At 56.8% G+C, this 136021-nt stretch overlaps 6 protein-coding genes and 2 long non-coding RNA genes across 16 annotated transcripts in view; 3 read left to right on the top strand and 5 right to left on the bottom strand.

The window, feature by feature from the left end:
• Positions 1-7635, bottom strand: part of LOC140707679 (uncharacterized) — an 11721-nt gene extending 4086 nt beyond the window's left edge. Inside the window, exon 1 of the long non-coding RNA XR_013545731.1 lies at positions 7532-7635. This is a non-coding gene — a long non-coding RNA (uncharacterized LOC140707679). The remainder of the gene's footprint in view (positions 1-7531) is intronic.
• LOC110079819 (uncharacterized) lies at positions 889-15479 on the top strand. 4 transcript variants are annotated; one of them, XM_073002238.2, is made up of 13 exons: positions 916-1181; positions 6215-6267; positions 6630-6742; positions 7550-7624; positions 8851-8988; positions 9662-9739; positions 9951-10102; positions 11567-11624; positions 11977-12097; positions 12476-13246; positions 13623-13717; positions 13811-13889; positions 14399-14657. In XM_073002238.2, the coding sequence occupies exons 1-13, from the start codon at positions 1090-1092 to the stop codon at positions 14527-14529; spliced, it is 1956 nt and encodes a 651-aa protein (XP_072858339.2). In that variant the 5' UTR covers positions 916-1089; the 3' UTR covers positions 14530-14657. The 4 variants fall into 4 exon arrangements, with proteins under 4 accessions (XP_078250535.1, XP_072858339.2, XP_078250537.1 ...); XM_078394409.1 differs by lacking the exon at positions 13811-13889 and having other exon boundaries at positions 889-1181; positions 14399-15479; XM_078394411.1 differs by lacking the exons at positions 916-1181; positions 13811-13889 and adding an exon at positions 2272-2953 and having other exon boundaries at positions 14399-15479.
• A 158-nt stretch (positions 15480-15637) lies between these two features.
• Positions 15638-50068, bottom strand: RTKN (rhotekin). Of its 5 annotated transcripts, none has more exons than XM_073002229.2 (12): positions 49847-50068; positions 27801-28000; positions 27190-27251; positions 25095-25148; positions 24781-24898; positions 23832-24059; positions 23629-23723; positions 23249-23355; positions 19644-19754; positions 18397-18562; positions 17525-17629; positions 15638-16723 (listed from the first exon to the last, which is right to left on the bottom strand). In XM_073002229.2, the coding sequence occupies exons 1-12, from the start codon at positions 49955-49957 to the stop codon at positions 16299-16301; spliced, it is 1782 nt and encodes a 593-aa protein (XP_072858330.2). In that variant the 5' UTR covers positions 49958-50068; the 3' UTR covers positions 15638-16298. The 5 variants fall into 5 exon arrangements, with proteins under 5 accessions (XP_072858330.2, XP_072858336.2, XP_072858331.2 ...); XM_073002235.2 differs by lacking the exon at positions 49847-50068 and adding an exon at positions 37878-38025; XM_073002230.2 differs by lacking the exon at positions 49847-50068 and adding an exon at positions 33071-33208.
• Positions 50069-60135: 10067 nt separating this feature from the next.
• On the bottom strand, positions 60136-65019 carry LOC140707680 (uncharacterized). The gene is made up of 2 exons (XR_012087865.2): positions 64917-65019; positions 60136-62957 (listed from the first exon to the last, which is right to left on the bottom strand). It is a non-coding gene; the product is annotated as an uncharacterized LOC140707680 (long non-coding RNA).
• Positions 65020-70417: 5398 nt separating this feature from the next.
• On the top strand, positions 70418-74307 carry INO80B (INO80 complex subunit B). Its single transcript, XM_073002240.2, has 5 exons — positions 70418-70602; positions 71033-71228; positions 71735-71853; positions 72245-72420; positions 72914-74307. The coding sequence occupies exons 1-5, from the start codon at positions 70536-70538 to the stop codon at positions 73376-73378; spliced, it is 1023 nt and encodes a 340-aa protein (XP_072858341.2). The 5' UTR covers positions 70418-70535; the 3' UTR covers positions 73379-74307.
• A 3958-nt stretch (positions 74308-78265) lies between these two features.
• On the top strand, positions 78266-84469 carry WBP1 (WW domain binding protein 1). 2 transcript variants are annotated; one of them, XM_073002244.2, is made up of 4 exons: positions 78266-78659; positions 79251-79353; positions 79506-79667; positions 80295-84469. In XM_073002244.2, the coding sequence occupies exons 1-4, from the start codon at positions 78582-78584 to the stop codon at positions 80933-80935; spliced, it is 984 nt and encodes a 327-aa protein (XP_072858345.2). In that variant the 5' UTR covers positions 78266-78581; the 3' UTR covers positions 80936-84469. The 2 variants fall into 2 exon arrangements, with proteins under 2 accessions (XP_072858345.2, XP_072858344.1); XM_073002243.2 differs by lacking the exon at positions 78266-78659 and adding an exon at positions 78668-79127.
• A 1314-nt stretch (positions 84470-85783) lies between these two features.
• On the bottom strand, positions 85784-90140 carry MOGS (mannosyl-oligosaccharide glucosidase). Its single transcript, XM_073002242.2, has 4 exons — positions 89237-90140; positions 88431-88651; positions 87871-88064; positions 85784-87737 (listed from the first exon to the last, which is right to left on the bottom strand). Exons 1-4 carry the CDS (start codon positions 89844-89846, stop codon positions 86015-86017), a joined length of 2748 nt encoding a protein of 915 aa, XP_072858343.2. The 5' UTR covers positions 89847-90140; the 3' UTR covers positions 85784-86014.
• A 3476-nt stretch (positions 90141-93616) lies between these two features.
• On the bottom strand, positions 93617-113737 carry CCDC142 (coiled-coil domain containing 142). Its single transcript, XM_078376646.1, is given in 20 exon segments — positions 93617-94386; positions 95640-95779; positions 96045-96155; positions 96388-96495; positions 97131-97245; positions 97453-97550; positions 97664-97885; positions 98507-98620; positions 99450-99547; positions 99674-99938; positions 104120-104309; positions 106171-106432; positions 107805-108019; positions 108111-108288; positions 108846-108960; positions 109709-109852; positions 110175-110332; positions 110438-110935; positions 111562-113022; positions 113352-113737. Coding segments are annotated over 20 exon segments (4719 nt in total). The 5' UTR covers positions 113470-113737; the 3' UTR covers positions 93617-94277.
• Between the last annotated feature and the right edge of the window lie 22284 nt (positions 113738-136021).

Genomic DNA, 136021 nt, shown 5'->3' with positions numbered 1-136021 from the left:
CCCCCTGTGAGGGAAGCCCTACCTCTCGCCTTCTCTTGATACCTCCCCTGTTCTGCCTAAGTGGGTGAGCCCCCGGTCCTGGTCCACTGGATCAACCCTGCGATGGCTACAAGGGCTACAAGGGCAAACGGGGTCAATGCCACGCCGGAAGGAACTGCGTCTGCATGGGGGAGAGGCGGCGGGGGGAGGACCAGTACTGCGCCCAGAGTTTGGCCTGATATGAGTCTTGCAGGTGCGCAGCAGGCTCTGGACTGCCCTGAGGTGTCCAGGGAAAGGGATGGAATTACAGGGGGTGGCACACACACCCCCACGAGCCCGGCCTCGTCCCCTCCGGCTCCTGCTGGGGCTCGGAAGCCGAGTTAGCGGAAAGAAGGGGAGCGAGAGAAGGCCGGCGGGCTCCGGGGTCTTGCCCAGGCCGCCGGCGGATCCTCGAGGGCTGCGGGCGAGCAGATGGGCGAGCAAGAGAAGGTCACCCACCAGGAAAGAGCGGGGGGGGGGCATAGCTAGGGCTGTCAGGCAGCGGTGGCTAGCCAACGGGCATCCGCCTCGGGGACGGACAAGGAGGGGACCCCCGGGCCAGGGGCGGGATCTGCTGGGCGCCGGCTGCCCAAGAGCTGCTGGCAGGGCTCGCGGCCCCTCGTCCTCTGAGCGCCTCCTCCGGCGGCTGGCTCCCCCTTGGCCCTCCACCGCGCTGGGGCCCGATTGATCGGGAGGCAGCCCTCCGGTTCCGGGGCCAAGCCGAGCAGAGGGGAGCCGGCTCCAGCACGGAGCTGGCGGAGGAGAGGCTTCCCTAGAGAGCCTGGGGCGAGAAGATCGGCGGCGATCTGCGGCGGGGCGAGGTTTGCACGACGCGCGGCGCTACACGCCGCCCGCCCCGTCGAGCTCCTCCCGGTCCCAGACGTGGCGGGCCAAGGCCACCTTCCGGGCGGTCCCGCCCCGCGGTAGGCTGGGGCTGGGAGGGGCTGGACCTGCCCGTCCGCCGGGGCGCCCTGCCTTGCCTTGCCTTGCCTTCCCGCCTGACTGCGCTGGGCTGGGCTGGGCTGGAGGCGCGGCGCCCGGGAGCCGCGCGGTGGCTGGTTGGGGCTCGCGATGGGCAGCCGAGCCGTGGACCTGGAGAAGCACAGCCTGGCGCTGCTGGCCGCCAAGGGCGACGTGGTGAGCGGGCGAGCCGCCGCCAGCTGGTGAGTGGAGCCGCGCGAGGGGGGGGCGCCGCCGGGGCCGCGAGGGGAGCCAGCCGGTCGCTCCCCGTCCCCCCGCCTCGTCCCGTCCGCCCGGCCTCGGAGGGTGCGACCTTCTCCGGCCAGGAAGGAACGCCCTCTCCGCGGCTAGAGCTCGGCCCCTCCACTTAGACACGGGGAGCTTTCCGGGACGTGCGAATGCGCCCTCCCAGAGCAAGGAGGGTCTCCTCCGACGCCTCCGTGGACGGGCGGATCTGGCCTGGCCTCCCGGTGGCCCGGGGACTCGGGCGCGTCGGTCAGCGGGTCCCTCTGCCCTGATTCAGAGGGTCCGGTCGCTGGTGCAGACGGGCAGCGCCGGGGAGCGTCCTCGCCCCTGCCCTCGGCCACTTCCCTTCAGCTGCGGGGTCCACGCCTTGCCCCCCCCCCGGCCCTGGCCCCCGAAGGACCGCTCTGTTCTGCTCCCGAGGAGAGGAGAGGCGGGGGGGGGGGCCGGCGGCGGAGAGGGAGCGGCTCCTTCCTCGCCCCGTCCCAGCCCCGGCACCCACGATGCGGTGGTTTTGCGGGGCAAAACTGCCTGCCAGGAAGCCCTGGTGCTTCGGCCCGGGAAGGCGAGAGGGGGTCCTTCTGACGAGCAGACAGCCCCGGTCCCTCGGGGGCTGAGGGCCGCCAGGCCAACTCCTGGGAGGGCCGCCGGTCCAGCTGCAGGGCCGGGCCGGGCCGGGCCGGGCCGGGCCGGGGAGGCGACTGGGTCCTCAGGAGGACGGCGGCGGCGGTTGCCTGAGCCTGTCAGGGGAGGGGCGGCAGAGCTTGGAAAAGTGACTACTTCGGACTACAGCGCCCGGAATCCCCAGCCAGCCACGCTGAGCAGAAAAGGGCGTCGCCGGCTTCTCCTGCACGCCCCGAAGCAGGGCCAGGGAAGTGGCCGGGACCCGGGGGGGGGGTTTCTGACCGCCCCCCGCTTCCTCCAGCGCCCCGGTTGCTCCCTGCTCCGGCCTCACCCTGCTGGGACTGCCATTGACTCTTCCCAACCTCCAAGCGAGGAGACGAGACTCCGGCCCGGCGGGCGGGGTGGGATGGGGGTGGGTCGGTGGGTTTGCAGCGGGGAGGGGAAGCCGGAGCCGCGCAGGTTATGAAAGAGGGGGTGGATTTCGGACTTTGCTCCCTCCCAACCTGCAGGAACCCAAAGGCGCTGCTGGCCAGGGAGGAGCAGCCCTGTGGCCTGCCCTGCAAAGCCCGCTGCGGGAGGGAGGGAGCGAGCAGAGGCCCAAGTCAACCCCCACCAACCCCTTTTTCCTTAGAGGAGACCTAGCAAGTTCTCCAGATTCCTCCCCCTGGCCCTGCTGCGCTGGGAGAGGTGCAAGGGAGCTCTGGGCGGGCAGGGGTGCGCGCCCCATCCGGCAGGGCCTGGGTGTGCGCGCACGCCTGCTTGTGCATGCCTGCCTTCGGCGGGGGGGGGGACCGCTCCGGCAGGCTGCTTCCCCCAGGTGTCAATCAAGGCAAGGGAGGGGAAGGAAAGAGGGCGCATCCTAGGAAGTGCTTCCCCCACCCCGCCCCCCGCCCCTGGGTGTCCGCAGCATTCCCGATGAAGGAGCCCTTGCCCCGCAGCCGCGAACAAGCCGTGCAACCCCCCCCCCCGAAAGGGCCGCTCGGGCCCCTCCTCCTTTCTGAGGCTGGAACCGTTCCCAGGAAGTGCTTCGCCCTGGAATCCAGAAGAGCTGGTCTCGGCCAGGAAAGCTCGCCTCCCCAGCGAGGGAGGGAGGGAGGGAGGCCCGTGGGTACGATCCCTTGGGGGGGGCGGGCGCGAGGAGGGGCAGGGCTCTAAAAGTGTGCCTGCCCGGAGGCGACGCCTGCTGCCTGGCAGATAGGGAGCTGCGCTGCCAAAGCCGCCGCCCCCTCCCCTCTCCTCTCCCCTCCTCCCCCCCACCCCACAACCTTCGTCTGCAAGGGCTGGGGGCTCCCGACCATCTAAGTCGGAGGGGGAAGGTTGTTACTGAGGGGCGCCTTTGGGGAACCCTTCTGGCCGCCCCTGTCCCCCCCCCCACCACCAGCCTGGTACTGCCCCCTCCAGGGGATCCTGCCTGGGGAAGGAGAGGACAGACAGACAGACAGACTCGCCCCTGGCCTTCATCGTCTCCAAGGCAGGAAAGAACCTGAAAGGCTCCTGTTCGGGGGGGGGGGGGCTTGGTGCTGGACCTGAGCGAGCTCAAAAGACACACCAGCTGAAGAACAGAGTGCACTTGACCATGCGCAGAGCGATGCTTTTTGGCCTTGGCTTGTGAGAGCTCATGGGGGGAGGGCGGGTCCTTGGCTCTACAAGAAGTGGCGGGTGGGGTGGGCCCCCCTCCCCGAATGCCCTCTTTCCCAAGGAGCTCCCTCCCCAATAGGGGGGCTGCATCAGCTGGCAAAGGGAGGTGTGAGGTAGCCCATAGGGCAGCAGGTGGGCTGGCCCCACTAGGGGTGTGTGTGTGTGTGTGTGTGTGCGCGCGCACACACGTGTGCCACCCATCAAGAAAGCCTGCCAGTCTAGCAGGGCTATGGTCGTCTTTTTCCCCTGGCCTTTCCCCTTCGGCAGCCCCGGCACTCGGCCCGGTTGGAGAGAGAGTCCCCCCAGGGCCCGACGGTGGCAGCCTTGTAAAGGGAAAGAAGCCATGTCGGGGGGGGGGAACCCTCAGCAGGTGCACATGGATGGCTTGGGAGGGGTGCAGCGGAGGTGCCCCCAGGGATGCCTGACCCTGCTGACCTTCCGTGCGGGCCTTCCTGGAGTAGAGGTGGTGGAAGGAGCAACACTGGTGGGGGTGGGGCGGTGTGCTGGGGGCCCAGCCTTGGCCAGGCTCACTGGTGCATGTGCAGGAGACAGGCAGGGAAGAGAAGGACAGGTGGGGTGGCCAGAAGGCAGGGCTATGGCTTCCCCTCCATAGGAGAGGGCCAGACCAGTAGCTTGGACATCCCTGGGCCATCTCTGATGAAGCCAAAGGGGGTGGGGGGGGGAAGGCAGGGGGAAGCACCGCCCAGACTGCATTTGTTTCAAGGCTGTCAGGATACAGCCCTGCAGTGAGGCAGGAGTGGGGGGAGGAAATGAAATAGGTCTCCAGGGAAAACTCAGAGAAGCTGGGAACCTCCCCTGGCCATAAAAAAAGAGTCTGTGGGGTTTTTGGGGGGTGAGGGGTCCCACAAGATGGCTTTGGGGAAAAGCCTCCCCCCCCCGCCCCACCCTGCCCTGCCTGCTTTGGGCTGGATCCTCCAGTCCCAATTGTTCTGGACCGGATGTACTTCCTCCCATTCAGGTTAAGAAGCTGTATGGGGCGGCGGGGGGGGGGAAGCCCTCTCTTGGTCTCCCCCCTTGTCCTAGGAAGGAAGGGGCTGGACTGAAGCCGAAGGCCAGAGCTGGGGGTGGGGGTGGGGCTGCCTCTTTTTCTAGCCATGATCTTCTGGAAGGACCTCTACATGCCTGCAGGCGAGCAGGGAGAGGCCGGGCCTCTCCTCTTGGGACAAGGGAACTCACCCTGCGGGGGGGGGGGGTAGACTGCCTCTGGACAGGGAGGGTCTGCTGATTGTGCAGCCCTACTTTATCCATTCAACTTGAGCGCCAGTTAGGAAAAGGAGGCCTTTGGAAAAGCTGCTCTCTGCTGGTTGCAACAAACTCCATGTGTTAATGATGAGAAAAAGAAACGTGGCCTTTGGTTTTTCTTACACCTGATGGGTAAGCCAAACATTTTATTGGCAGGTGATACTTTCACCCACTCGCCCCCGACCCTGTTCCGGCCCATGACGAGCCCCTCCTCGGGCAGCCTTTTTCCTAAACCAAGCACTGGCACCCCAACCCACTCCACCCCACCCTCCCCCCTAACCCCAGTCATGACTCTGACGCTGCAGGTGCCCCTTAACCAACCCCTCCCGCTGTTACTCTCGGCTGTCCCGACCCCCTTCTTTTTTGGCTCCTGCTGTTCTACCTGCACCTGGGCCATGGGGGGGTGGGGGGGTGGGAGGCCTGCTCTGCCCAAGCCTGGCTCTTTTGAGACCACTCGCTCAGCTCACCCGCCCCCACTGTTGGACACCCCCCTCCCTAACCCCCACCCCCCATCAGTCTTGGGGGATTGGCAAAGTAGAAGAGGGGCTGGAGGGGAGCGCAGAGACCAGAGTGGGACCGGAAGCCTTTGTGGCTGAGAACAAAGGAAAGGCCCATGACGGGGGGGGGGGGAGGAAGAGAGGGGGTGGGGAGCCCCGTTGGCAGCATCTGGTTCCCAGCCCAGCTGGGACTGTGCAAGGGGGAGGACCAGGATGGGGCTGAGCGGCTGGGGCTGGAAGAGAGAGAGAGAGAGTTGGGGGGGGGGAGAAGCCCAGTAGCCCTGCTGGTTCTGCTTTCATCCCCGTCTCCATCTGGAGATCCCACCCCGGCCAATGCACTTTGGAGGGACCGGGAGATTAGGGTCTCTCTCTCTCTCTCTCTCTCTCTCTCTCTCTCTCTCTGGTGTGCAGACCCTGACTGCCCCTCTCCTCGCTACTCCAAGGGTCCCTGCTACTCCTGCCAGTTATTTCCTGTCTCTGGATGCAGCGACGTAACCAACCTCCCTGCGGTGCCTGCACCTTGGCCCACCTCAGCTGCAGCAGGGGATGCAGCATGGCCTACAACCCCCCCCCTTCCAGGTGTCACCCAGACAATCGAGCACTGAGTTGGGGAACCCCCTTGGGCTCTACGGAGGTGGTGCCCAGTTCCCGTTCTGTGGATCTTGGAGAGTAGTGTGTGTGGGGGGGTGGGGGGTTCGTCGCCCTGGGACACCTGCTCTGGTAGCTGGGGGGGGCAGGGTGGCGGATGGGCAGGCTTGAGTGGGTCTATCAAGGGCTCGGGACCGTCCCCCTCCAAGCCCCAGGTTGGGAGGCCCTTCCTTGTCCCGTGAACACCCGAGGGCCCGTGGAGATGCCGTGGCAGGAGAGGTTTCTTGGGGAGCCTTCCTTACAGCACGGGTGTGTGTGTGTGGGTCTCTCAGGATCTCTGCCCCCAACCCAGAAGGGCGTCCACCTCCTCTTCTCTCCTCCAGGGCCCTCTTTGCCTATGAAAAATCCAATCAACTCAAGCTCCTGGACTCTGGAGGTAAGAGCCATCAGGGCCCCGATCCACCCCCGCAACCCCCTCAGCGGCTCCCCCAGGGTTTTCTGAGCGGGACAGACTGAGGCCCACCTGCCTCGGACCTCTCCCTGAGGGGAAGGGGGTGGACGGCGGAGGCAGCCTTTCTGGGTCCAGCCTCAGTCAAGCCGGCACACCTTGGCCAGCAGCACGGGTGGCAACGGATCCGGATCCAGGTTGCCAGCGCGGGCGGGCTGCGTGGCCCCTCGGGTGTTTCCCAGGGCTGGGCGGGGGTCTGCCCCTCCCGGGGCCGGTGCGCTTGGGCAGGCGTGAGAAGGGGTGGCAGTCAAGGGGCTGTTGCCCAGCTTCCACCCTCCCCGCTCTTTCAGCCGGGGGCCCCGATGAGCTTGCCAGGCGGTTCCAGAGCGGCAGCATCATGTATGGGCTGTGTCGTCTGCCGGATGCCGAGACTGGGCAGCCGCACGTCGTCCTCATCAACTGGGTGAGTGGGCGTGTGGGCACATGCCCTGTGGCTCGGTCGCTCTGGGGGCTGTTCCTCACCGGGTGGGCGAGGGAGCAGGGAAGCCGCCTCAAAGTCTTGGGAGTCAAAGGGGGCAGCCCTGCGGGTGGGCAAAGCCCAGAAAAGTGATGTGGGGTGGGGGTAGGAGCAGAGTATAGCGCCTGTCTCCCCTGGCCGTGCCACCCGTGGGAGGCCTCTGAGGACAAGGCATTCCTTGAGCACTGGCTCCCACTGGCCAAAGCCTGAGCCAGAGTCAGGAGGGAGGGAGGGAGGGAGGTTTTCCGTCCTCCCTCCCAGGTGGCAGGGGCCGGCTCCACAGGCACCCCTCCCAAAGCCTCCTGTTTGCAGCCTCTCTCTCTCTCTCACAAACACACACACACACACTTGGAGACGGTGCCCTTTGACACTCTCTCGTGGGAACCTCTCTCTCTCTCTCTCTCTCTCTCTTTCTCTCTCTCTCTCTGTCCTGCCTTCATCCTTGAGAAAAGGCTCCATGGCCAAAGAAGGCAACGTTTTTCGGAGCTGCAGCCCCATGAGTTTTGCGCAAGCATCTCAACTAGAAACAGAAAACAAAGCAAGAGGCCAAAGTCCCTCTCCTTCCTCCTGCTCCGATTTGGCCTCCAGCAGACAAAGTGGAGAGGGAATCGGGGGAGGGGGGGTCCGTCCCTCGCGCTTTTTCACGCAAAGACACCTTCTCTTGGGCTTTTCCAGCTCAGAACCACATCCTCAGGGGTGGGTTGGGTGGGGTGGGGGAGAGAGAAAAGCACTAACCGGATCCGTTGGCTCCAGGTTGGCGAGAAGGTCTCCGAGGAGCGGAGGCAAGTGTGCGCTGGGCACCTGCCAGCCATCCGGGGCTTTTTTAAGGTGAGACCCCCGTGCCCCCTTCGGGAGGCACACACCAGCCAGAAAGGCTCCCACCGTCTCTGTCCCCCTGCTGGCACCACCTTCCTTCCCTTCCCAGGATGGTGTGGAACCGGTTCTATGCCAGGAGGATCTGGACCCTCCTGTGGGGTGGGGGTGGGAGGCCGGGCCGGGGTGGGGGGGGAGAAGGCTGGTCTTGCTGGAGGGCTCAGTGAAGGTCGGGGTCGGGCTAGGAAACCTCGTGTCTTCCCCGTCTTCCCTCTGCCGCCTGGCGTCCTTTTCCAGTCCCGGGTGGAGGTTCCCCTTGGCACCCCAGAGGGAGGGCCTCTGCCAGGGCTCCCTGCCCCTCCTTTCTGGGTGCTTGGGACCCATCTTTCCCCTCCCCTCCCCTCCGGGGTCTGCCTCCCAGTCCTCTAACATGTGGGCTCAGCAGACCTCTGGCTCCCAAGAGATGATGAATTCCAGGCATCCCCAGCTGGGAAGCAGAGGCTGGATGAGCGGGGGTGGGGGTGGGCATGGGGGGTGGAGGGCGGAAGACGGCTTCCTGCCCTCCCCTATGGCTCTGGCCGTTACCCCCCCCCATGAGAGGCTGGGAGTGTGGGTGGGGCGCTGGGTGCTTGGGGAGGGCGGATGAAGAAAGGAGGGGCTGAGAAAGAAAGAGAGGGAGGGAGGGGCTCGGCGTTTTTATCCCTCTTGGCAGATCCTTCCCCGTCAGAAAAGTGGCCGGGGAGGGGAGGGGAGGGGAGGGTGTCTGACTGAGAGGATTGAGGAGGGAGGACAGCCAGCCTCCTCCTCCTCCCCCCCCCCGGACTCCCAGCACAGCTTTTGGGGTGCCACCCTGTGATCTGGAGTTCAGTGGGGGTGCTCATGAGGGTCCCCTCCAAGCATTCCTCACGTGGGTCAAGGGCCCCTTTCCCACGGGAGAAGTGGGAGAACTCTCAGCCCCTCCACCGAGTGGGAAGTAGGCCAGTCAGCCTCCAGGTGAAGAGGTGTTGGGAGTCCAACAAGCAGGGAACACCTGGACGGCAGGTGGGCCCTCCCTCCAGGTGCTCTGCCAATGGCAGACCCAGGCTCTGGGTGAGCAGCCACGGTGGGGGGTGGGGGTCCTGTGGGGACCAAGCTGGCAGGATGGGAGCAGAGTGGCTCTGGTGCCAGGGCAGGGTGTGTGCGTGCGAGTGAGTGAGTGAGTGAGCGCACTGTGGCATTTCATCTTCCCTCTCTCTCTGCAGGAGGCCCACCTGGTGGTGAAGGCTAGCCAGGCTGAGGAGGTGACCCAGGACGGGCTGAAAGGCATGCTGTCCACTCTTGCTCTGGCAGGAGGTGCTGCCCCAAAGAAGCCCCCCCTGGGTGACTCGCAGGAGCTGGTGGTAAGAAGGAAGGCCCTGACGGGCGAGCAAGCAGCCTGTCTGTGCCCGCTGAGGCTGGTCCCAGCCAAGCTGAAGCCCTCCTCCTTCACAAGCCCCAGGACCTGAGCAGAGACCAGGGGGCCCTCCAGATACTTCCAGACTCCATCTCGCATCAGCCTTGCCTGGGACAGTGGGAACGATGAGCTGGCAACATCTGGGGGGGCATCTGGTTCTCCAACTCTGCTTTGGAGCGACTGTCTCCTTGGTGGGACTCTGTGCAGGGGGTGGTTTTGAAATAATAGTACATGTAGGCATGAATGCGGGGGGGGGGAGAGACAAACACTCGGGGACAGTATGAAAGGTGGGGAGTTCAGCCCCCAGGGCTCCTGCTTCGTGGCTGATTCGGCTGCTCCTCTGGTGCCCCTTTTCCACCCCCAAAGCGAGGCGGAGTACCTGGCCAAAAGTGGACCCGTTGCAGGAAAGTGCCCCCCCATCCACTTTCCCTGCCCAGTATGACTGGCCTTTGGCCACAGGTGTGTGCGCGTGTGCGTGTGGGGCTTCCCCCTGAAAAGCTGAACTGGTAGCTGAAGGAGCATCTCTTCCCCCCCACCCCCACCCCTAAATTTTGGGAGGCACAGCCTCCAGCTGTACACCTGTCACTGCCTGGCTTTGACCAGAGGCCTCTTCTCCTTAGGGCACCAACTATAAAAAGACGAATCCTGTCCTGGAGATTCTCCACACGAAGAGGAGCTCCTTCTGGGCTCAGGCCGAGGTGAGCGTGTGCGGGCGTAGAAGAGAGAGGCGCCCTCCTGCAGCCTCAGGAACTGGCCAGGCCAGGGCTGGCTGGGGAAGTGCTGGAGGATGGGGGGGGGAGAAGGGGGGGTGGACAACAGAGCTTGCAAAGAAGGGACCCACCCCACCCCGTGGGGCTGGACGGAAGGTGTGCAGGCCCCCTTCCCTGATGTGCACCCTGATCTCCACAGAGGGAGGAGGAGGAGCGCCGCCAGGAGGAGCGCCGGAGGGCCCAGGAGGAGCGCCGGCACTGGGAACGGCAGCGCATGGAGGAGGAGCGGCGGGAAGCAGCGGAGAGGGAGAGGCGCATCCAGGAGAAAGAGCAGCTCCTCCAGGAGCAGAGGTGAGGGGGGGGGCTTCCCACCTCCTCTTTGGCAGGGGCCGCCCATGTGCTCCGTGGGGCCATGCTGGTGAAATGTGGCCAAAATGATGCTCCCCTTGACAGGCCCACCCCCAAAGAGTGCTCGCCAGCGGCTTCTCCTCTCCCCGAAGGGCAGCGGTCCGTGGGTCACCCCATTGCTTTGTCCTCGCCCTGGTATCGTTCAATATTCACATAAAAGACTTGGACTGGGTGGGTGGGTTATGGGGGGATCTTCATTACATTCACCGAGGACACTAAACTGAGAGGGGGGGTCGTGGCTAACAATTCAGAATACAGAATCAGGATTCGGGAAGACCTCAACGGACGAAAAAACTGGGACCAAAGACAACAAAATGAGCTTCAACAGGGAAGAAAATGTGAAGGTCTACATTGAGGCAGGGAAAACTAGATGCAAAAATATGGGATGGGAAAGAGCGCGCTGGAGAGGAGCTGTAGGAGTCCATAGTGTGGTCAAGCAGCAATAAAACAGAAAGCAAGACCAGCCCTGGGAAGAAGGCACGGTGTGGGGAACAGCAGCAGCCCCTGCCTGACCTCGCTTAGAGGTGCCCTGGGGAGAAACCCCCCCCAGGAAGTGCCCTCCCTGAGCCAGGCCTTGGGGCCACCTGCTCAGTCTCTGTGGCACAGATGGGCAGCCACCTCTCTCCAGAGCTTCGGGCAGGATCCTTTCCCTGGCCCGACTTGGGGGCACCACCCGCCACTTCCTGGATGGCAGAGGAAGGGTCTCAGGTTCAGAATCCTGGCCCCCTGAAGGTGCTCGATCTGGAGCCGCTTTGGATTTCATGACCTCTCTCACGACTTTGAGGCTGTCCCAGCCCCACGTGGGGCAGGTTGAGCCCTAGATGTGGTTTTCTCTGCTGCCGCCAAGGGGGACACTTGGTGTACAGGAGGGGAGGGCAAGGGAGCAACGGGTCCCTCTCTGCCAGGTTCAGGGACCCCATCCTGGAGAGGGCCAGAGCAGTGGGCAGGAAGACCCCAAGAGAATTCCAAATTTGTCCTGCTTGCTTGCCCTGCACAAAACAGGTCCCTTACCCCCCCGCGCTCCAGGCCTGCCCTTGCCAGCCTGTCTGGAGGAGGACCAGCGGGAGAACCGTGGATCTCCGGCTGCTGGAATGGCAGAGAACCAGAAGTGGGGATGTCCTGCGTTGGCCTCGGCCCCCCCGACCCCTCTGCTCCTGGGCAACCACCCTTAATGGTCTCCCCACTGCCCTGCCTGTGACTCAGAGGCCGCCCCTTGTTCTGGCTCACTGAAAAACTACCCACAACACTGGCGGCCCGCAGGCAACTGTTCCTGCCAGGCTATGCCAGGCGAAAGGCCCAAGGAACGAACTGCCCGCGTGCCTCCCCCCCCCGCTGCCCTGGGCAGCTTGGCCCTGCCGTGATTAACCCCTTTGCTCTTTCTATCCCCTTCGACCCCCCCCCCGCTAGGAAGCAGCAAGCACAGAGAGAGGCCGAGGAGCGCCGCCACGAAGAGGCAGCCCGGCGGGTGAGTCCGGCGTGGCACTGGGTGGGAGTCTGTGTGGAGTTCAGCCACTTTTGCTGGGAGGCAGGAATCCAACAGGTGATTCCTTCCTCAACAGGAAAGGTGAAGCACTTCCCCCCCCCCGGGCCTTTGTCTTCCAAGGGTGGCCAGTTTGTACCCCTTCCCCACAGAGGGGGGGGGGGTTCCTGGGTTGGTGGAGGGACCTGCAGCCCCAGCCACCCATTTCCATCCCATCTCCCCCCGGCCTTGATGGTGGAGGAGAGGCAGTGGCTTTGTTGGGAGGGAGCGCGCCCCATGCACTCACTCACACCCCCTCCCAAAGCCGGGCACTCTCTGGTCTTTTCCTTGCTTCCAGGGGGCAGCCACGCTGTCTTCCCAGCCCACCCCGAGCCCTCGGGACCTCTTCCGGCAGAGAGAGCGGTCAGGCTCCACTTCGGGCAGCCAGGGACCCCCCTCGTCCCCTGGGGGCCAGCCAGGTGAGTGGAGACCTTCGGAGGGCTTTGGCAGCTGGGCTTCTGGTGGCCCCCATGGGCCCTCTCCGTCGCTGCAGACTCAGGGAAGACTCAGGCATTTGCGGCTTTCTTTGGCACTTAGAGGGAGGGGGCTCTGAGGTCTATAGCCCAGTAAGATGAATGGTGAAGCGGCCAGGGGTGGGGCGCTTTCCATCTGCCCACTTAACACCTGGCGGGCGTTTTCTGGCTGCAATGTATTCTACTTCTTGTGAGTGAGGAAGAGGTAGCCACTCTGGCATCTGAATCCAGGGGTGGGGGGGGTGAGGGGCTTCCTTTATTCCTTCCCACGTCCAGATGTCCCACCGCGTTCTTCTTTTCTCCCTCTCGCCTCCCTGCAACCAGGACTGCCGCGTCGCCCCTTCCTCCGCCACCAGCGCAGCCTGACAGAATCGGCCTACATCTTCCGGCGCCCGGATCCTCCCCCCAGCCCGACCACAGGGGGGGTCCTTCCCTCTGCCTCCCCCCCTGTGGCTCCTCTTCCTAGCCCCCGTCGGCCTAAGCCCCCACCCCCAATAGGCCCCAAACCTGGGGCGGGGGCTCCCCCTCCCGTCCTGGGCTCTGGCCCCCTCCCCACGGAGGCTGAGAGGCCCCCACCTTCCACCCCGGTGGCCCCACAGGCCATACCAAGGGCCAGCCCCCTGCCTGCGGCCAGGCCTGTGGTCGAGGGTGGCCGCCAGGCGGCTGGTGGGGGTTGCCTGCCGTCCCCTCTCCCTCCAGCTGAGCTGGCCCCCTCCTGCTCACCCCTGCCCCCCTCCCCCAGCAGCCCCCCTGGCCCCCACAGAGCAAGCCCTCCCCCCCTCTGCACCCACCCTCCTGCAAGGTCTCCACCCCCCACCAGCCCCCTGCCCCCCTCTGCCTGCTGTGTTGGCTCCTCGGAAGCAGGGCCTGTGACCCCCCCAGAAAGCCCCCAACGTGAAGCCAGCCGGTCCCCTCTTCTCCCGGGAGGGGGCTCTCCTCTTGCTGCCCCCCCAGAGGAGCCGCAGCCCTCCCCTGCCAGCTCAGGCCCCTCGTCCGCCCGCTGCCTAGGCCAGGGGGGAGACGGGGAAGGGGGGCCTCCCCCAAGCTCTCCCGCTGCGCCTCCACCCCCACAGGAGGGAAGAGATGCTTCCACAGGTAACTTCCCCCCCCCCCTTTGGCTTATCCCCGTGCATTTCCCCTAGAGAGGAGGGGCCAGGGCAGGGCGGTGGTTGGGGTCTGGCCCCTCCCTCTGTGATCGGGGGGGGGTGCCCTCTGGTTTCCCCAGCACTCTTCCTTCTCAGATGCAATTACAAGGAGGGGGGGGTTTGTCGTGTTCCTGGGTAGACCCTCCCTGGGTGGAGGCCCACCACCTCGGGCCCTCGTGAAGGAGAAAGGAGGCCAGGTGAAATAAAAGAGAAGGGCCCGCAGGTGGCAGGCGAGGGAGTGAGGACTCTCCCCCCCACACACACACACACGCACACGCAGAGGAGTGCCCTGATCTCCCCCCCCCATTTTCTTCCTCTCTCTCAAGATGGCTCTCCAGCGCAAGCAGAGCCCGAATCCGTCCCCTATTCCCGACACAATGGGGTGGCAGTCGTGGAGGGAGAGAAGTGGGCGCCAGGACAGGTAAGGATCCGCAGCCCGGTCCGGGGAGGGGGGGTGTCGGGGTCTGGGGGGGGGACTCGATTCCTGAGCGGAGGGCTTCCTTTCCTCTTCCAGGGGGTGGAATCCTCCTCCTCCTCCTCTTCCTCGGCTGATGCCAGAGTGCCAGGAACAGGGTCCCTGGAGCCCCGAACAGGTAACTCCGCCGACTCCCTTGAGTCCCTGGGAGGGCCGGCGTTCCAGGCCTCCTCCCTCCGGTCCGGCCTCTCCTGACCCGGAAGCCATTCCTGCCTTTGGCCGAGAACCGTCCCCACCGTCCCCACCGTTGGCGCGCGTGGAACGGAACAGGCCCGGCCGTTCCCCGGCACAGACCGGACCCCAGCGGCTCCTGCTCCCAAAGGTTCTCTGGGGGGGGGGAGGAAGGGCAGTGGGGGGGGCTTTGGCCACCCTCTTTCGGCCCCAGTGAGGTGGCTCAGAGCACCCCTTCGAGGGGAGCCTTCCCTTCCCGGGGGCGGGCAGGTGGGCGGGGGGGGGGGAAGAGAAGAAATCACGCTCACCGGGACCGGAAGGACTCTGCGGAATTTAGTCGGTCGCTTCCTGGGCCTTTGTGTCCAACTGCTGTGGGGTCGGGGGCCGGAGGGGGGGGCTTACTTCAGTCCTGCTGCCGGACCCCCCCCCCCCTCACAGGGGCTCCTTTCTTCCCAGGTGACCTGGCCCTCTGTCCCAGCAAGATCGCCCAGGAGGGAGAAGAGAGGGACCGCGCGGGGGCTGCCTCCTTCCAGGCCCCTGAAACAGCAGCAGAGCCCTCCTTCCAAAATGTGCCCCTCCCACCATGAATGGAACTGTCCTTCCCCCCCCCCCCCCCGGCCAGTCCCTCCCCCCCTCAGGGCACCTTTCACTCCAGCCCATCCGAGGCTCCAACTGCAAGCTTTCCCCAATAAAGGAAATGTGGGGGCCGGTTTAATGAGGCTTCTGTTTGTGGATGGACTCTGGCCCCTCCCTGGGCCCAAAGGGGGTGGGGGTGGGCAGAGACAGAGGCAAGGGTCTCCCCCCTCCCCAAAAGAAAAACTGGAACTATGCAAGCGGCAAAGTAGCTGGACTTGCAGGCTGATGTCACAAGCCCCGTGTGGGAGGGAGGAGCAGAAGCCCCTGCTTGTGTCCTGGGGGGGGTAGTCCCTGCCCCCAAGTGGTGCTGAGCTCCCCCTCCCACTATTTCTGGGCACAGGGTTCAAGAGAGAAGCCACGGGGGGGGGGTCCTGCCTGCAATCAGTCCAGGTTCCATCTGACTCGGGGAGGGCTGTGCCCCTGGGTGCATTCAGAGCCTCCTCCTCCCCCCCCCCCGGTCATGGTGCATGTACACCGCCAGAGCCCCCCCCCCGGAGGAAGCACAGGCCTCCCTTTGAGGGGTCAGGCATCAGCTGGGGCCCCCTCCTCTCAGGAGAGGCCAGGGAGGAACTGGGGTGGGGGTAGTCCCAACCATGCCTGCCTGCGTCCACCCCCTGGCCCATTAGATCAGGAGGGCACGAGGGAGGTGACACACAACCCCCCCCCCAGGCTGAGCTTACCAGGGTGGACGAATGGGGCTCCTGGGGTGTGTGTGTGTGTGTGTGTGTGTGTGTGTGTGTGTGTGTGTGTGTGTGTGTGTGTGTGTGTGTGTGTGTGTGTGTGTGTGTGTGTGTGTGTGTGTGTGTGTGTGTGTGTGTGTGTGTGTGTGTGTGAGAGAGAGAGAGAGAGAGAGAGAGAGAGAGAGAGAGAGAGAGAGAGAGAGAGAGAGAGAGAGAGAGAGCCCACAACCATCTGGTGAAAGAGTGGGCTGAATCGGGGGGGCTGATAGGAAGTGGTAGTGCCCCCCCGTCCCAAATGCTAGGTCAACAGCCAACCCTGAGACCCCCCCACCGCCACCCCCTTAATCCTTTCCCCATCACGCCACCCAGGCATCAGAAAGAAGCTTTAGAAGATACTTTAATACTTGTAAAGGAGGGGCTGCAGCCCCCCCCAAGGCAGAGGGAGGGGGCACAAGGGCTTCCCTGCCCAAATCTCCCCCACCCCCCACAATTGGCACAGACATCTGAAGCTGGCAGGAGGTTTACAAAAAAAGCAGAAGGGGGGGGGACTGGCGGAGGGGCGCAGGACCCCAGGTGCCCACTTGGCTGGGGGAGGCGACCCTTCCCACAGGCGGAAGGGTCCGTCCTCTGCTGCCCTCTGGGGAGATCGCCCAGCCCCCCCCCCCGTCCATCCAGTGTCAGGGCCAAATTACTCCAGTTTGAAGGAAAGGTGCTTTTTTGTGCCCCAAAGGCGGCCCCGGCCCCTGCCCGTTCCCTAGGGCTCCTGAGCCCTCCCCGGGGGGGTGTGTGTGAATGGGGGGGCGCACACCTGGCCCAGAGGTGCGCAGAGGAGCCATACCTGGAGGGTGAGCGCAAGCCACCTCCCTGGTTGCAGCAAGCCACTCCTCAAGAGTAGGCCTGGCCCTTCAGGAAGGGGGTCGCTAGGGTGGGGGCCCCCGCATGGGCACGGCCATCTGCTCCGTCCCCTCCTGCCTGCCCCTCCCCGGGGAAAGTCACTGCCCAAGGCTCTCGACCCCCCCACCCCTGCCAGCCCCACCTTGTCAGACCTGGGACTGCAGCCATAGGTGAGGGTCAAATCTCGGCCGGGGGTGGGGTTGGGGGCCCCGCTCTGGCTCTGGGGTGGGGCTGCCGCTGCTGGAGGAGCTTGAGCGGGAAGGGCTGCCCCACGCCCTGGGTGAGGGGGGCCGGGGAGGGCGGCCCGAGCGCCCTTTCAGCGTGCTGAGCTTGGCGTCCAGGGAGAGGGTGCGAGGTCGGCCCCAGGGAGGGTGAGGCGGGCGCGGGCTGGCGCTGGAGCTGCCGCCGTTGCTGCTGCTGCCACTGCTGCCTCTGCTGCTGCTGCTGCCGCCACCACTGCCGCCGCCTGAGGCCCTGTCGAAGAGGGAGAGCCAGGCGGGGTCTCCCAGCCCAGAGACCCGGCGGGCCAGAATCTCCGTCACAGCCTCAATGTCGTCTGCAGGCTCAATAGCTGTGGGGGGGGGATTGTGGGGGGGAGGGAGGGAGAGAGGGGAGGGGGGCGCGTGAGAAGGGCCCCTGGGCTGTGCCAGCCATCAAGCCCCCCCCTTCTTGATGCCTCCATGGGAAGCCCCTAACCAGCCAGGGGGTCGCAATAGCCCCCCTCCACCTCGGCTCAAGCTCCCAAGCAACAAGACAGACCCCATTCCCCATCCGGCTCCCCTCATCCCAGCACGCCCCCCCCACCCCACCCTCTTGCCGAGCCTTCCTCCTCCTCCTCCTCCTCTTCCTGGGAGGTGGGGGGGCAGTACATCACCTGTCACTGTAATAGGAGGACAGCAGAGCCCGAATCTCGGCAGAGACGGCGTTGTCCTGCAACAGAAGCCCCTCGCAGTGGGAGGGAGGCCCCCCAGGGCCCGGGAGAGCTGGGGTTGCCGGCCGGCCGGGGGGGGGAGGGAGGGAGGGAGGAGAGAGAGAAAGAGGGAAGGAGGCATGCAGAGAGAAAGAAAGCAGGAGGAGAGCAGAGAGTTACAGACACGTAGACGGAAGAGAAAGTGCGAAGGATCGGGGCCCTGGAGGAACCAGACAGCCAGAGAGGCCCAGAGAAGGAGGGAGACAGAAGAGGGAGGGGGACCCGGGGACCCGCCCTGCCCCACTCCTTCCACCCCACAGCGCCATCCCACCCCAGGGCACCGGAGGGTGAGGACTGGGGGGGGGGGTGGTCGGGGTGCCAGAGAAGCAAGCCCTCTTTGTTTCAACCCCTCCCTCCCCCCCCCAGCCCCAGCCCCAGCTCCAGCCCCAGAGGCCAGCTTACCCATCTCGTGGTACAGGGAGCCCTGCTTGGGCAGGAGGGCGGGCGGGCGGCGCGGGGAGGGCACCTCCACCTTCATGAGCTCCTCACAGCAGTGCTTCCACTGGCCTGCAGGGAAGGGAGGGAGGGAGGAGGGAGGGAGGGAGGGAGGGGCACAGGGTGGAGAAGGGGGTCAGCTTCCCCCCCCATCCACCCCCATTTGCAAGCCACCCCTTCCCCATCCTGGGGGCCTGGCCAGCTGGGACCTTTGCCCCCACCTCCTCGTTGGGTCTGTGCGGCAGCAGGAGCAAGAAAGCCTCTCTTGGCCCCCGCCAGAAGGGGAAAGGGAGGCATCCGGGAAGGAGGGGAGGCCGATCCGTGGCCCGTGGCCGGTGTCTCTCACCCAAGTCCCGCTTGCCTGTTTCCAACAGCCCTGATGAGGGACTGGCCGGTCAGTCTGGCCAGAGAGGCTTGGGTGGCGCTTCCCTCTTTCTTGGGCTTCTTCAACCCCCAGAAGTCAGCAGGAATTGAGCCCAAAGTCTGCCCGGCCTCCTTCCTTTTCCCCTCCAGGATCGGAACCCAGCTCTCCCTTGCGCAAGGCTAGTCCTTACACTGGTACCAAACACGGAGCCTCCATCCCCGCCTGCCTGCCTTTCTTCCTTCGCCCCCCCCACGGAGTCGGAGTGGCAACCCTGATCCTGTCCCCCCCCCACCTGCCAGCCTGTAGCTGGGGCAGAGGTCCCTTGGGTGGCCCGAGGGCAGCTGGCCAAGGGGCTGGTCAGGAGCAGCCGTGCGGGCAGAGGCAGAAGGCATCCCCCGACACTCCGCCCGAATGCTTCACTGGGGTGGGGGGAGCCCACCGTGTCCTGCCCCCACCGCCTCCAAGGCCCACTCACTCAGGTCATAGAAGTGCTGCCAGAAGGCCTCCATCCAGCGCTGGGTCTCAGCCCGGGACTCTGCCAGCAGCGTGTGGGTCACCTCCTCATCCCCGTAGCGGTTTGTTATGGTCATGCAGTGCATGCGATTCTTGGGGTCCTTCTCGGTGGCCCGGATGCGTGTCTCCTGTGCGTAGGAGAGGGGGGGGGGATAGGAAAGAGAGGGCTCAGGAGCAGGAAGGCCCCCACCCTCCGATGGAGGGGAGAGCCTCCCACTCTAGCTGGGGCACTGCCCGCATGGCCTGGGGGCTCAGGACAAGTCCCACCCTGGCCCAGCACCCTCCTTTCCTGTTCCCGAGCAGTGGCTTCCGTGGGCTTTGCTGACACTGCGTGCGGGTCTTCCTCTCCGCTGGCATTCCCCCCACCCTCCCCCCCACCCACCCTGGAATAATCAAGCCTCTCACTCCGAAGGGAAGGGAAGAGAAGGCCCCTGCAGAAGGGCACAGGGCTACCTGGGGGGACTCCAAGGGGCGAACAAGGCGGCCCACCCAGTCCTGGCCCAGCTCTCAGTTCATGGGGCCAAAGGGTCCCTCCAGGCTCCCTCCCAGCCGCTCTGGCTGCCCAGTGGAAAGAGCTGCTGGGAAACTGGCAGCGGTGCCCCTGGGGGGGGGGCAGGAAGCCCGGGTGAGAGGGGCCCTGGCTAAGGAGCCTCCCTCCTGGGGACCCGGCCCCATGTTGACAGACATAGACCGAGCTGAAGGAGGCCTCCTCTTGAGGAGATTTTGTGCTCAGCCATGCAAAGGCCGGTCCCGGGTGCGAATTCTTTTCACTGGTTCTCTTCTGCATTGGTTGACTTCCACTGAGTTATATGCTGTGCTCTTGAAGGGTGGGGTGGGGTGGGAGAAATGGGCCAGATCTAAACCTAAATCTCATCCTCTCCCAGTGTGGGAGTCGCCTCAAGCAAGCTAACATGGACAATGGCCAACAGGGCTACCAGGCACCCCCTGAAAATCCAATCTGGGAAGGCTGGGGGGGGGTGTCTGGTGGTAGAGGCTGCACAGCTCGGTGGGAGGGGGTGCCCACCCCTGACTGCCCACCTTCCAAGGTTGGTAAATTGAGGACCCGTCTCCCTGCGCGGGGGGAGGGCAGCATGTCTCCTGCATAATGAAGTTGTAAACCACCCACAGAGTGCTTAGTCCACTGCTATGGGGTGGTCTATAAGCAGTCCCCCCTCGAGACTCCCAGCCCCACCCCGCCAGCCAGCATACCTTGTTGACGGCAATGGTCAAGGCAGGCTCCTCCTGGGTCTCTGCCTCGTGGGGGTGCCGGTAGCAGAAGAGCCGGGGGCCACGCAGCAGGCAGAAGAGTCGCTCCCGGCCCTGTTGCAAAGGGAGAGGAGGAGGCCAAGCCGACTTCCATGGGCCGCCTGAAGGCCCTCACTAGGCCCCCCCTTTCCTTCCTCCTCTCCCCCCCCCCCACCCTCCAGATCAAGCCCACAGCTTGCCTCTGCTTCACCCCAAGCCACTCCTGGTCACCCACTGCCCTTGACAGGGACAGGTCAAATCGGCCAGGCCACTCCTTGCCCCCCACCCCACCCCAAGCACCAGACCCCCTCCCACTCCAGAGCCCAGGCTGTCCCAGAAAGGGGGGGCAGATGGGGCTACCTACGGTACTCTTTCCCCTTCATGGATTGCTGCCTTGTCGTGGGGAAGGGGCTTAATTCATTCAGAGAAGCTATGGGCTATGCCGTGCAGGGACACCCAAGACGGACAGGACATAGTGGAGAGTTCTGACTAAACGCAATCCACCTGGAGCAGGAACTAGCAAGCCGCTCCAGGATCTTTGCCAAGAAAATTCCATGGACAGAAACAAAAGGCTAAAAGATATGACGCTGGAAGATGGGCCCCTCAGGTCAGAAAGCGTCCAACATGCTACTGAGGAAGAGCGGAGGACAAGTACAAGTAGCTCCAGAGCTAATGAAGTGGTTGGGCCAAAGCCGAAAGGACGCTCGGCTGTGGATGTGCCTGGAAGTGAAAGGAAAGTCCAATGCTGCAAAGAAAAATACTGCATAAGAACCTGGAATGTCAGATCTATGAACCTCGGGAAGCTGGAGGTGGTCAAACAGGAGATGGCAAGAATAAAGATTGACATCCTGGGCGTCAGTGAACTAAAATGGACAGGAATGGGCGAATTCAGCTCAGATGATTATCATATCTACTATTGTGGGCAAGAATCCCGTAGAAGGAATGGAGTAGCCCTAATAGTCAGCAAAGGAGTGGGGAAAATTATACTGGGATACAATCTCAAAAATGATAGAATGATGTCAATACGAATCCAAGGCAGACCTTTCAACATCACAGTAATCCAAGTTTATGCACCAACCACCGATGCTGAATAGGCTGAAATTGACCAATTCTATGGAGACCTACAACAGCTTCTAGAACTGACACCAAAGAAAGATGTTCTTCTCCTTATGCGGGACTGGAATGCTAAAGTAGGGAATCAAAAGATAAATTGAACAACAGGCAAGTTTGGCCTTGGGAGTTCAGAACGAAGCAGGGCAAAGGCTCATAGAGTTTTTTCAAGAGAACAAGCTGGTCATCACAAACACTCTTTTCCAACAACACAAGAGGCGACTTTATACATGGACATCACCAGATGGGCAATATCGAAATCAGATTGATTATATTCTCTGCAGCCAAAGATGGAGAAGCTCTATACAGTCAGCAAAAACAAGACCTGGAGCTGATTGTGGCTCTGATCATCAGCTTCTCATAGCAAAATTCAAGCTTAAACTGAAGAGAGTAGGAAAAACCACTGGGCTACTCAGGTATAATCTAAATCAAATCCCTCATGAATACACAGTGGAAGTGAAGAACAGATTTAAGGAACTCGATTTGGTGGACAGAGTGCCTGAAGAACTTTGGATAGAGGCTCGTGACATTGTACATGAAGCAGCAACAAAAACCATCCCAAAGAAAGGGAAATGCAAGAAAGCAAAGTGGCTGTCCAAGGAGGCCTTAGAAATAGCAGAGAGGAGAAGGGAAACAAAATGCAAGGGAGATAGGGAAAGTTACAGAAAATTGAATGCAGGCTTCCAAAGAATACCAAGGAGAGACAAGAGGGCCTTCTTAAATGAACAGTGCAAAGAAATAGAGGAAAATAATAGAAAGGAAAAAACCAGAGATCTGTTCAAGAAAATTTGAGATATTAAAGGAACATTTTGTGCAAAGATGGACATGATAAAGGACAAAAATGGTAGGCATCTAACAGAAGCAGGAGACATCAAAAAAAAGGTGGCAAGAATACACAGAGGAATTATACCAGAAAGATCTGGATGTCCTGAACAACCCAGATTGTGTGGTTGCTGACCTTGAGCCAGATATCCTGGAGAGTGAAGTCAAGTGGGCCTTAGAAAGCATGGCTAACAACAAGGCCAGTGGAGGTGATGGCATTCCAGTGGAACTACAGTATTTAAAATCTTAAAACATGAGGCTATTAAGGTGCTACACCCAATATGCCAGAAAGTTTGGAAAACTCAGCAGTGACCAAAGGATTGGAAAAGATCACTCTACATCCCAATCCCAAAGAAGGGCAGCGCCAAAGAATGTTCCAACTACAGTACAATTGCACTGAATTCACACGCTAGCAAGGTTATGCTCAAAATCCTACAAGGCAGGCTTCAGCAGTATGTGGATTGAGAATTCCCAGAAGTACAAGCTGAATTTTGAAGGGGCAGAGGAACTAGAGACCAAATTGCTAACATGCGCTGGATTATAGAGAAAGCCAGAGAGTTTCAGTAAAACATCTACTTCTGCTTCATTGACTGCGCAAGAGCCTTTGACTGTGTGGACCACAACAAACTATGGCAAGTCCTAAAAGAAATGGGCGTGCCTGACCACCTTATCCATCTCCTGAGAAACCTATATGTGGGACAGGAAGCAACAGTTAGAACTGGATATGGAACAACTGATTGGTTCAAAATTGGGAAAGGAGTACGACAAGGCTGTATATTGTCTCCCTGCTTATTTAACTTATATGCAGAATACATCATGCGAAAGGCTGGACTGGATGAATCCCAAGCCACAATCAAGATTGCTGGAGGAAATATCAACAACTTCAGATATGCAGATGATACCACTTTAATGGCAAAAGTGAGGAGGAATTAAATAACCTCTTAATGAGGGTGAAAGAGGAGAGTGCAAAAAAACGGCCTGAAACTCAACATCAAAAAAACTAAGATCTTGACCACTGGTCCCATCACCTCCTGGCAAAAAGAAGGGAAGATATGGAGGTAGTGCCAGATTTTACTTTCTTGGGCTCCATGATCAAGATGGTGACAGCAGCCACGAAATTAAAAGACACCTGCTTCTTGGGAGGAAAGCGATGACAAACCTGAGTGCTCACTGGAAGGACAGATCCTGAAGCTGAAGCTCCAATACTTTGGCCATCTCATGAGAAGAGAAGACTCCCTAGAAAAGACCCTGATGTTGAGAAAGTGTGAGGGCAAGGGGATGACAGAGGATGAGATGATTGGACAGGGTCACCGAAGGTAGCAACATGAATTTGATCCAACTCCGGGAGACCATGGAAGACAGGAGGGCCTGGCGTGCTCTGGTTTATGGGGTCAGCAAGAGTCGGACGACTGAACGACTAAACGACAGAAGGTACTCTTTGAAGGAGGTGAAGAGCGGGGTGGAGGCAGTGGGGAGTATGAGCAGAGGGGGGGGCTGTGTGTGAGGGACCCCCCCCCATCGTTCAACTCTCTTGCATGGCTGCCCAGTGGAGACCTAGGACTTTGGGGCTGGGGGCTCTGCTCCTCCAGCTCCCTCCCTTCTCCTGGACTCCCCCCCCCCACCAGCCAAGCACTCACCTGCACCTTCAAGAAGCCCCCCATCATCTCCTGGACCAGGCAGTTGGGCTGGGCCGTCAGGCGGCAACAGACACTGCCATACAAAGGGAGCCAGAAGGAGCTCTCCTCTGAAAAGATGGATGGATTGGGGGGGGGGGGGCAGGGGCGGAACGGGACATGGGGGGGGTAGAGAGAAGAAGCCATCAGCCAGAGACCTCCCTCCTACAGAACCCAGGGGAGGGAAGGGCCACTGGGAGCTGGATTACACCCCCGAGGCAGAAGGGAAGGATCCAGGAAGCTGAGGACATCTCTGGCCACCTCCCTCCCTCCCTCCCTCCCTCCCTCCCTCACACACACACACACACACACACACACACACACAAAAACCCTGCACGGCCTACCATCGCCCATGACAGTGAGGTCGTGGGTGCGGAAGGCGTCCTGGACATGCGCCAGGCGCAAGGTGGTGCAGGCCAGCAGCTGGTACTTGGGCCCCCTGGAAAGGAACAGAAGCAGAGCTGAGCCATGCCATGCCGTGCCTGTGGGGCGCGCACACACGCACGCACACACCGGCGGGCCGGTCAGGGAGGGGCCAGATACTCACGGCACGGGAGGGGCTGGCAGCAAGAGAGGGCTGCTCCCACCGTTGCTGACGGGGCTGCCCGGCGAGCCCCCCTCCAGGGCGGCTCGCACCCGCTTCCCGGAGGAGCGCCCCAGGGAGCTGCTCAGGCGGCTGGCCAGCTTCTTGGGGGTGTTGCCCAGCGCCGAATCCTCCTCCAGCCCAGCGCTGTACAGCTCCAGCTTCAGCTCAAAGTCAGGGCCGGCCTCCGTGCTGGGGGGACACCAAGGAGCAAGGTGGCCGACCGTTAGCCCCCGCCCGGAACCCGAGCCCTGCCCCCCCTTTCCCCCCCCCCCCGTCTACGGGGAGGAAAGCGGTCGGAGGAGGAGGAGGCCACTGCCAAAGGGCTGGATTTTGTGCTGGGAAGAAGGGAACAGCCTAGGAAGGGCTTCCGCCTTGCCTGAAAAGGGACACCCTGGTTGACCCTTCCTTCTGCCACAGAGGGATCCAGACAGGCAGTGTTTATCTGCCCTCGAGGCCTGGCATGCAGGAGACGGCCCGTCCTGGTTATTTAAAACAGTTAGGGTTTGTATTTGATTATTTTGACGTTGCCTTTATGATGGCCACATTGTAACTGCAGACCTTTTCTGTTTTAATCCTGGCCTCTTTTCATTGTGTTTTCATGTGTATTTATGGCTTTTCTACATGCTCCCCCCCACCCCCATTTAAATACATTTAAAATTGAATTTATGGTTGGTGTGGCTCTAACTTGGGATCCTGTTCCTGAATTGTGTTTCTTGAGGGGAATCTGAGCCACTTTCTGAGCCCCTTTCGGGGCGAGGGGAAACCATCCCAGCCAGTCAAGAGTTGGAGGGAGGGCGGGAGGGCTTCCCTTTTCAGCTGGCTGAAGGGGACTCCTCCCTGCCTTTCCTGCAGCCTCGGGGGGGGGGGCTCCCACAAGTCTCTGCCCAAAGAGGGAGGGGGAGTGACTTACAAGAGGACTGGGTTCTCAAAGCAGATGTCTGTCAAGGTCCGATCCACCAGCACCATCTCGGTGTCATAGATTTCTGTGCCAATCTGGAGCAAGCAGAACACGGCACAGCGATGCAAGTCTGGCAGAGAAAGAGAGTGTCACCTCACAGCAGCAGCAGCAGTCCTGGCCGTGAGGGGTCCCTGGGAGGCTATAAATGGCCCACATCCACCCCCAAGCCACGGGTGCCCTGCAGGAAGCAGCCGGCAGGCAGGGTTGAGGGCTGGATCTCGTCCAGCTGCACAAGGGGGTGGGTGGGGATATCAACAAAAACCTACCGCCCTTGTTCTTGAAGTATTCCGTGTCCTTCCACATCAGGGGGATCCGGAGGTCTGAAAAGATAAAGAGAATTCGAGGCTGATGGCATCTCGCTAAGGCCGCCCGCCCAATAAGCAGTAGCCAGTGACTGGCTTTCTCTTATGGAGAAAGCCAGAGAGTTCCAGAAGAATATCTACTTCTGCTTCATTGACTACACAAAAGCCTTTGACTGCGTGGACCACAGCAAACTATGGCAAGTCCTTAAAGGAATGGGAGTGCCTGACCACCTTGTCTATCTCCTGAGAAACCTATATGTGGTCCCATGACCTCCTGGCAAATAGAAGGGGAAGATATGGAGGCAGTGACAGATTTTACTTTCTTGGGCTCTATGATCACTGCAGATGGAGACAGCAGCCACGAAATTAAAAGACGCCTGCTTCTTGGGAGGAAAGCGATGACAAACCTTGACGGCATCTTAAAAAGCAGAGACATCACCTTGCCAACAAAAGTCCGAATAGTGAAAGCTATGGTTTTTCCTGTCGTGATGTATGGAAGTGAGAGCTGGACCATAAAGAAAGCAGACCGCTGAAGAATTGATGTCTTTGAATTGTTGTGCTGGAGGAGACTCTTGAGAGTCCACTGGACTGCAAGGAGAACAAACCTATCCATTCTGAAGGAAATCAACCCTGAGTGCTCCCTGGAAGGACAGAACATGAAGCTGAGGCTCCAGTACTTTGGCCATCTAATGAGGAGAGAAGACTCCCTGGAAAAGACCCTGATGTTAGGAAAGTGTAAGGGGAAGAGGAGAAGGGGACGACAGAGGACGGGATGGATGGACAGGGTCACCGAAGCGACCGACATGACTTTGACCCAACTCCGGGAGGCAGTGGAAGACAGGAGGGCCTGGCGTGCTCTGGTCCATGGGGTCACGAAGAGTCCGACACGACTAAACGACAACGACAAGTGACGGGCACTTTTATCAAGGCAGCCCTAAGACTTACTCTGCTACACACGTCAAATGCCCAGAAGCCAAAGGGGGCCACTGAGCCCAAGCTCACTCCCCCCCCCCCCCCCGTGCAAGCACAGACTTTACATTCATTGTACGGAAATATTCCTGGGAGGGACTCTTGCCCCTTCTATGGCACGTTTCCACCTTGGCCCAGAATTTGCCACAGGTCCCTGCTCACCAAAACCCACAGATTATTAGGTTTAAGTCTACCGGCTCAGCTGGCTTTCTTGCTCTCTGACCCAGAACGAACAGCTCTTGGGAAGAGCCAAAAGCCGGCATGAAGGAGGCCGACGGTTCCTCAAATCTCTCTGACTTGACTAGGGATGAACAAACCAGGACTCCCGAAGCACCACTTTGGAGTGGGAGGAAACTGCTGTCCTGCAAATCCAAAGGCTTCCCACCCTCTCTTTTCCAACTCTTTGGCCCAAGAGAGACCCACAGTGCGTTGCTCTCTGGCTCAAAGGGGCCTTTGGGTGGATGAGGGCGAAGAAGACTTCACCAGGCCAGCCTTCCAGCTGGTGTGGAGTAGCCCTAACACAAGTAGGGCTTCAGCCCCTCCCCCCCCCGAGGGCCCCCCACCCCTTCTGCAGCGAGTGGAGGAACTTTTCACTTTGGGACAATCTGCTATTTTCCCTGCCCCAAATTGTCTAGAGTAGACCAGCCGTGCTCAGTGGGGGCCTTTGAGGGCAGCCACAGATGGGAAGCCATTCTTCACACACCACCTGGTAAGGTTCATTAGGCATCCTGATTTGGCCTTTATATTTCATTCATGTTGTGTTCATGGCCGTGACCGAAAAAAGGTTGGGAACGGCTGCTCTAGACGACCCCGTCCATGAATGGCACTTTGGAGAGAGGTGATCATGGGGCGGAGGATGTCAAGCACTCCTGGTCCATGGCAGTCTACCCTTTTGGCCAGGGGCTGGTTGGCCAATACGGAAAGAGAACTCTGGGGCAGGGAGGCCTCCTCGGGTTCCCTCCAGCAGGGATCTTTCCAGCACCCCCTTGGGTCTGCCACCCCCTCCCCTTCTCCCCTCCCACGTGCACCCAGAGGGTTTGAGCTGGTGGGGAGGGGCGTGTTCTTCCCAAGTGGATGCGCGGCCTCGTACCTGAGAGGCAGACTTTGCCCCGACATGGCAAGCGGTCGTCCATGGGTCCTGCGTCGGAAGGCCTGACGTGAGAGAGAAGGCAGAATGGGCAAAAAGCACCATCAGGACCCCTGGGAGGGAGGACCCCCATCCCCAGCACAAGAGGTTTCTGCCCCCACCCCCATAAAGACCGCCCTCTCAGCAGAAGACTCGGGCTCTGTCGGCTACAGGGAGACTCCCAAGATGAATTCACTCTCTCTTGGTTGGCAGAGAGGTCCCTGCAGGAGCTGCCTGGGTCTTAAGGAAACCCTTCGTCCACTGCCGTGTTTGGTGCGGAGAACAAAGGCCAAAAGGCCAAAGGGGAAATTCAAACATTTCTGTGGCTTCTGAAAAGGCAGGACCAAGACAGCTGAAAAATGATCTCCAGTGGGGAAAAGTTCCTCACCTTGAAATGCCCACCAGAAAAGGCCCCACTCTTGGTAGGGCTAACCCTTCCTGGTGAGGCCACGGATTCTGAAGGAAAGTCCTTTCTTGGGGAAACCACAACGGTGGGGGCTCCCAGAACGCTGGCCGAGGAGCGTCAGGACCCGCCCGCTCGCCCACCGCCTGCCTGCTGCCGCCTTGCCACTCACCGCCGGGCCATGCGCTGCATCACCTGGGCCTCCTTCATGCGCTGCAGCTCTGCCATGTAGGCCAGGATGCGGCTGTTGCAGACCAGCAGGCTCTTGGTGACCTCCAGGGCCTGCTGGCGCTGGGTGCAGGCGGCCAGCAGCTTGCAAGCGCCTTCCCTCATGCGGATCTCATGGTCAATCTTCCGCTGGATGTCCGTGCCCTGGAGGCGGGGGGGGGGAGAGGCAGAAAGCAAGGCCTGGGTGGACGCCGCTGAGGGTGACCCTCTGAAACGGAAGGGCCAAAACCCCAAGGACACGATGGCCAGCTGGCGGGGGGGGAGGAGTTGTCTATGAGAAGGAAGGCGAGGAGGGTCCCTTCGAGTTCTTCTGAAAGCAGCTCAACGTCACCCTGCGCATGTTCAGGGGAGGGGGGGGTCACAAGCCTGAACTCCAGGGCTCCTAGTCAGGATGCTTAGCCAGCCCCCACCCCTCCAGAGCAGAGGGAGAGACCGCCCTGTGTTTCAGTTGCCAGAGAACATGAGAAGAGGGGTGCGGCTGCCCCCACATCCTGCTGGAGGGTTCCCACTGGACCCACTGTATGTGTGTGTGTGTGAACTCAATGCTGGACCATGGAGGCCTCCATCCTGACCCAGCTCTGGGACTGCACACACCCCGCCCCCCAGGCAAAGGCGCACAGATGGGGAAGCGGAACGGAGCATCCGAAGCAGCCAAGTCCCCGGGGAAAGGCACTGCCCCACGGCCGGACCAAACCTCAGGAGGAGTAAGGTGGGCGCGCCAAGGGCCCTATCCTTGGGCCTCTGTGGGACGCTCTGCCCCATAGGGGCATCCAAGCCAGAAGGGATGGATGCAGGGGCACCGGAGGGGAGGAAAGGCCTCTTGCCATGGGGCAGGGAGGAACTGCCGAAAATCCATGGGGAACCTAAGGCCAGAAGGGGCGTCCCCAGGAGATGCCTCCGGGGGCTCAGTGTCGGCGGCCTGCCTTCCTGCACTTAGAGAGAAAACATGCACACAGCGCACCCCACAAACCTCAAAAGGTTCTCTCTCTTTAATAACCAAATTCTTCCGGCCAAGGCCGGACGCCTCCAAGACCCCCAGCCTCTCACCTGATGAGGAGCTGGCCCCAGACATGGGGCTTCTGGGGCTTGCCTGACTGACCATCCTAAGCAGGGAGCGGGCAAGAGGGGCCAGGTGGGGGGCACGAGGGGACACAGGCACAAGGGAATGTACGGGTCCCCCACTGGGAGTCTGTATGGCTGCTCCGGAGGGTGTGGGCATGCCATTTCGGGGTGGGGGGGAGCCAGCTCAGATTCTCTCAGAGTCCCCCAGGCAGGAGTGGCCACCCCTGGATCACCTCTTTGGCTCACACAAAGGTTGAAGGGCTTGTGCAGAGACCCTCTCTTGCACGCTCACACACAGAGGGAGGCAGGGAAAAGAAGGAAGCAGTGCTTGGGGAACAGGGGGATCCGTCGGGGGGGCTCTCATCCCTCCACTGTCAGAGCCACTAGCAGAGGACACCCCTCCTGGACACCGGCAGAACCTCAGGCATGCGGGGTGGGGGTGGGGAGAAGCCCCAGCATTTTCAGGAGAATGAGGTGGGGGGGGGGAGTTTCTACCAGCAGGGCTGGGGGAGCCACCAAAGAAGCTGATGAGAGGAACAGAAGCCCCCTGCCCTCTGCTGCACCCATATGTGGGCGCAGGAAGGCCCGCTTATGCCCCCCCCTCGTGATGGCACTCACCTTGGCAACCCTTCCATTCTCCATGCTGGCGATGCCGGCACTGCTGCCCCCCCGCAACACTGCGCCTCCTAACTCATTGCACCCCACTGCTCCTGCCGCAAAGCAGGGCTCAGCAGGGCAGGGCTAGGCCAGGCGGTGCTGGCAGCTGTTAGAGAGACAGCTGGGAAGAGAGAGCCAGGGAGGGGGCGCGCGGGGGGGGGCAGAGGGGCTGCGATGCCAGGGAGGGAAGGAGGGAGGGAGGGAGCCAGCCAGTGGGAAGGAGCCGAGCAGCTGGGGAAAGGCTGACATCACCCGCAGCCTATAAATAGCAGGGGCTGGGGAGGTGGTGAGCCACAAGACACACACACACATGCACACGCACACATACAGAGGGATGCAGCAACCTCCTCCCCCTTGCAGGGGGGGGCAGGGAGTGGAACCAACTGCTCCCCACCTGCCTGGAGGAGAAGGGAGGGGGGCTTTCCCACCTGGATAAAAAAGCCCCTCCCATCCTGCCCCCACCCAACTCCCTTTCCGGGGCTCCGGGGAGCTGAGTACGGGGGGGGGGCACTGAGAGGAAGGGAGGGGAGAGGGACGTGGGGGGGCTGGAGGTCCAATTTCTATCCTTGGGGCCAGAGGTGTGGGTGGAAGCTTTCCTCACTGGCAGGGGAGGACCAGCCGGCCCAGGGACGAAGGAGCCACAGGTGCTGAGACGGAGCTGACCTTGCAGTCCTTTGGCTCCCCCCCATCTCTCTCTCTCTCTCTCTCTCTCTCTCTCTCTCTCTCTCACACACACACACACACACACACACACACACACACACACACACACACACACACACAAGGGCGCCTCCAGGCCCAGGCTAATCAGCTTGCAGGGCACGGAGGGATTATGGGGGAGGTGGGGAGGGAGGTTTGCGCTTATTCCCTGCCCTCGGGGTCGTCTCCCGTAAGACAGCCCCCTTAGATTTAAGACCAGTTCTGCCCCTTTGCACTCACCCCCCCTCCAGCCCCGTCACTCAGCTTCAGGGCCATCCCAAGGCATTTTGGTGCTTCAGATGGAGGATGATGCAAGGGCGATCCCCCTCCCTGGAAGAACCACAGAACCTAGGAGGGGGGTCCTCAACTCTCCTCAGGCAGCCGTCTGGCAGAAGCTTCAAGGGAGCAGGTGGGCGGTGCTGGGCTGGCCCTTCTTGGCAGGCATTCTGGACCCTGAACCTCCCACCCACCGGCGTTTTGGCTGCCTTTCAGCACACACCCAGAACTTCATCCTCCTTCCTGCCCAGCTCCACCCCCAGCCTCAAGGGGGCAGCAGCAACACATGGGGCTTTGGCCTTTCTTCCCTCACAACAATATGCATGGGGGGGGGACAAGTGCCCTGGATGCCCATCCTGCAGCGACCCCCCCTTGCCTCACCTTGCAGCAGGGAAAAGGCCCGTGGCCCCTGATCCAAAGCCCCTCTGCTCCCCCTTCCTTGCTCTGCTCCCTGGCAGAGGGTCTTCCAGGAGATGGGGGGCCTCCTCTACCCGTTGGGCCTCCCCCACAGGGGAAGCAGCCCCTCTCCTCAGCCCAGCAGGCCATTTTCTAGTGAGGAGCAGAGTTCAAAGCCAGCCTTGACTTCCACCCTCAAAGTGCACCAAAGCACCTCCCTCTTAGAAAGGAAAACCCTGGCCAACAGCTCACCTGCAGGGCCTCCGCCCTTGGCCTCTGCGGAGTGCCCTGGCAGGGAAGCAGGCCTGGCAGGCCGTGGCAAACACAGCGGACAGCTGCAGACACTTTTGCTGACGCCCTGCAACGCCGCTAGAAGCCTGAGAGCAACATGTAGGCACGCTTGGTGCGGCTGCTGGCTTTTTGTGTTTCTTTGCTTAGGCTAGTGATGCTTCAGAACAGAACTGGACAAAGAGGCCATTTCCACGTGTCACAGAGGATGAACCCTGTCAAAGACGAGGCACCCCTTGGAAATGGCGAGAGGCAGAAACCCACAGACGCCCCCCTTTGCTCAAGGAGGCAGAAGGGCAGGCCCGCCTCGCAGTCAGCCACTCTCAAGGGAGGCGCAGAACGAACACCACACACCCCACAGTAGCCCCAAAGACGACTCCAAAAAGCCTAGGAAGAGGCCGGAAAGCGAGGGCTTCGCCTGGGTGGAAAGCGCCTCCCGCGACCTCTCTTTCCCCGGCAGACCCGGCCGTAGAATCCAGAGAGCCAGGGGGGTCTTTGGGGGAAGCACTAAGCGGCGCCTCCCAGGATCCCCTGCAACCCCTCAGCAGAGCCGTGGGCAGCCCGGGCGCCACACCACGCCACGCGCCGGGTCGCCTTCCTGGATTCCGCCTCCAGCACCTCCTCAGCCCGGAGGCGTGCAAGATTGCTCCCGCCCAGATCACCAAGGGCCCTTGCTTGGCAGGGGATCGCTCAGGCTCTCCCCTTTTGGGGCTCAAGGGCCCGCTGGCCTCCTGCTCCACCTCAAGGCACAAGAGGCGGCTGCAAGAGCAGCAGGGGCTGGAAAAATAGCCAGGAGGAGGAAAGGTCCCGAGGCGAAGGCGCCAAAGACCTACGAAGCCTCTGTTCACATTTGCCCCACTAAGTCTGTCTGGGGTTGAAGGTCGCCCGCTTTTTAAAAAATATATATTATTATTAAAGGGAAATTACAAATAACAAAACTAACTAAAAGTACATATTCAATAAAACTAGACACAATACCAATCGAACCTTCCCCACCGGGGCCACCTTCTCCCTTGGGGCTAGGTAGCCAGTCATATCCGTCTACAACTTTTCACCCCATACCTCTCCAAAAATACATGGATTCTCCGGATGGCCTATAGCCTTTCCCTTTCGAAAAGCCAGATTCCAAGTATAAATTACATTAGGCATCCTTCAGTCTCGAGAGATGATGGGAACGTGCTCTGTATGGAGGACTCAGAACAGCGACTAGTGTGGCTGAGAAGGCCAGTTCAAGAGTGACCATCCCTTCCACACCGAAGACCAGTACAGTCTGTCCCCTGTCCAGCTCCCTGATTTGGCTGGTTTCGGGACTGCCTCTTTCCGTACATCTTTGAAGCCATTAGCCTTTACCGTTCCTCTTCTTATTTTCATTTCCCATGTTAACACTTTGCTTTGCTTTAACTTATCATTGCTTGCTAAACTCCACATTTCTTTGCATCAGTCTTCCAGATTAATTTGTTTGTCGCTTTTCCAATTCTTTGCAAGTATTATTCTTGCTACACTAACCATTATAACAAGTACAGGAACCAGTTCTTTGCCCTGGGCTGCCGGTTTTTGAGGCGCACAGAAGAAGCCTGTCCGGCTGGGCTCATTTACAGCTTGAGGAAGAACTCTCTGCGTTTTGAAGGTCCGCCGCCGCCTCGACGTCTGTTCTGGGCAGCCTCTGCTTCTCAGCTGCTCTCCCTCCCTCCCTCCCCTGCGTCCTGGGACCCCCTCCGGAAGGGCCCCCTGCCCTGGAGGCCGCCCCCCCACCCGTTCCCCCCCCCGCGCCCCCTGCGGCCAGCAAGCCTTCCCTCGCCCGCACCCCGCCGGGCTGCGGGGGGGGGGCCGCCTCACCTCCAGGCTGAGCGCGATCTGCCGGATGTAGAGCATGTTCAGGTCCTCCAGGATGTGCAGCTTGTCCTGCATCTGGGCGAAGCGCTCCCGGGCCGCCGCTTCCATGGCGAGTAGGCGCCGCAGCTACTGGCCCGCCGCGACGGCCTGGCGGGAGGGTCCCCGCGGGGCTGCCCCCATCGGGGCTCCGGGCGTCGCGCAGGGGGCTCGGGCCGGGCCGGGCGTGCGCCCCGACGCGTCCCGGCGGGAAGAGGGCGCTTCCAGCCCGGCAGCGGCGGCGGCGGCGGCGGCGGCGAGAGGGCGGGGGGCCGCGCAGGGCCCGCCGTCAGCGGATTCCGCGCCCCCGGCCCAGCTGCAGAGAGAACAGGCCGGGCCTTTCATGCCAGCAGCCCCCGCCTCGACCGACCGCCCACCCGCCAAACAAGCGGCCACTGTGCCCGAAAGGGCAGCGCGCTCCCGGAGGGAAGGGGAGGGGGGCCCGGCCGGGCTGCTCCGGCGGGGGCGCCTCTCCCCGCCCCGTCGGGCACGAGGCGGCACGTGGCCCGGTGCCCCCCCCCGCCAGCGAGCGAGCGAGCGAGCGCCCCGTCCCCTCCTGCGGCCTCCCTCCCGGCGCCTCCCTCCCTCCGTCCCGCCCGGGCTCTTACCGTCGCTCCGTCCAGCTCGCCCCCCTTCCCCCGGAGCCTGGCAGGAACGCCGCCCGCCGCTCGCTTGCCTCGCCCCCGCCCCCGCTCCCCAAGCCCGGCTCCTCTTCCAAGGGCCGCCCCTCCGAGGAGCCGGCCAACTCCCCGGCTGGGCCTCCGCCGCCCTGAGCCCTCCTCCCGGCTCCCGCCTCTCCTCTGGCACGGACGGAGGAAGCCGCGCCGCCAGACCTTCCGCCGAGCGGACGGGGCGGACAAGGCGGCGGCGCCCAGCACGCCGGGCAGGGGCCGGCCCCAGGCAGCGGCCCGAGGGAAGGGGCTCCTGCGCGGCCTCTGCCGACCCAAGGGCGCCCGCCCGGTGCCCCCGCCAGCCAGCCAGCCAGCCAGCCAGCCAGCCAGCCAGCCGGACTCGGGCGTTCCCGCCGCCCAGGAGGCCCCTCCCGCGAGCCCGCGGTCCCGCTGGCCAGCCGCCCCCCCCAGCCCTCCCCCGGGGGCGCCCTCTTCTTGCCCCCCTCCCTCCCGCGCCCTCCGTCCCCCTCGCTCGACGGCGTCCGGGCCCCACGGGAGACCAGGTGGGGGGGGCTGCCGAGAGCGAGGGGGGCTGCTGAGCTCCTGCCCCGGTCGGGCCTTCGCCCTTAGAAGCCCCGCCTGTAGCCCCCTCAGAGCGGAGCGGGGCCGTGGGAGAGAGGCGCACTCAGCACATGAGCAGAGGCACGGTCCTCTTTCATCACGAGACCGCTTCTGAGGCACCACCAGAGGGCGCCGGCGCTCCTCGAAGGCCAGGACAGAGGTGGAGGGGGGAGCTCGGGCTGCCCACTTGCCTTACAATACCGCCCCCTGCTGGCTAGGCAGCCGAAACCACCGAAGGCGAAATGACGATCAAACCAGCCATCCTGGATGTCAAGCGCGACACCTCTGGCCGCCTGCAACCCTGCTCGTCATCCAGTACTACTGCAAGAACGCTTTCATTGAACCTGGGATGATCAGCTAATTAAACAAATAGCAGCCCTTTTGCAAAATCACCGGTTGTTTTGTTAACTTTCAGGTACAGCACAGCTGAAGGAGGACTTTAAAAAACGGTCCGCCCAGGGCAAAGAACTGGTTCCTGTTCTTGTAATAAGGGGCACGGTAGCAAGATTAATATTTGCAAAGAACTGGAAAAGCGACAAACCAATCAGTCTTGAAGACTGGTATAAAGAAATGTGGAGCTTAGCAATTAATAAGTTAACATGTGAAATGAAAATAAGAGGAATGGTAAAGTCTAATGATTTCAAAGATGTATGGAATTTATACTTGAAGAATGTCTTTTCGAAGGGGAAAGGCTGTAGGCCAGCAGAAGAATCCATGTAATTTTGGAGAGGTACGGGGTGAAAAGGGGTACAAATTGATATTATTGGTCACCTGGCCCCAAGGGTGAAGGTGGCATGGGGGGTGTTCAATGTGAATTGCGTGTAGTCACCTTTGAGTTTGTATTTTAGTTCCAATTTCTAAATTTTTAACATTCCTTTTTAATAAATAAAAAAAGAACTGGTTCCTGTTCTATTCAGCATCTACACCAACAACCAACCGCTTCCTCAAGGCACCTGACATTTTATTTACGCTGACGGTCTTGCACTTGCTGCTCAGTTGGACAGCTTACAGATGGTAGAAAGTCTTCTGACAAATGCATTAGAGGACCTTGGCAGAGGCTCATGACCCACATCAACTTAAACTCAACCCCACTAAGAGTCACCTGAGAAACAAGCAGTCATCTAAGAAACTTCATGGTGGCAGCAAGGGTGTCCAGCTGAAGCACTGTTTTGACCCCAATTACCTAGATGTAACAACTGATTGGTTCAAAATTGGGAAAGGAGTACGACAAGGCTGTATAGTGTCCCCCAGCTTATTCAACTTATATGCAGAATACATCATGCGGAAGGCTGGACTGGAGGAATCCCGAGCCGGAATTAAGATTGCTGGAAGAAATATCAACAACCTCCGATATGCAGATGATACCACTCTGATGGCAGAAAGTGAGGAGGAATTAATGAACCTTGTAATGAGGGTGAAAGAGGAGAGTGCAAAACACTGTCTGAAGGTCAACACCAAAAAAACTAAGATCATGGCCACTGGTCCCATCACCTCCTGGGAAATAGAAGGGGAAGATATGGAGGAGGTAACAGATTTTACTTTCTTGGGCTCCAGGATCACTGCGGATGGTGACAGCAGCCACGAAATTAAAAGACACCTGCTTCTTGGGAGGAAAGCGATGACAAACCTTGACAGCATCTTAAAAAGCAGAGACATCACCTTGCCAACAAAATTCTGAATAGTCAAAGCTATGGTTTTTCCTGTCGTGATGTATATGGAAGTGAGAGCTGGACCATAAAGAAAGCAGACTGCCGAAGAATTAATGCCTTTGAACTGTGGTGCTGGAGGAGGCTCTTGAGAATCCCCTGGACTGCAAGGAGAACAAACCTATCCCTTTTGAAGGAAATCAACCTTGGGTGCTCCCTGGGAGGACAGATCCTGAAGCTGAGGCTCCAATACTTTGGCCATCTCATGAGAAGAGAAGACTCCTTGGAAAAGACCTTGATGTTAGGAAAGTGTGATGGCAAAAGGAGAAGGAGACGACAGAGGATGAGATGGATGGACAGTGTCTGCGAAGCAACCAAAATGAATTTGACACAACTACGGGAGGCAGTGGAAGACAGGAGGGCCTGGCATGCTCTGGTCCATGGGGTCACGAAGAGTCGGACACGACTAAACGACGACCTAGATGTGACTTCGGATCATACATGGATCTGTTTAAAAAAACCTGCCCAAATACAAAGGAAAACAAGAGTCCTCTAGAGCTACAGTATTAGGAATCTGTTGGGGCTACACAGACAATCAGGACTCCAGCCTCGGCCCCCAGCTACTCTGTAGGTGAACACACCTGCCCGGTGTGGTGTAGCTCAGCCCACGCAGCCTTTTTCCTGCAGAGCCAGGGAAGGGGCAGGTTCAGGGCAGCGGCCAGGCTGCTCTGCAGCCCATGTGGGCCTCCAGAAGTGCTTCAGAGGCCTGGCCCATGTCAGGTGGCAGATGGAGGCTCATACGCACATCTTTTTAATCCTCTCCGAGGTGTAACGTGTACTATAAGCAGAAATGAAGCACGTGTTACTCTCTGCTTATTCTCTTCTCCACTCTCAGGATTACAGCTGAACATTAAAAAAAACAAACCTAGTGACTATGGGGAAGAATCATATAACTTAATGATGGCCACGAAGCTGAGTTAAAGGTATCCTGTATTTTTGTTCAGTCATCCATCCAAGGGGAGACTGCAGCCTAGAAGTCAGAAGAGGACTCAGAAGGGCACCAAGGAAGGAAGTGAAAAAAATTACCAAGCGTCAGGATGTGTCCCTGGAGACCAAGACCAAGATCATCCGCATGCTTGGCTCCCTGATCAGTATGTATGGGTGTGAAAGCTGGACACTTAAGGAAGCCAATGGGAACCTAATTGATTTCTTTGAAAAGGGGTGCTCCAAGAGAGGTTTGAGGATATCCCGAGCCACCAGAAAGACAAGCAAGTGGGTCCTAGATCAATTCAAGTCTGAACTCTCTCTGAAAGCAAAAATGATGAGGATGAGGCTGTCGTACTTGGGACACATTATGAGAGTGGAGGATTCTCTGGAAAAGACAGCAAGGTCGGAAAAGATAGATGGCAGCCAGAAAAGAGGATGACCGGACACAGCCACAGGCCTGAGTTTACAAGAACTGGGCTGGGCCGTTGAGGATGAGACATGCTGGGCATTGTTCCTTCGTAAGGTTTCCCTACGTCAGAGGTGACTTGATGGTAGAGAACAACAGCAGCAACAAACTATACTTTGGACATATCGTGAGAAAACAAGGCTCTTAGGAAACGAGAACACTGCCAGGAACAGTGGAAAGCAGCAAGAAAATAGGAAGACACAGAATGAGATGAATTCACTCAGTAAAAGAAGCCATGAGGCTGAGGCTGAAAGATGTGAGGAAGGCTGTTGGTGGTAGGACTTCCTGGAAGTCATTTATTTGCGGGATGGCATGAGTAGGAGGGCAACTCAGCCCCACCCCCACCCCCACCACCCCCGCTGCCACCCCTGGTTTCCTGGAGCAATGCGCAAAAGACCGTTTTTGGCACTACTGTGTGGCTCCCCCAGAGAGCAGGAACTCACCCAGGGGGATCATCAAGGAGGGCCCTCCAGGACACCCTCGAAGGCGGCTGGCTGGTACCTGGCTTTCCTTGAGCAGCAGACGTTTGGGAGTTCAAGTCCCCACCGAGCCTCCTTGATGGGGCTGGACTTGATGCTCTTTAGGATCCCTTCCAGTCCGTATAGAATTGTGGGATATGGCTATTAATGATAAACTGACATGCGATATGAAAATAAGCAGGGGCCAAATGAAAAACAATGACTTTAAAAAAATATGGAACCTAATTTTAGAACATGTATTTCGGAGAGGGAGGGGGTATACACCGAGTGAAGAAACATTGAAATTTTGGAATGAAAATGGATGGAAAGAAGTGTAATGCTAGTCCTGAGGGTGATGGGTTCACTGTTATGTTTTGTAATTTATAGTCTCGTAATTTACAGTTTGTTTTTTTGTAGTAGTAGGTATTTTGTATTTTTCATTTTTTTAAAATTATTTTTGTACTTTTTAATTAAAATTAAAAAAAAAAGAGAGGAAAAAAAAGGATCCCTTCCAGTCCTAGGATTAGGAGGAGGAGGGGGAGGAGGAGGAGGAAGCACAACGAGGAGTGCGGTTACTGGTGGGATTCATCCACAGGCAGAAAACAGAGAACTTCAAACGTTTTCTGCCCTCTGTGAAACCCCAGGTATTTGCTGCTGCTGCTGCTGCTGGCCTCAGAGGAACTCTGCGCATTCACAGGAGGGCCTTTGTGCATGTTTCGTCAAACGAAGAAAGTCATCATCGTTGCCTCATGTTGCAAAAACAGCCTCACGGGTTGGTGTCCTTTGTCTCTCTCTCTGGTCCGTTAGCCTCTTTTGTGGGCCTTGCTGTGTGGCGTACTTGACTTCACAGAAAGGACAGACAATGGAGTTGTGAAGAAACGGCGCATTGACACAAATCACGCTTTGCAGCTGTTCCAGAAATCATCATGACCAAAATGTCCTCGGCCGGTTCAGTCTTGTGCTGGTGAAGGTCGCTCGCGAGAGGGAGAGGGAGGTCTTGGGATCCTTGCAGGCGTCGTCAGCGTGGCAAGAGGGCCAGGGTCTGGCTCAAACCTTGGCGCTGGTGGTCATTTCTTTCTCCAAGTCCCTCAGCCTCACAGCAGGCATTCCCGTTGGACTCTGGTGACTTGGATGCATTCGAGGTTCCGTTCAGACCCCGTTCTGGAACACAACAACGGGCCGTGGCCACCTCGGTGGACGGTTGCAACTCGATCTGGACTTCAGGGTCCTGCAGGACCCGCCAGCAGCATTCAATGCCATTGGTCGCAGGATCCTCCGGGCCACTCAGCTGGCAAGGAGCTGGGAGGGACTCCTTTTCAGGGAAATCCCACACCACACAACACGCTGTGCTTTGTTTAAGAGCATTTTTGTCATCATGGACCACCGAGTGACCCCTATGAATGAATGACCTCCAGAAGGTCCGCTCTTCAACAACCCTGCCCAGGTCCTGCAGACTCAAAGCTGGGGCATCCTTTATGGAGTCAATGCCTCTCTTGTTATTGAAAGGATTGTCTTTCCAAAAAACAAGGCATCGGGTCCTATCCAGCAGTTTATCAAAGCATCCGGAGTGCAGATGAGAGGCTGACCCGCCACCTTCAGTCCCTTTGGCCAAATGACACAGCGAACTGAAGAAGACCTACCTTAACTGGGCTGCCAGACCAAAGGTCCCCAGGTCCAGCAGGCCTCCAGGAGACCCACGGCAGGACAGGCCCTCCGTGGAGCTCCCCACAAGGCCCTCCCTTTGGCGGCGGCAGGACCCACCCCATCTGGAACTGTGTTTCCTAAAAGGACGTCTTCCAAAGAGATCCTACTGGTGTTCACCTAAGCTTCGCATCCCTCGCCAGAAGGACTTGGGGGCCAAGGGCCAAGGTGCTGGGTGGGGACGTCTCGGTCACATGCACCGTTATGTACCCAGGACACACCCTCTGGCCTGATCTCTCTCACCCACCAAGAGCTATGGAAAGTTAGCCAGAGCTTAGGTGGACCTCAGTAGGATTCTGGCCCTTTGTTTCAGCTGGAAGATCTGCGAGGACTCCTTGCAGCTGAAGTGGTTTGTGAGTCTCTGGGCGGGATTGTCAGCCAGAGGAAGGAATCTATGGCCTGTCTGGTCAGAGAGCCTCGACTGGCAATGAGTCTTCTCCAAACTGGTAATCACTTTCACTTTCTGAAGGAGATCAGCAGCGCTTCCCTACAGCTGGCTTTCCCCACGGGCTCAGGGAATGGCCAGAGCAGTTCTGGAAGGAGGCCGTCCTTGGGCAGAATGGAGGAGGTCTTCCTGATCTGATTTGGAAGGAAGTCATGAGACAGCTGTTTTGGAGAAAGAGAGAGAGGGAGGGGACACGGAAATCAGCTTGGCCTCCAGAACTAACTGAGGGAGGTTATTTCAGCATCGTTGACGTGGGAGCGAAACTCTTCTTCACAGGAAATTTAAAAGGGGAATTTGGGTGCCCATCTGTCAGGGGTGCTTTAGCCCTGTGGTTCCCAAACAGGGACCCCAGATATATGAGCAGAGAACTGCGCCCCGATTATTGACCGCAATGACTAGAAGCTGTATCCTGAGTACACCAGGCACCCCAAGGTTGGGAACCCCTGCTTTACCCTGTGGATTCCTGCCTAGCAGGGGCACGGACTCCCCAACCCTCCGTGTGCGCCTTCCTGCTCTAAAATTCTGCAATCCTGTCCTCATAAGCAGGAAGCCTCCGCTGGGGCTTGACCGGGGCATCTGCCCGGAAGCGCAAGTAGGGCAGGCCTCGTGAATCTGCCATGACCTCTGTCCAGAAATGACCAGAACAGGTAACGGCAGCATCTTTGGCGCATCCTGCCCCTGCAATGTCCCTCACCTGCCCAAGTAGGGTAATAATATGAAGGTAATGGGGTTGCCCGAAGGGCTTCCATTTTCTGCCCTGAATCTTCTGCTGGCCCGTTTTACCGTGTAGCCCAAGTTCTAATAAATATATCGTGAGGAATGTCAGCTGTATCCTGTTTCATTTTTAAATAGGCGACCCGATTCCTCAGCTGCCATTCCACATAGTTCATCCATCCGTTGAGACCTTCACGTAGACGCGGCCGTCTCTTCCCAAGGCCTAGGAACAATGCACATGGGCAACTCTGAAGGATATGCCAAGCCTGCCTTGGCTGGCCATCTTGCACTGCCAGGCGATGGGTGCAGAACCTGAAACACCGTGAGGGGCACCCTCTCTGGAGGGGCACCGCGTATTTTGCCCCAGATTTTCATGGAGGAAACGCTCGCTGTGCAGCGCTACCGTTCAGGCCCTCCCAGAGGATTTGCTTTCCGGCCGCTCCTCTCTGAGGGTCCCTGTGGCCACGCCAGGACCTCTCGCGTGGAAGGGTGCACCCTCTGGCCCCAGGGGTCACCGAGTCAGGCCTCCTTGGACTCCAGGAAGGCAACCCGAAGGAAAAAGCATGAACCTGGAGGTGGCGGAAGAGGTTGTTCCTTGGGAAGGAGCAGCACAGCCTGAAGCACGAGAAGGGGTTGTCTGCTCTTGAGGTGACCTTCGTGCGGCCCGACGTCTCCCTTTGGAGGAAGAGCGACCCCACGCAAAGGCCCCCCCTCCCCCCACGCAGAGGCAAGACAATCCTCTTGGTCCTGGCACGGGGGGGGGGGGGTCATCAGAGCCTCGGCCGAGCCCCTCCGAGTCACATCATGACTTCCTGAGCTTCTTCCTCAGCCTGAGGACAGAGACGGGCCGTGGCTGCATCCAGCGCGGGCTTGCCTTCTCTCCCCTGTCTTTGGAGGCTCTGCTCCAGCGCGTGGCTCGGAAATGTAAAAGGGCACATCAGGATTCAAGCCCTTTGTTCTGCATTGGTCCTTTTCTGTCTTGTGAACTGGTGAGCCCATGTGGCAGGATTGGTGCTGGGGAGGGGGGGGGACTATAGCTGCAAGGCCCAATCTCCTTTCCAGGAAAAGAGATCCCTGCGGGGCCTCATCTGGAATCGGGTCACGTCGTCTCTCCAGATGCCACTAGAGGTCTGGGAAACGGACAACTCCTTTCACGTCCAGTAAGAAGAGCCCCCCCACCCCAGGGGGGGAGGTCTGCTGTGTTCTGGGACTGACCCCGGCATTCCTCAGGACGGTTGGGAACTCATCATCTCTTTGCTTAAGAGCTCACAAAGATTCTGCGGCCAGAACGACTCGCTCCCTCTCTCACGGCCTGGAGGATCCACTGGATTCTGTTCCATCAGCCCCCCCCGACCCCTGCTCACCCGAAATCACCCCTTTTGCCTCCCTCAGCAGGAATGCATTGCCTGCACCAGGGGCAGCCCCCCCCCCACCTTGCTCAGAGACCGATGCCAGGCTAGCTACTTCCAAGCTGGCCATTCTAAAGTAGGGGTTTTTGGATCTGCCCCGTTGGAGGGGAGGGGGTCCCACTGCATTGGGGGGGGAAGGTGTGCCCAGGGTGGGAGCTGGAGGCAGGTGCTGCTGCTGCTGCCGCCTCTGCGGGGGGGGGGGGCTGTTTTCAGAGGAGGAAGGAAGTCAAGCGCCTGGGAGAACAACAGGGCTTTTGTTCCTCCCCGCCTGCCTAAGTGCAGGGAAAGGGGGAGGGGAGCTGCCATCCACCCTTTTGGAGGTGAAGGTGCAGAACCAACCTGGCTGGCCTCTCCCTTCACCCAGAGCATGGCCCCTGGGCAGAAGGGAGGAGATGATGGCCCCACTCCCCTCCCCTCCCCTCCCCTCCCGGGGCTTCTGCGTTGGGGAAGAAGGACGGACGTGGCCAGTGTTCCCTCCCGTCATGCAGGGGATCCATCCTGGCTCCTGGGTCTCTCTGTTCCTCCAAGCTGCTGGTGGCCACTGGCCAGGGAAGCTCCAATGATACCATTTTTTTTTCCGGGATCCCAAACATGAAGTATTTCTGCCTGGAATCCCCTCGTCGTGGCCCGAGAGAGCCCTGGAGGTTCTCTGGGATCTACAGAAGAACAAATCCCATCAGAAGGGGGTGGGAGTGAGTGGCCTCCAGTCAAATACGTGAGGGCTCTCCTGAAGCAAAGGAAAAACGCACCACCAATGGCATGTCCCTGGTTCTTCGATGGCGTCAAGAGCCCACCCCTGTTTCTTTTCATGTGGAGGGGGCGGTGGTGGTGGGGAGCGGCCACGGAAAACGGTCAGCAGGGGGACTGCAGAGCCTGGCAAGGTCTGCCTCAAAGCGTTTTGCTAGCTCACACAGGCCATCAACCTGGCAGTTTTTAAAAATGGGAAAAATCATCGTATCCTAAGACTGCTGGAATGGAAAGGATGGCCGGAGCCATCTAGTCCCGCCCTATTTTTGGCCAGTGCAGGAGACCCACAGCTAAACCTCCCCTGACAAATGGGCCACCCGGCCCGGCTCTCCTCTTGGGGGGCACGGCGGGGGATCGAACTCCCAGCCTCTGGCTCTGCAGCCACTCACCTAACCCACTGATTTGGCAATCCGACCAGCCACATGTGACAGTGCCAGGCCTCAAATGGCACTGGAGACATCCTGTTCTTCTTGAAAAAGAGATTAGAAGGAGGGTCAAATCCCAGGAAGAAAAGCTTCTGGTGACAGATGACAAAGAAAAGGTAGAAGTGCTCAATTCCAACTTCAGCTCAGTCTTCTCCCCAAAGACCATCCGCGCTCCTCCAGGCAAATGTGACGAACAAAGGAGGGGACAGGATTGCAGCTTGAGACTGATGAAGAAATAGTCCAGGAATATCACATGGCTTGGAAAGAATTCAGATCTGCAGGGCCAGATGAGTTGCATCCAAGAGTACTGAAGGAATTGGCTTATAAGACTGCAGAAAAAACACTATCTATATTTTCTTAAAATAATGGAGGATGGGTGAAGTGCTGGATGACAGGAGAAGGGCTAATGTTGTCCCTATCTTCAGAAAGGAGGAAAAGGAGGAACCAAGGAACTACAGGCCAGTCAACCTGACATCAATCGCAGGGAAAATTCTGGAGCAGATTATAAAGTAGTCACTCTGCAAGGACCTTGAAAACAATGCAGTCATACTGTAACTAAACAGCACAGATTTGTCTAGAAAAATCTTGCCAGACTAATCTTGTTTCATGTTTTGATCCAGACCCCTCCTTGGTGGATGGTGGGAATGCTGTAGACGTAATATACGTTGACTTCAGTAATATACGTTGACTTTGACAAAGTGCCCCGTGATATTCTAACTGGCACAGAATTCTGAGTATCTGCACAGAGTCATCTAGTAGAGCTCTATCAAGTGATAAAGGACTTATTCCACCATGGCATGAATCTGCACTGCAGCCACAGGCAAAATTGCAAAGATCTGCTGACTTGGACACTTGTAGTTGATCCAGGTCCTATAAATGTAACTTTGGCATCCACTTGTCCTGAGTTAATGGATGAGTTAATGGATGAGGCTGGCACCCTCTGTGCTGTCCGTCCGCCAGCAGACCAAGACTTTCCTCTTCAGGCAGCCTTTCCCTCAGTGACTGGCTGCCTGAGTGGGATTTTTAGATGGATTGGTATGCCTTGCTGCTTTTAATGTGTTTTTCAGTATTGCTTGTGTTCACCATTTCTCAGAATGGTATTTGTTTGTTCCTTTGTAATATTTGTACAGTGGTGCCTCGCTTAATGGGCGCCCCATTTAACGATGAAATCGCATACTGATGAACTTTTTGCGATCGCATTGCGATATTTTAAATGGGGAAAAATTGCTTTGCGACGATTGGTACCCTGTTTCGCTTACCGATCATTGCAAAGTGATGATTTTTTAACAGCTGATCTGCAGTTCCAAAATGGCCACCGGGTAAAATATATGGCCTCCCGCTGTTTTCTGGGACGGATTCCTCGCTTACCGGGCAGCAAAAATGGCCGCCGTATGGAGGATTTTCACTCAAAAGTGAGTCTGAAGCCCGCAGGAACGCATTGAAGGGGTTTCAATGCATTCCTATGGGCTTTTTAATATCACATAGCGACGACATCGCTTTACAGCGATTTTTGCTGCACCGATTATCGTCGTTATGCAAGGCACCACTGTATACTTATTGTTTTTTGCTTTAAATATTGCCTTCTAATTATGTATGCCATCTTGGGTCCTTTTAAAGGACAAAGGTGGGCATTTTTTAAAAATTTAATAAAAAATAAATAATATCAATGGCTCCTTCTAAAATTGGGAGGAGGCAACAAGTGGACTACCACATAGCTCAGTCCCGGGCCCAGTGCTCTTCAACATTTTTATTCATAACTTGGACGAAGGAGTGCAAAGAATATCTATCAGATTTCAGGATGAGATAAAATTGGGTGGAATAGCTAATACCTTGGAAGAAAAGAAAAGAAATTCAAAAAGATCTTGATAGGCTTGACCACTGGGCTGAAAACAACACAATGGAATGAAAGAAACCAAATGCATAGTTACAAGATGGGGGATAATTGGCTCAGTAATACTATATATTTATTTATTTAATTTATTTATTAAATTTATACCCCGCGCCTCTAGACCATGTCTACTCGGGGTGGCTTACAACATTAAATAAATCAATATAAAATATATATAATCATTAAAAATACTATGAGCAAGAAGGATCTTGGAATCACAGATCTCAAGCTGAATTATGAGCCAACAGTATGATGTGGCTGCGAAAAAGGCCAATGTTATTTTAGGGTGTTTTAACAGAAGTTGATAAGGCCAGTGGAGGTGATGACATTCCAGTTGGAATATTTAAAATCTTAAAAGATGATGCTGTTAAGGTGCTACATTTAATATGCCAGCAAGTTTGGAAAACTCAGCAGTTACCAAAGGATTGGAAAAGATCAGTCTACATCCCAATCCCAAGGAAGGGCAGTGCCAAAGAATGCTCCAACTACAGTACAATTGCACTGAATTCACACGCTAGCAAGGTTATGCTCAAAATCCTACAAGGTAGGCTTCAGCAGTATGTGGACTGAGAACTCCCAGAAGTACAAGCTAGATTCTGAAAGGGAAGAGGCACTCGAGACCAAATTGCTAACATGCGCGGGATTATGGAGAAAGCCAGAGAGTTCCAGAAAAACATCTGCTTCATTGACTATGCAAAAGCCTTTGACTGTGTGGACCACAGCAAACTATGGCAAGTCCTTAAAGAAATGGGAGTGCCTCAACACCTTATCTATCTCCTGAGAAACCTATATGTGGGACAGGAAGCAACAGTTAGAACTGAATATGGAACAACTGAGTGGTTCAAAATTGGGAAAGGAGTACGACAAGGCTGTCTATTGTTCCCCTGCTTATTTAACTTATACGCAGATTACATCATGCGAAAGGCTGGACTGGATGAATCCCAAGCCACAATCAAGATTGCCGGGCGAAATATCAACAACCTCAGATATGCAGATGATACCACTTTAATGGCAAAAGTGAGGAGCAATTAAAGAACCTCGTAATGAGGTTGAAAGAGGAGAGTGCGAAAAATGGTCTGAAGCTCAATATCAAAAAAACTAAGATTATGGTCAGTGGTGCCATCACCTCCTGGGAAATAGAAAGGGAAGATATGGAGGCAGTGACAGATTTTACTTTCTTGGGCTCTATCATCACTGCAGATGGAGACAGCAGCCATGAAATTAAAAGACACCTGCTTTTTGAGAGAAAAGCGATGACAAACCTAGACAGCATCTTAAAAAGCAGAGACATCACCTTGCCAACAAAGGTCTGCACAGTCAAAGCTATGGTTTTTCCAGTCGCGATGTATGGAAGTGCGAGCTCGACCATAAAGAAGGCTGATCGCCTAAGAATTGATGCTTTTGAATTGTGGTGCTGGAGGAGACTCTTGAGAGTCCCGTGGACTGCAAGGAGAACAAACCTATCCATTCTTTTTTTTCCCCAATTTTTTTAAAAAATAAACCTACTACTACAGAAAAAAAACTATATAAAATACAAAACAAAACAATACAATAACATACAATACCCTTCTGCATCCATCACCTTCAGGACTAGCATTACACTTCTTTCCATCCATTTTCACTCCAAAATTTCATTGTTTCTTCAATCCTATCCATTCTAAAGGAAATCAACCTTGGGTGCTCACTGGAAGGACAGATCCTGAAGCTGAGGCTCCAATCCTTTGGCCATCTCATGAGAAGAAAAGACTCCCTGGAAAAGACCCTGATGTTGGGAAAGTGTGAAGGCAAGATGAGAAGGGGACGACAGAGGATGAGATGGTTGGACAGTGTCATCGAAGTGACCAACATGAATTTGACCCAGCTCCGGGAGGCAGTGGAAGACAGGAGGGCCTGGCGTGCTCTGGTCCATGGGGCCACGAAGAGTTGGACACGCCTTGACTAAACACCAACAACAGAAGTCTAGTCTCCAAATCCTGTTGAGGTACGAGTCCCTCTCTATTTGGCCCTGGTTAGGCCTCATCTAGAGTATTGGGTCCAGTTCTGGATACTGCACTTCAAGAAAGATGCTGACAAATTGGAACAAGCTCAGAGGAGAGCAACAAGGATGATCTGGGGGCTGGAAACCAAGCCCTAGGAGGAAAGGCTGAAAGAACTGGGCCTTGAGAAAATACTAAAGGGAGATAGGGTGGCACTTTCCCAACACTTGAAAGGTCATCCTCCAGAGGAGGGGCAATCATCTCTATCATCCCAGGACATATAATAATGGACTCCAGCCTACAGGAAGCCAGATTTAGGCTGAATATCAGGAAAAACCTCCTAACTCTTGGAGCAATACTACAACGGAATCCATGACCTCAGAGGGAGGTGGTGAGCGCTCCAACGCAGAAGGCCTTCAAGAGGAAACTGGACCACTGTCAGATCTGCTTTGATTTGGGTTCCTGCCTTGAGCCGGGGCTTGGATTCGATGGCCTTCGGGGGCCCTTTTGAAGTCCACAATTCTCAGATTCTCGGATTACTTTCCACAGAGTTGATAATGGCACATCCTGCTCATGGAAAATTGTTGAAATTGCTGAATATCCTAAACAATGTTAACTGCCGTGGAACCCAGTGGAGGGGAGGAGTGACCTGTGCTTCATCATAAGTAGCATCGCTGGCAATCTAGAATGGGATAGACGTGCTGGGCCCGTGGGGAGCACTGACCGCTGTGCTTTGATGTCTAGTCATGTGATGTCAACCCTAACCCGAGGAGCCCCCCCTCCCCCAGGGAGACCACATGATAGCACCGCTGAGCTTGACGGGACCCCCAAGGGTCATCCAGACCCTTCTGCTGCCAAGCCCACCACTGAAGCATCCTGGGCCAATGCCCACCCAGCCTCTGCACAATCATCTCCCAGGAGAGCCCAACGTCGCCCGAGGTAACAGATTCCACTGTCAAATAACTGTTACTGTCAGGAAGTTCCTTCTTCCCACGTTCAGTTGGGGTCACTCCAATTGTCATTGAGAGCACTAGTTCTGATCTTTTTGACTGGAACCAGGAAAAAAGTGAAAAGAAGGAAAGGCAAGAAGTTGCTCCATCCTTTCTGTGGCAGGAGTTCAAATATCTGGCCCTCTTATCACTTTCCCATCTTTCCTCCGGGCGAAATGCAGTAACCTCAGCTCCTTCAACCACTCCTCATTGAAAGGTGGCGCCCTTGAAATGTGGCAATGCAGAAGACCTTGACAAATATCATGGATTCCCAGGAAGACAAGTAAATGGATCCTAGATAAAATCAAGCCTAAAGCAACTAACCTGAGGCTCTGGTGCGCTAGGCATTCCGTGAGAAGGGGAGACCCTCCGGAAAGGGAAAATTGCCAGCAACAGGGAAAGAGGAAGGCCAAATAAGAGAGGGATCGAATAAATAAAGGAAGCCACAGGCCTCCTGTCTGAAAGATCTGAGTAGAGGTGTGAACGACTCAATCTCTTGCCACAGGTGGGAAAAGACTTGGCAGTCCCAGGCAGGAAACTTCTCTTGATAATAATCCTTTCCCACACATACATACGGCTTGTGAGTCCAAGTGTTGCCCACTCTACCTTTCTCCGTCTGTTTTTTCCTGACCGAATGCAGAACTTTATTTTGTTTCTCGTTCTGTTTGTTTTGGCCCAGTCCTTCTCCAGCCTGGGAAGGCTCTCTTCCCGCTCGAGTCTGCCTTTGGGTGCCTGAGCTCCCTGTCCCACGCTGGTGTCTTCCACAGGCATCAAGAACATCATCCCCTTCAGGACTGCCGTCCAAGGGATTGACAAAAATGCTGAGCAGTCCCCGCCCAGGAGGAGGCCCAGTGGCGGCCGGCCTCCTCCCTTTTCTCCCGGGCGCAACAAGGACCTGCGGGTGGGTGAGCGCCTGGCTTCGGCTGCCCAACAAGAGCCATGGGGCGCGAGAGGCGGAAGGACCTCTGGAAGGAACAGACCCACAACCACAAAAGCTGCCATGGTGGGGGGGGCGGGGCGGGTAGGAGGATCGCCAGGGACTGCCTGCCTGAAAGGGACCTGTAGGGGCCACCAGGAGGGTCAAGAAGGCAGCCGGCGAAGGAGAGCCTTCCTTCAGACACCCCCCCCCCGAAAAAGAACGAAAGGAAAGCGAAAGGGGCGGAAGCCGATTGCCAGGCAAACCTTACCCGTGGTTTTGAGCGAGCCAGCAACTTTGTTTAAAAAGACACCATAAGTGCCAAAAAAAGGAACGCTAAGAGGCTGAAAGGAGTCGGAGGAGGAGGATTGGCAAGGTGCCAATTCACCACTGACGGTCAAAGAAGGATTCAGAGGGCGGGGGCGGGGGCGGGGAGGGGGGGCGGAATCGGGGAAATCACAGACCCCGTCGCTTCATGCCTGTTCTGGTTAAACTGGCTGAAAGGAGTTGCACAGAAAATCATTGGGCGGATCGCGGGGCAAGGCTCGTGGGGGAGAAGCCGCGTGGTTCACACAAACACACACACACACACACACACACACACACACACACACCCTGGGAACTGCTGCGCCGGCCACTCACGCGGGCGCTCCCGTCCCACCGGCCGGCGTCTGCGTGTGTGTTGCGGGGGACGGGACGGGCGGGAGAAGGCGCAAGGCCGTCGAGGCGTTTCCGCAGCCCTACCTGCTCGGTGTCCTCCAGGAGGCTGAGCCGGAACCGACCTCGCCGGATCTCCATCTCCAGGGCCGAGCCCCGCGCCACCGTCACTCGGCTGCGGTGGTGCCGCTGAAACATGGTCCGTCGGGGAGCCGCCGGGCCCCGTCGGCCGGACCGCGCCTCGGAAAAGCCTCCGCAAGGAGGGGAACGCCGAGCAGGCGGGCGAGCGGGCGGGCGGGCGGGCGGGCGGCTCCCTGGCCACACAGCCTCCGGGGAAGCGGCGATGCTTCTGGTCCGTCGGCCGGCCCCACCTGGGCGGCGTCGAGCCCGGGGCGGAGCCGTGGCTTCTGCAAGAGGCGCCAGAGGCAGATGCCGCCGGTGGAGCCAGAGATGGCCGTGCCCCGGCGGGAGGGAAGGAGGGAGGGAGGGAGGAGGAAAGGGGCCGGGCGCGCTCCCAAGCCCCGCTCAGCGCCCGCGCAGGGAGGCCGCCTCCTTCTCTCCGGCCGAGAGCGAGGCAAGGCCGGCAGGGTCGCTGCCCGGAACCTGCTCCCAGGCCTGGGCGGGACGCGGGGCACCTGAGCCCCCCTCCGCGATGCTCCTCTCCCGCGCCAGCTCCGCTCCCGGGGCCGTGTCGGGAGGGCGAGGGGGCTCGGTGCCAGGCCAGCTGGCCACGGGTCCCTGTGTGGAGCCAGGCCGCAGCTGGCAGAGCACAGCCTTGGGGGGGCGCGGGGGGGTGGAGAGAGTGGGGCTGCCAGGAGACCTCGGGGCGAGCAGTACCAGGAGGCACCGGGAGGGCGCCGGGGAGAAGTCCGGGGCTGCTGCCGGGCCGCTGCCTCGTGGCCCGGGGTGGGGTGAGGGAGTCGCTGACCGGGTGGCGGAGAGACGGCTTCGCTCCGTCGGGCCCCCGGAAGGGCTGCGAAGGGGCCCTGCGGGTCTTGGGCGCCTCCTCTGAGGGGCCGAGGGGGCGGCTTTCTGTCCCCTGAGCAGGAGGAACCAGTAGCACCAGGGCCGGATCAAGACCTTCAGAGGCCCTACCCTGAAAAACATATGGTGCCCCCCCCCACCAGTATAACAAGGGGCAAGTCCCATGACTTGGGGGGGGGGAACCCTAATAGGCAGGTGATATGCATGAGTCGGGACTCGGCTCAACTAAATGTCAAGGGGAACCGTTACCTTTACGCATGAAAATAGGCCATTTGAATTGTATTTGTTGCTGTGTAGTCGTTAAGTCGTGTCGGACTCTTCGTGACCCCATGGACCAGAGCACGCCAGGCCCTCCTGTCTTCCACTGCCTCCCGGAGTTGGGACAGATTCATGTTGGTCGCTTCTCAGACACTGTCCAACCATCTCGTTTTCCTCTGTCGTCCCCTTCTCCTCTTGCCTTCACACTTTCCCAACATCAGGGTCTTTTCCAGGGGGTCTTCTCTTGTATAGCATTGGCAAAAAGAAACCAGGTTTCCTATGCAAAACCATCCTTGCAATCAAGTTACTGGCTTCTAGCCAAAGCTTGTGCAATGCATTCCGCATTGAGAAATGTAGACAGATTTTGTCAGAATCTGTAAACTGAAAAGCTCAAACAGCTTAAAACTCCTTTGGGGGCATTTTTAACAGTGGCTGTTATTTCTTTGGCTTGCACATGTAGTGCAGAGGCCATGGGTCTAAAAGACTAGCATCAGCTCTTTTTATTGTTATCCTTACCCAACCTCCCAAAATACAAAACTAGTAGTAGAAGTATTAGTGGCTTCTGCCCGGGGCTAGCAGCAACAGCAGTATTATTATTATTATTATTATTATTATTATTATTATTATTATTATTATTATTATTATTATTATTATTATTATTATTATTATTATTATTATTATTATTATTATTAATAATAATAATAATAATAATAATAATAATAATAAGAAGAAGAAGAAGAAGAAGAAGAAGAAGAAGAAGAAGAAGAAGAAGATGATGATGATGATGATGATGATGATGATGATGATGATGAAGTGGAGGAAGACTGAACATGTCACTCCAAACCTGGGTTTTCTCGCTAGGTGGGTGTTTCTACTTTCTAGCTTTTCCAGGCTCCTACTCCGTTGCTATAGGTCGGGAGGAGGTTTTCTCGGGGCCCTTGAGGGAAGGCGGGAGAGAGGGAGCCGAGGGACTTGGGTGGATGTGGCTTGTTAAGGGAGGCGCACCCTTTGCGCGCCGGGCCATGGCAAATTCGGTGTCGGAAAAAACTCCGCGGTGCCCGGTGCCCTTGTCCATGCCCGGAGCCGGTGCTTCTGTTGCTTCAGGGCGCGTCCGGGGCTGAAGGTTGCTCCCGAGGCAACGGATCGCGCCCCTTGCCCCGCAGTCCGAAGGCGGCCGCCTCCCTCTGCTGCTCGGGGAGGGCTCGGCCGGCTCGCCCGCCCGGACTCCCGGCAAGGGGCTGCCTCAGGCTCACCCCAAGAGGTAGGGGGGGACCGGGACGCGGAAGCGATGGCGCTGCTCTTTCGGGCAAGGGCGGCGGCAGACACCCCCCTCCGCGTGGGGTGGGTGAGTGGGTGGGGGTGGTGTCTCCCGGGCCTCCTGCAACCTTCAGCCTGCGGCTGCCCGGGGGTTCTGCCTCCCCCTCCTGCCGCTCGCCCCTCCGGGCATCTCTCACAGCCGGGCACGGGCGCCTCGACGGCCAGCCGTTCCGTCCGAGGCGCTCGCAGGGCGGAGGGCCAGAAGGCCTTCGTTGGGGCCGTCCCACGTCGGGATCGAAACTGCGGCCGCCGCCACTCCCCCCCCCCCCCCGAACGCCCTTCCCGGCAGGAGGCGTCTCCTGGTGGGGCCGCCGCGATCCGGGCTAAAGCGCTGTCCAGCTGCGCGTCGCGCTGAGCGAGCGGCCTTGGAGGCTCCTTCCTCTTTCGCAGCAATAGGGAGGCGACGTCCTTCTGGGCCCGGAGCTCCTGCCGTGTGGCCAAGGAGGAGGCAGCCGCAAGAAAAGGAGCAGAAGGAAAACCGCCCAGCCCATTTGGGCCCGAATTCATGGCCTTCTTTAGGGGCCATACAAAACAAAACAAAACAAGGGGGAAAGTTTAATTTATATCGTGTATAATTTTTACGGAATTCGTATTTTAAGTTAGTTTTGTTATTTGTAATTTTCCTTTAAAAAATTCAAACTAAAATTAAAATAAGTGGGGGAGAGAACCCCTTCACGGATTGCTGCCTTGTCGTGGTGAAGGGGCTTGAGCAACTCAGAGAAGCTATGGGCTATGCCGTGCAGGGACACCCAAGACGGACAGGACATAGTGGAGAGTTCCGACTAAACGCGATCCACCTGGAGTAGGAAATGGCAAGCCACTCCAGTATCTTTGCCAAGAACGCCCCATGACCAGAAACAAAAGGCTAAAAGATATGACGCTGGAAGATGGGACCCTCAGGTCAGAAGGCATCCAACATGCTACTGAGGAAGAGCGGAGGACAAGTACAAGTAGCTCCAGAGCTAATGAAGTGGTTGGGCCAAAGCCGAAAGGACGCTCAGCTGTGGACGTGCCTGGAAGTGAAAGGAAAGTTCGATGCTGCAAAGAAAAATACTGCATAGGAACCTGGAATGTAAGATCTATGAACCTTGGTAAGCTGGAGGTGGTCAAACAGGAGATGGCAAGAATAAACATTGACATCCTGGGCGTCAGTGAACTAAAATGGACAGGAATGGGTGAATTCAACGCAGATGTCTATCATGTTTACTATTGTGAGCAAGAATCCCGTAGAAGGAATGGAGTAGCCCTCATAGTCAACAAAAGAGTGGGAAAAGCTGTAATGGGATATAATCTCAAAAATGATAGAATGATGTCAATACGAATCCAAGGCAGACGTTTCAACATCACAATAATCCAAGTTTATGCACCAACCTCCATTGCTGAGGAGACTGAAATTGAACAATTCTATGAAGATTTACAACACCTTCTAGAACTGACACCAAAGAAAGATGTTCTTCTCATTCTAGGGGACTGGAATGCCAAGGTAGGGAGTCAAGAGATAAAAGGAACAACAGGAAAGTTTGGCCTTGGAGTTCAAAATGAAGCAGGGCAAAGGCTAATAGAGTTTTGTCAAGAGAACAAGCTGGTCATCACAAACACTCTTTTCCAACAACACAAGAGGCGACTCTATACATGGAAATCACCAGATGGGCAACATCGAAATCAGATTGATTATATTCTCTGCAGCGAAAGATGGAGAAGCTCTATACAGTCAGCAAAAACAAGACCTGGAGCTGATTGTGGCTCTGATCATCAGCTTCTCATAGCAAAATTTAGGCTTAAACTGAAGAGAGTAGGAAAAACCACTGGGCTACTCAGGTATAATCCAAACCAAATCCCTTATGAATACACAGTGGAAGTGAAGAACAGATTTAAGGAACTGGATTTGGTGGACAGAGTGCCTGAAGAACTTTGGATGGAGGCTCGAAACATTGTACAGGAAGCAGCAACAAAAACCATACCAAAGAAAGGGAAATGCAAGAAAGCAAAGTGGCTGTCCAACGAGGCCTTACAAATAGCAGAGAGGAGAAGGGAAACAAAATGCAGGGGAGATAGGGAAAGTTACAGAAAATTGAATGCAGACTTCCAAAGAATAGCAAGGAGAGACAAGAGGGCCTTCTTAAATGAACAATGCAAAGAAATAGAGGAAGATAACAGAAAAGGAAAGACCAGAGATCTGTTCAGGAAAATTGGAGATATTAGAGGAACATTTTGCGCAAAGATGAACATGATAAAAGACAAAAATGGAAGGGACCTCACAGAAGCAGAAGACATCAAGAAGAGGTTGCAAGAATACACAGAGGAATTATATCAGAAAGATTTGGATATCCCGGACAACCCAAATAATGTAGTTGCTGACCTAGAGCCAGACATCCTGAAGAGTGAAGTCAAGTGGGCCTTAGAAAGCATGGCTAACAACAAGGCCAGTGGAGGTGATGGCATTCCAGTGGAACTATTTAAAATCTTAAAAGATGATGCTGTTAAGGTGCTACTTTCAATATGCCAGCAAGTCTGGAAAACTCAACAGTGGCCAGAGGACTGGAAAAGATCAGTCTACATTCCAATCCCAAAGAAGGGTAGTGCCAAAGAATGCTCCAACTACCGGACAATTGCACTCATTTCACATGCTAGCAAGGTTATGCTCAAAATCCTACAAGGTAGGCTTCAGCAATATGTGGGCCGAGAACTTCCAGAAGTACAAGCAGGATTCCGAAGGGGCAGAGGAACTCGAGACCAAATTGCTAATATGCGCTGGATTATGGAGAAAGCCAGAGAGTTCCAGAAAAAGATCTACTTCTGCTTCATTGATTATGTAAAAGCCTTTGACTGTGTGGACCACAGCAAACTATGGCAAGTCCTTAAAGAAATGGGCGTGCCTGACCACGTTATACATCTCCTGAGAAACCTATATGTGGGACAGGAAGCAACAGTTAGAACTGGATATGGAACAACTGATTGGTTCAAAATTGGGAAAGGAGTACGACAAGGCTGTATATTGTCCCCCTGCTTATTCAATTTATATGCAGAATACATCATGCGGAAGGCTGGACTGGAGGAATCCCAAGCTGGAATTAAGATCGCCGGAAGAAATATCAACAACCTCCGATATGCAGATGATACCACTCTGATGGCAGAAAGTGAGGAGGAACTAAAGAACCTTGTAATGAGGGTGAAAGAGGAGAGTGCAAAAAACGGTCTGAAACTCAACATCAAAAAAACTAAGATCATGGCCACTGGCCCCATCACCTCCTGGGAAATAGAAGGGGAAGATATGGAGGCAGTGACAGATTTTACTTTCTTGGGCTCCATGATCACTGCAGATGGAGACAGCAGCCACGAAATTAAAAGACACCTGCTTCTTGGGAGGAAAGCGATGAAAAACCTTGACAGCATCTTAAAAAGCAGAGATATCACCTTGCCAACAAAAGTCCAAATAGTCAAAGCTATGGTTTTCCCTGTAGTGATGTATGGAAGTGAGAGCTGGACCATAAAGAAAGCTGACCGCCGTAGAATTGATGCCTTTGAATTGTGGTGCTGGAGGAGACTCTTGAGAGTCCCCTGGACTGCAAAGAGAACAAACCTATCAATTCTAAAGGAAATCAACCCCGAGTGCTCACTGGAAGGACAGATCCTGAAGCTGAGGCTCCAATACTTTGGCCACCTCATGAGAAGAGAGGACTCCCTGGAAAAGACCTTGATGTTGGGAAAATGTGAAGGCAAGAGGAGAAGGGGACGACCGAGGACGAGATGGTTGGACAGTGTCATCGAGGCAACCAACATGAATCTGACACAACTCCGGGAGGCAGTAGAAGACAGGAGGGCCTGGCGTGCTCTGGTCCATGGGGTCACGAAGAGTCGGACACGACTAAACGAACGAACGGGAGAGAGAACACATTGCCATCTTTACATTTTTACACTGCAATACCACTATAACCATCTAAAACTGTAGATACTATAAACAAAGAGAATATTCTGGCAGCATTTCATTAGATGTAATATCATTACCTTCTCTTGGCTGCAGCCGTTACTATATATTTTATACATACTATTGATTTTTGTTCTGTATTAGATACAGTATTTTTCCTTTTAGTTGGTCTCTTTTATTTTTTGATTGTTTTATTTTATACTGCCCCTGAAGAAAGCCATAAATTGAAGCCAAAACTCCTTGAGTGATTGATTTTAAACTGAAATAAAGGGTTTTTCCCCCTTACATCCTGAGACTGCAGTTTTTCCTACTGAATCAGCCTTAGGAAAAGAGGGTCTCATGCCAGAGCGAGGGTGGGGTGGAGGGAGGAGGTGGGAGCAGCGAGGCAAAAGAGAGACAAAAGAAGCCAAATCAACTGAGCATCTGGGCAGAAATGAGGGCGGGGAGGGGAAGCCCTCTGTAGTTAGGGTGGGATTCCCGGTGTGGTATAGTGTGTAAAGCAATGGACTAGGACTCTGGAGAGCAGGGTTCAAATCCCCACTCAGCCCTGGAAACTCACGGGAGGAACTATAAAACCACTCCTTAAATATCCCACTTCCCCTGAAAGCCTTATCTGGGTGGCTCTAAGTCCACTCCAAATGGATGGCACAACACACACATACTCACTCTCTCTCTCTCCTTTAGGGTGGGAAAGCAAAAGGGCAAAGGATCCCTTGAGTGGCCACCCTATACTCATCTCTCTCCCCCATCTCCAGAAGATCAGCACTCTGTTTCTCCCCCACACATGCACACACATTGAGCCTCATAGGAGCTGTTGCATCCAGTTGGTGGGAGCCATCCTCCTCCCTCTTTGGGGCCTCCCCCGGAGTCCCAGCTGCAGGAGGGGACCGGGCTCTCCCTCACTCCTCGGGCCTGGGCTTGTCCTTACCTGTAAGGCTCTTTGGCGTCCTTTGTGGTGAGATGGAGCACAATCTCCGGCAGAGCCCCGCCCCGCCTGCAACCTGGAAAAGGAGTCTGCCTCGGAGGTCCTGGCTGCCAAGCCTTCAGGAAACTCATCACGTTGCAACATGTATTTCTGGCTGTGTATTCAGGGCACCGTATTATTTGCAGCCGAGATATGTGATCAACAGGAGTGGGGCACCACCGCCTCCCTTCCTTTCCCATCCTTTATCCTCCTTCCCAAGAAAAGCAATGCTGAGCTTCTTGCCTGGCATGAAAAGCCTCGTGTCCCGGCCCTTGAGCATGAAGCTCGAGGCTGCTCTCGTTCTGGACAGAGTCCCTTGACTCTCCAGGTGCGGAGGACTCTTATTCTTCCAGGGCAGGACGAAAAAGGCCCCACTTCTCCAGGGCACCAGAACTTTGTGCCAAGCTGCCAGCCGGGTGGAACAGCCCTGCCAGGAAACCTCACTGATGGGCCTCAACAGGCGGCTGGGAGGAAACCATTTCACTCACCCTCTGTACCTCAATGGAAAGCCTGATGGAAGCCAGAGTCCTTCACTGGCCTGGGTTCCCCAGTGACTGGGGTGCCTTGGGCCGCCAAGATCCCCCCAGCCACCTCGCTTTGTGCCCCCAAGGTCCATGACCCAGGAATCATGGTGGTGGTGGTGGTGATGATGATGATGATGATTTTCTAAGCTGGGGCAGCCACAGAGGGAAATGCCCTGTTATTAGCTCCCCCCCCCCCCGCCAAGATCTGGCAGACCCAGCCTCTCAGATCTTGGGCTCAGAGGGAATTTCTCTGTGTGTTTTTATTATTATTATTATTTATTTACTGGCCAGGTATGTAAACCATACCCGGAATTTAATATGGCTGCCGGCCACACTTAAAAACACTACACACACACAGACACACCATAGTGAATACACAAGACAATAAGAGCAAATTTCTACAAAAAACCAATTGCCTCAACTCCCAGTTGCGTCAGATAGTTACAAATTCAACAATTTGATGGCACAGGGAAAAAAGCTATTTTTGTGCCTCGATGTTTTAGTATATAGCGTCTTGTATCGCCGACCAGAGGGGAGAAGATTAAACAAGTTGTGACCAGGATGGCGTGGATCTGCCGCAATCTTTTCCGCTCTCTTTTTAACCCGTGCAATGTACAACTCTTCCATTGATGGCAAATCAGCTCTGATTATTTTTCCAGCAATTCTGACAGTCCTTTGAAGCCTGTTCTTGTCCAGTTTGGTTGCCGAACCGAACCAAACAGTTATGGAAGAACAGAGGACAGATTCGATAATGCCTCTGTAAAATTGGACAAGCAGCTCCCGAGGCAGATTGAATTTCCGGAGTTGTCGTAGGAAATACAGATGTTGGTGAGCTTTTTTGATGATGCCATCGATGTTAATTGACCATTTCAGATCCCGAGAGAGTACAGAGCCCAGGAACCTGAACGACTCTACTACAGAGACCGTGCTGCCTAAGATGGAAAGTGGGAGTATACAAGGGGGGTGTTTACGAAAGTCCACTACCATCTCCACCGTTTTCTGTGGGTTGAGCACTAAGCTATTACTGTTGCACCATGCGACAAGATGCTCAACTTCCTGTCTATATGCCGACTCGTCACCGTTCTTAATAAGTCCAATGACCGTCGTATCATCTGCAAACTTTAGAATCTTAACAGAGGGATTCGTAGAAATACAATCGTTCGTATATAAGGAGAAAAGCAATGGGGAAAGTACACACCCTTGGGGGGCTCCTATACTAACTGTGCGGATATCGGATGTTATTTGAGAGATAGAGTGGGGGGAGAGGGAGGGAGGGAGAGGGAGAAGGAGAGAGAAGAGGGTGGGCAACTACAAACTCTTATTTTCCTGTGAATCGTAGGATTTGGACCACCTTCGAAAACTCTTCTCACACATGGACCCCAAAAAGGAGGGGCCCCCTCTGTTGCCGTGTGCGCATGTGTGTTTGTGACATACTTGGGTGGAGCGTTCCTGAAAAAGCATCTACAGCTGTTGTGGGTTGGCACAATGAGGCCTCTGTGAGAGATGCCGCGGAGGAAGTCAGCTGCAGTCCCAGCGGCCTCCAGCTCCTTCGGCTTTCAGTGCCTGGCTTAGGTCTCTGGCTGCAGAGATAGGGGCTGGCCTCCATGAGCATTCAGCCTAGATCGTCCCTTCCAGCTCCGCCGTTCTGAGATTAAGATCGTTATGCCCTGGATTGTGCTGCAGAGGAAGTACCTCTTCACTTCATAGACACAGAAAATTAACATCTGGAACTGCCTGAAACTTGACACGTTAACAGGCAGCAACTTAGATGACTTTTAAATGACAAAAGTTTAACTCATGGAGGAAAGCAGACCCTGATTGACTCCTTCTCCGAGTAAGCACCCACAGAATGCCTGGAAAGGAGGAGGGAGCCACCAATACCTCAGGGAGCCTTTTGGCTGGAAGGCAGTTGAAGGCCAGCTGTGGAGAATGCCAAGGGGAGAAAGCGATGGCCACGGAGCCTTGGCTCTACGGGGTCTCCCTGTGGCCTGGCTCCTGGTAGGGGCGTACCTGCTGAACCTGACGAGAGAGACTATTTCGGGCCTCACTCTGGTTAGCCACAATGTTTCGCTACGTAGTGTTGTGAATTTCAATGTATTTCCCATGAGCCTGATAAAATCTTAGCCAGGGGGACTTTGATTCCTAAACCACCAAGTGGTCAAGGACGTCTCCCTCCGCCCTGGCGTGATGCAGACCTTCTCTGTGGGTTTTCATGCCAGTCCAGTGTCTTCCCAGCACAGACAAGCTCGCTCTTTCTGTTGAGAGTCCTTTGGGAACTCGTTTAAGTGCCAGTAAAAGGCACCGCAGAAGGCCAGCTGCTTGAGGGTCAGCATTAGCTAAGGAGTCCCCTTCTATCCACCCTCACCAAGGATGAGCACTTTAGAAAATAATACTCAGGAAGCAATTTAAGTATAAAAAGGTTTCTGCATTTTACTCACATAAAATGTCCATTTCTAAAACAGGCAGTTTTCTTTCTCAGCCCATGTGGCTGGATCTCTTTGGTTCAGAGATCCAGCCTGGAGGTCTAGCATCTTCCCAGGTGAAAAAGCATGTGTGTGTGTGCGCTAACAACAATGGTGTCTCTCCAACCGCACGGTGAGAAGGGGAGTGAACAGGGGCAGAGTTTCTCTAGCCCGGGAACATCAAACCCCTCTGATTAGCTAGCATGCAAACAAACAAGTAAACAAGTTAGTTTGTGTTGCAGGCCCTTCCCCCTTTGAAATTTACATCTAGATTGTTTGACCACCCAACACCCCTTCTCAAACTAGCATGCTAAATTTCAACAAGTTCCATCATGCTTCGCAGGTTCTGGAAGCGATCTCTTGGTAGAGGTTTAGTCAGATTGTCTGCTGTCATCTCCGTGGATGGACAGTAGGTCATCTGAATGGTACCCTTCTCGATCAGGTCACATACGAACTCATATCTCACATCAATGTGCTTGGTGCGCACGTTCATCTTCTCTCCCAGCAATAGCTTGATGCAGCTTTGATTGTCTTCCATCATCTGGAATGGTGTTCCTCCATCTATCTCAAAGTCCATCAGCAGTTTCTTCAGCCATAGCAGTTCTCTGCATGCTTCTGCTGCTGCAACGAACTCAGCCTCTGTGGAAGATAAAGCTACAACATCCTATTTATGACTGCCCCATGAGATAGGACCATCCCCATACATAAAGAGGAAACCACTAGTAGACTTACGACCCTCGCTATCTTCAGCCCAGTCTGCATCCACTAACCCTATGAGTTTTGGGTTCTCATTAGCTGGCAGTCTTAGCTTAATGTCCATGGTCCCTTTCAAGTATCTAGCTACTCTTTTCACAGCTGTCCAGTCACTCCGTGTTGGAGAGCTGACTTTTCTGCTCAGTATTCCTACTGCAGTGGCAATGTCAGGTCTCGCAGTAGTTGTCAAGTACAAAAGCTTCCCTATAGCTGCTCTATACTGGTTATTGTTGGGTAAAGATTCTCCTTTCTCTTTATTTTTAAGAAAATCTGTATGCATGGGTGTAGCAGCACTGTGGGCATCTTGGATATTCAACAAGTGTAACAGTTCAAGTATCTTTTGTTTCTGACTCAGCAAATATGAACCATCTGCCTCTCTCTCAATTTGAATGCCCAAATAATATGCTGCATCTCCCAATTCCTTTATTTCTACCTCTTTGCTCAGATTCTGTACTATACTCCTGTACTCTTTTTCTTCATTGGTCGCTACTATCAGGTCATCAACATAAGCTAGAATATACAGTATGTGTAATGTCCATTCTTGTTCCTAGTATACAGGTATTGATCTGTCCTTCCCTGTTTGAAACCTTGTTGAAGTAGCATCTTCTTCAGTTTCTCATTCGAAGCTCTGGCTGCTTATTTCAGCCCATACAGGCCCTTCCTCAATTTGCAGACAAGGTCAGGGTGTTTCTTGTCAATGAAGCCTGGTGGTTGCTCCATGTAGAGTTCCTCTTCAATCTCTCCATGTAAGAACACAGTTTTGAGATCTAGATGTCTGACTAGCATCTGTCTCGAGGCTGCAATACTCAGGAGCATTCTTATGTTGCTGTGTTTGACAACTGGAGCAAATGTTTCATCAAAGTCTTCTCCATACTTCTGAAGAAATCCTTTGGCAACTAATCTTGCTTTGTAGCGTTCCACTTCTCCATCTGCTCCCTTTTTCTCTTTGAATACCCATTTGCATCCAATTGCTTTCTTCCCTGGTGGTAGTTTTGTTAGTGTCCATGTTTCATTCTTGTGTAAGGCTTCTATCTCCTCCTTTGCAGCTTGTCTCCATTTGGCGCCCTCTTGTGCTGGCATTTGTTCAACTTCTTCCCAGGTTGCTGGCTCGTCTGTCTGCGACGACCTTGCAAGGTAGGACAGGCGAAGTGGCGGCACACCTCTGTTGGGTCGTGATGAGCGTCTGACCTCTGGTTCTAGAACCTCTGGCGGCGTGGTGCCATCCTCTGGTTCTGCAGAGTTGTCGACTGCTCCATCCGTATCCCCTTCTTCTGGTGTACTGCTCTCATCCTCTGCCTCATCCTCATCCTCCACTTCCTCTGGTATGGTTTGTGATGGCACTAGGATAAGTATATCTAGGAGAGGTTGGTTATGTTGATCCTGCTCATCAGAGCTGTCTAACATAGTTCCTCTCTTGTCAGTTTTCCTATGTTCATCAAAGTGAACCACATGTCTTGCGCTGACTTCATTAGTTCTCAGATTCATGACTCTGTAACCCTTGACACCTGAAGCATACCCAATAAGAATTGTTTGTCCAGTTCTAGAGTCCAATGTATGCCTTTTCTCCTTGTGAATGTAAGGGTATGCAATGCTTCCAAAAACTCTAATGTGTGAGATGTTTGGGACTCTACCATGCCAAAATTCAAAGGGTGTTTTTGTGGTGCCTTTTGTTGGTAACCTGTTCTGGAGATACGTGGCTGTAATCACTGCGTCATTCCACATCTTGTTGGGTAGTTCTGCATCTGCAAGCATGCATCTAGTCATCTCTAGAAGAGACCTCAGTTTTCTCTCAGCTACTCCATTTTGTTCTGGTGTGTATGGAACAGTCTGTCTATGTAGGATACCTTGTTCCTCAAAGAATGTTTGTGTGTGGTTTGAAATGTACTCACCACCGTTGTCTGGTTGAAACACCTTAGGTTTTCTTTCAAATTTGTTGCTCACCATGGCCACATATTTCCTCAGAAGGTTGTGGGTCTCACTCTTGTCCTTCAGTAGGTAGGTGACACAGTACCTTGAAAAATCATCCACAAAAATTAGAATATATCTGTTGCCTCCCATTGATGGCACATTAATTGGTCCACGCAGGTCAGTGTGAATTAATTCTAACACCTTTGTGCTTCTTTGTTCAGTACTTGAGTGAAATGAGGGTCTGGACCCTTTTTCTTTAAGTCAACTTAAGTACCTGGATGTCTTGTTTGTGTCACGTGGCTTTACCTCAATTCCTTTGGCCAGTTTCCTTTTATGTAGCTCCAGGATCGCACTTGTGTCTCTATGCGCAAATCTGCGATGCCACAGCTCCAGGCTGTTCACCTCTTCTTGCACCATCTGCGCTGTGTTGATTTGCACCTGGTCATCTAAGAGACTGACTTTATATATGCCGTTAGATTCATAAGCTTCCAAATATATTTCATTGTCCTTTTCAACTATGCACTTTTTCACCATCAAAATGTACTTGAAAACCCTTTTTCGCAAGACTTGATACGCTTAACATGTTGCAGTCAAAACTGGGAACATAGACCACTTCATTCACAGTATTTTCATAGATTGCATTTGGTACTGGACACATCAAAGTCCCAGATCCCTTGCCTTGCACCTCCACGCAGTTCCCATCAGCGACTTTAATTTGCCCATTGGTACATGAATCAAAAGTTTTTAAAAAATGTTTTATCATGAGTAGCATGCTGTGAACGTCCGCTGTCAATAATCCATGAGCCCTTGTTTTTCTGGTAGTTTGGGGTAGACTGATAAGCAATAAATGCCCTTTGTTTGACTTGTTTGCTTGGTTTCTCTACAACTCTATCTCTGTCTTTCTTGTGAGCAGAGCCTGCATTCTTGCCTTTGTTAGCTCTTTGTTCAACCTGGTGAGAGCTCCTATTGGCTGGAGCCTCTCTGTGGGCGTCACAGTCCCTTGATTTATGTCCTGCCCTCCCACAAGACCAGCAGCTGTTACGTGATTGGTCGTGGGGTGGAGCTTTTCTGTGGCTCCTATTTTGAAACAGGTCATTTGATCCAGAAGCCTCTGGAGAGCTGAAACTGCCCCTGTGATTTATGCATTCATATCTCAAAGCTTTAAGGCTTTCCTCAAAGGTTAGTTTCTGAGTATTAATAACTGAGGAAAAAGCATCAAAACGGTCTCCCAGAGATGCTAACAGAAAGTCCCTTTTAATTTCATCAGACATTCGGAAACCAGCTGTACTCAGATTGTCTGTAATGTTCAAAAATTCAGATATATGCTGATGGCAATCCTTCTTGCTGTCTAATCTGAGTCTTGTTAGATCTTTGATCAATGCTGCTCTAGATTGGCGGTATGCAACTCCAAAAGATTCCTCCAGATTTTTAATCATTTGATTTGCTGTTTCACAATTTGTAACATAGGCCAGTTGTGTGTCAGTTAAGTTGTGGTAAATTATTGTTTGTGCAGTTGTATCTTTCTTTTCCCATTCTATTCTAGCTTTGCTTTCTTCAGGTTTGTCTGAGCTTAAGCAATCATTAAGCTCCATGGCTGAAAACTCCATTAATAATCTTTGTTTCCATCTTTCAAAATTAACTGAGGTTAGGACTGGCAATTTACCCAGAAAATCCTTCTTTTCTGCCATACTGAATCCTGCCTCCTTCTGAGCAAAAGCAGCAAACAAGCAAAAGCAAAATCTGTTCAGCTAGCTTTGGTATATTGAGGGGGAGGGGAAGACAAAAACGCAGATGCACTCAGAAAACAACAAAGCCCGAAAAAATACTTCTTAGCTAATCTTTTCCTTTTTTTCCCCAGCTGGCTGTGTTTAGTTACTCTCTGTTGAGAGTTCTTTGGGAACTCGTTTAAGTTCCAGTAAAAGGCACCGCAGAAGGCCAGCTGCTTGAGGGTCAGCATTAGCTAAGGAGTCCCCTTCTATCCACCCTCACCAAGGCTTAGCGCTTTAGAAAATAATACTCAGGAAGCAATTTAAGTATAAAAAGGTTTCTGTATTTTACTCACATAAAATGTCCATTTCTAAAACAGGCAGTTTTCTTTCTCGGCCCAAGTGGCTGGATCCCTTCGGTTCAGAGATGCAGCCTGGAGGTCTAGCATCTTCCCAGGTGAAAAAGCACGTGCGTGTGTGTGTGTGCGCTAACAACAATGGAGTCTCTCCAACCGCACGGCGAGAAGGGGAGTGAACCCGGGCGGAGCTTCTCTAGCCCGGGAACATCAAACCCCGCTGATTAGCCGGCATGCAAACAACCAGGTAAACAAGTTGGTCTGTGTGCTGGAGGCCCTTCCCCCTCTGGAATGTGCATCTAGATTGGCTGACCACCCAACCCTTTCCCTCTTCGGCCACTTGCAGGCAGCTGGAGATTGTCCGCCCCGAGTCGCCCCTCCAAGCACCACTCATTTCCGCGACTGGACCGGTTCCCCCCCCCCCGCGCCCCTCCACGAAGGATGCTTCCTTCTAACAGGCAGTTCAGTTCCAGCTCGCTGGGCACCTCGTGCCGCAGAAAACCTAGGTTCACACGTGCCTGGTTTAAGCCGGAGTCTCAGGGGACCAAGCGAGAACTCAGCGCGGGTGGGTGGGGGGCGGGGTGCCGAGGCAAACGTCTTCTGCACCCTGCTGAGAGGGGGGTGGGGCTGGTGGCCGAGAGTCCGCTGGTGTCTCCTGCCTGCCTTGCTCGCCCCCCCCCCCCCAAAGATTGTCTCCTTCCAGCTAAGGAGCTGGCAGAGATGATGCGGTCTCTCCAGATTCCCAGGCACACCCCAAGCGACGACAGCAGCAGCCGCAGCCGCATCGTTCCCTCGCTCTGCTTTTTCCCCCCCTTGCCCTTCCGTCTGTCTCCCATGGAAAGGGCTTTTGCACATTCCTTTAGAATCAAATATTTCCCGGTCGTTTCTCTTAGGATCCAGCGGCATTCGTTCGTGCCCTTCTTCAGGCACATATCCATCCTGCTGCCGCTCCCCCCCCCCTTCCAGCTGACTGAGTGGGCAAAGATGCTGGCAGAAACCTTGCACAGGATCAGGATTAAGGCAGGAGGCAGAGCAAACTGGACAAAATTCACCCGGAGGAGAGGAGGGGGAAGTGGCGACCAGACCTTCTGCCCACGAGCCCTTCGGTGTGGCTTTTCTGTCTGCCGAGAGATTAACGGCTGTGGGGAGGCTAGGCAGAAAGCATCCAGCAGCCCTCCTGCCTCGGCTGCTGGCAAGCCTTCCCCCCGGGGGGGGGCTGGTTTGTACGACTGTGATGCTGCCCTTGACAGCTGGCTTTCTGCTCCCAATGGGCCCTTTTCTGGATCTGAGGCTGGCACTTTGAAGGGACAGAAGCGCCTTGCCTTGCCTTGCCTTTTGGTCCCTCGCTGCTGGGATCAAGGAGGCAAAACCTGCGCTTCTTTGCTTTCCAGGAGCCCAAGGCAGTGCTGGATCCCCATCACCACCCTCCCCCCGCTTTGCAGTGCAGATCCCAAGAGAGATTCCTCCCCCCCCCCCCAAGGCAGGAGGCCTTGCAATGGGATCCCTCCACGTTTGACTCCCATTCTCCTCCTGCCTCTTTTTAGATTGTAGGTTCTGATGGAGGTGAGGGATGCACAAATAGAAGCTGCTCCACTAACTCCTTGTTCTGTTCCACCTTATAGCCATCATCTCCACATGAGCTGACTAACTGCAGATGCCCCACCGATCATATAGGACTGCATAATTGCCTTCTGTTGTAACTGCACTCCCTGGATCCTTGCAGGTGTAAGGAATGCAGGCATCATGAGAAACTAGCCAAGAGCCAAGGTCAAGATAGCATTTTGTTTCACAGCAGTCCGAGAAGTCTCTGCCCAATGATCCAAACATGTATTCGCGAAGGCTTTCACGGCCGGGATCTAATGGTTGTTGTGGGTTTTTCGGGCTTCTTGGCCGTGTTCTGAAAGTGGTTTTTCCTAACATTTCGCCAGTCTCTGTGGCCATGGCCATCTTCAGAGGACAGCAAGCTATCCAAACATGTTTTCTCACTCAGCTCAGCTCAGCCAATTTACAGAATTTAGAGAAATGTAAAGACACAGGGACGGCATGTAACCCCATTTCTGCTGGTTTCACCACAAACAGCACCAAGTGCTATGGAGACTGACTGGGTTGTAAGAACACAGGAATGAGAGTGCGACATTAGACTCCATCCCGTTGCTTCTGACTTATCCTTGCAGGGGCTTCAAGGTACGCAAGGTATGTAAGAAGGGGCTTGGTCTTAGGTATCTCCAGTGAGATTCTGTGGCCAAGCGGGGATATGAACCCGCATCTCCTTGAGTCCAATCCACAATGTCATACTCAAATCATATATTTGATTCACTAGTTGTTATGTGTTGTCAAGTCATCCTTGACTTCTGGTGACCCCATAAACGAATACACTCCAAAATGTCCTGCCCTCAATAACTCTGCTCAGTTGTTGCAAACTTCAGCCTGTTGTTTCCTTTAGGGCATCAATCCGTCTCATATTTGGTCTCCCTTGTTTCTTGCTGCCTTCAACTTTTCCCAACCTTATTGTCTTTCCCAGAGAATCCTGTCTTCTCATGATGTTCCCCAAGTAGGACAGGCTAAGTTTCAACATTTTTGCCTCCAGAAATAGTCCAGGGTTGATTCGATCCAGGGTCCACTTCTTTGTCCTTCTGGAAGTCCAGAGTATCCAACGATGCTCCCATCCAACACCACATTTCAAACGGGTCAGTTTTTTTTCTTGTTGGCTTTCTTAACTGTCCAGCTTTCATACCCATACATGGTGATCAGAAAGAGAAAGGTGAGGATGATCTTGGTCTTAATCTCCAATGATACATCCTTACACTGGAGATGACCTTTTCTAGTCTGTTCATTTTGCTTATTGTTTATATTATTCTATAGTGTGCATTGCATTTATTATACACTGCCCAGAGTAGCAATTTACTAGATGTGCAGTATATAAAATGAATGAATGAATGAATGAATGAATGAATGAATGAATGAATGAATGAATGAATGAATGAATGAATGAATGAATGCAATTCATTGCTAAAACTATACAGCATATTCAAACACTGGAATGGTTAGCTCCCTTGACATACCTCTTTCCCAGAAACAACTCTTAGTATTTAAGTGAAAGCCAAATCCACCTGGAGTGAAACCTGGCAAGGGACTGAGTCTTGAAGTAATATATTGCTTGATAGTCCCATTCCTATGTTAAGAAAGCATTGCCACTTTGTTATTTGTATCTTCTCATCACTCCTTGCATCTGGATTTTGATTCATAAAAGCTCAAACCAAAATAGATATATTAATATTTACAGTGCTAGAATAGTTTGCCCCCTCCAGGCCCTTTAAATTTGCTGTCGTATTGTGAGAGTCAAGCACAGCTACGTCCTTGGAAATGTGCAGTATTAAGGTGAAGCCGACTCCTCTTTGCAGCCCATTACTTTGGTGAAATGGGAGGTGTGTAAGGGTAGCAAGGACCACTAGAAGCGACTGGGAGCTGGATCCAGACAGAAAGGCCTTCTCCAGCTGTGCATCAGTCACTCCAACGTGATGCCCAGCAGTGGGACATGGCAGCAGAGCGTCCTCTCACCCCTGCCCTCCAGCAGCTGGGCTGGAATGGTACAGAGTCACGGTGATAGCCCCCCCCCCCAGCCCTTGGTCTTAAAGAGAAAATGGGACATGAAGGGCGCTACAGCCCCATGGAAAATGTATTCTTCCACCACCTCCTAGTTAATGTTTTCTACTGAACAGCCAGGTTAAAAAAAGGAAAAGATCTGTGCGCCTCAAATGTTGATCCTTGTTGGCATTGCTGTGCTTGGGTCGCGCTGTGACCCCCACCCCCATTTTATTTTAAATGAATATTGAGGCCAAGCTTTTGTTTCAACAGCAGTCTTTTAAAAGTTTAAAAACTGTTGCCAAGGACAATTTTGCCCACGAGCACCGGGGCAGAAAGCAGGTTGGGAATCGGTTGGGAAGAAGTCATGGGGGGGGGGGAGCGGGGGGCAGCCCAGCAACGCAAGCCATCCTTTATCCTTTATGGAGGGTAAAAGGTGGTGGTGATCGGTCTTGGATTCCCAGCTGAGCATCTGCTCTCCTTCCAACAAGGGCTGATCCAACCCTGTTTACTCAGGAGTCCTGCCCAACACGGCTTCTGCGCTCCATTGTGCTCGGGAGGCCCTTCTGTGCATTTAGCCTCGTGGCGCAGTGGTTAAACCGCTGTACTGCAGCCAAAACCGTGCTCACGACCTGGGGTTCAATCCCAGGTAGCCGGCTCAAGGTTGACTCAGCCTTCTATCCTTCCGAGGTCGGTAAAATGAGTACCCAGCTCGCTGGGGGGGGGGGCAATGTGCAGTCTGCATGATTGACTTGTAAATCGCCCAGAGAGTGCTTGAAGGGCTATGGGGCGGTCTATAAGCAGCACGCTTTGCTTTAACCAACGGCACATCGGCCAGCGCTTTCAAGACCTAACGAGGCAAGAGAGAGAGAGAGAGAGAGATTCGCAAGCTGTGCGAGAAGAAACGGGGCAGCTGCTCCACCCGCTTCTTCCTTCCCTCCCCCTTTGGAGTCCTGCACCACCAGCCGCTCCGTGGTTGCAGCCAACTCATGACTGAGTGTATGTAACTAAACATGCGGCAGAAATAGGAACGTAAGGGGAGTGTGACTCACGTGGGGACTCTGTGCTTCGGAGTTTGTGACTAAGGAACAGGTGATAACCTTTACTGGATCACAAAAGAAATACAACAAAAACCAAACAAAAAAACAGCGAGCTTTTGATGATGATTCATCTTCTTCAGGCTCTGCACCCAGCTCTTGCGGGTAGTTCCGCGAACTCCTATCCTTTTAGGAAAGTCCCAGAGTCTCGTGGCCATCGCTGGGGCCAGGTCAACCTTCTTAGACGGACACGGCGGGTCTGCAAGAGGCCCGGGGGGGGGGCGGGGGGCGGGCGGGGACCGGTTTCAACCCCTTCTCCAGCCAGAGTTTTGGAATTCATCACCCGACTTTTTAAACAACGGGCAGCCAAGCAATCTGATCCCCGCCGCCCCCGCCGCCCCCCCTCCCGCTCACTTCCCCATTGCGCCTTCTTTTGAAATTGACAGTATGTCTATTTGGCCCGGGTGGGGGCAGCTTTGAGTTCACTTGGTGGTGCCTAGAATCGGGGCCTGAACGGTCCCGACGTTCTCGCTCTCCGGGAGACGGTGGGCTTCCCCACCCGCCGCGTGAGACCTGCCTCCTCCTCCTCCTCCGTCACCGCCTTGTCTCACACACACACACACACACACACACACACAGGGCTCCTGGGGGGGGGGCTCTGCTTAGGTTCCATCTCTGCACGGAGCCTGGGGTTTGCTTTGAGCCCAAAGAGCTGCCACGACTTTTGCTGTCACGTGTCCAAAGGCCGCCGCGGTTTCCGACGCGTATCCAGACCCGCAAAGCGCAGCCTTGAAATGGACTCGGAAGTTACTCGGGCTGTGTCCATCTACAACGTACGTCTGAGGCATAAGTCTATGGAGGGCATGATCGCTCCCCAGACACAGCTCCCTTCCTGCTCCAAAGCGGAAGTGCGTCCGGCGGCGCCACCGGGTCCGTTCCTAATTGCTGCCCCTTCCGACCACTTGCAGCGGAGTGGCGTTCCCCCCCCTTCGCCGCCTCCATGAGCAAAGCGTGGCGGAGGGAGGAGACCGGCGGCAGGATGGAGGGCGGCGGCGGCGGCGGCCGGGGTGAGCCCCCTTCCCACGCCCGCCTGCCTGAGCGAGGGAGCCGGGAGCAGACAAGACACCCCCCTCTTACCCCCGGGCGCCCGGTCTCTCCGTGGTCGGCCGGCCGGCCGGGAGCCGATTCGCCGTTTCGGGGCTGCCGCGGGCCCCGCCTCGCCCTCACGGAGAGCCTCTGGCCTGTCGCGGGGCCTCCGGGGCGCTTGGAACCGAAGGGGATCGCCGAGGGAACCGGGCGGCGGCCTCTGAAGGCCTCCCGGCTCCGGCTCCCTTCCCGGTCCTGGGGGTGGTGGTGGTGGCGGCGATCCCGCTGGCTTGCCTACGGCTGGCTGGCTTTGTCCTTCGGAGGGGCTTTCCTGGGGCAGCCCCGCTCCGTGGTTGCTTCCTCCGGAGCTCTGTGGGTGAGGGTCTTTTTTGCTTTCTCTGCCCCTGCCAGGCGACGAAGAGGAATCGAGCGGCCATGGTTCCCACAAGAAGAAACACAAGAAGCATAAGAAAAAGCACAAGAAGAGACATCACCGGGAGGATGTCGGCCTGGCGGCGGCGGCGGCGGTGGAGCCCAGCGCGGCGCTCCCCAAGCCTCAGCTGAAACTCAAAATCAAGCTGGGGGGACAAATCCTGGGGACCAAGAGGTACAAGACACGGGGCAGGGATAGCTGGTGGGAAGAGAAGCTCCCAGGATGTGGGGAGGGAGCGGGGGTGGTGGTGGTGGTGGTGGTGGGGGTGTTAAGATCTCTCCTTCTACTTTGGGCTGAATCTAAGTGCTTGAGGTAAAGTAAATGAACTTAGCTAAGGTGACAGCTTGGCCTCAGTCAGTGCAAACCTCTTGCCTTGTTTCTAGAAAATGTTCAGGCCTTCAGAATTTTTGGGAGAAGGGCATTGTATTTATTTCATTTATATTGCTTATATTCTCTGTTTATATTCAACCTATGATGGCTCACAAGAGCTAAAATTGTAGACCTCAGGAACACCCTCCAGGGCTTACGGCTCCTTGACTGCTTCGCGTGGGCATCCCCAGCCACCTCTCACACGTGAGCTTGGCAAACCTCCGAGGCTCCCTATTGCTATTTGCCATCCCAGTTTTGACCCAACAGCTTACCTTGTTTGTGTTTGTTTGTTTGTTTGTTTGTTTACTCAGTGTACCAACCTTCACTGTGATCCCTGAGAGGTCTCGCTCTCCATCCCCATTGATGGTTGTGGATGATGATGAAGAGCCCATGGAAGGGGTTCCCATTGAACAGTATCGAGCGTGGCTGGGTGAGTGGATGCTGCTGCTTCTGTGAAATCCGGCTGGTATTGCAAAGGCCATCTGAGAGGAGGAATTGTGGAGGTGAGGCCAATGGGCCTCTTCCTCCTCCTTTGGCGTGTAGAACTTCTCTCCATGCGGGACTGCTTGTTTGGCAAGGAGAGAAACGGTGCAGTGTGTCAGTTGGGGCCCAGAAGAGGAGGTTTAGCTGCTTGCTTGAGAGAAAAGTTTGGCTCCCAAAAGCAGTGTCAGGTTATAAAGCCCTCTAACTATGGAGCGTGGCCTTTTCTTCCATCCTCGTTGGGGTTCCGCAGTCCTGTTGTGCTTTGAATTGGCCTGTAAGGCTTCGTAAAAGATTATAATTCCTCCACAATGGCAAAGGCAAATTTGTCTTGCCCCCAGATGAGGACAGCAATCTGGAGCCGTCGCCTCTGCCAGAGCTTGACACCGAAATGGGTTTCCCAGCTCGAGAAGAGGAGGAGGAGCAGCGCTGGCTGGATGCGCTGGAGCGAGGGGAGCTGGATGACAATGGAGAACTCAAGAAGGAGGTGGATGAGTCCCTGCTCACAGCCCGGCAGGTGAGGAGTCTTCCCCAAGGCCGTGGGCAGGGCGGGAAGAGGAGGAGGCCCTCAGTTCTCCTCCTCCACAGCTGGCCTTGGGGAGAAGAGAGGGAGGATCACCACTGCTCACCCCCATGCACGGTTTGGAGGGGACCCTTGTCTTTTCTATCTCTCTGCCCTTGGACCAAGGAGCCTCCACCCCACCACCACCACTGACTCTGTTTGCCACCCTAAGAGGTGACCATATTATTTAGATCTATGAAGTGGAGGAAACAGAGACCAGGTGAGAGCTGCTCTTCCTCTTTGAGGGTCCCTCCCCATTTTTTCAAGCTGCCTTCCATTGTTACCAGTTTAAGTGACTGTGAGAGTCCCTTTATTGTGGCTGCATGATTCCTCCTGAGAATGCTTTGGTACTGCTGTATCAGAAGGGCTGTTGCCTCCCTGCTGAGCTGGTGTGGATCTTAACCCAGTCCCCTTCTCTCTCTCCCTCTCCTCCTTTCTGTGCCTCCAGAAAGCGCTGTTGCACAAGCAGCAGAGTCAGCCCCTGCTGGAGCTGCCCATGGGCTACAAGGCCAAGGAGCTGACAGAAGAAATGCTGGTGAAGCGAGAGGAGAGGGCCCGCAAGCGCCGCCTTCAGGCTGCCAAGAAGGCTGAGGAGAACAAGAACCAGACCATTGAGCGCCTCACCAAGACCAGCAAGGCCAAAGTCAAGACGCTGCGGGAGCGCAAGGCCAAAGGGGCGGCGGTGCCCGTGATCTGCTACCGCAATGCTGCTGATGGCATCACCGTCTCCTTTCCTCAAGGAGCCAGCGTGCCTCTGCTGCCCTCCCCCCCACCAGTGGTGCCTCTGCCCACACCATGTGGGGTCAGCGGGTGCCCCAACCTCAAGCGGTACTCCTGCTCCCACACTGGGGTGCCCCTCTGCAGCCTGGCCTGCTACAAGAGGAACCTCCTGCTCCAACAGGTGGCGGCCTAACACCCCCTAGCCCATTGCCCTTTGGGGGCCAAGGGAACACGACTTGAGCGGCTTAGGAAGCGGATGCCTGAAGGTCGAGGAGCAGCACCAGAGATCCTGGAGAGAATGGCAGTGGTCTCTGGCAGCTTGTGGTGTGGAGAGAGAGAAAGAGAGAGAGAGAGAGAGAGAGAGAGAGAAAGAACCAGCAAGAGGGTGCAGAGACACACACACGTGCATCTTTTAGGTGGAACCTGATAGAAGCAACACCCCTGGCACAGGCACCGCCTGCTTTTTCTAGGATTAGGGTGGCTGAGGGTCTGGCAGCAGCCATAAATTCCCTTGTCTGGTGCCGCTGTTGCTTCCAGAGGTATTGGGGCGAGCAAAGGATAGCGCCAGGAATTTTCCTGTGACACCCACCAGGCAGTTGCAGGAAGAAAGGCACCAAGCAGCAACAGACTTCTTTTTTCTTTTTTTTGCCACCAATCTCCCTGCTATTATTTTGAAGAGACAATGAAGAGACACTCTAAGCAACTCTGACGGTTGTCTCTTCCCTGTAAGGGCACAAGTGGCCAGGCTCAAGAGCCCCCAGACATGTGGCTTCCAGAAGGGGCTCCAGCAGGCTTCTTCCCTTCCACCCTACTTACATTTCAGTTCTTATAACTGCCCAATGTTTCTTGGATAAAGCACCAGGAGACAGTATGAGAGCCTGATGATTTGAAAGGGCACAGTTGTTTCCTGGCCTCTCCCCCCTTACATGGATCGGATCCCATCCTTAACATCAAATGTTCTGCACTGACCCTCAGTCCCCTTTTCTCCTCCCTACTCATTCTTGTCCCAGTGGGCAAATCTATCTTGCACTTTCTTTTCTGGCTTTCTTCTCTGTTCCTAATTGTGATGTTTTCCATCTGTGCAGTAAAATTTGTAATCAATAAAGTACTGTTTTTAAAGGATTCAGATTGCTGCTCAATAGAGATTAGTTGTGAATCCACCATATCTCTCCAGCCCACTGCATCTACAGTTATCACAGTACAGAGGCCCTTAAAACAAGTGGGCAGCTTTGATAGATCTGGGAACCAGTCGGGCAGCTGTACCTGCAAAAAATGTGGGAGGTTGGGATCCTTTAAAATCTAAAACCCAACAATCAAATAGTCCATCAAGGAAAATCTTTTCTGTACAGTATAATATTTGTGTGATCTAAATGTCCCAAATTCTCTGAAGTCCCATTCAGTCCAGCCACAAAAAGGTGATGCTTCCATTTATTATACTGTGTTTGTGTGTTTAAATTATTAATAAAAGGGAACGTTTCGAATAACAGAAATAAAACTAAAATGCAAACTCAGTGGTGACTACACATAATACACATTAAAATTTTTCCATCCATGTCATCTTCAACCTTCGGGCTAGGTAACCAATAATATCAATTTGTACCACTTTTCAACCCATTTCTCTCCAAAAATACACTAATTCTTCTGTTACATAGCCTTTCACCTTCAAAAGGACATATTCCAAGTATAAATTTCTACAGCTTTGAAATCATTAGACTTTATTTTATTTATTTATTTATTTATTGTATTTATACCCCACCATTCCTCTTCTAATTTCCATTTCACATGTTAACTTATCATAAGCTCTACTTTTCTTTATACCAGTCTTCAAGGTTAATTTGTCGCTTTTCCAGTTCTTTGCAAATATTAATCTTGCTACACTAACCATTTTAACAACTCTTTCTGATTTTTTTAATACTGTACTGTGTTTTTTGTCAAAGTACTTCAATATAGAGGATTTGATTGCTGTCCACTTACATTAAAAACCTTTAATATTAAAAGAAGAACTACATATATAAGACAGCAATACTGTATATGATTCAAAGGAAATGAACTAAATAATTTTAAACAAAAAATATGTTCAATAATTGCATCCTTTCTCCCTGACAAGCTCTGTGCACATTGTAGGGCATAAGAACCATGGATATAAAAGTCACTTGATTTGGTTTTCCCCATATTCATGTCCAGCAAGTAAATATTCCCATTTCTCTGAATTACCTTTAGAGTCTATTCAGAGGCTTCCATGCATCCCATCTAACATTATAACTTATCACTAGATGCTCAAGCTGGTTCCATTCAGTTTGCTAGATGGGTTGTGCTGCCTCTCCACAGACCCTGTCTGGGTTCCTCTGGGTGAAGTTAGTGCTGCAGTAATGTTTAAGAAACTCCTAGATTTCAATCTTCTTGGAAGCTGGTGCTTGGAAATAAGTTCACATTAATAGGAAAGTGTCAGATGATGATAAAAACAAAATGGAATAGCTGATTACGGATAAAGAAATAGAGGATATAAATAATTTAAAGGCAGGAAAGACCCCTGGAACAGACGGATTCGGTCCAGATTATTATAAGGTATTTAAAAAGATTCTTATACCAAAGTTAAAAGAGTTATTTAACAAGATGTTAATGGGAGAAGAAATCCCACTTTCATGAAGACAATCACTTATTGTTTTAATATTAAAACCAGATAAAAATCCTACAAATATGGAAGCATATAGACCCATATCACTGATAAATCAAGATGCTAAGATATTTACAGCAATAATGGCAAAGAGATTGAATAGTTTTATGGGGAAATATATTGGAAAAGATCAAAATGGATTTATATTAAGTAAGCAAATGTCAGATTTAATGAGAAAGGTACTTAATGCACTTAGCTAAAGAAATTAATTCTAAAGCTGGAGTAATATTGTTAGATATATTCAAAGCATTTGATTCAGTGGAATGGGGTTTGTTAAAGATATTAATTATTTAGGGTTTGGACCTAATTTTAGGCAGATAATCCCCCAACTTTATTCACATAGAATACAGCCAGAGTAATAGTTAATGATGATATAACTGAGACAATACACCTAGACCGAAGTACAAGACAAGGTTGCCCCTTATCTCCAGTACTATTTACAATGATAATTGAATTATTGGCACAGATAATTAGAGACAATAAACAGATTAGAGGGATAGATAACAAAGAAAATGGTAAGATAAATGTATTTGCTGATGATACATTATTAATAGTTAAAAATCCAGTTGAAACAATTGAAAGGCTTAAATTACATTTGAAGGAATTTGAGAGTTAAGAGTAAATTGGGGAAAGTCAGAATGTTTATTGTTAAGTCACTCAGAGGAGGAGAAAAGAAAAATGAAAATAGTATTTGAAGGTAAAATCGAAAATGTTGTGAAATATTTAGGGAAATAAGTCCACGTTTTATTCAGTGCTCTATATGTATATTCAGCCTGCAGGGATATATTCCACACAGAACAAGAATACTCCGCAGCAGAAAAGCACAGGGGCAAGGTTGACACCCAGTTTCTGGGGCGGATCCCTCAGTCAGTTCCAGAAAGCTTTCATCGTAGACAGCTAGCAATAATTTCATGCTTGATGTTTATGTCATGTTTCATAGTTGCTGCTGATGTAACATTGCCTCCACAACTTTATAAGCAAGGACACTTATCTACTGGTCTGTTAAGAAAATAGTTGATTAATTTCTCTTTCATTTTTGTGTGTGTGGTGATAACAGAAGCCTATTGCCAGGATTTTGATAATTCACTAGATCTACAGCTGACAATGATAAACCCTGTGGAAATGCTTTAACATTTTCGGAATGTATGGTAAGCCGAACTGGGGGAGTACCCTCTTTACTAGAGGGGCAGGACCAGGGGGGCCCTCCCTGCTCCTGCTGCTGCTGCTGCTGCTGCTGGGGCACAACCTGCATCTCTTCCCAGCCAGCACAGCTAGTGGTGAGGAATGCTGGGAATTCGTTTACCCATCCAGGATTTGCAGGGTTGGACGTTGCCCACCTCATACTAAAACATACTCTTAAAAAAAAAAAATAAAGGGACGTGGTGGCGCTGTGGGCTAAACCGCAGAAGCCTGTGCTGCAGGGTCAGAAGATCCGGCAGTCGTAAGATCGAATCCACGCGACGGAGTGAGCTCCCGTCGCTTGTCCCAGCTCCCGCCAACCTAGCGGTTCGAAAGCATGCAAATGCGAGTAGATAAATAGGGACCACCTCGGTGGGAAGGTAAACAGCGTTCCGTGTCTAAATCACACTGGCCATGTGACCACGGAAAGATTGTCTTCAGACAAACGCTGGCTCTATGGCTTGAAGAGCGGGATGAGCGCCGCCCCCTAGAGTCGGACACGACTGGACAAAAATTGTCAAGGGGAACCTTTACCTTTACCTTTTTAAAAAAATACTGTAAATAAATCTCTTGAGGAACCTAGTGCCGGCATGGAAACCACTCAAAGCAATAAAAGACAATTACATATCACACAGTGTCACCTTAATGGTATTTTATTGTGTTTTCTGTTTATTTTTTTCTGCGCAGTAGTAGGTTTATGTTGTGTATTTCATTTCGGTAAAATTAAACAAAAAAAAAAAGAAGAAGAAGAAGCCACTCAAGGCAGTCATGGCGACAGGGGTTCTTCCAGGTCAGATAGCTTTCCCTTTTTGCACAAGGGTCGAGCCAGAGGGGCAGTGCTCCTGCCTCACTCTTTCCACCCCAGACCTCCCTCTGCCGCCCCCGCCCACCGCCCTCCCGGCGCCAGAAGCATCTCCCGCGCCGGGGCGACCCGTCGTTCGGCCACACCAGGACCAGCCGGACACAAAGCCCCCCCCCCCGGGCTGTGGAGGGCCCGGCCAGGGAAGGCCCCGCAAGGCTTCACGCCCCTGCGTCCCCCCCCCCCCCCGCAGGCCGGCCGGCCGGCCGCCACTTCCTGCCGCAGGTGGGCGCGATTGTCCGGCCGGCCCGGTTCCTTCAGGGCAGGAGCACCGGAAACGCGTCACTAGAGTGCTCCCAAGGCCCGCCTCCCGCGCGGCGGAAGGTGACGCAACTCAGAAGGGGAAGGAGCGGGGCGGGATTTCCGGCGCCCAAGGCGGAAGCGAGGTTTCCCATAGCAACCGAGCGGCTGCAGACCGGCGAGCGGCGTGGGGGGGCCGCGAAAGGAAGCGTTTCCTGAGCCAGAGGGCGGCGGCTGTGGCTGCGGCTCCTGCTAGGTGGCCCTGAGGAGGGGGCGCCTTTTCGTCTCCGCTCCCCCTGTCAGGCAGGTGGGGAGGGTGTCGCTTCCCATTCCCCGCCCCCCCCAAGCCAGAAGGCCAGGCGGCGGCAACGGCGGCGGCGCCCCCTTTGAGGCCGTCGCCTTGGACGAGCGGCGATTCGATGGTGATGCCGAGGGAATCCTCCGATGAAGGCGAGGCGGGACCCTTGGTGGGGCTTCACCGGGTCTCCTGCGGGCTCGTTGGTTAGGGGAGCTGTCCGTCAGGTACGTCGCCGGCGGCGGTCGACCCGCATTGGCGGAGGGCGCTGCTCGTCCGCGCGGAGGAAGGATTCCTACCTCTTTGTCTGCCCTTGTTATGGCCGCGGTCGACAGCCGATTGGTTGCGGGCGAGCGGGGTTGCAGCCGCGGATTGGCCGGGCGCGCCGCGGGAGCCGCGGATTGGTAGGCTCGTCGCGCCGGGGCGGGAGCTGCGCCGAGAGTGATGGCGGCGGAGGCAGCGGCGGGACCGGCCCGAAGCGGGGCCGGGGCGGGCGCGGGAGGGATGCGGGCCGAGGCGCGGGGGCGGCGGGCCGGGCCGAGAGCAGCGGGGGCGCCCGAGGCCGCGGCGGCTGCGGGGCGGCGGCTCCCCGGCCGGCTGTAGGCGGCGCCATGGAGCGGAGGCCTCCGGCGGGCAGGGAGGCCCTGGCCGGGTGGGCCGCCGCCTTGCTGGGCCGAGAGGGCCGAGAGCGGCAGGTGGGTCCGGGGACCGGAGGCGGGACCGGAGGCGGGGCGGGGAGGGCGGGCGCGCGGGCGGGTCCGGTTCCCTCCCGGGGCGGCGCTGACGTTGCTGCTCCCTTCCTCTCTTTCTCCCCGCAGGCGCACGAGTTCTGTCCCGGCGTGAACAACCAGCCCTACGTGTGCGAGACGGGCCACTGCTGCGGGGAGACGGGCTGCTGCATCTACTACTACGAGCTCTGGTGTGAGTGGCGGGGCTGCGGAGGGGGGGAGGGGGGGGAGGGGAGGGGAGGGGGAGGGGAAGGAAGGGGGGGTTCTTCGGGGCTCCCTCCCATCCCTCCCTCCCTCCCTCATCGGCCGCCCGTCGCCCCCTTTCCCCCCCTCCGTTCCCCGCAGGGTTCTGGCTCCTCTGGACGGTGCTGATCCTCTTCAGCTGCTGCTGCGCCTACCGGCACCGCCGCGCCAAACTGCGCTTGCAGCAGCAGCAGCGGCAGCGGGAGATCAACCTCATCGCCTACCACGGTGCCTGCAACTACCCGCCGTCCATGATGGACCTCAGTGAGTGGAGCTCCGCCGGGGCTTCTGCGGGGCGGGGGCGGGTGCGGGGGGAGCAGCCAGCCAAGGCCCTGAAGCCGCCAGAGGGATGTAACCTGTGAAGGGAACCCCCCCCCCCCAAACCCTCCATGCACACAGGCCAGTAGGTGCCTTTTCTGCTCTGGGGGTGACTGGACTCAAGCGCCAAGAGGGGCCAGTGGGCGCTCATGGCCTCCTCCCCTGCTTTGTTCACGAAAGGCTCCAGACCAGGGCTTGGGACCTCAGTTCTGCAGGCGATGGTTGGGGTGGAGGGGCCAATGCAGCATCTTCCGCTCTGAGCTGCTATCTTGGAGGGTGATGGGCTGCGCTTCTGCACAGCTTTGCATCAAAGAGGCAATATCTGCCCCCTTTCTGGACAGAACATGGTGCATGACAGGCCGATTGCAGGAACCTGGCTGAGTTGGTTTGGCGTCCTTTCCTGGCAAGAGACAGGGCGGGGAAGGAGAGCTTGATGGGGATGGAAGCTGGACCCAGGCAGAGGGCTTTCCACGTTGCTCATGAGGCCCGGTCCTCAGCTGCCGTTGCTCAGGCAGCCTCCCCACCCCTTTGCCTGCTGTCCTCCTCCCCTAATGCTTCTTTCTCTTTCTGCAGGGATGCTGGCTTCCTTCAAGCTCCCTGCCTATGAGGAGGTGGCCCACCGCCCAACCACGCCGCCACCCCCCTACAGTGCCATCCTTGGGGGTTCCGCCAGCCACCTGGGCTCCAGCACCTTGACCCTGACGGGCAGCTCGGACAACTACACCAGCTGCTCCTGTGACTCGAGCTGCCTGACGTCGCCGAGCAGCACCTCCCTCTCAGCCACGGAGGCCAGCACGCCCAGCGAGGGGGAGACCGAGATGGATGGGGCCACAGGTGGCTGTAGCAGCAGCACAGCAGGCAGTTGGGAGCTAGCGGTCCAGGCTGGGGCAGATCCTGCAACCCCACGCCTCAGGCATGCCCTCTTCTCCTCCGATGTGGAGTTGTTTGAAGGGGAACCGCGACGGGTCTCTGACAGCGACGACGGGACAGAGATTGTGGATGAAGGCGAGCACTTTCGGCACCGCCGCCTGACAGGGGACTCCGGGATTGAGGTGGGGCGTGGCCAAGAGGAAGAAGAAGTGGAGGAAGCCACCCACCTGCTTGAGAAGGGGGGTCCCTGTTCTCCATCGGTTCCTGAATCCCAGAGTCTGTGCGGGGTGCAGACTGAAGGGGACCCCGAAGAACTGGCCTCCTCACCTACGTTGCCTGTCTGAAGGGAGGGGGCTGCCCTGCTTGGCCAATGGCCCCCTTCCCGCTTCTTGGGACTGAGACTGGGGCAGCCCTGAGTCATGGGCAAGGCCCTCCGCCCCTGCAGTTCACTGTGGAGAATTACCGCCTTAGCACCAACACTGCCCTCTGCCAGATCTCACGCTGTGTCTCTCTTGCCCCCAGGCGCTGTCTAGACAATGTAGCACTGGCCCTCTCCAGCTTTGTGACCAAAGGCCTGCTCTTCCTGTGACTCCAGTGCCAGCATAAGGGCCTCCTGTGGACCTGTGATCCCCCCCTTATGCACCGTGTGCTTGGGAGGGGATGCGTGCAGGGCTGCCGACTGGGCTGTAACTTCTGTAGCAGCTCTGTGTGTGTGTGTGTGTGTGTGTGTGTGCATGCGCATGCACACATGTGTGTCTCACTGCGCTCTATAGCGTTTGTTACGAGGAGCATCTCTTCCCACAGGGGCTGACTGAACGTTTGCACCGGGCTTGAGATTGGCTGGGTGCAGAATGGAGATAATTCCTGGGACGGTGACTCCCTGGGCTGGCCAGGCAGGGCACAGGAGTTGGCCTTTCTCCTTCAAGCTGCTTGAGTCGGCCCGTGCTTGGTAGCTTTTGGAGTAGAGAGGTTGTCCCCCTTCCCCAGGGCCCAGCGGTGCGTGCTTACTATTAAAGAAATGTGAAATTCCTGCTATGGAGGCTCTTGTTATGCTGGGGGAGGGGCTGAGCTGCATCCAGGGTGGGTGTAGGATTATTGGTGGAGGGGCCCTGGGAAGTGCGAGGTGGGGGGTGGCTAGAAGGTTGGCTGCCATGTGCCTCCTTAGTCTGTGCCCCTGCAAACAAGCTGCTCGTGCTTTCTGAGCTGCCCCACCTCACCTCACCTGCGCCATAGTCACTTTCTTGCTTCAGGGGAAAGGAAACAAGTCAGGCTTCCAAGCTCAGGTTCTCCCTAAAGCTGAGTTGCACAGTTTTTTTTTCTTCAGTGCAGTTTGTTTTATGAGGCATCGAAAACAAATTCACCCCAGTTTCTGGTTAATTTTTAGTGAGAGTTCAGTCCTGATTTGAGCTAGAGTATTTGGGATGAACTGAATTTTAGGAAAAATGGAAGGCAGTACGAAAAGAGGGAGACCTAATAGGAGATAGGTTGGCCCAGTGAAGGAATCCATAGTCTTTGGCAAGACCTGCTGAAGTCTTGTGATGAATGATAGGACCTTCTGAAAATCATTGGCTACAGTCTCGTTTATATTACCTATTGCAGTAAATTGAAAGTGACATGACAGAACCCAAGGACGACGATCCTGTGTTTTGCTGATCTTTGTTTTTAATTCCTTCTCCTGGCGTGCAGTGTTGAAACCTGTTTTCCAGTGGTGCTGTTCCTTTAATAGCTTGGAAACGGTCGGCGCAATGGTCCCTGTCCCCACCCCTCCCTCAGTTTTCCTAAAGTCCTGCTTACACTTGGCCCATTTATTAACATTGTCCTCTGAGTTTTTCTTGCCATTTTGGCTGCAATCCTATGACTCCTGATAGTTCCACTTTCCTCACTGTCCTGGGCTGCTCAGAACAAAAGGCGTCCCTCAGACGAGACTTGGGAAAGCAAATTAACTGCACCTCCCTCGTGGCCCTCTTCGGTGTTCTCTGTGTCACCACTTTCCTGTCTCTGGTGTGCCTCTGTTGCTTAGATAACGGCAGTCTCCATACTTGTGAAAGCCTTGTGAGAGAGACATCAGAGGTGATGGTCTCAGAGGGAGAAGGTTGCTGAAGGCAGGCGGAATGACAACTGCTCAGGGGGAGGTCTGCTTGGCTGTCTTGGTTTGTGGGGCAGAACAGAAACTGGATTCTGGTGAGAGATGCAGGGAATTGTTGGCAAGGATTTCCAATTTCGAGGAGCCACAACAGACATCAACAGGGCATCCTTGTCAGTCTTGTTTCAGCATGGACAGGAAAACGTTTTAAAAATGCTAACATGGGTCCTTTAATTGTGAGCTTTTGCCTATAATAGTCCTTTATGTGTCTGAGGAAGTGGATTGTAATCCGCAGAAATTCACACCAAAGTACATCCATCAGGTTTTAAGGGATCACAACTTGTCCGTTTTTATTTTTATCATACAAGCTGCAAGAAAATGATTCATTGACTTTCTGCCATGGTTTCATAGAGAAAAAGTGGATATTGTGTGTTTGCCCAGTAGTCAGTTTTCTGTCTCCAGAATTGTTTGGGGACTACAGATAAACCTGCTAAGAAACCCCAAAATTTGAGAAGATGAAAACGGGATGGCTGGAAGGTCTCCTGCTTTTGGAAAAGGGGTGCTTTGTAGCGTCGAACCATGCGGAACCCCTTTTGCTTACCTCTGCGCTAGCGTGTGCAGTGGCTCCAATCCTAAGCAGCTGCACCTGGCAGAGGACTGGCAGATTCATGGAGGGTGGCATAACAGTGGATGCTCATGAGGATGGCTCTATTGCCTCCGTTTATCAGAAGCAGGAAACCCCTTTGTATCAGGTGGAGATTAGAGGCACCATTGCCCTCACGGTTCTGGTCACGGGTTCCCCGTAGGCAGCTGTTAGGTAGAATGCAGGGCGAGGGGAGCCTTGTTCTGAGCTGGCAGGGCCTTCCTGCGGTTCAGCCAAGATAGGGCGGCTGAACTGAAGACTGATAGGTGGGTGGGTGGGGAATAAATGGGATTGGATCCTTGTGTAAAAGAACATGTTCTCCTTTTGGTAGTAATATTCAAAGCAAATTCCTGGATGTGGAAAGGATCCTGTGGATCACTGAGTCCTGCCCTGTGAAGGAGGCCCAGTGGGGGAAAAGCTAAGATCCTGCAAGGCAGCGGTCTGTCCACCTGCCTCTCTTAGCTCTGCTCATGCTTGCCTAGGGATGTAGAGTGTGTAGGAAAGGACATCTTGCGGAGGCCAGGCAAGGACCGACCCTCCTCCACACACAGAGAAATGTGTAACTTGGAGGAGAGTTGACTATCTGGGCAGTAGGTAGGTGCTCCAAACTAGGGAGGGAGCCGTACATCACAATCCCTTTCTAAGTGAGCAACTTTTCCAACCACCGAGCCACCTTGGCGCACCTGGGGTGCCCCTAATTCTGTCCCGAACCTCTCCCTCTGAAAGGACACTTGGTTCAAGACAGGGTCCGGGAGCTGCACTGAGAGCCTCCTCTGCTTCAGCAGCACCGACCACGGAGGCCACCGGGGAGTGCGCTGCAACCTGAACTGCTGGTTCACTGCTTGGGAGGGGTTGAACGGCCCAGCATGGGAGGCTACCTCATAGCGGCTTAGATTATGGTCCCTTTGGCCCTCTACAGTTGGCACTGGCTGGTGGCCGGACTGCAGGCTCTTGTGCTCAGCAAGGGTCTTTGCTGCCTCCTGCTGAGCCTTATCTGTTCAAATACACAGCTGCTGGATGTGAACATGCCCCTCTCCCCAGTCCCCATGCTGCAGGTTCCCTTTGGAGATGCTGAGAGGAAACAGGACCACCTCGGGTCCTTTTCAGGAGAAAGGCCAGGCAAAAATACTTTAAATAAATACCTTGAATACACCTTGGTTAATTTGTGGTCCATGCTCTACTTCCTCAGACACCCAAAGTGTTTCTTGCAGTGATTGTTGTAGGTTTTTCAGGCTGTTTGGCTGTGTTTCTTATAGTCATTAGGCTTGACAGAGCAATACATGGTGCACGCCAGTGCGGGAGGCTGCTGTTTGTAGGGCGTGCAGCCCCCCCTTCCTGTACCTGTCCATCAGCTTTAGGGGCTCCAGCTCAAGTCCCCTGCGCCAGGGAGTCCTCTTGGCCCCTGATGGGACAGCACCGGTTGCATAAGACTGCAGGATCCTGCAGAGTGCAGTTCCCATGCCGATGTTTGGCTCTGTCCTGTCACTGAGCATGTCTGGGTTTTATCCGATGGTTCTACCCCCATTCTTGCCTTCTGTTTTTTAAGAAGGAGTGGGAGGGCACCGCAGTGAAGAGGGGGCCAAATATTTTTCTACATCTGGAAATCATAGGGTGTGTGCTCAAGCGTTCTGCCAGCTCCCGTTATGCACACATTCACTCAATTTACATACCACCTCATTAGGTGCAAACACCACTCTGGATGCCAAGAGATTAAAACTTAAAACTCCACAATTATAATCAGTCAATCATCAATCAAAATATGGCAATATACGTACAGACAGCAAGTCCAGAATTAGTGAAAAAAATAAAAAGAATTTTGACTGCCTCTAGTCTAGGGGATTCAGTTCTTAAAACACATTTTACCAGCTGTCTAAATGTAAGGAGGGAGGAAGCCTGGCTTCTCTGTTTTGGGTGGATGATGCCGTTCTGGGCCCAGAAGGGATAACAGAGGGTGGCCTGAACTCTGCTACTGCACACCCTGTCTGTGGGGGTCCTCTGCCTGTCTCCCCTTTGACCAGCTGCGAAGGTGTCAGGGATCTAAGGAAGCAGATTTTTGCATGCAGGGTTGGGTTGTTTATGCTCCATCAAGTTACTTCTGGCAGCCCTATGAATGAGTCAGCCCCGTTTGACATCCTGCCCCTCACTCAGTTCTTGTAAATTCAGAATGGTGGCTTCCTTGAGGGAGTCTGTAGCAAAACCTGGGCCCCTCTCCCACCCAAAGTCCTGCTCTTTCTCTGGTATAGGCAGTGAATGCCCCACGCGGATCCCTTCAGGATCAGGTCCCAATTCTCTTCCTCTCTGCAAACTCCGTATGGTTCATCAGTTTCTAACCCTCTCTCACACACACCCCTAATAGTCTCTTTTCTGACCATGGGAGTCCAACCCACACCCACAAGGGTTGCATGGTGGCTACTCCCCCCCCACCACCACCAGCTCAGCTTCCACAGCAAGGAGGAGACAAGAAGGTCCAAGCTTCACAGCTTTATTTCAGTAAAAAACTGAAAAGCCAGAGCCTGCCCTGGGCTGGAGGGAGACTGTAGGGCCACAGCCGCTTTGCCAGGACTCTGAATCTGGATCGCTCAGCTGGGCGCCAGGGGGTGGTCAGCACTGGCCTCGGCAAGAGCAGGCCCTGGTGCAAAGAACCAGGGACCCCCGGGACCAGCAGCTCCCGCCACCGCGACCGCCACCTCTTCCTCCTCAATATTCCTCGGCCATCATGAGCACCACAAGAGCTGACCAGCCTGTAAACGGGTAGCAGCCTTGCCCCTGCCCTGTGCGGTCATTGTACTGTTCCCAGAGGTACCCGCTCTCCACGTACTGGCGATAGATGTTGCTGACGAGGTTTGCACGCAGCTCCTGGTAGAGGGCCGCCGCCTGCTGCTGGAAGGGCCCCGCGAGCTGGCCGTAGTGGTGCAGGGCCCGCACAGCCAGGTAGTTGATGTTGACCCAGACCGGCCCCCTCCAGTAGGGCGGGTCGTGCTCCGTGTTGTGCTTGAGGTAGAAGGGGCTGGTGCGGGAGAGGGAGCGCAGGCCAAAGGGCGTCCACAGCTTCTTCTCGCTGCGCATGTCCGCCAGGAGGCTGCCCAGGCGGGGGGAGTCCGGGTGCAGCAGCTGCAGCAGCAAGGGGAAAAGGCTGACGTACCCAAGCGCTCCCCCCACAAACTGCAGCTTGGGCGGCTTGCGGACGACACGCACCAGCTGTGGGGTGGGGAGGGGCTGGCCCGGGGGAGGGAGCCGGAGCCGCTCCCTCTCCAGGGCCACAGCCAAGGTATGGTTGCCGTAGTCCGCAAAGGTGCCCAGCGCCCCGGCCCAGTGGTGCCGGTCGAGAAGGGCGTTGTCCGCCAGCGCCTCAGCCATGCGGCGATACTCGCCCGCGGGCTTCTTCACCCGGCTGGCCACATCGGCCATGACGGCTGAGGCCACGGCCATCCAGCAGCGCAGGTCCAGGTGGCGCTCGTCCGGCGAGGGGTGGGAGGCCCGGGGGTAGTCATCCAGGCCCGAGGTCAGCGTCTTCGGGTTGAGGAACCGTTCAGCCTCCCGGTCCCGCCCACGCCAGCGGAAGGTGTAGGGCTCGGGCCCAGCCTGCGTCTCGTTGTACCACCGGTACCAGCTCTCCAGGCGGGGGAAGAGGCGCTCCAGGAAACTGGCCTCCCCTCCTCCGTGGGCCATCAGCTGCTGCAGGGCCAAGAAGAGGGTCGGGGGGTTACCAGCACTGGTGTCCTGCACCACAAACTCGGCAGGCACCTTGGTGCGGGCCTCCTCGCCCAGGATCTGCTCTCTCGGGATCCACCCTTCCGCGTTCATGAGATCCAGCCAGTGGGCCAAGACCTCCTGGCTGAGGGCTGGGTCCCAGCGCCCGAGCAGCAACTGGTGGAAGCCTTCGTCCCACAGGAAGCCCCGGGGGAAGAAGGAGCGGGAGGGCACCGCAGTGAAGAGGGGGCCCTCTGGGTAGAGCTGGGGGTGGTCCGTGTGCGGGGACCGCACCAGGGACTGCCCATAGAAGTAGCCCATCCCGCCCAGCATGTTGCTGAGGGCGGCCTTCGCAAACTGCTGCTGCTGCAGGGAGTAGCCCTTGGCGGCCAGCCCGAAGGTGTCCTCGAAGCGCTGCTCAAAGGCCGCCCGGTGCCTCTCGAGCTCCTGCGTCAGGGCCTCTCCAGCCAGCGGCCCAGGGCGGCCGGCGAAGCTGCCCGACTCAAAGACCACCTCCAGGCGGCAGGGCAGGGCCACTGTCACCTGGTGGACCAGGAGCTGGCTGCGGGGCTCCCCACCCCCAGGCAGGCCTCCACGGTACACGTCCACACCAAAGTAGCGCCGCTGGGGTGTCCCCGGGGGCCCATAGGAAAAGCGAGGAGTCAGGCTGGCTTTCACGACCTCCGTCAGGCGGTGCAGCCCTTCGGCCTTTGCTTGCAGGTAGTTGTAGCTGGAGGAGAAGGAGGAGGAAAGAGCAGGAGGGAGGGAGGGAGAGACAGAGAGAGGGAGGGTCACTGGCTGTGCCTGGAAAGGACAGGGCCCCTCCTGACCCGCCACAGAGGTGGTGGCCGCGGGGTAGGTACCTGGCATAGAGAGGCGCCGCGCCAGCCTCGTCGGTGGGTTGCTGGAAAGTGAGGCTGAAGTCTCCCAGCTCCTCGGTCGTGCCGGTCAAAGCTCTCAGCCGGCTCTTCCCCTCCACCAGGGGCTGCAGGGCCCCCTGCCCGTCTGTGGCCACATAGAAGAGCAGCGAAACGATGGGAGCCTGCGGTCCCGTCCTCTGAGCACAAGAAAAGAGCAATGAGCGTCGGCTGTTCCATGGGCCAGAACCAGGACACGAGGGGGGGGGGCTGCCTCCCTCCCCCTTTTGCTCTCGCACAGGAGGGGCCCACTTGTTTCTCTTTTTAGCAAGGCCTTTGGACAGCAGGCGTGCGAAGCAAGTCTCTGGCTTGGGGTGGCAACACCGAGACCCATTTTTGAACCTGGGAGAAACTCAGCCCAGAATCTGTCTCCGGATGTTGGTTCAGGTCTCTCTTGCCTGGAGACCTAAGAAACCTCCTCCCCCAGCTCCTGAGAAGGACCCCCGGGATGCGCCCTTTTTTGGCAAAATCCGCTCCTGCCCGCCCTCCCTGCTGCTCGTCCACACCTCAGGCCGAACAGTGACCCTCCAGCTCCAGTCGCCTCCGTGCCGGCCCCCTGGGCGCTTCACAAACTCCGTCTGCAAGCTGAGGCCCACGTCACGGATCTCCTGCACCCCAAAATGGGTGCCGTCGTGAAGAAGCCAGCCGTATCGGGGCAGGCCGTCGCTCTGTTCGCAGACGTGGCGCAGCCGGACGTCCCCTTCCAGCTGGTGCATCCACATCAGGCCTGCGGAGGGGGAGGCAGGCGGAGAAGGGAAGACCAGCGATGGAGCTGGAGCAGGCAGGGTGCATGCAGCAGGACCTTTGAGGCGGCCTGCTGCTTGGGGAGGGGGGGGGAAGCGATGCAGGCAGGAAAGACCCGCCACCACCCCGGGAGGGAAGCCGCCCTCCCCTGGCCGTCCCCAGAGGGCAGAAGGGCACCTTCCCAACCCAGGGAGAAGGAGGATGGGGGGGGGGAGGCGCACCCCTTCCATGGCAGGACTCCTGCCTCCTGTGGGGCAGCCTTTGGGAGCCTCAGAGGCCTCAATTCCTGGCTCCCCCCCCCGGAGAGCCCGGGCCCCCAGCCGGACCCCCTGCGGCAGGGAGGAAGCCCCGGCCCTTCCCCGCCACACCTGACGTGTTCTCCCCCCTCGCCCCCCCCGGGCCCCCTCCAAGCCCTTGCCCGCCGCCCAAAGGCTGGCGAAGGGGGCGCCGCGGGTGGGTGTCTCTGTGTGTGTGTGCGGGGGGGGGAATGAAGCGAGCCCCGGTCCTTTCCGCCCCCCCCCCTGCAGGGGAAGGGAAGGGGAGCCCCGGCCGGGTCGGGCCCTCTCACCTGCCACCAGGGAGCGGGGGCTGCGGGTCTTCATGCCGAAGTAGACGTGCGGCCGGTAGGAGCCCCAGAAGCGGAGCGGCCCGCCGGGGGGCGAGGACGGCGGCGGCGGCAGGAGGGCGCGGGGCGCCGGGTGGAGGGTGACGGCGCGGGCGGCCAGGCGGGCCCGGGCGTAGAGGCCGTAGGCGAAGGCGGCGCAGCCCAGGGCCCCGCAGGCCAGCGCCAGGAGCGCGCACAGCCGGCCCAGCCCGGGCCTCCGCGGCCGTCGGTGCGGGGAGGAGGAGGAGGAGGCCGCCTGCTGATGCTGATGCTGATGCTGCTCCTGCTGCTGGGCCCGCCGCCGCCGCCGCCCCGCACCCCCCGGCGGGCGCTCCTTCCGGGCCGGGTGGGGCCGGCGCTCCCGCGGGCGGCTCTGCCCCAACGGCGGCCGCTCCTCCTCGCCTTCTTCATCATCATCATCATCATCCTCCTCCCCCTCTTCCTCCACCACCACCACCTTCTCTTCCTCCTCCTCCTCCTCCGGCTGTTGGGGGAGGAGGGGGAGGCGCTGGCGGCGGGGGTCCCGCGGGCGGCCCTTCTGCTCCGGAGCCCGGCGCCGCCGCTCCCGGGCCATCCTCACCTCCGTCCGGGCGGGCCTGCGAGCGGCGGGCGGCGGGAAGGGAGGCGGGAAGGGAGGCGGCGGCGGTGGGGGGGGCGCCTTCCTGGCCTTTGCTCTCCCTGACCCCCCCCTTCCCCGCCCGCGCCCCGGCGAGAGCCCGACCAGGGAGCGAAGAGCGGACCGTCACCTCCCCCCCCCCGGGGCCGGCCGGGGTTGCCGGGGCAACGAGGCAGCTTCTCGGGCCCCCACGCCCCCCCTCTCCCTGCCTCGGCCTCGCTCGGCCCTGACGTGTCCCTCCGCGCGCCCAGGAAGCTCCGCCCCCTCCCCCAGACTGCGTTTCCCGGCAGGCTCTGCGCCGCCCTCGCCCCGACGCCCCATGGGAAATGTGGTCCCCGGCCGGCCGCCTCACACCCCCCCCCGGCTTCAGAGGGGAGCCGCCACTCCCCCCCCACAACACACACACACACACCTGAGGAGAGGTGGGGGGGGCTGCCACCGAGGGGCTGGTGCCCGGAGAGGCGGCGGGCCACGATCCGGAGTAGGGCCTCGAGGCACCTCCGTGCCCGGGATTCCCCTTTGGTTCCGCTGCCCCCGCCGCCTGTTCTCTCTCTCGGGGGGGGGGGGAAGGGGGGGTTCAGTTTGAGCCCTCAAGGCCCGACAATGTTCCCCGTCCCTGTCCTAGAGCAGAACAAGCCTGGCCTCTCCCTGGGGGCAGAAACGCTGAAACGGGGGCTGCCCTCCTTGAAAAAACCCATCATCCTGCTGGGAAAGGTGGGGTGGCATCAAGGGGGCTTCCCTCAAAGACACCCCCCCCCCGGGCCTGCCAGAGCTGAGCAGGGCAGCTGGGGCCAGGCCCTCCTGGAGGGTGGGTGGCTGCCCCTCAGCCTGGGCCAGGGGGCTCCTGCACCCACCCGCCTTGGCAGGGGCTCCTTGGCTGGGTTAGAGCCCCCCCCCCCGCTGCAAATGCTACACGATTATGTGTACAGTGTTAGCATTCTAGGGGACTGGAATGCTAAAGTAGGGAGCCAAAAGATAAAAGGAACAACAGGGAAGTTTGGCCTTGGAGTTCAGAACGAAGCAGGGCAAAGGCTAATAGAGTTTTGTGAAGAGAACAAGCTGGTCATCACAAACACTCTTTTCCAACAACACAAGAGGCGACTCTATACATGGAAATCACCAGATGGGCAATATCGAAATCAGATTGATTATATTCTCTATACAGTCAGCAAAAACAAGACCTGGAGCTGATTGTGGCTCTGATCATCAGCTTCTCATAGCAAAATTCAAGCTTAAACTGAAGAGAGTAGGAAAAACCACTGGGCTACTCAGGTATAATCTAAACCACATCCCTTATGAATACACAGTGGAAGTGAAGAACAGATTTAAGGAACTCGATTTGGTGGACAGAGTGCCTGAAGAACTTTGGATAGAGGCTTGTAACATTGTACAGGAAGCAGCAACAAAAACCATCCCAAAGAAAAGGAAAAGCAAGAAAGCAAAGTGGCTGTCCAAGGAAGCCTTGCAAATAGCAGAGAGGAGAAGGGAAACAAAATGCAGGGGAGATAGGGAAAGTTACAGAAAATTGAATGCAAATTTCCAAATAATAGCAAGGAGAGACAAGAGGGCCTTCTTAAATGAACAATGCAAAGAAATAGAGGAAGATAACAGAAAAGGAAAGACCAGAGATCTGTTCAGGAAAATTGGACATATTAGAGGAACATTTTGCGCAAAGATGAACATGATAAAAGACAAAAATGGGAGGGACCTAACAGAAGCAGAAGACGTCAAGAAGAGGTGGCAAGAATACACAGAGGAATTATATCAGAAAGATGTGGATATCCCGGACAACCCAGACAATGTAGTTGCTGACCTTGAGCCAGACATCCTGGAGAGCGAAGTCAAGTGGGCCTTAGAAAGCCTGGCTAACAACAAGGCCAGTGGAGGTGATGGCATTCCAGTTGAACTATTTAAAATCTTGAAAGATGATGCTGTTAAGGTGCTACATTCAATATGCCAGCAAGTTTGGAAAACTCAACAGTGGCCAGAGGATTGGAAAAGATCAGTCTACATCCCAATCCCAAAGAAAGGCAGTGCCAAAGAATGCTCCAACTACCGCACAATTGCACTCATTTCACACGCTAGCAAGGTTATGTTCAAAATCCTACAAGGTAGGCTTCAGCAGTATGTGGACCGAGAACTCCCAGAAGTACAAGCTGGATTCCGAAGGGGCAGAGGAAATAGAGACCAAATTGCTAACACGCGCTGGATTATGGAGAAAGCCAGAGAGTTCCAGAAAAACATCTGCTTCATTGATTACGCAAAAGCCTTCGACTGTGTGGACCACAGCAAACTATGGCAAGTCCTTAAAGAAATGGGACTGCCTGACTACTTTGTCTATCTCCTGAGAAACCTATACAGTGGGGTCTTGACTTGAGAACTTAATCCGTATTGGAAGGCGGTTCTCAAGTCAAAAAGTCTGTAAGTCAAGTCTCCATTGACCTACAGTGCATTGAAAACCGATTAATCCCGTAACAGGCCATTTTTGTTCCATTTTGGTTTTTTTCTGGTCTGTAAGTCAAATCTCAGTCTGCAAGTCAAACCTAAATTTTGCGGCCAGAGAAGTCTGTAACTCAAAAAGTCTGTAAGTCAAGCCGTCTGTAAGTCAAGGGTCCACTGTATGTGGGACAGGAAGCAACAGTTAGAACAGGATACGGAACAACTGATTGGTTCCAAATTGGGAAAGGAGTACGACAAGGCTGTATATTGTCCCCCGGCTTATTTAACTTATATGCAGAATACATCATGTGGAAGGCTGGACAGGAGGAATCCCAAACTGGAACTAAGATTGCCAGAATATCAACAACCTCCGATATGCAGATGATACCACTCTGAGGGCAGAAAGTGAGGAGGAATTAAAGAACCTTGTAATGAGGGTGGAAGAGGAGAGCGCAAAAAAAGGGCCTGAAACTCAACATCAAAAAAACTAAGATCATGGCCACTGGTCCCATCACCTCCTCGGATATTGAAGGGGAAGATATGGAGGCAGTGACAGACTTTACTTTCTTGGGTTCCATGATCACTGCACAGAGACAGCAGCCACGAAATTAAAAGACGCCTGCTTCTTGGAAGGAAAGTGATGACAAACCTTGACAGCATCTTAAAAAGCAGAGACATCACCTTGCCAACAAAAGTCCGCATAGTCAAAGCTATGGTTTTTCCTGTCGTGGTGTATGGAAGTGAGAGCTGGACCATAAAGAAAGCTGACCGCCGAAGAATTGATGCCTTTGAATTGTGGTGCTGGAGGAGACTCTTGAGAGTCCCCTGGACTGCAAGGCGAACAAACCTATCAATTCTAAAGGAAATCAACCCTGAGTGCTCACTGGAAGGACAGATCCTGAAGCTGAGGCTCCAGTACTTTGGCCATATAATGAGAAGAAAAGACTCCCTGGAAAAGATCCTGATGTTGGGAAAGTGTGACGGCAAGAGGAGAGAAGGGGACGACAGAGGATGAGATGGCTGGACAGTGTCTGCGAAGCGACCAACATGAAATTGACAAAACTACGGGAGGCAGTGGAAGATAGGAGGGCCTGGCGTGCTCTGGTCCATGGGGTCCCGAAGAGTCGGACACGACTGAACGACTAGACGAGACGAGACGTACACGATTATGTTGGATGAGGAACGCATTTGGCTTCCAGGCGCTCACCTGCCGCTCACCCCCTCAGGTCACTCCCCCCTCCCCTTCTGACACAACGAAGCCCAAGGAGACAAAAAGCTGCACTGCCATGGCCTTTTGAGTACATCTTTTATTTTCCTTTTTTTTCCCATGCGAGTCACCCGTCCCCATCACCTTCACCACCAGGATATCAGCAGCTGGATGCAACTCTCTTCCTGGCCCAATGATCTCCCAGCTCTAGCCGGCACCCCCTTGACTCTCCATCCCCCCCCCCGTGCTGGAAAATGGATAATCAGATTTGCCCAGAGATGTTCTCCTCCCTGGCCCCCGCACGGAGGTACAGTGCTCTGCCTCCCAGGTCAGCACCTCACAGCCCAAGGTTCAAAGCCTGCCAATGCCCTGCAACACAAGGTAGGATTATAAGCAGGTGGAAGCTTGTGTGCGAGGGAAGCGCGCGGGGGGGTGGGCAGCTGCAGCAAGCAGTGGATGCCTGTGCTGGGGTGGGGTGTTTGATGCTTTGCAGCCCTGCAGGGCCAGGGGGAGGCCCCGATTCCTGCTCCACTCCAGCTGGTGTGGAACTCTAAGCCCCGCCCCGTCACTCCCTGAGATGCATGTGGGGGTACCAGCAAGGCTGGAGATGGGGCAGCAGTGGCCTGGGGAGAAACTCTCCCTCTCCCCACTTCACTTGCCCTTCCCCAGCCACACAAGAGGGTGAGTGGCTCAGCTCCCTGCCTGGCAGGCCAGCCCCATCTCCGGCGCCTGTTGGGGGGTGTTCAATAAAGCTCTTGTGGGGGTTGGGGGGGGCAGAGGGCAGGGCGGCAAGAATCTGGTTACTGCTTAATTTGACCACCGTCTCCCTCGCTGACAAAACGCTTCCGGCCCCTGAAAAAGAGAGAGAGAGAGAGAAAGGGAGGAAGGAGTGAGCGAGAGGGAGGAGGGAATTCCTCCCCCCCCCCCCGCCAAGGGTGTGGGAAGCACACTGGAGGCTCTCACCTCTCCTGCTCTAATGCCACCAGACAGACACTGACCAGCCAAGCTGGGGGGGAGGGGAGGTGGGCAACCTCCAGAGGGGCAGAGGCTCTGCGTCCCTGGAGAGCTGCACCAACTCCGCCCCCCTGCACCCAACTCCTACCAAAAAAATGTTCTTTGGGATTATTTTTCTTAACTGCAAAAGCCCCCCCCCCCAGGGAATGGTGGCCTAATTTCTATTTTAATTTTTTTCAAACTGTGTGGACACCACACAACCCCTGCAAACAAACAAACAAACAAACGGAAAATTTGCCATCCCGTGCCCTCTAGAGCAGGGGTCCAAAACAATTTTTGAACAGTGGACCAGTTTAGTGGGCAGGGAGGGAGTTCCGTCTGTGCAAGGGCGTGGCGTGTGTGTGTCCGTGCATGCATGTGGGTGGGGCATCCATGCGTCTGTGTGTGTAGTTTGGGTGTGTGTAGTTTGTCTGGGTAGTTTGGGCGGCATATAAATTGAATAAATAAATAAATAAATAAATATGTGCATGTGGGGTGAGTGTGTGTGTGTGCATGCAGGGGGGTAGGAGATCCGGTACCAGGGCACAGACCGGGAGTTGGGGACCCCTGCTCTAGAGGGCACAAAGATCTCACCTTTCTAAAAAATGCTTTTGAATCATTGTGGATGTGTGTGTCTGTGTGTGTTTGTACACATGCGCTACGTGTGGGCAGGGCGCCACCCACAGGCCCACGGTCCTGAAAAAGACAACTGGCCGCTCTGTTTCTCAGTGGCCTCTGGACAGGACAGAAGCCGCTTTCAGAGACGGGGCTGGAGCTGCACAAGGAGCAGATCTTGGGTTCAAGCCATTGCCTGCCCGAACGCGCATAGCAACTTGGGAAGTTAAGCAGGGTCTGGACCTTGGACAGGGGGCGGCCGGGAGCGAGACGAGGCGAGCCCCTGCGTTCCACACCGGGGACCCCGGGGCTCTGTCGCCTGAGAGGGTGAGGGCAGAATCCTGCTGAGCTCTGGGTGCCAAGGCAGGTGGTCCGTCTGACTCTACAGAAGGCCGTTTTCCATGTCCCTGCGGACTGCCCATCCCGTCAGCCACATTCAAGGGGTCCTGCTCTAAAACTGGCACCAGTGAGGCTTAGAAGGGGCATTGGGGCTGTACCGGGTGGGGCAGGCGTCCCTCAGCTGTTTGGTGATGACGCCCTCCTCAAAGCAGAGGTCCACCAGCCGCTCCAAGATGCTGTGGGCCAGCGGCACATCCAGGCTGATGTCCCCTAGCTCATCGTACACGCGCTGAAAACCCTGGGCATGGGGGGGGGGGGGAAACAAAGGGGCACATGTCAGTGAACGCCCCCTCAGGGAGGATGTGCTCGTGATCAGAACCCGCAACCCTCCTCTCCCCAGCACAGTAGTCAAGAGCCCCCCTGCAGGGCGCAACGAGGCCCTCTGCCTCGCTCACCCACTTGGGTGCCCCTTCCGGCACTGTGTCCCCTCTGGACCCCTTTCTTCCTGGTCCGAGCCAGGTTTGCCTAGGGGGCACCTGTTTGGGAGCCCCACGGACGCTCACCCGGTTCATCTGGTCCAGGGTGATCAGGCCCGTCTCCCACAGCACCTTCAGCAACTTCACCATCATGGCGACGGCCGTGTCCCCCGAAGACTCCAGGACCATCACCACAGCCTGGCACAAGAAGGCAACACAGCCCTGAGTGCCCTGGAGAATGGCCGGCTGCGACCCTCGCGGGGGCCCCGGCCAGAGTGCAGAGCCCCTGCAGTGCAACCTGCAGAGCAAGGGGAGGATCGGGCCGCCACCCAGCGAGACGCCTGTCTCCCAGAGCCCAAGGTGGCCTCTCCCAGCCAGGCCACAGCCCACTGTTCCCGCTGCAAGGGCCCGATGCCTCTCTCAGGACTACCTCGTAGACCAGCTCGTGGTGGAAGTGGGGGACCTCCAGTTGGCGCAGGCAATGCTCTGCTTCCGAAACTTCTCCCGAAAGCAGGTACTCCCGGAGCAAGAGGTTCATCTGCAGAGAAGGGAAGGGAAGGGAAGGGAAGGAGGGAGCAGCCAAAGGCCGCAGAATGGAGTGAGGAACTCCGCCCTGGGCCCAAACAGCCACCTGGGAGGCAGAGCTCTGTACATTCTCAAAGGCATGAAGGCCCACAGGTGGCCAGAAGAGGGTGGCCAGAGAAGCCGGGAGGCTCAGAGGCCTCCCGGTGAACCCATGGGCTTGAGGCACCTCTTTGCAGCCACTTCTTAGATTAGCTCCTCCTTGGGCTCTGCTTCTGAGCCGGTCCGGTGGAAGAAAAGCCCTGCCCTTCAGAAAGGGGCCGGCTTCCCCCTGGCCAAGGCCAGCCGCCTTTGTAGCCACTGCGAGGCTAGGACAGATCCGAGGGGCTCTGTGTCCCAGGGCGTGGGCGCCCTCCCTCCTCACGAGCACCCGCAGGAATGGGCACAGAGGCCCTCTCCCGGTTGTTCCCCTACAAGCCAAGCCCCGGCACATGAAGCTGCAGAGGGAGACGTCTCTCTCTCTCTCCCTCCCCCCCCCCCCAGATCTGGAGACCACTGGAGCCCAACGAGAGCGGGTGGACTTGCCCACGGACACGCCCGCCTGCCCGCCCGTCCCCTCTGAGCAGTGTGCCCCCAGGAACTGGCCTTCACCTCCTTGATAAGATGCTTGACGGGCCTCTGGCCGCCCCCTACGCCCCACACGTTGTCCAAGCGGTTGACGTCTCGCTTGATGCGCAACAGGACAGCCGCCCGATCCAGAGCAGCCCTGCAGGGAAGGCCGGAGAGTCAGAGAAGGACGGGGGGGGGGAGAGAGAGAGACAAGGGGCATTGCTCGCCTTCCCTCCCCGTGAGGCTCCCCAAGGCCGCACAACAAAGGGCCAGCCTCCCCCTCTCCAGCAAGGCCATGGTGGCCACCCCAGGATGATGGAACCGGAGCGCATGCAGCCCTGGGCAGAGACCGGCTCTCTCTCACCGAGCATGCTCACAGTCGACACGCCCTTTGTAGCGCTCAAGGAAGTCGAGTGGCAGCGCGTGGTCGGCCACGGCCCGGGCGATGAACTGCCCCAGCATCTGCACAGACAGACGGGTGGATTGGGGTGGGGGGAGGCGGGTGAGACTTTAGGAAACGGAGCCCATCCTCCTCCAAGCCCCCTCCCCCCTCCGAGGGCTTCGGCCGGCCTCACCTGCGGGGCCTCCGGCGTGTCCAGGATGAGGTCTGGGAGGTCGTGCAGCATCCCATCAAAAGCAGCAGCGATGTCTTCGGGGCCCAGCACCTTCCCGACCAGGTCCGAGAGGAGGCGCGAGGTCAGCTCCCGGTGGCTGGCTTTCCCCTCCAGAGACAAGGCCACGGCCAGGGAGGAGACGGCAGCCTTCTGGCCCCCTAAGTTCAGCTCCCGAAGCAGCTCCTGTGGGGTGGGAGAGAGAAAGGGAGAGGCCATTCTCTCCCCCCCCCCACGGGTCAGCCGAGGGAGCTTCCGTCACCCCGGAAGAGCCGGAAGCCTCTCCCTTGGGGCTCCGCAGCACCTGGGGAACGGCAGGCCTCAGATCGAGCCCCGCAAGGGAGAGATTTATTCCTCCCTTTCTCTCTCTCTCTCTCTTTTTTCAAATGGGGACGCCTGCTTCCCTCTCAGAAACACTCCAGCTGAAACCCACTCACAGAGAATCAACATCACAAAATACAAAAGGAGTTCTGGCTTTTAAAAATTGCTGATTGGGGCTGGTGACAGGGATCACATCATCCCCCCCCCCGTTACAGGGGCGGCTGATGTGTTTCCGGGCAGAATTCAACCCCCCCTTTTTTATTTAGCACCCCCCACCCCCACCCGCGGCTTCTTCAGCCTGGAGCTCTCCGCGGAGTGTCCTGGGTCTGGTCCCAAGCCAAGCGGAGCCCGCTGGGAGATGGTTACTGGTCACTGGCATGACCCGTGGTCAAGCCCCTGCCCCTGGGGGAGATCCCCGGGCACCTCTTCGGCCGGGTCGGCACCCTCATGGCCCTCCACCTCCCCCCCGGGGGGGGTGTTCCTTACCACCACCTCCAGGGTGTCCCCGTGCTCAAAGTATTCCAGCACCATCGGCTGCACCGTCTTCTCCAGCTCCCCAGCTTCCAGCTCAGGAACCACCGTCGCGTAGACCGTGTCGCCCTGGGGAGAAGCAGGCCAGGCCGTGGGGAGCGGGCCCCAGCGCCAGGGCAGCCCCCAGGGCCCCTCCCCGCCACGGGCCCCTCCCAGGCCTGACCCGCTCGGTTAGCCAGACGCCCCTCTCAGGAGAGCCCCCCCCCCCGAGGGGAGCACGGAAGACACGGGGCCGCCTCCACTTTTGGGGTGTGTGCGTCTCTTGAGGGCCTTTCTTTCTCCATTGGCATTAGGTGCAGCGTCCACCCCCCCCCACACACACACCCCGTTGCCTGGTTATCTCAGGCCCTCAGGCGCACCTGTCTGGCCACCTCAGATCCTCACAACAACACAATTTTTCAGGACAAGGAAAGAGGCTTCCCTCCACCACCAACAGGGCTGGGGGGGGGCTCACTTTGCCTTGACACAGCCAGGAAAGGGGGGACAGGTCTCCATGTACAGGATGTCAAGGGGGGGCAACTGACTCCTGCCACCTCTGGACCCTTCCCGGGTCAGGCCTGGGGACACCCCCCCAGTAGCCCTTGCTCGGCGGCCATTTGATGGGACGGTGTGTGTGTGTGTGTGAGAGAGAGAGAAGAAGCCCAAAAGCCTTCAGTCTGCTTTTCAGCCTAGCAGCCTCTTGGGACATGGTCAGAACTCAGAAGGGCAACAGGAGTCTCCCCACCCCCAAAATGCCCCTCGGGGTGCCTCCCTTGGGATGTCAGGCAGGAAAACCTCCTTCCCTCCCACCTGGGAAAGGCCAACGAAAGGGACGAAGAAGAAAAGGTGGGGGCAGATGGAGGCATGGCTGCCCATTTGGGAAAACCCACGGCCCCCCTTCCCCCCCCACCAGGCGTACCTGGGCCGCCTCGTCATAGTTGGGATCCCGCGCATCCGGCTCCTGGTAGCTGTACACCACACCTGGCGCTCCCCAAACACCTTTGCCCCCCGCGCCACCTGGAAAGTGAGAGAGAGGGGTGGGTGCCCACAGAGTCTCCTTTGCAGGCTCTACTGTCCCTCGGCCCAGCAGTGGAAGCTGAAGAAAGCGCGGCGGGGAGGGGGGCTGGGGGGTCTGCGGCATACCTTTCTTGGGGAGGCCCCGCCCTCTGCCCATGCGGGACTTGCGGTCGTGATTCTTCCCCTTGGGGCTGCTCGGATCCGGGCCGGGCTCCCCGCTTTCCGAGGAGTCGCGAGAGGACGTGCGCCTCAGCCGGCGCTTCGCCTTGGCCTTCAGCCGGGCCTCGTGCAAAGACTTCTCCTGGGGGGTCCAGGTCCTCGCCTCCCCGGCCCCGTCCATCAGCTCCTCCTCGGCCAGTGCGTCATCCTCCAAGCCCGCCTGGTCCGCCACCTGCAGGTGCCGCCACCGCGCCCAAGGGGAACGAGGTGAGGGGGGCAGAAGAGACGGGAGGTCAGGGCTGCCGAGCAACCGGGAGAAAATTGGCGCCTCCTCCCAAATGGCAGCTGCTGCCACCCCCCACCCCCCCATGCGAGGAGGCAGACGGCCCAGGTGGGCAGAGGGCCCTGCCGGCCTTGAAACTGGCTAGGATTCAAGCCACACTGGGAAACAAGGGTGGGGGTGGGGGGTTAAAGCCCTGCCCCAGGGTCCCCAAGCCTGGTTTTTAGGGCGTCAGTTCCCCTCCCCTCTGGGCACCAGATCCCAGCGAAGCAGCAGAAATTGAGCCATTTCAGAAACAAGAAAACCAAAGCCAGAAAAACCGATTTCCTTCAGCGTCAGTCTTCATGGATTACAATCCGTTTCTTAATTGTGAAGACTATTTATTGTACTGGAAGTGCCAGGACTGTTTCCAAAATGAAGCATGATGTAGACATGATGTGCTGGAAGATGAGGCCCCCAGCTACAGGGAAAGAGCAAAGGAAAAGTACAAAGAGTGTTGGCTAGATGTAGCACAGGCCGTTAGGGGCTACAATGCGAAGTCTGGTCAAACTTCTGGGGAAAAACTATATGAGCATAAACAGGAACCAAGTCTCTGCTCCAAGTTACAGGTGCTAAAGATGAAGAGATCGCGGGCCTTTACGCAAAGGTCTAGGAGGAAATGGATCACACACCAAAATAAGACATGCTAAGACATGTGAGCCCCTTTGGGTTCCCTCTGGGGATAAAGGTGGCATTCAAAGAAATAAGCAACCATAAGTGGCTGGAACACAAAAGTAAGAAACAAAGCAGCATCAAATATAGTTCCGATAATTTTACCTAGGAGTCAAAAACAAAGCAGGAGAAAGACTCACAGAATTCTGGGATGCCAACAATCTGCTGATCGCAAATACTGTACATGCTTCAGACAACTTTACACCTGGACATCGGCAGACGGCCAATACAGAGATCAAACGGATTGCATAATCAGAAATATAAGAGAAGTTGTATTCTCTCTGCCAGAACATGAGCAAGAGCAGATTGTGGTAATAACCACAAATTGCTAAAATTAGAGTACAGCTGAAAAGGACCACTCACTGTGATGTAGCTGATAAGAGTGCTGGGTTTGAATCCCTCCTTGGCCAAAGAAATTTGCAGGGGGGAAAAGTAAAACTGGTAAAATCAGTCTCCAAATGTCTCACTCACTTTGACAATTAGGGCCACTATAAGTCAGATCTGACCCGATGCCACATAATATAAACAAAGTTGAAGAAAAATGCTGGAACAATTCTAAGTGCCAAAATATAATTTAAATAACATTTACAGTGAATGAAAAGTCCATATACAAAATAGATCAGATTCTTAAACTCCATTATTGTGAAACTGAAGAACTGTTGACTGAAATCTGAGATATTATTAGGAAAGAATTCAAAAGGATTATCCCTGTAGTAAATAGAAAAGGAAAGCCTAGATCGCTGACAGAAGAAACACCTAAAATCATTAAGGACAGGTGAGAAATGAAAGGGAAGGGGAATAGAAGTAGGGTGAAGAATCTGCAATTTTAGAAAGAGAAGTAAAAGCTGCTCTGAAAGCACCAGGAAGAAATCAATTGCAGGGGTAGATGGAATACCTATAGAACTTTTTCAAGTTGCAGAGACTCAACCTGCCAAAACCCTGACTAACATACGCCAGCAATTATGGAAAACAAAACAAAATGGCCACAGATTGGAAGCATTCAATATACTTTCAAAACTCCAAGAAAGAAGGTGCCAAGGACAGCAGGAACTGTAAGGTCATTGCATTAATTTCTCATGGAAGCCAAGCAAGGCTCAAGGTTTTGCAACAAAAACTTTTACAATATATGGAGTGAAAATCCCTCGCTTTCAAAGTGGATTCAAAAAAGGAAGAGACACTTGAGATCATATTGCACATATCTGTTGGCTGCTGGAACCCACCAAGGAATTTCAAATCAGTCTGTGCTTTATAAACTACAGCAAAGCCTCAGACTGCATGGATCACGAGAAGTTATGGATTGCTCTGAAAGGAATGTGTGTGTCTCAGCACTTGATCATCCTGACTGTACACAAGAAGTGACTTTTAGGAGAGCATCCAGAGAGGCAGAATTGTCTCCTATAGGCAAATATATCAAACAAGAGTGTGTTTTATTGCCCTGTCCATTCAACCTGTATATAAAACATATGAAAAGGTGGGTTGGGTTTGGATGAAGAAGGACGAGTGAAAACTGATGGAAGAAACGTCCGTAATCTAAGGTATGCAGATGACACCATCTTACTAACAGAAAGCAGCAATGACGTGAAAGGACTTCTGATGAAAGTGAAATAAGGAAGTGCCAAAGCAGGACTGCAGTTGAACATTAAAAAGATCAAAATCAGGACTACAGAAGAAACTACACAACTTTAACGCTGACAATGAAGAAACTGAAATAGTGAGAGATCTTTGTATACTTTGGTTTAATCATCAATCCAAATGGAGATTGCAGAGAAGAAATTAGAGGAAGACGGAGACTCAGAAAGGCAGCAATGAAGGAACTAGAAAAGACCATTGAGCGTAAGGATGTGTCCTTGTATTCCCAACTACTATGTGCAAATATGAAAGTTGGACAACGAAGAAAGAAAACAAAAGAACTAGGTTGTTTGAAAAGCAGTGCTGGAGGAGAGCTTTGTGGATACCTCTGACTGTCAGAATTTGCAACAACACATGTGGGTCCCTGAACTTTCTTTGCCTGCAAAAAGGGACAGAACTGAGGCTGTTAAAGAAAAGCCTTTCTCTGGAAAAGGCAAGGGCCCAAATCGCTGCTTTGCAAAGTAATTCAGGTAACAGCAGGCTCACTGAATCCATAGGGATTTAGTGGTTCACCACTCTGTTTCACTGACTCAAATGGGCCTACTCTAACTGTGACTTACTGTGCTCAAGCCACCTGTAGTTTGGAATGGAACATATGGCAGAGTTGACTCACCACGTCCTCCGTGGGCCTACTCTAGTGCAATGTGCAATGCTAAGTAAGCAAGGGGATTGGGATCCCGACCTAAAGGCAGTCGGGGTGGAAGGCAGTCGGAAGAGGGTCCTTTCCGGGCCTGGGACCCCCTTCGCTGGCCTTCAGCTCCGCTCGGGAGCCTCTCGAAACTCGGAGGGCGACCCAGGAGGCCCCGCCTCGCCCAGGGACGCAAACCAAGCAGGCAAGCAGGCCGGTCCTCCCAAAGCCGCCCCCTTCCCGGCCGGGGTGTCCGAGCGAGCGGCGAAAGCTCCCCGGGGGGGGGGGGGGACGGGGAGACAGAAGCGCGAGGCGTCCTTCCACGACGGGCCACCGCGCCCTCCCCTCCCCTCCCCTCCCCTCAGGTCTCCCCGCGGGCTTCGCCGTCCAAAGGGGGGGGGGAGGAGAAGGAGGCACGGCTCCGCCCCGGTCCCCACCAGCCGCAGCGGGCCGTCCAAAGGGGGGGGGGGGCGGCGGCGAAGGCGGGGGGGAGAGGAAGGCCGCGAAGGGAGGCCCCGTTCCGAGCAGAGGCCTCCGCCCCCCCCAACCTTCCCTCCCCCCCCCCCGGTGCCCAGCCTCGGCCCCGCGGGCGGTGGCGCTTCTGCCGGGCCTCCGCGGGTTCCTGCTGCTGCTGCTGCTGCTGCGGCTGCTGGGGAGGGGACGCGCCCCGGGGAACTGCGCCAGGCGCGCGCGCGCGTGGGGGGGGGCCTGCCCGACATCCCCCCCCGACCCGCCACCCCCGGGGCAAAGGGCGCCCAAAGCCGGCGGGCTCTGGGCGGGCCGGCAAAGGCCCTTGGCGGCGAGGGCGAGGCGGGCGACGGGTACTTGCCAGGTGGAAGGGGGCGCGGTCGCTGCGCGGCAGCTCGCCCGAGCGGGCCGGGATGGCCGAGGCGGACATCGGGCCCTGCCCCTGCCCCTGCCCTCGCCCGCTGGCCTCGGCCTGCCTGCCTGCCTGCCGGCCTGCCTGCCTGGGTCCGGGCGCCGCTCAGCCGTCGAGGCGCCGCTCAGCCGGAGCGCAAGAAGAGCGGAGCGCACACGGAGCAGGCCCGAGGAGAGGCCGGCCAGGCAGGCGCGCGGGGCTCGGCTCGGCTCGGCTCGGCTCGGCGCCGCTTCCTCGCTGGCCCTCCCTCCTTCCCTGCCTGCGGAGCCGAGGAAGTGAGCTCACGGGAGGCGGAGCCCCAGCCCCTACGACGGGACGGGCCCAGCTCGCCCGCCCGCCCGCCTGCCACGGAGAGCCCGGGGGCCGTCGGCTGAGACCCGGGCGGGGGCCGGGAGGACCGCGTGGCGGCGGAGAGGCGGCGACCGGCCGGGCCGGGGCTCTGTCGGGCTTGCTCTCGCAGCGGAGCCCGCCGATTCACGGCCCAGGCGGAAGAGGACGCCTCCCTCCGACCGTTCCGCCCCCGGGATGCGCCCCGCTGTCCTTTCCCCGGCGGCCGTCGCTTCGGGTCCGCCCTCGTAGCCCGCGCCTCGGCAAAGGGTCACCCGGCGAGGTCCGGTCTGGAGCCAGGCTGGCTCTGCGGAGCTTCTCCCGGCCAGGGACAGCCAACGAGGAACCCTTCCCCGGGAGACCTCCAAAAGCCCCTCTCTCCCCCCCCCCCGAATAATAGCCGGGGTGGGGTGGGGGGGACGGGAGGAGGACTCTTCCCCGGGGGGGGGATACCGGGCGCCGGCCTCTCTAGACCGGCCCTTTAGGCAGGGCCCCCCTCCCGCTTCTCTCCCCCGACATTTCAGTAGGTAACGGAGCGGGTCGGAGAAGGGTTCTCCCATCTGTTCTGTAGTCTTTACAGGGTGTTTTCAGTTATATGGATATTAGGGTTGCTAATTTTAATCGTCATACTTAGAATTATCTGCGCCTTTAACATATTTCTGTACACCACCTTGGGTCTTTGCCAGGGAGGAAGAGACGGATCAAAGGTTCCTGCAGAAAAATGGGTTGACGTTGCAGGTGCTCCAAGACAATTTGGACGGGCAGAGCCGCCCTTCCAGACATCCCCAGGAAACACTCTGAAACGGGGGTGGGGGAGAAGCTGCAGGTGCAGCCTTCCCTCCCCTCCTCCCCCCCCCCCGCTGCTCAGTCTCCAAAGAGAGCTCTCCTCCGCCTCCAAACCGCTTGCTTCCTGACAGGTGCCATGCAGGGTGGGGGTGGGGGTGAAGGGGGGACGACCTGTGCTGCCAAATACTCCCCATTTCCCAAGGACTTCTGCAGGGCATCTCCCTCACTCCCACTCCCACTCTCCACCTCCTGCGCGTCCTATCAGGTGTCCAACCTCTTCATGCCCTTCTGGCCACACCAGTGAAGCAGCCCTGGCAGCGAGGGTGGCAGCCTCCAGCCCCCAGGTAATGGGGACTTCCCTCCCATGCAGCCAGCCTCCTTCCTGTGGGGTCTCTGCTGCAGGGACCCTTCTGGGGACCAGCGGAGGGAGGGGGACTCTCGCACAATACCCCACGATTTGCTGTCGCAAGTCATGCAGACCCTTGGCTGCTCCCACCCTTCTCTCCACTTAGCAGCCTCGCAGGCATAGGAGGACAAAGGGGGGGGGGGTGTGCTTTTATGGATACATTCTCACAACCCAAGGAAGGTTTGCAGCTGCAGCAGGAGGAAGAGGCTTCTTTTCTTTGGACAAAATCATAAGGTGTTGGGAGAACCCTCGAGCCAAAGGTGCACCAGAATATCCATTCCCCCCCCCCTTTGCCCAGAAAATGGGAAAAGAGACACTCGTAAGCTGGACCACAACAGAGGCAGGTTTTATTGTTCAGCCCTCGCTCCTCCTCCACAGGCCACCTTGCCCCTCTTCCTCAGCCGCCTTCTGGGCTGGTACTTCCAAAAGCCTCAGACAGGCACCCTGTCCCTTGTGGTACGGGGGTGGGGGTGGCTGGGGGACAGGCTGGGAGCAGCCCCTGCTATTTAGCCCCCACAGAGAGTGGCGGCCACGGAGCTGGGCTTGGAGGGCAGGCAGCCTGGACGTTGGAAGCACGCCGCTCTCTTTCTCCACACCCACCGCGGCTTCAGGAAGCTTGGCAGAGGGTCCAGCCCCAGACACAAGGCACAAATCAGCAGGCGCACCCCCGAAGATGGAGGGGGTTGCCATCCCTCCTCCGTGCCATGGAAGTGGCGGTGCCGCCGAGCACCCTGGCAAAGCCGGTGGCTGACCCCCCCCCAGTGCCTATCACGGCAGGGCGCAAGGAGTTGCTGGAGCAGGACAGAGGGTCGCTTACGGCTCAGAGGTCCTGTTCATGCAGGGCCAGGTGGGTACTCGCCAGCGACGCCCACCATGGAGCCGCAGTGCCAGCCACTCCTGTTGCGTGGGGCTGAGGTAGGTCTCTGGGCTGCAGCCCCTGCCTCCCGGCATGTGGCTGAGCAGGTCCCCCCTGGGGCTCTCCGGAGGCACCCCGCCTTGGGCAGGCAACCCCTCCAGGCTCTCCAGGCTGTTCAGACTTCCTGGGCCACCATCAAGGGTATGGATCCCATCGTACGAGCCTGCGGAGGAGGAGAGAGGAGGAAGAGGAGCTGGCAGGCACGGAAGGCGGGGGGGGGGGGCCTCCAGCTGCTCTCCCTCCCCAGGTCAAGGGAGAGCTGTGTAGCATTCCCTAGCAACAGGACCCCTTGCTGCAGGCAGGCAGGCACCCCGGGGTGGCTGGAGATAAGGGTCTGCTGTGGCAGGATGAGGCTGCCCAGGCCCCCTCTAAACAGGCAGTGAGGGGCTTCCTTCTCAGCCCTCTCTGGAAAGAGGACCTGAAAGCAAAGGGGAGGGCTCTTCCACTGCACTGTGCCCCCCCAATGACCCAGCCCCCCTTGATGTGAATGCCCCATGCCCAACGAGTGGCTTTTCAGTGGGTGGGAAGAGCCCCTCGGCAGGCTCAGGGGCACTCTTTCTTTTATGCTGTCCTCTCCTCTCCTCTGCCTGGAGTGTCCCTGGGCCCTGGAAACTCCTCCCCACCACCACGATCACTACCACCACTTGGGGAGTGTGTGTGCCCTCTGCCCACCCACCCTGTGGCATCTTAACAGAGGAGGCCAGATCAGAGGCCTTCTCTCTCTCTCTCTCTCTCTCTCTCTCTCTCTCTCTCTCTCTCTGTGCGTGCATGTGATCCACATGCCACACATGGGTCGCCCAGCATGCTGCAACTCCAACACTCCTGCCCAACTAATTTTTACTTTTTTCAAAAAGACTGGTTGTGCAAGGACAGAAGAGAGCTTTCTATTAAAACAAAAAGCAATTTTCAAGAAAACAGGGCTTTAGGAGCCACAGGTCCTGGGATGGCCATGTGCCGCTCCTGCCCCCCCTTCCACCTCTTGGCAGCTGCCCACTGTTGCCAGCCAGAGCCAGGGTCAGGGCCAGGCTGAAGCAGAGCTGGCTCAACCCCGGGGGGGGGGGTTCTGCCCAAGCCACCCAGCAGGAGGCCCCTGAACGGCGGCTCTGTTCAAGGAGGTGGACAGCATCCACTGGCCACTTGGAGACGGAGTGTTACTTTGGGAGCGGCGGCGGGAGGGGGGGCTTAGCAAGGGGAGGGGAGGGCAGGGTAGAAGCAGAGGAATCCGGGCTCACCCTTGTCCCTGTGGCGGACGACTCCTGTGGTTGAGAAGTAGACTGCCTCTGAACATGGGGGCTCTTTTCTAAGCTTCCATGGCCCATCGTTTCTCCCGTGGCCTCTATTGGCAGGAAGGGCTACTCGTGCCAGCACTCCCCCGTCAGCCACGTGGCCTCAAGAGGGGAAACCTCTTCCTGTTCCCCTGCGCTTCCCTCCCCGCTCTGACTTCGAGAGAGAGGAGGAGGAGGAGGAGGAGGAGAAGGAGGAGGCAGCGTGGCCACCCTCTAGAGAAGGGGGTGCTGGCGCAGAGGAGCACTCACAGCAGTTGTGGAAGGTCCCCCAGGTGTGCGAGGAGGAGGGCCCGGAGGCCTTGCAGGGCTGCTGCAGAAGGCAGGCGATGGCGTTGTCCACTTGCTGGAAGACCCGGAGGGAGAAGACCCGCTGCCTGATCTCCAGGGAAAGACCGTAGTCTTCCGACTGCAGGAGCGCCTTCACTAAGTCAAAGTCCTGCTTCAGCTGAAGGGCCCCGTGGAGGCTGAGCAGGGCAAAGGACAAGGGGGGCCCGTGAGAGAGGGGCCTGCCTCCCCCCTCCCCGCTCTCCCTCCTTCCCTCCTGGGGCTACTCACCTGAACTTGATCTTCTGGGCCAGGATGTGGTCCATCCAGGCTTCCACGAAAGCGGTGGTGACCTGGCTGAGGGCCAGCCCCTGGGCCTCTTGGGGCAGGCGCTGGATGCCCTCCAAGACCTGGCCCAGGACCGTCTGGGCCGCCGCCAAGGCATACTCACTGGGGGAGGCTGGCAGCTCTACAGGGCGCGAGGAGACAAGGACCAAGACAGGCCCTCTGAGCCCCACTTCCCGTGGGGCCCAGGACCCACCCCATCCAATGCCCCGGTGGGAAGCCCCCCCACCTCCTCAGGACCCCCTGGGGGGCAGCACCTTGGCCCATTTGCTGGGGGTTGGGACAGACAAACAGCAGCCCCCACTCCCCTCCCAAGTGCTCTTTGGGTGACTCTGAGAGTGATTGTTGGGGAACGCCTCAGAGGGGCTAACCCAACCCTGAACCAGCCCCTGGGGGCACGTCTCTGGGAACATCAGTAGGCCCCCACCTCTAGGTTATCCCAAAGCCACTGCCCCCCAGCCTAGCATCCTGTTGCACACAGTAGCTGACCACACACCAGGGAGTAGCCCAGGAGGCGTGCAAGACGGGACCACTGAGGGTCCACTCCTGCCTGTGGCTGCCCATGGTGGTGCACGTGGGCCTGGCTGACTTTCTTTCAGGACTTTGCAGCCAACAGCTTGCCCTGATGGCCTGGTGAGAGGACCCCCCCCTTTCTTCCCCCTACCTGCCCCACAGCGATACCTGTGCGGAGAGTGAGACGCCAGTGTTTGCCAAGTGGCATGGTTTGACTGAAGATCTCTGACGACATACGCTTGCAGTCCAGGAAGAAAAGGTTCAGGACATCCTCCGTAAAAAGCTGCAAAGCGGAAGAAGGGTATGAAGCGGTGTAGGAGAATGACACTCGGGGGGGGGGCCCTCCAACACAGGACGCAAGCCCTACTGCACACACCTCCCTATAAGGAAAGTGTGCGCCGCCCCCGACCCGGAGAGAAGTGCCTGCTGTTTTTCTTTCCCCCTTTAGGCCTCCTGCCCCGCCACCTTCCCCTGCCTGCCCACTGCAGCATTTGCCCCATCAGGACAGCAGCCCTCAGTCTCCAGAGCGCCCCCAACCGGCCTCAGCCTGCTCTCCATAGGCAGGCCACGAGAGGGAGGGAGGGGGCCGCAGGGACCTCGTGGGCTGCTCCCCCTTCCTTCAAGGGCAGCCTGCAGGGTTGTTGTTGTTGTCATTTATTTATTTATTTATTTATTTATTTATTTATTTATTTATTTGATTTATACCCGCCTATCTGGGTGACTTCATCAGCATTGGCCACCCTTGCTGTGGGACAGAGAGGCACCCTGGGAGAGGGGGAGGGCCTCCATCTACACAGGGTGCCTCTGGCACAAGAGCCAAAGGGAGAGGTGGAGGGGGCAGCAAAGACCCAAAGCTCAGAGTCGCTGAAGAGGAGGAGGAGCTGTACGGTTCCCCAGAGGCTTGTGGGAAAACCAGGCAGAGAGGCATGCTGGGAACCGGGGCTTGCCCAGAAAAGGAGCCAGGAGCCCGTCGTCTGACTCCAATGCCCACAGCTGCTGCCCAACAACGGGTGGAAAAATGGCACACTTACGTGGATACTGGTAGCCATGGAGTGGATTTGCCGGCTCAGCTCCTGCTCCTGGCTGGAGATGAGAAGGTTCTGCTTCCTCTCCCCTTCCACAGGAAAGGCTTCTCCCACCAGAGCCCACATCTTGTCGCTCTCAGTTTTCAGTACCTGCACCAAGAGGATTATATCCAGTGCATGGCAGTTGTCAGGATTTATCTGTCTCCTTTCTTGCCAGGCCATCCCCAGCTTCCCTCCCTCCCGTCCTCTAGAAAATCACAATGTGATCATCAACTGAGAGCCTCAGGATGTCTCAAGTGAAGGCTGTTGTTGTTGGTTCTTTTTAGGTCTTTGGGAATTTACTTCCAAGCAAGGAAGGCAGGAAGGAAACCTGACCCCTCCCCCCACCCGCTGGATCCGATGGCCTACTCCTCCGATCTGCCCTGGGGTAGCACTGGCCCAACTGGCGAGTCCTCCCTTGTCCCGCACTTGCCTGTAAGTCCCCCTGGGTCACCAGCAGGAATGGGCTGAGAGACCAGGAAGCCAGGTACTGGTGGGCTTTGCTCATGACCCAGTAGCAGGAGGCATGACTGGTGGCCACAGAGAGGGAGAGAAGCTTCCAGTGGAGGCTGGCAAGGAGGATCTGATCACCTACAAGGAAGATAACCCAGTTTCGGAGGGGTGCCAGTGGGGTCGGGGGAGAGGGAGGGCCAGCTGTGGGGCAGCAAATGGCAGGCCATCCAGGACCCAACTCACCCGTGTTGCGACTCGGTAGACCACCCAGACATCGCAGGCTGAAGGCCAGGGGCTGGTAGAGGCGCTGAAGGGCCTGGGCAGTCTGGCTGCAGGGAGCACCAGCATCCTGGGGGCCCAGCCTGGCCATGCACTTGTCTGTGAGGCTGGAGCCTAGAGCAAGGCAGAAACCTGAGGCCGAGAAGGGGAGGAGAGCTGTTGAAGAGCAAGGTCCCCACCGCACACCAGCAAAGCAGCTGGGATGTGGGGGGGAGGGGGTGGATATCTCAGAGGATCCCAGACAAAGGGGCGTGGCAGGGGGCACCGCCACCTTACCCTCTGCCCGGCACAGACCTTTCCTTAGCCATCTTTGGGATGCCGAGCGCCAAAAGAGCAGCCTCCCGACCCCAGGCCCGCCCATTCCTAGCCCACTACCTCGGTCCCAGTGGCATAGAACATCTCGCAGAAGTAGATGCACCCCCAGAGCCCTCAGCGTCTCCGTACTTTCTTGGGGCACGTAGCCTGCAAGAAGAGATGGTTAGTCAGAGAAGACCCAGCCTCAGCAGGCACAGTGGACCGGAAAGGAAGCCACACAGGTCAGCCAGCTTGAAAGTTCCCCAAATGTCACCCATGCAAGTGCCCTCCACTTGCAGCCTCCCTCTCATAAACACAGAGCCCAGCCCGTCTGGAACGGCTCCTGGAGATGGCGATGGACCAGGGCTTCCCATGGCCTGCAGGAGCGGTTTGCCCAGGCGCTAGCTAGCCCACCCCCCAACCCTGGGCAAAGCTTTGGGGGGCTGCTGTTTTTTCCCCACCCCAATATGCACCACTTTGTATTTCTTACCATTTATCATTTAAACACTTACCCCCTCCCCAAGCCTGGCCAAAACCTTCTGGTGCTGTTTGTGATCTATTTTGATGATGCCAGCTATGACGACCATCCTACTCTTCACCCTTAACTCCAGGCTGTTTCTGAATGACTTCCAAACAACTTTAAAAAATGCTTAGCCCAAAAACAGGTTCCTAAAGGACTGAGGACCCACCCCTGGCTCCACCTGCCAAGGTGCTCAGGAACCTACTCCAGGCTCTGCCTACCGTGAGCATCACAGCTGTGCCCAGACACCTTCCCTCCACTTCCTGCCCCTTACCCTGTGCCAGGGCGCAGATCAGCTGCCGGCCCAGCACAGCCCCTGCCACCTTGGCAGACTGAGCCAAGTGTGGGTGGAGCTCCAGCTTGCAGGCAAAGGTCGAGGCAGACGCCCTCCAAAGGAGCGGGCAGTACTGCGCATACAACCCAGCAGCCACCTCTGTGAAGGAGGCATCCAGCCAGCGTACAGACTTCCAGCCAGGCAGGCAGGCAGAGTTCGACGGGGCCCCTGGTGTATCGGGTGGCTCTGGGCACCCTGAAGGCTTCTCCTGCTGGGGCCGCTTGAGGATGCGATGCCAGAGGCTGTCCATGGACGCCACCACTTCCCGCAGGAGGCACAGCAGGGCATCCTCCTCTTGCTGGCAAAAGGCCTGCAGTTCTGCAGCAAGGCTGGAAGCGCCCTCGCCCCCCTGAAGGGTCTGGGAATGTCCTTCCAGCAGCCAAGACTCTTCTGGGCCTTCCCACGGCAATGATTCTGATCGGCCGGCCAGCTGCCCTGACTGCCGCTGTTGCAGCAGCCGATACAGCTGCTGGGCCGCCAGCCGGCCTCGCTCTGCTGTCAGGAGGGCCAACACTCTCTCTGGAGGGAAGGTGTGGGAGTTGCTACTGGGCGGCAGCCATGCTCCAGCCTTGGCCTCTGGCTTGGGCCGCAGCTCCGCCAAGGCCTGCTGCAGGGCCTGGTTTCCCACCACCCGGTTGTAGAAATCCACAGCCCGGAAGAAGTCCAAGAGCTGAGCTGGCAGGCAGCCGGTGGCGCACTGGGCCAGGCTGCGCAGCGAGGCCTCCACGCAGCCCTCTAGGAGGCGGACGGCGTGCAAGGCCAGCAGCAGGAGCGAGTGCTTCATGTGCCCCACCACCTCTGGCCGCTGCACGAGCAGGGGATGCAGCCACGGGTCGCTGCGGATGTGCTGTTGCAGCCCCGCCCAGTGGGTGGTGTGCATGTGCAGTTCCTCACACAGCCCACGCAGGCGGCGGCTGCAAGGGGGGTCCTGCCGGCCCTCCGGCAGCGGTGGCAGGCGGCGCCCCTCTGCCCGCAAGCGGCAGACAAAGTCAGAGGCGGCCTTGAGGCGGCGGACGAAGTGGCGGGCGAGGCGCAGGTGGTGGCGGTGCTGTAGCAGGGCATGCAGCGTGGTGCACCGGCGGGCCACGCAGGCCCTGGCCGGGTGGTAGGAAAAGGCGGTGGCCCCCTGGGCCGCCTCCGGGGTGGGCGGGCGCATGTGGCCCTGGAAGGTCTCCGTCCGAGGATTCTTCTGCACGCACAGGCAGCGGCTCAGGCCCACGAAGCTGCGCTCCACCTGGGCCAGGTGGGCCAGGCCGGCGGGCGAGTCCTCTTCCTCGCTGTCGTAGGCACTTTCGCCGGCGCTGTGAGGAAAGAGGCGCCACAGGCTGGGGTTGACGCAGTGGCGCAGGAGGGCTTCCGCCTTCTGGAAGGACTTGGCCAGCGTGGCCAGCGACCCGGAGCCTGCCCAGGAAGAGGTCAGAGAGGTCAGGCCCGGGCAGAGCCTAGCCCGCTGTCCGGACCACTGGAAGGCCACGGGCCGCCGGCAGCCGAGCCCAGGAGGGGGGGGGGGGGCCGCCGCCGCCGGGAGCCAGAAAAACGCCTTAGGAGGGAACCGAGCCCCCCTCCCGCCCCAAAGCCCTTCGGCCCAGCAGCGCTTCTCTCCTTCCGGGGGGCTGGGGGGGGGAGGGAGGGAGGGAGGGAGGAGGCGGGGGCGCGGGACGGCCACACACACACACTCCCCCCCCCCCAGCGGGAAGGGGTCCTTCGGGGTCGCCTCCCGCCGCACCCACCTGGGTCGGGCGCCTCCCTCGGCGGCTCCCCTGCCTCGGCCGGCGACACCATCCGGGGCCCCGCCAGGGAACCCAGGGGCGGCAGGCGGGCCCCCGACGCCTGCGAGGCGCGGGACATGAGGAGGAGGAGGACGGCGTTCAAGCCCACGGCCTCGGCCTCCGCCACCTGCCAGAGCCGGACACGGGGAACAATCAGACCCGGACCCGCCCTCGCCTGGCGTTAGAGGCTCCCGAGGGCGGATCCCTTCCCTTCCCCTCGGGGCGGAGGCGGGACACGCAGCACCTCCCGCGTTCACACGGGCATGGCGCGGGGCCTGACCCGCATCGCCTGCGCCCGCCGGGGGTAGGGCGCCGCCACCGCCGCTGCCATGGTAACCGGCGCGGCCTGCCCTCTCCTTCCGCCCCGCCCGCCGACCCGCCCACCTACCGAACGAGCCAATCGCGGGGCCGGAGAGCGTCTGGTGGGGCGGGGACTCTACGGAGGAGCGAGCCAATCGGGGCGCGGGCGACGGTCACGTGCTCCTTACCCGCGCGGCTGGCCTAACGGGCCCCCCTCGGGCCAGCAGGGGGCGCGCCTCGGCCTTGCTCCGGGTGCCTTTTCTTGGGGGGGGGGGGGAGAACGGCTCCCGCCGTCTGTCTCCCTTTCCCGCCCTGCCGGTCTCCGGGCCCCTCGGCCCCCCCTCTTGAGCCACCGCCCCCCCCCCACGGTCCCCGGGCGAAGCAGCTCCTCTGGCGGGGGGAGGGGACGGGAGGGAGGGAGGCCTCCTGGGGAGCTCGGGCCGGCGCCCGGTAATCCCGGCTGAGCCGCTGCCTGAGCGGGTGCCGCGGGGTCAGGCGCCTGGCCCCTCCCTGAGTGAAGCGGGGCCGTGGAAACGGCGGGGGGGGGCTGCCTCTCCCTCCCTCCCTCCCTCCCTTCCTTGCCAAGGGATGCCTCCGTCGGCCTCTTGGGCCAAAAAGCACACAAGGGGTGGGGGGGGCTCTGCCTTTTCCTCTGCGGGGGGGGGGGAAGACGGGTCAATGGAGGCCATTCAAGTCAGGCCCGGGCAAAAGAGGGTGTCGGCCTGCGTGGCTGCCCTGACACACACACACACACACACACACCTCTCCCCCCCCCCCGTCCGGTGAAGATGTGCGTGCTATTAGCCTGGGGATTACGCAGGCGGGGGGGGGGAGCGCGGCGAGGCTGTGCCCAATTCCCTGGGCTTCCCCTCCCCTCTCTCCGCCCCCCATGGCCTTTGCTCCCTTACCTCTCCCTGAATCTTGCTCGGGATGGTTCCCCCAAAGAGGAGGTTCTTTGAGGGACAAGGGCACCCCCCCCCCCGGTCGTTCTCTGACCACAGTACATCCTTGTAGAGAAATTGGGGCCTCCTGCCACCCCCCCCCCCGGGGCACCCTGGAAAGACCCTTAGGCCCAGGGAGGACTTCTCCCCTCCCACCTCTGGCCCCGCAGGCGCACAGCAGCACGTAGCCTCTTTGGAGAGAGAGCAGCAGCCCAATTCAGTTGAGGCAGGGGTCCCCGAAAGCATCAGCCCCACAAAACACTCTGTGTGTGTGTGTGTGTGTGTGTGTTTGTGTGTGTGTGTGAGAGAGAGAGAGAGAGACACACACAGAGGCAGAAGCTAAGCTGGCACCCCCAGGGCAGCTCAGGGCAGGTGAGGCAGGGGGGCCAGGCAGGATCCATCAGTAAGCACAGGGGTTCGCAAAAGATGCCCATCTCACTAACGTCCGCAAACTGGCCCCGTGTCCGCAGCCCCTTGAGAACTGCTGTGGCTCTTGCCGAGGCAGGCTTCCCTTTGGACACAACCGACCGACTGACCGGGAAGGGCAAACGGCCAGCAGCCTCTGTTGCTGCTGCTGCTGCTGCTTGGACGGAGCCTCCCCCCTCCCCCCCCCACCTGCCGTCCCAGGGTGTTCGTGCCACGGAGCTCCCACTATTTTAGGATGAGTAATCCCATCTTCTCGTAGGCAGCTCGCCTCGCAGTCCAGAGGCCGGGCTGGTTCCAGCATGCACCCACCCCTGAGGTAGGATTCCCTACTTCGCTTGCCTTCTACACCCCCCCCAACACACACACACACCTCGAGGCCTGCCTGGGGCCCCTGACCATGCCCCCTCTGCCTGCCTGCCTGCCTGCCTGCCTGCCTGCCCCGACCCCCTCCCCTTTGGTGGAGCTCTGCTTTGTTACCCCTGGCGCTGGGAGGAGAGCCAGGCCCTTGGGAGGCTGTCCCAGGCCCTGATCCGCCACTCTTCGCTCCTCTGTGAAGTAGCCTGAAGAGCAGGGCTGGCCGTTTAGAAAGATTTCTGGGGAGGGGGGGAGGCAGTCCACTGGAGGGGGGATGCTAAGGAAGCTGGCGGTGGTGGGGGTGGGCTCTTTTCATTGCTCTTCCCTGCACCGTCCTTTGATTCCCCTCATTTCCCTCCCACTGACACCAGCTTGACAACAACGGGTGTGAGGGGACTGTGGGGAGTTGCCTTGTGTGGCGTTGGGCCTTTTGGTCCATAAGATGCCCACGGGCCATGGGTGCATGTGGGTCCTGGAGGTGGAGGGGCCTGTCCTTCTGGTAGGGGGCCCCCACTGCAATCCTGCACCCCTAGCAGGGTTCCCCGGGTGGCTTTGGGGTCTCAGGCCTTACCTCCATCAACGGCTCCTTGGAGAGACGCCCGGCTCGGCCACCTACTTCTTCGTCATCTTCCTCCTCCTCCTCCTCCATGGCAGCTCAAACAGGTGGCAAAGGAGAAGAAGGAAATGAGCTTATTGACTTCCCTGACCGTGGCCTTAATCCTTCTTGGCAGGAGCTAGCGGGGTGTGTGCGTATGTGTGTGTGTCTGTGATACGGGGTAGTGGTAGGTCACTCCTGAGGGGGGACCCACAGCAGGGGCTGTCCAGGAGAGCTTCCCCCACAGCTCCCTTGCCTCACCTGTCCCAGGTGTTTAAGGGTTCATTAAGTTTGATTTAATTCTCCTGCCGCCACTACTGATGATGATTCTTGGCTACTGCAGGTAACCTTATCTCCTTGTCCCGCCTCAGCAGGCAACTCTGCGGAGCGGCTTACGGCACAGCTTGGCCGCTGACCTTCATGGCGTGGCAGAGGCTTAAACTCAGGTGCCCACATCCTGAGAACGGCCTGCGCCACAGGACCCTGGAAGGCCCTTGAGGAAGAGGGCGCTTGAACGAACGCACACCCCTCCCCTTCCGTCTGGACCGTTTCATGTTTTGTCAGATTGCTAACAGTGTCCCAGTGCGGCAAAGAGGGGGGCCACTTGGCGGTGAGAGAAAGGGGGCATTTCCCCGGCACGCCGCGTCCCAGCAGAACTGCCACCAAACCCTGGGCAAGTTGCACTACATCCAGTTCTTGGCCCCGGGAATCAGGGCCATGCCTGCAAGGGACAGGGTTGCCCTCTCCGGTTGCTGGGTGCAGTGTTCTGCAGCCTGCCTGGGGAGAGGAGTGAGCCCTTGGCCCGGCAGAGAAAAGCCCCCCCACCCCCACCCACCCTGCGGAACGAACAAGGGGCTGCATCCAGTGACTCCTCCGGCTGGTTTAGCAAATCAGTGTGTGCAAGTCGGGGCCTGATCACTTGAGAGGAAGGAAGGTTTTGTTAACTGGCACGCTGTTAGGCTGACCCCCTTCCCGTCCTTGGCCAACAGCTAAGGCCTTGCTTTGGCAGGCACAGGGAGCCCCTTCTCCCTCCTCTCAATTGCCCTACGGCCTTTGAGGGGTTGTGAGGCTCCCAAGGTGGAAGCCCTGGGTGGAGTGCCGCTGCTCTCGAAGAATAGCAGCCAAACCCAGACTTCCCCCCCACCATCCCCACCGCGACGGGAGGAGAAAGGAGTGGAAACCCCTGATTGGGGGGCAGAATGCGGCGGAATCCTCACCCTAAGCAAGGGAGTAGATACCTGGGACCTAGAAGAGGACATGAAGGGGTTAAAGATTGCCCGCGAAACGGGACGGTTTCAGGCGGGAAAGAGAGGGGAGGAGATAGAAGCTGGGATGGGGGATATAAGGGGAAGACCGAAGGATATTCCAGGCGGTTGGGAGTGGGTGTGGATGGAGGACCCCTGGACCCACAAGTGGGAACAAGTCCGAGTACCCCATGAGGAGGCAGAGAGACGCCGTCAACTGGGGTTGAAGCCGCGTCCGTCTTACTGGGGTGAGACGGAGGCGAAAGAGTGGCGCAGGAAACTATGGGAGGAGAGAGAGGCGGTAGCCAGAGAGTTGGAACGAAAGCGTCAATGGCACATCGCCGAATTGAGGAAGCTGGGGGGTTACCCGGCCCCTGGGGCATCACAGTAGAAGACGGTTCCTCTTGGGACGGCTGGAGTGGAGATGAGGAGACCCTACCCCTGATATCCCTGGAAGAAGAGGTGAACCCTGGACCAGGGACTGTGCCGACTTCAACAGGGCCCTGGAACCCAGAGAACTTTAACCCATTTGTACATAGTTTGTGGACTCCTTCTAAACCAAACCTTGGACTCCAAACGTCCCTAAACCCTTTTATGGGTATAGTTACTGATGATGTTAAAGTAGAAATAAATACGTTGCCGTTTGACTTTCCTCAAGAGTCTCGTCCGTTTATTGAAGAAAGGACAGCCCGCACACACGAACCCTCACATATTGGCGCCCAACGCGGGGGGCTGTCAGCCCCTCAAGAAACGGAGGGATGGATACGACAAATAACAGAAGGTCAAGAGGCACTGATGAAACAACTGGCGGATCAGCAGAAACTCATCATAGATCAACTAAGCAGAACACAAATAGGGTTGTCCGCCAAGACACCAGCAACGGAAGGAAGAGGGGCAGTCGCACACCGGCCACCGATCAAACTCCAAAAGATGGGTCCCCAAGACGACCCGGCGGCGTTCCTGAACATATTTGAACGGGTGGCGGTGTCGGCGCAATGGCCAAAGGACCAGTGGGCTCTGATCGTGACACCTTACCTGACGGGCTTACCCCAAGAAATAGTGGACACGTTAGACCCAGAAGACGCAGGGGATTATGAAAAGGTCAAGACGGCGATCCTCAACACGCTGAATCTGAATGAAGAAGCCTATCGCAGACGATTTAGGGAACTACGACTGAAGCCGGGCACACACCCACGAACGGTGGCGCAAAAGATGAGAGTGAACGCCACGAGATGGGTACAACCGAAGGGAAAAACGGCGGAACAGGTGCTAGAGTTAATGATACTGGAACAATTAGTATCAACGCTGAGCTCCGGACCCAGGAACTGGGTCGTGAAACACAAACCTACGTCGGTAGAGGGCGCTGTTACGCTACTGGAAGACTATCTAGGAGCGGAGGATCCATGGTTAAATCGCCCTGCGGCAGGGGGAGAGAAACCCCGGAGCAAGGACAAGATGGCGGAGGCGGTGATCACAGGAGCTCCACGAGGGACCCCGATGACGACTCCTAAAAAACAAGGCCCCGACCGTATCGAGTACGTGAATGCAACGGGGTCGCGAATTCCTCGCCCGACAATCACAACAGACCCGGCAAAGAGCAAGCTAGCACCCACCTGGAACCAGGGGAAGGAAAAGATGACCGCCTGCTTCGGCTGTGGCCAGTTCGGCCACATCCGGAAGTTCTGCCCGGCAGAAGAGTATGCGTGGGCCAACATTTATGCGAACGCCGCTAAGGTGGGTGAGAAGTTCCATCCCGGGTGGGTGGTAACTGCCGAGGTTAACGGCCAGAGAAAAAGGGCCTTAATAGACACTGGGTGCACCCGATCGCTGGTACGAGAACTAGAGGGACCGAGACTAGGGGAGACGGTGGTAGTAAGGTGCATCCACGGGGACGCCAAAGAATATGATACGGCCAGGGCAAACGTGACTATCGGAACCCAGGAGGCAACCTTGGAGGTGGGAGTTGTCCCCGGCTTAACCCGCGAGATGCTGTTGGGCAGGGACTGGCCAGGCCTAGAGGATTTGGCGCGACGAGCAGAAGACGGACTGGTTGGTGAAAGAGGCGAGGGAGAAGGGGAAGGAGAAATAATGCAGTTGTCCAGAGATCAAGTAAGGGGCCTGCAACAAGACGATCCTTCCCTGAAGCCCTGTTTCCAAAAAGCCAACCCTGAGGGAGAGACCCCGGTGAATGGGGAAGGGTTTGAGGTACGACGAGGACTGCTGTACCAAATACGCCGAGGGGAACAGGGGGAGGAGTCAACCCTGGTAGTCCCCGACCACTTGAGGAGCTGGGTGATGCATTGGGCCCACGATTTGCCCGTGGCTGGTCATTTGGCCACACAGAAAACGTTGGCCCGCATCTGCCAAAGGTTTTTCTGGCCAGACATGGTGAAGCACGTCGAAGAATATTGCAAATCCTGCCCAAAATGCCAGCTAACACAACCTAAAACCGGCCCGGGGGCGGGCCTGGTACCTATGCCGTTGGTGGATAGGCCCTTTGATCGAATTGCCATGGACATTGTGGGGCCCTTGACCAAATCTGAAGGGGGGCATCAATACGTGTTGGTGATAATTGACTATGCTACGCGATACCCGGAGGCCCTCCCTTTGAGGTCAACCACGGCAAAAGTATTGGCCAAAGAGCTATTAGGGGTATTTTCGAGGGTGGGGTTTCCGAAGGAGGTACTAACGGATCAGGGGACCAATTTCATGAGTCTAACGTTCAAGCAAATGTGGGAACTGTTAGGGGTCAAGCCCCTCCGGACTTCCATTTACCATCCCCAGGCCAATGGCTTGGTGGAAAGGTTCAATCGGACTCTGAAGGGAATGTTGAGAAAAGTGGCGATGGAACACCCCAAGAAATGGCATATGTTTGTTAACCCCCTAATGTTTGCAGTGCGAGAAGCCCCTCAGTCCTCGACGGGTTTCTCGCCATTTGAATTGTTGTACGGGAGGAAACCTAGGGGAGTGCTGGACCTAATCCGCGAAAAATGGGAGGAAGGAGAAGATGCTTCACGGAATGCCCTGCAGCAAATAGTAGAGATGAGAAATAACTTGAAATTAGCCTGGGAGGTGGCCCAAGAAAATTTAGCCCAAACTCAGGGGAAACAGAAAGAGCGCTATGATAGAAAGGTGAAGCCTAGGGAATTTGAGAAGGGGCAAAGAGTATTAGTGTTGTTGCCTACCGAGACTTCCAAATTTCTGGCAAAATGGCATGGGCCTTATGAAGTGGTAAGGCGGCTCAGCGAGGTGGACTACGAAGTAGAAACCCCAGATAGAAAGAGGAAAAGGCAGATTTTTCATGTGAACCTACTAAAAGCCTGGGTAGACCGTGAATGCTTCTTCGATGGGGAAACGGATGAGGAATTGGGGCCGGAGGTCGGACAGATGCGGGAAGAAGAAGACATTACTGTGGGCGAACTCCTGAACCACACCCAAAAGGGGCAAGCCCTCTCCTTGAAAGCTGAATTTCCCCAAGTGTTTTCCAAGGTCCCGGGTCAAACGAATCTGGTAGAACACACCATTGAAACCGACCCCGGGGTGGTGGTAAGGGAGAATGGTAGAACGTGGCCCCATCACGTAAAGGCTCTAATAGAAAAGGAAGTAGAAGACATGTTGAACATTGGGGTGATAGAACCCGCCAAGGGCCCGTGGCGCAGTTTCCCTGTCATTGTACCCAAACCGGACGGGTCTCTGAGGTTCTGTGTGGATTTTAGAAAAGTCAATGCGGTTTCCAAGTTTGACGCGTATCCCATGCCCAAGGTGGGGGACCTGTTGGACAAATTAGGGAACGCCCGATACCTAAGTTCGATCGATTTAACTAAAGGATATTGGCAAATTCCCGTGAGGGCTCAAGATAGGGAGAAAACAGCCTTCTGCACACCCAAAGGGCTCTTCCAATTTGTTAAGATGCCATTCGGGCTACACGGGGCAGCCGCGACCTTTCAGAGACTTATGGATCGGCTGTTGGAGTCTCAGAGGGAGTGGGCTGCGGCATACATAGACGACATTATTGTTTTCAGTGCCAGTTGGGAAGAACACTTAACCCACCTAAGGAGAGTTCTCAAGGAGTTGAGGAAGGCCGGGCTAACCGTCAATCCCAAAAAATGCAAAATTGGTGTAGATAAAGTAGAGTACCTGGGCTTCAAAGTAGGGCAGGGGGAGGTGCAACCGCAGGAAGAGAAGGTGACAAAGATTTCTCAATGGTATAAGCCTCGTACCAAAAAGGAGGTGCAGCAGTTCTTGGGCCTGATTGGTTATTACAGACAGTTTATACCCCAGTTCGCATCCATAGCTGCCCCCCTCACCGACCTCACCAGAAAAGGGGCTTCGGTTAAGATAAAGTGGGGCCCCGCCCAGGAAAGGGCCTTCGAGACCTTGAAGGGGATAATATGTGAACTACCCATCAGGTTCTCCCCCGATTTCAACTACCCCTTTGTCCTATTCACCGATGCCTCGGATAGGGGTCTGGGGGCGGTATTGTCACAGGTGAGGGAGGGTAACGAGTATCCTATTCTCTACTTGAGTCGAAAGTTGAAACCCCGGGAAGAAAGATATGCAGTTATAGAAAAAGAGGCGTTAGCCATAAGATGGGCCACCCACGCCTTGAAGTATTACCTCCAGGGAGCCCCATTCACATTGGTGACAGACCATGCCCCTCTCCAATGGTTGAACCGTATGAAGGAGACTAACCCTAGGCTTACCCGCTGGTATCTAGCTTTGCAACCCTATTCATTCAAGGTCCAGTACCGCAAGGGTAAAGAACACTCTAACGTAGATTATTTTTCCCGGCAGGGTCCGTGGGCGCGGGGCGAGGAGGAGCGAGCGGCACTCTCGGATGGGGGGGGTATGTGAGGCTCCCAAGGTGGAAGCCCTGGTTGGAGTGCCGCTGCTCTCGAAGAATAGCAGCCAAACCCAGACTTCCCCCCCACCATCCCCACCGCGACGGGAGGAGAAAGGAGTGGAAACCCCTGATTGGGGGGCAGATTGCGGCGGAATCCTCACCCTAAGCAAGGGAGTAGATACCCGGGACCTAGAAGAGGACATGAAGGGGTTAAAGATTGCCCGCGAAACGGGACGGTTTCAGGCGGGAAAGAGAGGGGAGGAGATAGAAGCTGGGATGGGGGATATAAGGGGAAGACCGAAGGATATTCCAGGCGGTTGGGAGTGGGTGTGGATGGAGGACCCCTGGACCCACAAGTGGGAACAAGTCCGAGTACCCCATGAGGAGGCAGAGAGACGCCGTCAACTGGGGTTGAAGCCGCGTCCGTCTTACTGGGGTGAGACGGAGGCGAAAGAGTGGCGCAGGAAACTACGGGAGGAGAGAGAGGCGGTAGCCAGAGAGTTGGAACGAAAGCGTCAATGGCACATCGCCGAATTGAGGAAGCTGGGGGGTTACCCGGCCCCTGGGGCATCACAGTAGAAGACGGTTCCTCTTGGGACGGCTGGAGTGGAGATGAGGAGACCCTACCCCTGATATCCCTGGAAGAAGAGGTGAACCCTGGACCAGGGACTGTGCCGACTTCAACAGGGCCCTGGAACCCAGAGAACTTTAACCCATTTGTACATAGTTTGTGGACTCCTTCTAAACCAAACCTTGGACTCCAAACGTCCCTAAACCCTTTTATGGGTATAGTTACTGATGATGTTAAAGTAGAAATAAATACGTTGCCGTTTGACTTTCCTCAAGAGTCTCGTCCGTTTATTGAAGAAAGGACAGCCCGCACACACGAACCCTCACAGGGGTTTTTTGGATGCGGCAGGGGAAGGATGCGGCCCTGAGCTCGCTCTTTATGTCTCCCCTGACTGCTCTTTCAACCATGGGGCCCAAGAGAACATATTTTTGTTTCTTCACTTCTTACTTCATCCTCCTTGTTAACCTCAGGTGAACCTGCTCACTGATGTCTGCTACTATTTACTTCTTGTTCCATGAGTAAATTACTATTTTGCCGTAAAAGCAGTATCTGAGTAATTAATTGAGCTGGTTAAATGCTGTGGAATGTACTTGGGAGGGGGCTTGCTAATCAATCTCATCTAATAAATACCTAATCTAATAAATATAAATATCTCCAAACATATTCTCAAAGGCTTTCACAGCTAGGAAGAAAAACCTTCAGAACACAGCCAAACTGCCCAAAAAACCTCCAACAACCATTACCTCCAAATTTTGTTAGCCTTTTAATTGTGAAATTAAGGGCATTTAAGGATGCCCTTGCAAGAGCTGAGCAAGTGTGGCTGAGGAGGGGACCCTTACGGGAACGCACACGGGTAGGGTCCCCGTGGGACCGAATGGGATGTGGTGGCGCTGCTAGTTAAACCACAGAAGCCTTTGTGCTGCAGGGTCAGAAGACCAGCTGTCGTAAGATCGAATCCACGCAATGGAATGAGCTCTCGTCGCTTGTCCCACCTCCTGCCAACCCAGCAGTTCGAAAGCATGTAAAAATGTGAGTTGATAAATAGGGACCACCTCGGTGGGAAGGTCACGGCGTTCTGTGTCTAGTTGCGCCGGCCACGTGACCACGGAAACTGTCTTCGGACAAAATGCTGGCTCTACCGCTTGGAAACGGGGATGAGCACTGCCCCCTAGAGTTGGACACGACTGGACTAAATGTCAAGGGAAACATTTACCTTTACCTAAGGATATTGCTCTCTGCAGGGACTACAGAGTCCATCATCACAAACCCATAACTTTACCATTCTTGGCTGCCCTTTTCAACTTCTGCTACAGACTGCTTTTCTTTATCTGTCTCTCCTGCTGGAACTTCTCTCACAGCCTGGATCTTCCCAGGCCTGGGGGGGGAGGGGGAAGGGGACGGAAGGGCAACAGCTGGACTGACTGGACTTTTGTGATGCATGGAGCCCGCAACCTATCCCCCTGTAAGGTAGGACAGCCTACAAGGTAGTCTTTGTGGATCTGGGGTGGTGCTGCCAGCATCCTTGTTATTAATAACTTTGAGCATGAAGCTGTGCATGTTTCAAAAGGTTAGGAAATGTTCTTGGTACAAACATTTTGTTTGGTTTTAAAATGCCCATCAAAGGAAAGTCCACCCCCCTCACTCAAGCCAGTGAGTTCCTTTCAGAGAGTCCGTTCGTCTTGCATTTGGTCTTCCTTTTTTCCTCCTGCCTTCCACTTTTCCCAGCCTTATTCTCTTTTCCAGAGAATCCTTTGCCTTCTCGTGAGGTGCCTACTAAAGGAGGACAGCCTCAGTTTCCCCATTTTTGCCCCCCAATCTAGGAGGACCTGTTTATTCGTCTTGCTGGCGGTTCAGGGTGTCTGCCAAGCTCTGCTCCAGCACCGGTTTTCAAAGGAATCTATGTTTCCCCCCCCCCCCCCCCAGCTTTCTTTACTCTCCCGCTTTTACACTCCCACGTGGTGACTGGGCATACAATTGTGTGTGAAGGGTGTCGGTCTCCGGGGTCGCATCCTTAGCCGGCGCCTTCTCCAGAGTCCGCGCGCAGGCCCTCCTCTTGCGAAGGGAATTTTTTTCCCGTCCCCTCGCCAGCAGGGGGCGATCGCGGCTCTTTTTAAAGCCTGCCTGGGTCGTCAAATACCGCGGAGGCGGGGAGAGCCGGAGCTCCGCCTCCCGCCGAGGCCGCCTTTGCCCGGGGCCAACATGGCGGATCGGGCGTCTCCGCCGCGGCGCTCCGGCTCCCGGACTCTCTCTCCGGAAGAGCGGCCGCCAGCTCTTTTTGCCGCCTTGGAACGGGGGTCCGCCTTCCGGTTCCGGAGCGAAGGGCTGGGTGCGCATCCTGGTCGTGTGGCTGCTCCCCTTCCTTCTTTCCCCGCCGGGGCCGGCGGCAGCAGTAGAAGCGGCGGCGGCGGCGGCCGGGGCTTCGGGGCCGGCAAGGGGCGCCCGGGGTGACGCGAGCCCGAGGCGCCCGCCCGGGCCTTGGCTGGCGGTTCCCGGGGGAGGCGGCGGCGGCGGCCCCACCGGCATGATCATGGAGCGGCTGCTGGCCTCGGGCGGCTTCGAGGACGAGTGGGAGGACGAGGAGGACGCCGAGGTCTACGCCCAGCACGCCGCCTTCGCGAGCATGGGCCTGCCTTGCCCCGGTGAGGCGGCCTTCCGGCGGGGAACCCGAAGAACGGGGGGCCCTGGAGGCCCTTCCTCCTTTCCCGGCCGGGGTCGCCTTCCTTTTGCCGGCGTGGCCCCAGGGGACGCCTCCGGGAGCAAGGCCGGGCAGAGGAGGGCCCTCCGGAGGCGGCCTCCCTCAAGGCCTTGGCTGTGCGGGGCAAGGAGGGGTGACCCTTGGCCCAGGCCGGGTGGAGGCACCCGCCGGGGGAAGCAGAAGGGAAAGCAGGGCACGAGCCGGGCAGAGCCCACCTACCCCTAACGCTCCCCCCCCCGCCTCCCCAAAGCTCTCGGGGCGCCCTGCTTATTCCCCAGCTGGAGGGGAGAGAGAGAGAGAGAGCGCTTGCTGGGTCTTTCCTACCCCAGGAGCTGATGCTGAAAGGGGGGGCGGGGGGGGATCCTGTTCCAGACGTAGACGGAGAACCCTGCTGGTACTGTGAAGACGAAGGCTACGGCTACGGAGACTGGGAGGGCTCCGGCGAGGAAGAGCCAGAGGAGGAGAAGGAGCGCCCTCCAAAAGCCGGCCCGGGCACCTTCTGCGGCCTCAAGAAATCCTTCCTGTGCAAGCCCCCTGCGCCTGGCACCTCCACGCAGGACGACACCCCAGATCATCCGCTGCTGCTCGCCATGGCTCTGCCTCAGAAGCAGCAGCTGACGGCGGAGGTGAGGCCGGGAGAGGCGGAGGGGCTGCCGGCTGGGATGCCTTGGAGACCTTGGTCCTTTTGGCCCTGCTGCCGCCTTGGCAACTTTCACTTTCCTGTGACTTGTGCTGTTTCTTTGCTCGTTACCTGTGTGTCACCTTGGAAAAGTAGTTTCCAGAATCTTTAATTCCCACAGATAGTGTTTCTTTCAAAACAACATAAAAAGTTAATATAGCTGAGTGGGTTGGAGCGTTTAGTTGCAGAGATGGCGCTGGGTGTTTGAATCCCCAGTGGGGCCTTCTGAGTCAGCCAAAATCACCCAGACTGGCGAGGCTACGTCCCCTGATGCTTGCTGGGTCATTCCAGATGGAGGGTTATTGAGTCAATATTGACTCCTTCACACTTGGAAAACATTAGGAGAGTCACCACAAGTCAGAGCTGGCTTCACCTTTGGTTGGCTTCAGCCATGAATGTCCTGCTTCAGCTGGGATTTGGGCTGGGTGGCCCCTCTTTCCTCCCCAGCTGCAGAGTTATGTAAACAGAAAGATGGTGGAACAGTCTGGTCATATGCGGGTCTGTCGGGTTGTGTGTACGCGTGTGCCCCTGCGCCTACTTGGCAGAGGGATGGGGCTCATGAGATGCCTTCACCAGGAAGCAGAGGAGAATGCTGAAGAGCTGGTTGCAGAGGAGGAGCGTCTCAAGAAGAAGGCTGAGAAGAAGAGGATGAAGAAGAAGGTGAGGCCTTCTGCAGAATGCCTTGGGGTGCTCTGAGGCGGGCTGCCCTTGGGCCACAGTGGGAGTTCCACAACCCTCGTGAGCTCTGACTGCATTCTGTTTCTTCTGCAGAGGCAAAAAGATAGGAAGAGGCAGGAGAAGCGTGACCAGGAACTGAAGTCTAAGCGTGAAGCTGTGAGTGACTGACCAGAGCCCCTTTGTTCGTGGAGGGAAGCAGCGCCTGTCTTAGTGACGGGTGGGCTCTGTTGTGTTTGCTAGAGGGCCAGCCCCTTCACACTGTTTTTGGGCCAGGCCAGACTCGCATCGTCAGCTTTGGGAATGGTTCCACTAAGGTTGGCCACCACAGCATGGAGGATGGCTATGCTGGGCACCTGATGCTGGTTCTGCATAGCCTCCTGCTGAGTTTCCATTGCCCAAGAGGTGAAAATGGCTTTGTGGTCTCCTTACAGTGTCTCTTGCACATCTGCCTTTGCAGGAAGCATCTTCTCCGCACAGTGGAGAGTTTCAGGATGAGGCCTCCACGGCCAGTGCCCTTAGGTCTGGCCTCCCTGGTTCAGAGGGGAATTCCAGTGAAGCCTCTCCAGGTGGGAGCCCCAGCAGGGGGACTGAAGAGGAGGTGGAGGTAAGCCCGCATGCATAATGGCCCTTTGCCCCCTATGTGGGCTGGTTGTGGGTGATGAGGCTTGCAGGTGGGAGGAAGGACTAGAAGCAGGGTTTGCCAAGGGCACCAGCAAGATGGGGGGGGGGATGGAGACTGATGGGCTGTGTAAACAATCAGGCAGCTGAGCCTCCAGGCAGAAAACCTGGGCCAGGCTTTGCTGTTTTCTTGAGCAGAGTGGTGATTTGCTCGTGCTTTTTGTTGCTGAGGCCGAAGGAGGTGTAACCTCTGATTGAAAACATCAGCTTTGCCAGCCAGGAGCTCACATGGGCTCAGAAACAACTTGTTGTCTTGATCTGTTCTGAAGAACAAACGCAAAAATTGTCATGTAAGCCAAACTTTGCGGAGCAGGACCGCAGGGTGGGCAGGTTCTGAATCTTTTCCAGGCACACTTCTCCCCTCCCTTCCCCTTGTTGCTCTTTGCTCTGGAAGTGCATTCATAGCAAGTGGCCTTTTGAGAAATGGGAGAGCAGAGAAGGGAGGGTGAGCTTCTGACCCTTCCCAGCACTTTTCATCTCCTTCTGAGCTGCTCATTCTTAAATACACCGTCTTCCTGGCTAGCTTGGGAAGAAAGATTGCAGGAAAAGTGTTTTCTGTTGTTGGTCTCAGGCAAAAGGTAGGGGAGAGATCTGGGAGGCTGGGACGTGGGGTGTCTGGCCACCCGTGGCTTCTACTTGTGGCCAACTTTTACTTTGCTCCTTTGTTGCCACACCCATGCATACTCCCACTGGTGGCATAGAATGGGGTGCATCGGACAAGATGTTTTCCAGTCTGCTTACTGTTTGTTTCAGAGCTTGTACGGATTGATAGCGCTTCTGCTTTGGCAAAGAGTTTTCATTGTTAGCAAAATGCCCAAGAAATGGCTTGGGTGTGCTCAGAGGCAGCGTAAACTGGTTTTCCTCCTCACCTCTCCACAGGAGGAGCTTGACCTCACCAGCACCTTTGTTTCAAAAGCCCGCCTTAAAGTGAGCGCCAAGCCACTGCCGCCAAAGAAAGAGAAGACGGTCCAGCCTGATAGGAAGGAGGCGGAGGAGAAAGTGAAGCAGGAGGTGAGGGCAGGTCTTTTCTTGCGGCTGGTAGGGTGCTCAGCCTGGAGGCAGGCGATGCAGCATGGCCTCTCCCAATTGGAAGAGACCCTTGTCCAGCAGGCCAAGGCCAAGAGGCCGTCTCGAAACCAGCAAAACCAGGGAGCTGAACTGGGGACAGGTTGTATTTGTCTTCAGTGTGGAAGGGATGGTCACTCTCGAATTGGCCTTCACAGATGCATTTCTAGGTCCTCCATTCAGGGCACGTGACCCTCGTCTCTCTTGAGACTGAAGGGTGCGTACTACAGTGGGGTCCTCAGGGACGCCTCATCCATCCCTCTTAGCCCTCCGAACGTACAAGGAGCCCTGGAGCTGGAGCAGACCAAGCACTGGGTCCGCTCTTGTCCAGGATCCCATTTCCTGCCCCCAGTGGCTGGCTTTATGCTGCTATGGGGCAGTGAGTTAGGCATCTGCCCGGGGAGCCAGAGGCTGGGAGTTCGGTTCCCCACTGCGCCCTCCTGGGAGAGGAGCCAGCCAGGGTGGCCTTGGGCAAGCTGCACAGGAGTCCCAGAGCATCCCCAGAAGAAAGGAAAGGGAAGCCACTTATGAGGACTATCTACCTGGAAAGGCCTGACGTCATGAGTCAGAATTGACGGGCACACAATTGTTGCGAGAGAGCAGGGCGGGATGGGCCTCGTGCTCTTCTTGGCCAGTTGTCTGCTTTCTGTCTCCTACGGGAATGGTTACAATCGCTTAGGCCATGCGTTATTGTATGTGAGATGTAACCGTGCACCCCAACTCTTAAAGCCGATGAACGTTTTGCATGTTTTGCTTGTGATTTTTCTATTTTATTCTGTATTTCTTTTTTGGGGGCCATGAGGTAGCTTCCTCGTCCTCAAATCACTTCTGGGAAACCTACAGGAGCTCTTAATTCCTGCATCTTGCTTTTCCTAGGATCCAAAGTCTGGTCTCCAGATGACTTCAGTGGAGCAGAGCATGGTGCTAGCAGGTGGGCTGGTGTGTGTGGCCGTGGGGGGGGAGTGGAAAGGACGGCTTGGCCATCTGTTTAACTCCTATCTGATAAATATCCTCTGCAGCCTCTTTGAACAGTGGGAGACCCGTGTGCCTCACTGTTGAACTGGGGGGGGGGGGGAGGTGGTTTTGGCCCTCCAGCTGTTTTGTGGAACGGCCTTGCTTGAAGGGTGCAGGTCTTTGATTTGGGTGTCTTTCTTCCCATGCTTGAAATGCTGTTTTCCTCTTGTATGGTTCTTCGTGGCTTCTCCTAAGAGCGTGGCAATGAGTCGGCCAAAAACGGCCGCTATCAGGAGGCTGTGCTTCTGTTCACAGAGGCAGTAAAGCTGAACCCCCGAGAATACAGGTGAGCTTTGGTAATGGGGTTGGGGAGAGAAAGCCAGAGAGGGCGGGCCAGAGGCTTTTCTGCTCCCTCCTGCCCCCTTGGCTTGTCACCTCCCAGAGCTTGCGTTTCAGCCCTGAGGACCAGCTGAGGGCACAGGGCTGGATGGGTGACGGATGAGAGGCCTCCCTCCTCTGGGCAGGCTTCTGAGTCTCCTGCGGCCACATGGCCAGCTCCTCCGTGGCCAGAGGTGCTCAGCTGCGCCACGGCTCGGAGGCCGTCTGGATCAAGGGACTTGTTCTGACTGATTTGGGGGCTTCTGTTCACTGTTGTATTGATGCTTTTAAGTAGTGAGTCTGGAGGATGAGGCAGGATGCTTTATTAGAATTGCCAGATGAGTACTGGGCCAGCCAGGTGATGGAGGGTGTGGTCGTTAGAGGAGGTGGGGTTCCTCCTCTCCCCCCACCCCCACCCCCACCATTGGAAGCTCTGGCAAGGTGTCCCTTGACTCAGGCGGATGAACACCCACTAGTGAAGGGCATTGAGCGCCTGGCCTTTGTTGGAAGAAGCTGGCAATTTGCAGCCCTTCCCGTTGTGGTTCCAGAAGGTGGCGCTGCTTGGCCCCACAGACTTCAGCCTCTGCCCACGCGCACACCAGGATCTCCCTGCCTCTCCCTGTTTTCTCTCTTGCAGCAGTTTGGCTTCAGGGCAGGGCTAGGGAGGGCGGGGCAGGGCGGGTGTAGCCCCATGAAGTGGCCCAGGTGTGGTCCAGTGGGAGCCCCCGTTGCCCATGTCGCCTCCTGCGCCTGTGGGGCCTCCATGAAGGGCAGCTATCTGGGAGTTTGGGTGAGGGTCTCCTCAGCCGGTGGGTGGCTGGTGTTTTCCTCCTTTGGTGCCGCGAAGGCCGAGGAGCGCTGCCTCTGCCCTCAGGAGGGCCCCGCTCGCTCCTGTGCTTGTTGGCAGAGGGTCCCCTTTCTGCCAAGACAGTTTCGTGGCTTCCTGGGCTTCTGCCCTGTGGGGTCTTCTGGAGGGTTTGGGGCCCCCACAGGAAAGGTTCTTTCCCAGTCCCTCCTCTGAGCCTCACAGCCGTGTTGTGAAGTCTGACTGCCTGTAAGAGAGGAGCAGCCCAGATGGGAAATGCTGTGGTCAAGCAGCTGTGGGGCCGGGGGGGGGGGGCGTCTGGGTCCTGGTCTGAGGCTTTGGTCACCAACCTCTCTGCCAGTGCACCTCTCAGGTCTGGCCACTGAGTGGGTTGCCAGAGGCCCTCGCTGTCTCTCTCCGTGTGGGAGGGAGCTGCCCCTGAACGGTCAGGAAAGGGCCTGGCTGGCCATTCAGCCACACTTCCCCGCGGAGCGCTAAAGGCACCCAGGCAGAAGCTGTTCCCGCGTTTTGGCCCTCTTGCGGCTGTCCCTCAGCCTGGGGTCCTCCTGCAGGGAGGTGGGAGAGCAGGGCCCCAAAGCGGGGAAACGTTGCTTCACGAGGGCTCTCTCCTCCCTTCACCCTAACCCCCTCTCCTCTTCTCCCACCCAGGTTCTTTGGCAATCGCTCCTTCTGCTACGAGAGGCTGCAGTGTTACGCCGAGGCCCTGCAAGACGCGCGGCTGGCCCTCAGCCTGCACCCGGGCTGGCCCAAAGGCCTCTTCCGCCAGGGCAAGGCCCTCATGGGCCTCAAGGTAGGGATGGGCCCGGGCCGGGCCGGGCCGGGCCGGACTTGAGAATGGGTGGAAGAGGCAGTGGTGGACCCTCTGTCTCCCCTCCCCACACAGCGCTACGTGGAAGCCGCCAGAACCTTTGAGGATCTCCTCCGCTTGGGTGATTTTCGTAGCGATGCAGCCATCCAGCTGAAGCGGTGCCAGGTCCTGCATCTGCTGGTGAGCTGGAGAGAGGCAGGGGGGGTGAGGGGGTGGGGTCTGCCTGGCGCAGGGCTGGCTGAGATCTCTGGCACAGCCCCGGGAACGGCACTCCCCAGGTGAAAGGGGTCGGGTTAAGGCTGGTGGGGCGGGGGGAGGGAGGGTTCGGGCTGAGGAGGGGCCACCCTGCCAGGCTGCAGGGCCGACGGACCACCAGCAGAGCAGCCGTTCGGTTCTGTGGCCACACCGGGTGGCCCTGCAGTGTGCCTGTGGGCTGGTGCCTGGGGTTTCTTCCTGCCCTTTGTGCTGCCGAGATGCGTCCGGGCGTCTGACCGTCCTCTTGCCGCCCCTCCCTTTGACAGGAGAATGGCTTCCGTGGCAACCCTTCTGACTGGAGCCCCTGGGCCAGGGAAGCCTATCTGCTTCTGTCCGGTAAGAGGGCGCCCCCCCCATGGCTGCCCATGCCAGGGGGTGAGGCGGCTCCTTCAGTTTGGGGAAGTGCTTGTGGGGCGGGCGGGTGTGCGCATAGCAGGAGAGCAAAGGCATCTCTGCAGACTATAGCCTATGGATGCCCCCCCTGGCCCCTTCCCTAGAGGATGAAGGGCTGCCAAGGGCATTCTTCCTCTCCACCCATTTGCTTCTTGACCAGGTGACCAGCAAAGCAAGCAGGCTGCCGCCATCACACCCACCAGCAGCAGGAGTGGCAGTGCCTGGGCAGGAGGGCATCTGGCCTCCCTCACAATCACCAGCTCAGGGGCCAAGGGGACCATGCCCTCTGCAGCGCAGGCCCCGATCAGGTAAGGCAAAGGGGATGGGGCGCGGTGTGTGTGTGTGTGGGAAATCAGATCATCTGGAGCATCGACAGCTGCCCGGGGAAGCCCCTGTTTGGCTTGGCCAAGGCGGTGCCTGCCTGCCTGCTTTCCTGCTGCCGCTGGTTAGGAGACGGAGCCCTTCCCGCCTGGCTCCCCAGAGAAGGCGTCACGGCTGCCGGGTTGCAGCCTGAGGGGCTCCAAGGCCCAGACTTGACGCAGCCGTGCAAGGTCCCTGGGTGGGGGGTCTGGGCAGAAGGATGGCTGGAGCAGTGGGGGAGGTGGTGAACAGATCTCTCCAGAACAGGGAGTGGGAACCCTCCCCTCCCAACCTCGCCCGCCCTGGCTTCTCGTGGCTGCAGCTACTCCTGGAGGTCATGTCCAGTTTCCTTTCTTTATGGGTGGGGGAGCGGCACCAGGCCACTTTAAGACCCAAATGGGTGCACTGTGGGCCTGGGGCCCTCTCTTCCCATTTAAAAATTCACGAATTAAGCCCTGAGGCAAGGCTGGACCATGGATGGCCCTCGCCTGAACCAAAACCCCCCTCTGCCTGCCTCTGTCTCTTCTCTGCCCTGTCCAGCATGGCGGCTGTGTGTGAACAGAGAGCACTTGTTGTCTTTCAGGGAGTGTTTTGCTGTCTGGGTGGGGAACCTCACTCCCAGGGTGACCGAGGAGGTTCTGCTTCGGTACTTCCAGCCGTAAGTTTGCTCAGCCTTTCTCCCTTCCGCTTGTGCAAGGGACGGGGTGCCCTCCCTCCACTTGTCTGGCTTCTTTTTCACCCACATGGGGACTGGTCAGCGGCTGGATGGCCATCCATCTGGGGGAGGCCTCTCCCATGTGTCAGCCATGTGTGCACAGGGGGCTGGTGGTAAGGCAGGTGATGCGGGATGGTGATGCCAAGCTGTTTTTGGGGTGCAGGTTTGGGCCCATCCATTCCATGCGCCACCTCCCTCGGAAGTTCTGTGCCTTCATCAACTACACCCAGCAGGAGGCAGCAGAAGCCGCCTACGCCACCTTGCAGGTGAGCCCCCCCCCCCAGGGCCGGGAGATCCGGTGGAACTGCAACTGGGTGCCGACAAGCAACCTGGAGGAAGGCTTGCAGCCTGGGGGGAGGGACCTTGCTTTATCCTTGGGCAGAGGCTGGGGTAGCAGCTTCCCCTTGCTTGTGCTTTGTGTGGGGGGGGGGAGAGAGACATGTCGTGCCTCCCTGTGAAGACTCTTCCCCCCATGGCCGAAAAGGTGCTTGCAGGTGGAGTGCGCTCCCTCCACTCTGGCCCTCTGATGCTCTGGGATCAGTCCCAGGGCCGTAGGGATCTTTTAAGTGGAATTCCAAGCAAACAGGCTCTGTGGGTGTGGGTGTGGTTCCTTGATTTAAAGCTCGGAGACGTCTGAGGGAAGGCACATTTTGCCTGTATGGGGGTGCTTGGAGCTGCTAGAGGGAGGGGCTGAGGAGTGGGACGCCTCCCCTGGAGCCCCAGAGGATGGGCCTGATTCTCTCCTCTTTCCAGGGCGTCGAGCTGGAAGGAAGCAAACTCCTGCTACAGCTGAAGCATCCAGTGCACGCCACCCCTCCCCACACCAAGGTGCACGCCAGCAGCCAACAGCCTCTGAGGGGGTAGGCCAGTCCCCCCACCCCGTGTCTGTGTTACTGGATGGGAGGGTTTGAAAGCTGTCTACCAGGGAGGGGGGGCTGCTCTGTGGGAGCAAGCGGGGGAGATGTTTGACCAGGCCCTGAGGCCCGGGGGCTGCTGTTTGCCAAGCAGCCCCCATCCAGCTTTGGCCCTGGAAGAAAGAGGAGATGGTCTTGTCCGGGACCACTAGCAGGGGACCTGGCAGTGAAGCCACCCCCTTCCTTGCAAGGTGAGGGTGCTCTGCCATGTAATGCGAAGGGCCCTCTGTTTGGGTTTTGAACGGGGGTTGGGGGGGAGAACAAAAGTGGTGGGGGAGCGGTGGGAAGGTGAGCTAGGGGATTCTGGGGGACAACCGGAAAGCAGCACTTCTCCTCTTCCTTCCCCAGAGAGCCCCTCCGGAGCCCCCCCACCTCGTCGGCCTGTTCCTGGCTTCACAGTCTTGGACACCTCCCTTAATGGAAGCCTCGGAGGAGAATCTGGGGCAGCTGCCAGGCGAGCAAGGCCTGTTGTGGCCAGAGAGCCTGCTGGACTCAACTGGGGGGGGGGGAGGCACACAAGCTTTCTCTCCATCATGCGGGGAGGGGGGGAGAAAGGGGGGGCTTTTTTCAGGGAGCGAAGAGCCACTTTTGCTGGTTTTCTTGGCCAGGCTTCTTGGGAGCCTGAAGGGTGGGTGTGGCAATCTTGGCCCTTCTCCTCTTGAGTAGGACCTGGCTGAGTTCCAGGGCTGCTCTTCCCCTGCTTATGTCAAAGTACACGCTTGTCAAATCGGGAGTGCGGAGAAATGTGTCTGCGTTTGGCAGGTTTATCCTCTGGTTGCCAAAGCTCTTGGACCCCCCCCCCCCGTATCCACCCCCCCCCCGTATCCACCCCCCCCCTCCCAATCTGGGGTGCGGAGTGAGACACCCGCCCCATTCGGCAGTGGAGCAGACCATTCCCTGCCCCACATCTATGGCCTCTGTGGGGCTTCAACCCCTCCCTGCTGTTGCTGCAGATGAGATGCCCCTCTCCCCACTGAAGTGGGGCACAAGGAGTTGAGCCAGAAGGCTGCCAGTCCCCCACCCCCACTGAATGGGGCATTTGGGGAGGTGGGCCTGTACCTGCCCCCAAAGACTGGGTTTCCTCAGAGGGCTGGATGAGCATCACAGAGCCCCACTCCTCCTCCTCTCGGGGCCGGCCGGCCGGCCGCTGCGTTTTCACACCATTTGCAATAAACGTCTGGGGAAAATGCTCTTGCCGCTTGTCCGTCCTGGCCTTTTAGGGGGAGGGAAGAGACTTTCAGGGACTCTTGCTGGTGGTTGAGGATGTTGGAGGCCCTGTGAGGTAGAACACCGAAGACGCCTCCACCACAGACCTCCACCTTCAGAGGCTGCGTCATTGCTTGGACCCCTTTGGGGGTGGGGGTGGGGGTGGATGGGTGGGGTTGACGAAGGCCAAGAGGGTGTCTTTTTCCCGACTCCAGAGGGAGAAAGGAAGGGCCCCCACCCCACAGATCCTGCCGCCTTGTGTGTGGCCTCTGCCTCCCAGGCAGGCTGATCCTGAGTCGCCTTGTCTTCCACTCCGGGTCGGCGCCTCGTCCTTGGCTGGCGGTGGCCCTCTTGTGGGTTCTTCCGTCATGCGCTCCCCACAGGGTTGGAGGGACAGCTAGGCGAAGAAGGGCGCAGGGCTGGGGGGGGGAGGTGCCAGGCAGTGCGGCTGCAGCAGGGGCAAGCCAGACCTCCTTAGGAGCCCCTCACCAGCCCTGCCGGTGCCCTGTTCGCTGGGGGAGGGGCAGCTGTGCTGGAGGAGGGAGCCATTTGCATCCTGGCTGTGCTTTGGGGTGCCTGTTTATCCCGCCGTTGGGAGTCCTCCATCCCTCAGAGGCCGAGAGCGGCGGAGCCGAGCCCCCTGACGGGGCAGCTGCTGCCCTCCCCTCGCTGCACGTGTTCTGCTTTTCCCACCCCCGATTTCATGGGGCTCCGTTTCAGGTATCCATGAACTTCCGTTCCCAGTGGAGGAAT

The sequence above is a fragment of the Pogona vitticeps genome, chromosome 5, assembly GCF_051106095.1.
Source record: "Pogona vitticeps strain Pit_001003342236 chromosome 5, PviZW2.1, whole genome shotgun sequence".
NCBI lineage: Eukaryota > Metazoa > Chordata > Lepidosauria > Squamata > Agamidae > Pogona > Pogona vitticeps.
This window is presented reverse-complemented; position numbering and strand designations above follow the sequence as displayed.

Bases quoted from the DNA above. Each gene is read 5' to 3' on its own strand.
- LOC110079819 (XM_078394409.1), top strand. From the start codon at position 1,090: ATGGGCAGCCGAGCCGTGGACCTGGAGAAGCACAGCCTGGCGCTGCTG. The intron at 10,103-11,566 runs GTGAGGGGGGGG...CCCCCCCGCTAG, and splicing joins CAGCTCCTCCAGGAGCAGAG to GAAGCAGCAAGCACAGAGAG. The intron at 12,098-12,475 runs GTGAGTGGAGAC...CCCTGCAACCAG, and splicing joins GTCCCCTGGGGGCCAGCCAG to GACTGCCGCGTCGCCCCTTC.
- RTKN (XM_073002229.2), bottom strand. From the start codon at position 49,957: ATGTTTCAGCGGCACCACCGCAGCCGAGTGACGGTGGCGCGGGGCTCG. The intron at 28,001-49,846 runs GTAGGGCTGCGG...CCCCGCCTCCAG, and splicing joins TCCTGGAGGACACCGAGCAG to GGCACGGACATCCAGCGGAA. The intron at 16,724-17,524 runs GTAAGCTGGCCT...CCCCCCCCACAG, and splicing joins CTCCCTGTACCACGAGATGG to CTATTGAGCCTGCAGACGAC.
- INO80B (XM_073002240.2), top strand. From the start codon at position 70,536: ATGAGCAAAGCGTGGCGGAGGGAGGAGACCGGCGGCAGGATGGAGGGC. The intron at 70,603-71,032 runs GTGAGCCCCCTT...TGCCCCTGCCAG, and splicing joins CGGCGGCGGCGGCGGCCGGG to GCGACGAAGAGGAATCGAGC. The intron at 71,229-71,734 runs GTACAAGACACG...TTGTTTACTCAG, and splicing joins CAAATCCTGGGGACCAAGAG to TGTACCAACCTTCACTGTGA.
- WBP1 (XM_073002243.2), top strand. From the start codon at position 79,044: ATGGAGCGGAGGCCTCCGGCGGGCAGGGAGGCCCTGGCCGGGTGGGCC. The intron at 79,128-79,250 runs GTGGGTCCGGGG...TTCTCCCCGCAG, and splicing joins GAGAGGGCCGAGAGCGGCAG to GCGCACGAGTTCTGTCCCGG. The intron at 79,668-80,294 runs GTGAGTGGAGCT...CTCTTTCTGCAG, and splicing joins GCCGTCCATGATGGACCTCA to GGATGCTGGCTTCCTTCAAG.
- MOGS (XM_073002242.2), bottom strand. From the start codon at position 89,846: ATGGCCCGGGAGCGGCGGCGCCGGGCTCCGGAGCAGAAGGGCCGCCCG. The intron at 88,065-88,430 runs GTGTGGACGAGC...TCTTGTGCTCAG, and splicing joins GGGTCACTGTTCGGCCTGAG to AGGACGGGACCGCAGGCTCC. The intron at 87,738-87,870 runs GTACCTACCCCG...CTTCTCCTCCAG, and splicing joins GCGGCGCCTCTCTATGCCAG to CTACAACTACCTGCAAGCAA.